This window comes from Octopus bimaculoides, chromosome 8 (assembly GCF_046866305.1).
Source record: "Octopus bimaculoides isolate indiv1 chromosome 8, ASM4686630v1, whole genome shotgun sequence".
Lineage (NCBI taxonomy): Eukaryota > Metazoa > Mollusca > Cephalopoda > Octopoda > Octopodidae > Octopus > Octopus bimaculoides.
Genome location: NC_142935.1, coordinates 75,664,513 through 75,808,691, shown reverse-complemented (window position 1 = coordinate 75,808,691; position 144,179 = coordinate 75,664,513). Strand labels below are relative to the sequence as shown.

General features: G+C 36.6%; 2 protein-coding genes across 13 annotated transcripts in view; both read left to right on the top strand.

The window, feature by feature from the left end:
- The window catches only part of LOC106877921 (frataxin, mitochondrial), a 45,839-nt gene extending 17,201 nt beyond the window's left edge, over positions 1-28,638 (top strand). For both annotated transcript variants that reach the window (XM_052970171.2, XM_014926990.3), the window contains exons 2-5: positions 387-466; positions 6,046-6,166; positions 21,375-21,469; positions 28,398-28,638. In XM_052970171.2, coding sequence (XP_052826131.1) covers positions 387-466; positions 6,046-6,166; positions 21,375-21,469; positions 28,398-28,536 — 435 coding nt within the window. In that variant the 3' untranslated portion in view covers positions 28,537-28,638. The remainder of the gene's footprint in view (positions 1-386; positions 467-6,045; positions 6,167-21,374; positions 21,470-28,397) is intronic.
- A 40,123-nt stretch (positions 28,639-68,761) lies between these two features.
- On the top strand, positions 68,762-137,925 carry LOC106877920 (uncharacterized). 11 transcript variants are annotated; one of them, XM_014926988.3, is made up of 17 exons: positions 68,762-69,018; positions 69,204-69,283; positions 86,512-86,566; positions 97,126-97,235; positions 99,420-99,523; positions 99,726-99,819; positions 103,520-103,639; positions 108,527-109,146; positions 115,711-115,905; positions 118,391-118,482; positions 125,426-125,518; positions 127,480-127,591; positions 131,525-131,616; positions 134,421-134,656; positions 134,768-134,861; positions 135,305-135,444; positions 136,471-137,925. In XM_014926988.3, the coding sequence occupies exons 1-17, from the start codon at positions 68,910-68,912 to the stop codon at positions 136,666-136,668; spliced, it is 2,544 nt and encodes an 847-aa protein (XP_014782474.1). In that variant the 5' UTR covers positions 68,762-68,909; the 3' UTR covers positions 136,669-137,925. The 11 variants fall into 11 exon arrangements, with proteins under 11 accessions (XP_014782474.1, XP_089212783.1, XP_089212784.1 ...); XM_089356657.1 differs by having other exon boundaries at positions 103,499-103,639; XM_089356658.1 differs by having other exon boundaries at positions 97,126-97,247.
- The last annotated feature ends 6,254 nt before the right edge of the window (positions 137,926-144,179 follow it).

Genomic DNA, 144,179 nt, shown 5'->3' with positions numbered 1-144,179 from the left:
TGTTAATACTGTTCTGATCTTGCCTAAATTTCAGGGGTCATGAGAGTATTTGACTGTATTTCTTAGTGTCTCAGTCCCAGAAGTCCTACTAATTTTAGGTGTATGTATATATCATTGTGAATTTTTCTTCTTTTTTGTTTTGCATGATTATTTTAACATAAATGATGTGTGAGCGAGTGATTGATCAACTAATTTATTGCAAAAGTAAATCTGTTAAATGACCTGATGTATTCATTGCATACAGAATTATTCTCATGAAAATATTTAATCTTAGTTGTACTATTAACAAACTATTTTTTGAACATTCACAAATATGTAAAAATTCCAAACTATTTATGCCCCAAATGTCTTTTTAATGATTCAGTACTTTCTTCTCTTTTCAATAGGTTTATGGATTAACTTCAAAGGATTTGGAATTCTCTACTCCCACAAATTCACTCCAGTATTACTGTACAGATGTTAAAAAGTCAGTAAATTCTGATAAATATTTATTGTTTGGTTAAAAACAAATTTGTATTCTTAAGAAAAAAGGGACCTATAGCATTAAGTTAGAATATATAAGGTTTATCTATTTATTTATCTTTCATCTTTTACTCATTTCACCTTGAGGAGATTTTAGTAAAATGAACCAACCCCAGGACTTTTTTTTCTAAGCCTGGTATGTATTCTATCAATCTCTGTTGAACTGCTAAGTTATGGGGATGTAAACACACCTACACCAGTTGTCAAGCAGTGCTGGGGGGGACAAACATATACATATATATGATGGGCTTCTTTAAGTTTCCATCTACCAAATCTACTCACAAGGCTTTGGTTGGCCTGAGGCTACAGTAGAAGACACTTGGCCAAGGTACTGCACAGTGGAATTGAACCCAGAGCTATGTGGTTGGGAAGCAAACTTCTTACCACACATCCATGCCTGCACCTATTTTTTTTTTTTTTTTTTTTTTTCAGAACAATGTTTTCAGGTTTTTTGGAAGAATCAGGGATGTATGTGGAGTAGGGACCTAGGGCTATCCAACCATATGGGCCAAGTATGGACAGAAAGTGTGAGAGAAAGGAGGACTATAGTGGAGAGGAATCCTAAGAGAGTCGTTTAAGGAAAGAAAGGCGTGTATGTATGGGTGGGGGTGCTGGTAGGTGAGAGAAGAAAAGAAGAAAAAGGACATTGGGGTGTTCAGGAGGCAAAGAAGCAGTGGGAGAGAGAGCTATGAGAGGAAAGGAAGCAGAAAGAGAAGAGTAAGAAGTAGATTCTTGGGGTTACCATAAAGGTAAGAAGGAGCAAAGTGTGAATGTTGCAAAAGCATCATAGATGGGGAGGCACTGAAAAGGAAGGAGAGAAAGAGGTGAGGAAACAGCAAGAGAAAGAAAGGCTATTGGACATCATAGGTAAGGGCAGAAGATGAGATAAAGGTTAGGGAAAGTGTTGGGTGGTAATAGAGGTAACTTTGAGAGAGGGTACTGCGAGTGATAAAGAGATGGAAGTCCTGGAGGAGAGATGCTTAAATGATGGATACTAAGGTGGATTTGATGGAGAGCAGTATATATATATATATATATATATATATATACACACACAAACACGCACACATATATGTTACAACTTCTTGATCATTAATTTTGGGTGAGAGTGTGTCTTTCCATGTGTGGCCATGTCTTCTGTAACACTACCTATTGCCAGGCAATAAGTATCTTCAGGTCTGCCTTCACCACTTCATCTCAAGTCTTTTTCAGTCTCCCTCTTCTACATGTTCCATTAACTTTGAGTGCTCAATACTTTTGTATGCAACAATATCCTTCATATGCATAATATGTCTGTACCAGTGCAGCCTACACCTGACTCCTCTTACACCCAGTTTTTCTTTTAGCTCATTTGTATTCTGGTATTCATACACACTAGCATTATACATCCATCAGAGCAGGCTAGCTTCATTTTTTTTTTTTCTAGTCTTTGCAAATCTTCAGCATTCAGGGCCCATGGCTTGCTGCCATACAGCATTGCAGTGCTAATTCGAGCATCATACAATCTACCTTTCTGTCTGGAGGAAAAGACCTTTATTGCCAACAGCGTTAATAGCTTCCTGAACTTTTTCCAACTTGTTCTCACCCTAGCTACTAGACTTTCCAAGCAACTACCTCCTCTGCTAATTATGTCTCCTAACAAAAGTTATTGACTAATCCTAGTGAGTCATCTGGGCATTTAAGAGAATCTATTTTTGGTGTACCCTAAGTACGTACTGCTCAAATGCACCTGGCATATACATATCTTACTTTCTCTGTTAGTCTGCCTGTAATTCCATTACACTTTTTGAATGTCCATAGTTTATATTGGATACTGTGTGTGTAATTTATGCCTATGCTTTTTGTGCATATCAAGCAAGGACATTTCTTTGATGATAGGGAAGTCCTGTCTTCTTTCTTGCTTACTAAAGCAGAAAGTAGGAAAGTCTTTGCTAAATCTTCTTAGAAGCCTCTCAATTTTAGATTTAGCTTCCATGGCTGGAATTTCCTCCCTAATTCACTGGATGCGCAATGTCAGTGTGCATGTACAACAGAGTGTAAGCATCTTGAGAGAAAAAGTTAGGCATAAGAGGCATCAGATGTGATGTGCAAGAGAGATGATTGCATTGGTATGATCATGTGATGCATATGGATAAAGACAACTGTGTAAAGAAATGCCAATCTCTAACTGTGGATGGAACCTGTGAAAGAGATAGACCTGGGAAGTCATGAGACAAGGTGGTGAAGCATGATCTTTGAATGTTGGGGCCTCACGGAGGCAATAACAAGTGACAATATGTCGTGCTTGAGAAGGCCCATTAAGCCAAGTGAAATCATAGTTGTGGCTAATGGCAGTGTCATATAACTGGCACTTGTGCTGGTGACATGTAAAAATCAGCCATTACACTTTTTGGAGTGGTTGGCTTAGAAAGGGCATCCAGCTGCAGAAACTATACCAAATCAGAGTGGAACCTGTTGTGGCCCTACAGATTACCAATTTCAATCAAACTATCTAACCCATGCAAGCATGGAAAGCAGATGCTAAATTATGATGATGATGATGAATTCTGCTACTGGCCACTTTAAGTTATTTCTCTTAATTCATTTTTGTTTAAATTATACAAATTACTTCATCACCATCATCATCATTTAACGTTTGTTGTCCATGCTGGCATGAGTTTGACAGTTTGATCAGGGCTGGTAAGCTGAGAAGCTGCACCAGACTCGTCTGATTTGGCATGGTTTTCTATGGCCTGATGCCCTTCCTAACACCAACCACTCTGAGAGTGTAATGAGTGTTTTTATGTGCCACCAGCACAGGTGCCACTTGCGTGACACAGGTATCTGCCATAGCTGCGATTTTACTCAGCTTGATGGGTCGTCTTCTCAAGCACGTCATAAAGCCAAAGGTCTTGGTCATTGCCTCCAGGCAATTATCATACTGATGACAATTATTTAGCCAGAAACACATGTCCACAACTATCCTCTTATCTCTAGACAATAAATCTGTTCTTTTCCTCAATGGCATGTCAATTTCATAAAATTCTTAATTCTTTAGATTATCTCCCCTCCTCAAGTAAAGTTGGTCTTAATTTAATTATAATGCATCCTTTAGTGGCAGAGATAATTTTAATAAATGAAGAATTTATGTTGCATGGTATTTGATATCCCAGTATTGTTCATCAGCATTTAAGAGTTGTCAAGAACAGCCAGTCTTAAACACCTCAGTGATAGCCTGTAGGACTATGGTGAATAGAAAAGGGCTGAGACTTGAACCTTGATGGACTTCTACCTTTGTAATAAATTTGTCACTGAAATCATTGTTGGCTCTTACTTTAGGAAACTTTACTGGAAAGAGTGACTTGTGACTTTCAGGCTTTGGTGAAGCATGACCTTCGAACATTGGGCCTTACTGAGATAATGACTAGTGACCGAGACCTTTGGAGATATGCTGTGCTTGAGAAGACTCGACAAGCCAAGTGAGACCATAACCCATGGCCTATGCTAGTGGGTGTAACCAGCCCACTTATGAGTACCCCTCATTCATTGGACAATAAACTTTGCTTGCAAAGACTTATTGAGGCAAGTGAAATCAAAATTAAAATTGCTGTCATGGCCAATGACAGTACTGCCTGATTGGCACTTGTGCCAGTGGAACGTTAAAAGCACCATCCAAGTGTGATTGTTACCAGGGCCGCTGATTGGCTCCCGTGCCGGTGGCACATAAAAAGCATCATTTGAGCGTGATCATTGCCATCGTCACCTTACTGGCACATGTGCCAGTGGAATGTGAAAAACAACATTCGAGAGTGGTTATTACCAGTGCCGCCGGACTGGCTCCTGTGCAGGTAGGATGTAAAAAACACCTTTTGAGCGTGGTCGTTGCCAGAATCACCTGACTGGCCCTTGTGCCGGTGGCATGTAAAAGCATCCACTACACTCTCAGAGTGGTTGGTGTTAGGGAGGGCATCCAGCTGTAGAAACTTTGCCAGATCATATTGGAGCCTGATGCAGCCTTCTGGCTTGCCAGTCCTCAGTCAAACCATCCAACCCATGCCAGCATAGAAAGCGGACGTTAAACGACAATGATGATGATGGTTTATTACACTGGTTTTGTGTTTAATTTCAATGTTGTTTGGCTCTGATTGAGGAGATCTCTAGTTCACCCCTGGTTCTACAGTACAAACTTCATGTTTTAACCCCTTTGTTATCATATTTCTATTGAAATACACAGCCTTTGTTTCAATTAATTTTGAAAATAACAAAGAATTCAGTAAAGTATTTATGTTATTAAGCTGGTGTTTTGAACATAAATTAATATGGAATTCTGAGGGAAACTTTAATTTAGATCACTTTAAGACAAGAAGTTTGTATTCTAGAACTAAGGAAGGTGTCAGGTGAATTCTTATTGAAATGTTAAAGTGATTTAAATTGAAACCTTCAAAATTTTATGTTAGCTTATGTTCTAAATACTTGATAAAATAATGACAGAGTTACTTTATTGAATTCTTCATTATTTTCAAGACTAATTTAAATATAGGCTGTGTCTTTCAACAGAAATATAGTAACAAAAGGGGTTAAGATGGTAGGGTGAGATTCGAAAACGATTTGGTTGCTATTTCTAGCAGCATGAGTTCCATATAGACACTTCCTTATTGGTTGTATGTGTGAACTAGTGTTAGCTTTGTTTCCAGCAAAAGAGTTTTTAGGTCCCTTTATTGAAAATACCTTACTTATTATTGTCCTGATTAACAATTCAAAGAAGCTCATTGCTGATAAAGGATGTTTGTAGTTTTTAGGGTACAAACAATAAAATTCTGAAGTAATTTCTTGTTTTTCTACTTATTGTCTCCGAAGAAGAACAATAGTCTTCATGATTTTTGTTAGCTTCACAGAAGCTGAAAGATGTGGATAATTGGGGTAGGATTAAATTGATTCTTGTTCAATTGGAATTGTTTCAAAATAGTAGCAAAGAGTAATTGAGGAGAGGAAGGAAGGTTTGTATAAAGTATTGAATAAGTATTCTGAAAGGAATAAAGTCAGTAACACTGACTCACATAGTCGATCAATTGTAGAGCTTCAACATCATGTTGATTAACATAATTAGAGAGATAAAGACTAACTATCAGAAGAACAGAGGCCACAGTTGTGGCACAAAAGATGCAGTAAGACACGACTCACAGTTTCATAGTTGTGTCATTAGTGTATTTAGATGACAGTCACTTTCTGAAATAGTAATGAATGTGAAGTTTTAAATACCTAGTATTTACAATAAACAAAAATTTGCAATGATTTTTTTCCTTATCATTTAGCTGGCATAGTTAAGGATGGGTCTTGAGCAAATATAGTTTACTTACAGTATGGCTACAGTCAAATGGCTGAAACTAGAAGGTATGTATGTTGCAAGTTGCAATTTAAAACTTGGAGATCTCTCAGAATTTTAATTGATCAGTTCATTTTTAACCAACTTAATTGATGTAATTGTCATATGTTAGAAGATGAAATAGTAAAGTGGATATACCTTTGCTTCTGTTTTATTTGAAGTGGATTAAATGCGAATGAATATGACAGAATTGCTGAAGAAACATTGGAATCCTTACTGGAGTTAATTGAAAGTTTTGAAGATATAGAAAACTGTCCAGAAGGATTTGACGTCTCTTATTCTGTGAGTAAAGTGATACTTCTCTTCAGCCTTCTTTTTCCTTGCAACAGCACAATAATTTATAGTTGCTTTATCAGCTTGCCATGCTGAATTCAAATTTTTTCATATGTATAACTTTGAGTCAGATCAACTGACTTGCTTTAGGTGCGATGCAACAGAACGATACAAATTATTACATCTTATGTAATTAAGAACTATTACATCTTATGTAAGTATATATATATAGTTTTTCCTTGGGGCTGGCCAGATTGGAGCAATCTCAGGTATAACCAGCCGAAATTGCAAAGTTAATCTGGAACTTGACTGAGGAAAGAAAACTCTGAATGACCTGTCCTTGTTTTCTTTGCATCGTCTATCTGGAGGTTTTGTTGTCCCTTTCTTGTATCACCTAACTGTCAGGATGTTTTGCATTCCTGTCCCATTTTGTATTATATATATATATATATATATATATATATATAACGGCGTACGTACACCTGTCTCTTATATGTAAGTATACATTTTTCTAAATCTTGTATGACTCTATTTCTGTCTATCAGCCCCTTCACCCTTATTCGTTCATTTCACTGTTCATTCTTTCGTTCCCCCTCTCTCACATTTCCTTGCCTTCTCTTCTTGCTCACTTCCCCTCCACTTTTCACTTCACTGTGTCCCTGTCATTTTTTCTCGCCCCTCCTTAATTCTTTTGTTCCTCTACCTCTTTCTCTTCTCTTCTCACGTGACCAGCCTTCAACCAAGCCTGATCTTTCTTTCTTGGCCAGCCGTTGTCTGTGCAACATCAATATTCCTCCCTTTGCCTGTGAAATCTTGTATCCCCGCTGTAAGGCTTTATTTCCACACATGCCAGCTTAATTTAATTCGTTCTTAGTCGAAAGACATCTGTTGCTATGTCCTGTTATTATTTTTATTGTATTCGTGTAACATTGTTCGCTTTTTCCGTCCTTGTTTTTGTACACATTCACTGCTTTCTTCCAAGGAATTCAATGCTCTTATATATATATATATATATATATATATATATATACACATATATATAAGCTCCCCCTTTGCTAGCATACAAGGCATAACTACTAAACGACACATAGGAGGATGTTAGAAGTATATCACCTACTTAAGAGTGTATTCCAACTGAATTTCCTCTTTCTGCTCTAAGTCACAACAAGGTCAACTTTGGAGAGAGAGAGCCAGGCACACAGAGTTGACATTCTGTCCTACCAGCATTTTGCTATGCCTAGTGCCTGTCTGAAAGTAATTTTTGTAGTATGAATTCCTTCTATTTTCTCACTGTCATTGTGGAACATGGCAAGACATTCAGAACCTTTTTCTTCAATCACAGATAACTTTATTGAGCATTGTGTACTCACAGTACGAATTCGTTTGTTACACATCTGAATAAAACCTTGGACATGAAGTTGTTCATGCACAAACATGAGTGTTGTTACCTACTGTACAGAGACATTTTACAACCATTGGATTAATGACTAAGTCCAACCATTAAGGTGTTGACGTCTTCATTAGTGACTTCCCTCGCTAAAGTGGGGAACCCAAGTAAAAAGATCTGCAGTCTTTACTTCAACAGCCATTGCCTGCTATATGATTCACGACATTCAACCTCATTATTGCTTCTTTATAATCAGCTCTATCACGTATGGAGAGCTATGAATTTTTTCAGCAGTCAAATTCTCCTACACCAGTGACCAACTCACTAAAGTGGTAGCTCCAGACAGAAAAAAGGACATACCTGTTGATTATGAGAAAGTTTCTACACCACCTTTGGGCAGAAAAGGTTATCTCTGAAACAGAAATGGCATGAAGATGTTTTATGAGAAGAAATGCATAACCTGAGTTGACCCCTTCTCGAAACTGCCCAACGTGTGGAATTTCTCTGTGGAGTATTTCTTTGACCAACCACTGATAGCTGTTACCTTTGGTCTACCATCATTTTTTCTCCATGCAAAATTTTCTCCTAATGGCAATGTCAAACTGTTTGTGTGTTCGATCGCTGCTAAACAACTGAACCTTTTCTGTTGCGAACTCCATATTTCACTGCATGACAAATTTTTCCTTTGTCAGATACAACTTTGCATTTTCTTTTATCTTTGTCCTTATTTCCTGATATTTTTCTCGTTGGAGGATGTTATCCTGTATTTTCTGGTTATTGGTCATGTCCAGCTTGTTTTTCCTTCTTCTGGATGTGTGTTACGTTTTTTTCCACCAAAGATGAATCACATCACTCTACCCCATTATTATGGCTGTCTTAAGATGTGGTTTACCCAGCTGGAATCATACTTTGTATCCAATAACATTCAGTTGGCTCAACAGAGATTGCACATCATATTGAGTAGGATTCCTTTGCCATTAGTGCTCGCCGTTAGAGACCTAATCACAGACATGCCACCAGATGCTTCCTACGACAGTATAAAAGCAGAGGTCCTTTGCAGAAATTCTAAATCCTCCAAGAGTCGCTTTCGCACTCTCTTGGAGGATGAACATTTAGGGGATAGAATCCCAACAGAATTTTTATGCAGAATTTGCGAGTTGGCTGACTGCTCAACTGAAGAAAATTCATTCATGAAGGAGCTATTTTTCTCTCAGCTGCAATCTAATGTCAAGTCCATCCTAGCGCCTATGAAAGAAGGTAGCTCACTGGAACAAATAGTTACATCTGTGGACAAGATCCTGTAATTCTACAGGCCTACCTCATCTGCTGACAAGGTAGTAGCTATCACTTCATCTACAGGTACCTGGGATTCTTCATCAATCAATGTGGCATCACAAGCAGAAACCCGGAAGGCAATTAAGGACTTGGTGCAACAGGTTTCACAGTTGTGTCGTGTACATTTCTCTTTTTCCCAATCATCTTCCAGGTATCGTTTTAGGCATCATTCTTCTTCTCACCAGCGTGCCATCACTTCGCCCAACATGCTGTGTTGGTACCATCGACGATTTGGGGATAAGGTACATCAGTGTAGACAGCTTTGCTCCTACTCCCCACAGGGAAACTAGAACGGGAGACCCTGAGCGTGTCAGCCGGCCCTGTGCTTCGTTCTACTCTGCATCATGCATTTTTTGTTAGAGACATCAACTCCTCTAAGCTTTTCATGGTTTACACAGGAGCCAGCGTCAGTATTTAGCCCTTATGTTTCACCTCAACTTTTCGATATTTCTTTGTATGCTGTTAACCACTCTACTATCTGGACTTACGGACAGATTTCTTTATCTGTGGATTTATCTCTACATAGAGATTTTAAATGGATTTCTGTCATTGCGGATTTGCCTCATCCATTATTGAGTGCAGATTTTCTACACCATTACTCATTATTGGTTGATGTGAGAAAGCAGTGACTTCTCCACAATACCACCTCCTTATCAACTCTTACAAAGAATTCTACTGTCACTCCTGTAAGTACTTCTCTCTTCGTTGTCACCTCAAGGAATCCATATCACGCATTGCTTGCTTCTTTTCTGGAGTTTACTGACTTGTCATTTAAACCAACTGAACCTGTTCACTCAGCGAGACATTTCATCTCCACAAAGGGACCTCCTGCTTTTTCCTGTCTGCAGTGGTTGGCACCGGACAAGCTTAAGGCAGCTTGAGCTGAATTTGAACATCTGATCCAGCTTGATCTTATTCAACCATCCACGAGCCAATGTGCGTCTCCTTTACACATGCCAAACATAAAAGGTACTACAGACTTTCGACTGGTTGGGGATTTCAGATGCCTCAATGCCATCACTACCCCTGACAGATATCCTTTACCTCATCTACAGAATTTTTCATCTGCTTTACATGGATGCACCGTTTTTTCCAAGATTGATCTGGTATGTGCATACCACCAGATACCAGTGGACCTGGCTGACATCCCAAAAATAGCCGTGACCACGCCATTTGGCTCGTTCAAGTTCTTATCCATGCCTGCGCAATGCCGCCAGCACTTTCCAGCAGTTTATTGATGAAGTTGTTCATGGGATGGATTTTGTTTTTGCTTACGTGGACAACCTCCTCATAGCCAGTGACACAGTTGAGCATCATCATAATCATCAACGCCTATCTCAGTTGTTCCAGCATCTCTGGTTGTACAATGTCAAGGTCATCCCTGCAAAGTGTGTGTTTGGTACAACTTCGTTGGAGTTCCTGGGAGTTCCTGGAGTTCCTGGGACATCATATAGACTCTGAAGGCATTCGGCCTCTGCCAGTGAAGGTGGAAGCGATTCAGCAACTTTCACTCCCCCACCTCATTGAAACAGTTACGTCATTTCCGAGGGTTAATGAACTTTTATTATCGCTTCATTCCTAACTGTGTAGACAAGTTGTTTCCCTTGACTCAGCTTTTGAAGGACAAGAAAAAGAAAGATTCTCCTATTTCTCTTCCAACACTTTGCAGTCTTTTGAATCCGTCTAATCTGAATTTGCTAAAGTTTCCTTGCTCACTCATCCTATAGTGAAAACAGAACTATCCTTGACCGTAGATGCCTCAAATTGTGGTGTTGGTGCTGTATTGCAACAGACGATCAACCACCAGACTCAACCACTAACGTTTTTCTCACGCCAGCTGAAACCTGCCAAACAACGATATAGCACTTTCGATAGAGAACTGTTAGCTATTTATCTTACTGTGAGGCACTTCCACCACCTCCTTGAAGGTTGGGAGTTTACAATATTCACAGACCATAAACCACTCACATTCGCACTACAATCCAAGTCAGAGAATTACTCACCGAGGGCATACAGACACTTGGACTTCATCTCTCAGTTCACCAGTGACATATACCATATTGCTGGATCTGCCAATATACCTCTGTGTTCCCTTTCGTCTCCTACTATGATTGATCTGGTTGCCATTGCTTCAGACCAGCCTTCCTTGGATTCGCTTGACATTTCTTCTGCTCAGTTTTCCTGCTGCAAGTTTGAGTACCTGCACTTCTGTCCGCTGAGTTTCCTCTGGTTCACCCAGATCACTTATTCCTGATTGTCATTGCCGCACCATTTTTGACGCTCTGCATTCATTGTCACATCCAGGCATTGCTGCCACAGTGAAGCTTATCATGGCCCGATTCTTCTGGTGTGATATGCATTGTACAATCACCACTTAGGTGCATTCTTGTTTGTAGTGTCAGTGCTCCAAGGTGCATCGGCACGTTCTTGCTCCATTGGGACACTTCATTCCACCAGACACTTGCTTCCGACACATCCATATTGATTTCGTTGGTCCTTGGCCCGTCAGTTCTGGTTTCACATACATTTTGACCTGTATTGATTGGTTCTCCCAATGGCCAGAGGCCATACCCCTGGTAGATATTACTGCCGAATCTGTGACTCAAGCTCTCATCACAGGTTGGATTGCTCACTTTGGCGAACCCTTCAGGATCACCACTGACCATGGATGCCAATTCAAAGCCTCCCTTGCAGTGGGAAAACTGTCATGACTACTGGGTGTACAACACATTCATATGACTAGGTTCCACCCAGCCTCAAATGGAATGGTGGAGAGATTGCATAGGCAGTTAAAGGCTGCACTTCATGCTACTCCAATACACAATGATGGATTGAATTTCTTCTTATTGTTCTCCTAGGTTGCCAGTCCACTGTTAAGATATATTTGGGCTACTCCTCAGCTGAACTCTTATATGGTACCACTTTGGCACTTCCTGGTCAAATGTTGGCACCAGTTGACTCACTGCATCTGGATCCTGTGTCATACATCACCAGACTTCTTCCTTACTTCTTGGATCTGCCACCCATGTGACCAGTCTATTTCTTCTGCTGTTACAGCAAATATCTCTACAAGGACACCTGTGTTTTTGTGAAACGATGCTATGAAAAGACCCCTTACACCCCCCTACTCAGGCCCTTTCCGTGTGCTTTCACACATACTAAAACTTTTCACCATGGACATTAATGGTTGGAAAGAGACTGTATCTATTGACAGAATGAAGAAGGCTTTCTCTGAAAGTCTTATTCCACTACCTGACACACCTGTCACACTCACTCCACAAACATCAACCTCAACCATCTTTACATGCTTCCAAACAACATTTGCAAACACCACAATCCATTCCACCTTATGTAGCACGAAGTGACAGAACAGTAACTTGGCCACATAAACTGTCCAAAACTAAATTTAATCACCTTTTCCATATTAACATAAACTGTACCTGTTGATACACCACCTGTTTTGAACAAACTGTACAATTTAACAAACTGTTTTGATGCATTTTCTCTTTATACATTTTATTACATGTATTTCATATGTTATATGCATTTATTTTTACATGTTTCTATTCTTTTATTTGCATAATATTGTGTTCGCATGCATTGTTTACATTTTGCCATCTTCCATGATTTATCCTTTTCCACACTCTTTGTGTCTCTGCTCCTCTTTGTGTAGCACAGGCAATCACTTGTTTCACTGCTTACAGTTAACTTTTTGCCTGTTCAACCTTTTCATTCCTTTCGGTCTGGGGGAGGGTACTGTAGGCAATGCTATTTGAAGCAGGTTCTTAACCTGCAAAATATCTGTTGGGAGTCAACGTCAGTTATCTCTGCTATTGAATGTTCTAGAACATCCCAAGCCAAGTGAACATGGTTAGCTACCCCTTTGCTAGCATACAAGGTGTAACTGCTAAACAACACACAGGAGGGTGTTAGAAGCATGTTACCTACTTAAGAGTGTATTCCAACTGAATTCCCTCTTTCTGCTCTAAGTCACAAGGTCAACTTCAGAGAGAGAGCCAGGCATGCGGATTCGACTTTCTGTCCCACCAGCAACTTGCTGTGGTATTCTACACCTAGAGCTTGTCTGAAAGTAATTTTTGTAGTTTGAATTCCTTCTATTTTCTCACTGTCATCATGGAACACGGCAAGACATGCTTCAATCACAGATAACTTTATTGAACATTGTGTACACACAGTATGAGTTTGTTTGTTACACATTTGAATAAAATCTTGGACACGAAGTTGTTCACACATGCAGACAAGTGTTGTTATTACTGCACAGAGGCATTTTACAGTCATTGGATTAATGACTCAGTCCAGTCATTAAGGTGTTGATGTCTTCATTAGCGACTTCCCTCGGTAAACTTTTAAAGCTAGATGTTTGCCCCAGGTATACTCTGCCAATAATAGGATATACAACATTGACAGGAGAGATTATCTGCATTAAATGCTAAAGCTTCAGAATCAATTTCTTATGAAATGCTTCAATTGGTTATTGCTACTAAAGCTAGTTTCAAACTAAGTTCCTATCACCATAGAAACTATGATGTCAGAAATTACTCTTTAGAAATCAGTCTATATATGGCAACTTGAAAGAAATTTCTACCAAATTTTAAATAACAGAACATGTCATTGCCATAGACTTAACATTGTGTAGGTGTAGCAATAAAATTCATGTTTGTTGGAGGAGGCATATTTTTTATTGCACTCGCCCTAGACAGGTCCGGTCTGTATCCATTTTCACCAATAATCTGCCCAAGATATTTTATTCTTGACATAAAAAATTCACACTTTTCCTTGCTGAGCTTAAAACCATACTCTTTTATTCTTTTGAAGACCTTTTTCACATGCTCAGCATGCTGACCTCGAGATTCACTTTTTATGAGTATGTCGTCAAGGTAAGCTACAGCGAAATCTGAACCTGCAAGCATAATGTCCATAACTTGTTGGAAAACGCCAGGTGCTACCTTTATACCAAAGGGGAGTTGATTAAATTTATACAACCCTTTATGGGTATTTATTGTCAATAATTTTAAACATTTCTCATTGGCTTTTACCTGCAAATATGCTTCAGATAGGTCCAACTTTGAAAAAAATTTCCTCCATTCGACTTGGCGAAAATTTCTTCCAGACTTCATAACAGATAATTATATGGCATCAAACATTTGTTTAATCTCATTGAGAAATCAGTGCATACTCAGATTTTACTTTTTTTCTTGACATAAACTGTAGGGGGCACCCAATTTGTGTAATCGATTTTTTCAGTCACATCAAGCTTTTTGAGTCTATCCAATTCTTTGTTGACTTGTTTCAATGCTGCGAAAGGTACCATTCTTTTTGGTTTAAATACCGGTATAGTGTTTTCATTCACTTGAAACTTTGCCTCTGTTTTTCCTCAGAAAAAACTTCAGGAAAAAATTTTTTTTTAATTCTTTTTTAAAATCCTCTGATGCCTTATTTGTATTGGCAGAAGAACCATTCACATACTTACAAAAAATATTTATGGGTAGGTCCCTTAAGTTAAATAGTTCTATTCAGTATGTTCCAAATAAATTTGTTGTATTTTTCAACACAAAACCTTTGTTTTTCAAAGTTTTTCCACAAAATGTAACATCACTTATCATTTCACCCATAAAATGCAATTTTTTTTCTCGAAATACATTGCACAATTTTCAAAGTTTCCTTTAATCTAGGTTTCCCTATTTCTCTCCATGTATCTGTATTAATTATCATGATATCACTGCCTGTATGCAATTGTAACTTGATATTCATGTTATTCCTTTTTATGGACATAATTTTTCTTTTCTGAGCCTTGCTTAAAATTTCTTTAGCAATACATTCTTTCTAGCATTTTTTTTAACCTTTTTTTTTTTTGTTTTGCTATTCAATGTGAGCTTTTATGTCTGATTTTTCCACAATCAAAACAGATATGATTTTTAAAAGGACAATTACTTTTAAAATGTAAACCTCTGCAACCGTAGCATGGATTTGGCCTAGACGTTCGTTTTTCTTTTTTCTTATCCATTTCAGGACGACATGCATGTATCTGAGAGCAATCTTTTTCTTCAGTTTCATCTGCGTCGTGCCTTAAATTTATAATCCTCTGGCATTCTTCAGCCACTTCCTCTAGAGTTAATTTTTGGTCCTGTTCTAATTTTGTTAACATACGGGAACATATATCATCTTTTCTTGCTATTAACCCTTGAACAAAAAATATACATTTAAACAAATCCAGGGTTGATTCATTTAATTTGAATTTTTCACACTCAGCATAGGTGATGAAATCTTCATCTTTTTTAACTAAATTTAAACATTGCCAATGAGTATTGAACAGTGAACTTCTTTCACTGAAAGTTCTCAATAACAAATTAACTGTTTCATCGAAACAAATCTCACCTGGTTTCTTTGGCAGATTATGGTTACAGTATTTTTCATGTTCAGGAGGGGATAACTTTCTTAAAAGTAGTCGCACCTTCTTCTCGTCATTCCAATTTTTATATTCTTTGAAGATTTCTTCATATCTTCTAAAATATGAAGAAAAAGTAATACCTTCTGGGTTATAGATAAATTCTCCAATTGAATTTGCTATGCTGTGTGACGAGAATGAACCTGAAGTATTTTCAGACTTCAACATTACTTCCAGTAACTGTTGGTGTTGTTGTTGTTGTTGTTGTTGTGACTGCTGTTGTTGCTGTTGTAAATGTACCACGCGAGCCAACAAGCCTTCCATGTTAAATAAGTTTTTCTTTGGTTTTGTACAAAAAGAAAAGAAATTTATGAGTTTGGCTAGTTCATTCTTCAATCCACCAAGGTGTCAATGACTCTCACCACAATAGTACTGTGTAGAAGAGTAATCATTATTGCTACATCAGTAATCATTAGGCCAAGACAAAAAAAAAACATCTGACAATTGGAAAGAAAAGATGGTAAAAATGAGACTAAAATAATTTGAGAGATATGTTAAGTGTATCAGAGGACATAATTTAGATTAAGTCCCTTGGATTGTGTGACATCTTAGTAAGGGATCTGTATGAAAAAGGTGTGAAATGGGAATAAACACATATACAGCACAAAATTTACGAAGTCATTTTTTTTTTTTACCCGTTGAAAATTATCCAGGTAACAGAAAGTGTTTATTTCATATCATGAGTGTGTATACAAGTATATGTGTATACAAGTATATGTACATGCTGACTCCAAGTTTTTTCAGTTATCTATTCACACACAACAGATGCCCAAATGCAAACCTGGAAGTATGTATAATACTACTACTGAATAGCACAGGGTGAAATCTGAAGGTGAACGAGCTTTATACTGTACTCTACTGCGTCCTTAACAGAATATACCATAACTATATATGTATAGACACACTTCTGTGCATTGATATTTAAACTAATCTTTTACTCTTTTACTTGTTTCAGTCATTAGGCTGTAGCCATGCTGGGGTACGGCCTTGAAGAATATGAATGAATTGATCCCAGAACTTTTTTTTTTTTTTACATGTACTAGTATTTATTCTTTCAATCTTTTTGTCAAACTGCTAAATTATGGGGACATAAACACACCACCATCGGTTGTCAAGCAATGGTGGTCCCTTAACTCGTACTGCAGAAATCCTTTTATCACTCTACTTTTCAATATAACTCTGTAACTGTTATATCCAGTGCCTTTAATTTCCTTGAGGTAACAACCCTCCTGTAAAATCTTTTAGAAAGGAAATTCTAGGCATGGAAGCTAACCTTAGAATCAAGAGGTCTTAAGGTAAACTTAGCAAAGATAAATTTTTTAGTAAGTAGGAAAAAAGGCAGGACCCTTGGCACCTTCAGGAATTAAAGCTGAGATACTTAAAATATCTAGCAGAGTAGGATATGGCCTAGTCAACTAGTTTACTAGATTGTACAGGAAGGTGTCATACTATGGCTGGCATAGCAACATTATAATCAACTGCTACTAGGGTAAAAGAGATGCCTTAGATAGAAGTCATTACAGAGGTATTACATGCCTGGACCAGGTCATGAAAGTTATGGAAAGTTATCGCCCAATTATTATTAGGAAGAGAATTAGCCTAGATGAGATACAGTTTGGTTTTGTGCCAGGAAGGAGAAATTTCATTTGGTCTACTCAGTGCAAACTATGGACACTCAAGAGGTGCCATGGAATCACAGAAAGAATAATGGCAAAAGTAGACTTTGTATATGCCAAACATTCCTGAGCAGTAAATACTGAAAACACAGGAAATAGTTTCTCTCAAATACCCAGGAGGTTCCCTAGAGATAGTAGATCGTTTCTTAAGTGAAGGAGGATGTTCTGAAAGTATAATTGTAAGAATAAGTATTGAAAAGAGTTATTACCACTGTTGGTAATAAAATATCTCTCTCTTAGAGTGAAAGGCAGAGCATACAATGCTTTTATATGAACAGCCATGCTACTTGGTAGTGAGATGTGGGCCCTGAATGCAAGTTAGCATGCTCTGATGAATGTGCTCTGCTGGATGTGATATGTCTGTGTGCATGAATGACAAAGTATAAATGTATTGAGAGAAAAATGTAGTGTGTAAGAGAGAAGACTGCACTGGTATGGAATCTAATGTGTGTGGATCAGGACAGTTGTATAAAGAAATGCTAATTGCTTAAAGTGGATGAAACTTATCAAAGAGGGAGCCCTAGGAAGACCTGGGACAGATGTTGGACCTCATGGAAGAGATGACAAAGGACTTAAATGATTGGCATTTTACTGTGCTTGATAATACCTGTCTATATGGTGAAAGTGAGGTTCAAAAAGCATTATTCTTATGTCATCAGGCCTTTTCCTTTTATCCAATCTGTTCTCACCAAGCTTCCCTTGCCTTTCATCATCATAAAACCCATCCCTCCATTACTCTTCTAACAATGGCACTATTCAGCTGCTGTAATCAAGATAGAAGAATTTGCATGTATTTCTTCCCCTTTGCCCTTCCAGTTACCTCCCTATCTCACTGGAACCATTTCCATTAACATCCACCCCTCTTTCACATTATCATCTCTTCCTTTTTTTTTATTACCTTGTGCATGTAAGCGAAAGCAGGGTGTTGTAATCACTCATCTTTGTTTATCTGTGTTTGCAAAATTACTGGGAAATGGCTGAATGGATTTTTGCCAATACATAAATACATAGATGTGTGACAGTGTGTGTGCATGAGTGTGTATACAGTGATGGATTCAAAGGTTTCATTTATTTACGAGTTGATTTCTTAATTTCACCAGAGTATAAATACCCATAATGGTGATGCTTTAACAAAAAATTTTTTTTTTTTAAATTGAACTTACAAATTTCCTGATAAGCAAGTTTAGTCAAACACTTACAAAGCTTTATTCAGTTCAGTTAAAAAGCATGGATAGGTGACACATTGTAAGCCACACTATAATTTTCAAAATCATTTATCTGCGCACAGGGTATGTATCACCCCTCCAATGCCTTTTTTTTTTTTCATTCTTATTATTTCTTTTATTCATTTTCCACTGATTACCTCTTGTGCCTCAGATATCCCCCCCCCCCATCCTGAGCTACATCTTAGAACTGCTATACCTCACCTTTAACACTCTGTACATAAATACATACACTCACACATAAATATATAGATGTAATCCACTCTCTTATTAATCAAGCTATAACTCTCATATATCATCATCATCATCATCATTTAACATCCGCTTTCCATGCTAGCATGGCTTGGTTGATTTCACTGGGGACTGGCAAACCAGATGGCTACACCAGACTCCAATCTGATCTGGCAGAGTTTCTACAGCTGGATGTCCTTCTTAACGCCAACCACTCCAAGAGTGTAGTGGGTGCTTTTTACGTGCCACCGGCACGGGGGCCAGTCCAGCGGTACTGGCAACGGCCACGCTCGAATGGTGTTTTTTACATGCCACCTGCACAGGAGTCATTCCAGTGTTTTGTTCACATACCACCGGCACAAGTGCCAGTAAGGCGATGCTGGAAACGATTGCGCTCAAATGGTGTTTTTTTATGTGGCACCGGCACGAAAGCAAGACCGCCGCTCTGGCAGTGATCCCGCTTGGCACGGGTGTCAGTCATCGAATTTGGTTCAGTTTCGATCGATCTCACTTGCCCCAACAGGTCTTCGCAAGCTGAGTTTAGTGTCCAATGAAGGAAGATTGGCATGGGGGCCAGTAATCGAATTTGGTTCAATTTCGATTTCAATTTCACTTGCCTCAACAGGTCTTCACAAGCAGGGTTTTGTGTCCAAAGAAGGAAAGGTACACATAAGTGGGCTGGCTACACCCCTGGTAAAGGCCACGGGTTATGGTCTCACTTAGCTTGCCGGGTCTTCTCATGCACAGCATATTTCCAAAGGTCTTGGTCACTAGTCATTGCCTCGGTGAGGCCTAATGTTCGAAGGTCGTACTTCACCACCTCATCCCAGGTCTTCCTGGGCCTACCTCTTCCACAGGTACCCTCAACCGCTAGTGTGTGGCACTTTTTCACACAGCTATCCTCATCCATTCTCGTCAAATGACCATACCAGCGCAGTCGTCTCTCTTGCACACCACAACTGATGCTTCTTAGGTTTAACTTTTCTCTCAAGGTATTAACACTCTGTCGAGTATGCACACTGACATTACACATCCATTGGAGCATACTGTCTTCATTCCTTGCGAGCTTACGCATGTCCTCAGCACTCTTGGCCCATGTTTCACTGCCATGTAGCATGGCTGTTTGTACACATGCGTCATACAGTCTGCCTTTTACTCTGAGGGAGAGGCCCTTTGTCACCAGCAGAGGTAAGAACTCTCTGAACTTTGCCCAGGCTATTCTTATTCTAGCAACTACACTTTCAGCACACCCTCCCCTGCTACTGACTTGGTCACCTAGGTAACGGAAGCTGTCAACTACTTCTAGTTTTTCTCCCTGGAATGTGGCAGAAGTTGTTCTCTGCACATTTTCAGTGTTTATTGCTCCTGAGCACCTGCTACAAAAACTATCTTGCTAGTTAACCTTAATTTGATATTGCTGCACCTCTTATGTGTCCATGGCTTTATATGTTATATATGTGTGTGTTTGTATATATGTATGCATAAGGGTTACAGCTTAAGTAATTAGAGAGAGGGTTAAAAGTAGTTGAGATGTAGATTGGTTTTGTGTCAGAAAGAAGTACTATGGATGTTCTCTTCCTTGTGAGGCAACTACAGAAGAAATATTTACTTAAAAATAAGCTACTATACTTAACATTCTTTGACCTGAGGAAAGCCTTCAACAGAATACTCCCCTCTGTAATCTGTTGGGTATTGAGGAAGCTAGGAATAGATGAATGGCGTGTGAGAGCCATACAAACTATATTCAAAGGCACTGTTAGTAAGTTGAGATGTAACGAGTACTGCAACAAATTCAGCATAGTTGGGAGTTTATCACAGCTCAGTTTTCACTTCCCTTCTCTTCATCAGAGCTCTCCAGGCCATAACAGAGGAGGTTAAGACCCTTTGTTCTTGGAAACTGCTATATACTGATGATCCCTCATTTTTGTAGCAGAATCTGTTGTAGAATTAGAAAAGAAATTTTGCATGTGTAGACAACACCCAGAATCAAAAATTCTCTTAGCTAAGACCAAAATTTTAGTAAGTTAGAAAACAGACAGCACTCTTCTCCCTTTCAGGAAAAATGCTCTGCTTCATATGTAGAAAAGGGTGGAAATTCCATACAGTATACCCAGTGCAAACTATGGACACTAAAGAAATGCAGTTGAATCACAGGAGTATATGACATATACTCAGGAGTGATAAACCCTAGGAATACAAGGAAAATAGATTTTCTTGCATGCCTAAGAAGATCCTTAGAGGTAGTAGATAGTTTCTGTGACCTAGGTGACCTGATTAACAATGGTGGAAGATGTTCTGAAAGTGTAGTTGATAGAAAAAGAACAGGCTGGACAAAGTTCAGAGAATGTATTAACCTTTGTTGGTAACAAAATGTCTCTCTCAGAGTGAAAGGTAAATTGTATGATGCCTATGTATGAACAGTAACACCACAAGGTAGTGAGATGTGAGAACTGAATGCAAAGGACATGGTCATTAAAGTTATTACACTAACTTTTGATTACATTTAATTTTTATTTGCTTAAGCCATCTAAATATAAGTTGCCACTATGGAGAAATACAGCTCAGTTTAGTGTGAATCCAAAATGATTGGCATGTTTTGTTAGCTTTTGATACTGAGTTCAAATTTTTTCAAGAAGGTGAAATACACTTGATTTATGAATTTTTTAAATGTACCCTCAAGCTTCAATGCCTGATGGATACACTATTTATAAAGCTTTTTTTTTCTGTCCATAAATTTCTTAAGAAAAAGAAAAGTAAAACAGGTAATACACAAAACTTCTACAAAATTAAACCTGGGTTTATATAAGCTGTCTAGATTCACTTCTTTTGTTATTTAAGCTGATTTATGATTTCAATAATTAGAAATTTCAACTGATTTTATAGTCTATCTTTATTTTAGAATGGAGTCCTCTCTATATATCTTGCGGATAATGGTACCTATGTCCTAAACAAACAGTCACCTAATCAACAGATTTGGCTTTCTTCACCAATCAGGTAAGTCAAAGTAATGGCAATAAATAATTATAAAGCTTTAGAAATTATTGACAATTGAATGGGAAGGAATTTTTTTAATGTTTGTGTAAATAAAATGTGGTACATGTAAAATTTTTCATTTCTTACACGACTAATATCAGTTTCGAACTTTGGCACAAGGCCAGCAATTTCAGGGGAGGAGGTAAGTCCATTACATTGACCTCAGTGCTCAACTGGTACTTATTTTATCAACCCTGAAAGGAGGAGAGGCAAAGTTAGCCTTGACAGAATTTGAACTCAGAATGTAAAGACAAATTAAATACCACTAAGCATTTTACTCAGTGCGCTAATGATTCTACTGGCTCGCTGCCTTTTTATATAGCTAATATTAGCTATAAATGATATTCAAATGTACTTCTTGATATACATCTGAAAATTTTCATATTTAAATAACTAAAATCAGATACACTAATGGAACCAATTTATATACTAGCAGCTTTCTACTAATCATTATAACAGTATATCTATATATATAAAAATGAGAATGTGTGTCTGTCTGTCTGTCTGTCGGTCTGTCTGTCTGTCTGTCTGTCTGTGTGAATCCCTAAAACTCGAGAACTACGCAACCAATTTCATTCAAATTTTACACATGCCTTACTTAGGGTTCCAGTTGTGTTTTAGTCAAAAAAAATTATTAACTTCTTGCAGAGTTCGAGCACACGGCAACATAATATCTCCTCCACTATTTAAGTATTACGTGTCAAAAGTGAAACAAAAACACTCATGTCAAATACTTTCACTTTAAAAATGAAACTATTCCACTAACTGAAACAATCACATTTCGATACTGTAGTGACAGATACTTTCACAGAGAGAGAAAGAGAGAAAGATAGAGACAGAAAGAGAGAGAGAGAGAGATGTATATGTATACATATACATGTATATGTACACCATTTCGATACTGTAATGACAGATACTTTCAGAGAGAGAGAGAGAGAAAGAGAGAGAGAGAGAGAGAGAGAGAGATGTATATGTATACATATAGATGTACACGTATATGTATATATATATAGATCTATACATACATGTATATGTATACATATGTGTAGATGTATATATATATATATAGATGTACATGTAATATGTACACATATATACATATATACATGCATACAGATATCTATACATATATACACCCATCACACACACAAACACACACATTAGTCATTTGTTTTCTTATCCAAAACTACGTCAAAAGTACTGAATGGATCTTTATGAAATTTGGAAATTATATTCTTTGCATAACGGCCATAACTCCCATGAAAATTCATATATTTTTGATGTTGATGAAATTTTAACCCGAACATAACAGATGAGCATTATTTAGAAAATGATGTCACACGTTATCGAGGCTACCATTCTTTCTGGATGTGCAAAAGGGGATGACGTCTTTATTCCAAGAATTCCTCTTACTCCATCAGGAGCAGACATTCCTTTTACATTCAGAAGACTACAATTCCCCCTTCGTGTGACTTTTGCTATGTCCATAAACAAATATCAGGGTCAAACACTGTCTGTAGCTGGTCTTCTCTTGGAAGAGCCCTGCTTCTCACATGGACAACTGTATGTTGGCTGCTCAAGAGTGGGCAGCAACAAAATACCTATTTGTATATGCTCCACAAGGGAAAACAAGGAACATAGTTTACAATGAGGTATTATAATCACAACAGCAAGAAAGTATGTACATGATCACCTTCTTTTACGAAACTTCATTGACTTTCATATATTTATATTGATATACATATATATACGTGTGTTTGGGTGCGTGTGTGTATATACATCTCTATATATAAAGATGATGCGTAGTCTAGACGGCGTTTTTAGATTTCATTATTCTCTTTAACCCGGGCAACGCCGGGTATTTCTGCTAGTATTATATATATTTGTGCTATAGAGCATATCTATAGGATTTTTAGCCAATGCTGTATGACAATGATTGTAAGCAATTCATCTGTATGATATACTTGTGGATAGAAAAGGTGGGGATGGCTGTACATATGTTTTGACTCTTTGGAGTCTTCATCAGCAGCTGCGTATCACCTTTAGCTATCCACAAACACTGCTTATAAACCCACTAATATTAAGGGTTAAAATAAACTGTATGGACTTGCATATTTAACACTTTTATGACAGCATGATTGAATATTAAGTTCCTTGTGTGTTAATTATGTCATTTCATTTCTATACTATACAGTAGAACATATTTTTTAGCCAACACTACTTCTTACAATGATTATAACAATTCATCTGTACAATATGTGTCTGTACACACACACAGCACTTCTGATGTGAATGTCAAAGAACATGTAAGGAAATCTACCTTTGCAATGGTCACCAAAACATGTATAAAGACGCTATAAATAGATAATTTCATAATATACATTCCAAACTTGAGTTATATTTGTGTGTGTGTGTGTTTGTATAATATGTGTGTGTGTGAAATCTCTCAATGACCTCTTCATCTGAGATGCTCACACAGCATTCATATTCCGTTCTTCTTCCTCCTTTTTGAGATACCCTTTAGCATCTCTTCCCTCATTGCTCTCATGGCTCATATCTTCTCCTTCACCTTCTGACTCATTTTCTGTCATTGCTGCTCTCCTCAAAGCATCTCTACTTCCTCAACATGTGATGTGAGCACTGAATGTAAAGAATACGAGGTGGTATCAAAAGCTTCTCAGACAGTTATGTTTAATAAAAAATAACTTATTTAACATCATCTCCTTTGAAATAGTTACCTTGCACACTGGTCCCAACATTTCTGCCACCTTTGGAATCCGGCCTGGAGGTCATTTTCTGCAATTTGCTCTGGATCTCAACAGTGGTGACCTTTGAGCTGCAGTTTCATCTTGAGGAAGAGATGGAAGTCCATAGGGGCTAAATGTGGTGAATAGGGCAGGTGTGGAAGTGATACCATGTTATTTTTGGTGAGAAACTCACATGTGAGGAGAGCTTTGTGAAGAATCCAATCCTTCGCACTCCACAGATCTGGTCTCTTTTGCCAAATGTCCTCTCTCAAATGCTTCAAAATGTTACAGTAGAACTCTCAATTGACGGTCTAGCCCTGGGGGACAAGTTCTCAATGCACAATACCATGTTTCTGGAGGTGATGCTTGTGACAGGTCTTCCAGATTGCTCATCGTCTTCCAGGGATGTTCTTCCGTTTTTGAAGCATCCATACCATTCAAACATTATGTATGACCCATTGCTTTATCGCTGTAAGCTTGCCAAAGCACTCACAATGTCTCTGTAGCAGACTTCCCAAGTTTAACACAAAATTTCACATTGGCTCTGTGTTCCTGTCCATGACAAAATCGCAGACTACAGCAAACATGTGATCACAAAAACACAAATTTCACAAAATTGTGAAGTAAAAAGTGATGTCATTCAGCACATTTCCTCATGAAGGTCATTGCTAGCTCTCACTTTGCATGCAACCATGTGCTGTTATCTGTTGGTGCACTACAGAACTAGTCTGGGAACTTTTTGATACCACCTTGTATGATCCTTAAAGTTATTAAATCATCTTTCGATTACACTTAACTTTCATTTGTACAAGCCATGCTTCTCATCTTCCCTCCTCTTGCCTACACCCATGAAACCCACAACTTCCTTTGTTTCAGTGTCTCTTTCAAGGTTTCTCTTCACCCAAGCCTTATTGCTCCCTTCCTGTCCCCTTTTCTTATCACCTTTCTACTCTGTCCCTCCTTTTCTCAGTAATTCCTGTCATTTATCCCTCCCATTTCCCCTCTTCCCTACCTTGCTCCCTCCCGTGGTTAGTGCCTACTCTGTTACTCTCTTTCCTACCATCCAATCACAACTATTATTGTGTTCCTTTCATCTTACTTGCCATCCTTCCACCTAGAATCAATGTAGCCCTTTTCTTTCAGTTATAGGGACCATTTTAGGCCCTGAGCCTTGCAAGTTACAAGGCAATCTTCACTAGTGCTGGCACTACAAAAATAAAAGCACCCAATACATGCTGTAAAGTAGTTGACATTAAGAAAGGCATCCGTCTATAGAAATTTTGCCAAAACAGACACTGAAGCATGACAGTCTTCTGACATGCGAGATCCTGTCAAAGCTCCAACCCATACCATGCACTAAATGATGATGATGGTAGCAGCATATGTGTGTATAAGGATATGTGTGTGTGTGTGTGTGTAATATCTGTGTGTATGTTTGGTGGTTTCCTCTGCACAGTCTGCTGGGTCCAGTCTTCACATGCATAAGCAGACAAGCCATCAACTACCCTCACTATGATTTAGCTTGAGTGAGGTATGACTGCTGTTGCATGCAGACAGCTTTGAGGAACCACAGACAAGAGCTGAATGTCAAGTGAGGACCACAACAGACAAACTACTCTGAAGAGCACCACATGTTCCTCTGTCACAGGTACTACCCTATCCAGACATCCCATGCACCCAGTGTATATATATATTGGGCATAACTGTGATTAAGAAGGTGAAGGTGCAGGCATAGTTGTGTAAAGAAGTTTACTTCTTAACCGAGTGCTCCATTGTCATCAAATGTCTTCTATTATAGCCTCAGGCTGACTTATGCCTTTTGAGGGAATTTGTTCAGCAGAAATTGTAAAAAGCTCACTATGTACTTATCTACTTAGTCCGTTTTTCTTTCCTTCCGTCAAGTTGAGAAGTGGTTGTGGAGTTAAGCTCTCACTTCTCATGACAAGTGTTTCAAACAGGCTCTGACAACCAAACCCAACTCCTGACCTTGGGTTTAGTTGTTTGACTTAGCTTCTAAGTCTGCTGGAACTGTTTGTGTTAACAGGAAAAGAAATGAAGGTGGGTGCTGGTGCCTTAAGACCAGTGCTTTGGGTTGATGGAATTACTACCCTGGGAAGATAATTCATCTAAGAAAGGACAAACTCTGACTTCAAATCTCTGCTACTTTTTGACGATACCCACATGAAAGAAAAGATGAAGTGTGGCTGCAAAGAGTGTGAGGAGAAAGAAAGGTGTAGTACTTGTAACAAGTAAAAGATATGTAATGGAGAGGGAGAGACAGAAGGAGATTTTATGTAAAATATGAATGGAGAGAGTTAATGTTAAGAATGAAGAATGACTATCAAGTGAAGAGGCCCTTGGTAGTGAGAAAGATAGCTGGTATCACAGAAAAAGATGATAATGAAATATGTAGTTCTGCTCACATTTAATTATAACAACAGAATGCTGCAGCTAGGGAAGTGACGGAGGGATCAGTGATACAGAGATGGAGGTGGTGGGGAAGGCTTGACAAGGAAATCAAGCAAGGGCCCAGTTGTATATATATACACTTGCTTCTAGAATGTCAGTTTTGCTAAGATGTGTGGGTTTTCTCAAGCACTGCATATCACCAGTCATCACAATCCTTTATCACCTCCCCTGTGAGGTTCAAAGACCTAAGATCAGCCTTCACTACTTTTGCTCCATGTCTTCCTGTGTCTGTCTTATCCACAGGCTCCATCCACATTAAGTGATCAGCATTTCTTTATACAGCTGTCTCTATCCATACACATCACATCCATACCTCTGCAGTCTTCTCTCTTGCACACTACACCTGATTCCTCTTACTCTTTATTTTTCTCTCAATTCATACTTTGTCATTCATGCACACTGTCATTACATATCCAACAGAGTATATTAGCTTCATTTCTTTCTAGTCTTTGCAAGTCCTCTGCATTTGGAGCCCACATCTTGCTACCTTGTAACATTGTTGTTCATATATAAACATGCCATCTGCTTTTCACTCTAACAGAGAAATCTCTTTGTTACCAACAGAAGTAGTAGCTCTCTAAATTACTTCAAGCTTTGGAAAGTTGCAACAGTGTGTCCATTGCTAAGAAGTGTAAACTCCCTAATCCTACCAACTATTATTCTATTGTTCTCACTTCTAACAACTCAAATGTTACAGAAACAGTTATCGATAACTACTTTATTCAATGTTGAGGTGTCAATGACTGTCGGTATGATTTCTATAACTAGATCTATTGAGGATTTGCTTACATCAGTGGTTTCCCACTCTTGAGAATTTTGGAAAAAGTAATATTGTTGCTCTTGCCTTCAGCCAATTGTTAAAGATTCATTCAGCAACCTGCTACAACCTCCTAGATGACCAGAGTAATTTCATCTCTATCACTCTGAAGCAACAAGTCAGACACTACAGTTGCACAAGTCCACCCAGTGTAACTGCATCTACTCATGTTATCTTTAATTTTATCCCTTCATATTCTACCCTAAATACTTTTCCCTTTTCTCCCCTGAAATGCACCTCTCTGGATTCTCCTTCTTGTGTAGCCTTGATAATATTAATCAATGAGAAATCTTAAGTGCTCCCTTTCTGCCATCTAGATGATTAAAACAAACCAACGACTATATCCCTAGACAAACAGTTTAACTTTGCTTTGCCTTAATTTATCTAGCTGTGAGGAGATAGGAAAGAGACTAACCATTTCTTCAAATGAAGATTTTATTTCATTGTAATTATCTAAATGAACTGAGTACAACTCTATGAATCTCTATGAATCATGTAAGGATTAACTTTAATCACTTAATGTTTCTTAGTTTCTGAGACATATTCCTTAAGTTTTTAATTTTATTGAATGAACAAGCAAATATACTCTATACTGAATAGTGTAGTTTAAGATATAGGCTACATCTTAAAATAAGATAGGATAGTCATAGCTGGAATGCCTTTGACTATAGGATGATCAGAGTGATCAATAACAACAGCAACATGTCTTTGATATAATCTATTTGGTGTGTGTGTGAGAGAGCATATTTACTGTGGTTTTCATATCTCTTGAATAAGTTTTAGTATTGTTAAAGTTCTTACTGTAGTAAAATTACTTCAAATATTATTTTAATAATTATCTTTTTCTTTTTAACAGTGGACCGAAACGCTATGATTTTATAGGAAACAAATGGATTTATAAACGTGATGGAACCAGTTTGCATAACTTACTGCAAAAAGAGATGACAGTAATATTGAAAACAGATATTTCTTTTATGGACTGTGCTTTTTATTGAAGGTTATTCTTATTTTCTTTTGATAAATCTAAGATAAAATTAATTTATTTTAAAGAAATTGAATGTATGCATGATGTACAATAAAGTTTTTAATATATATAATATATGAATTTTAATAACTTAAAACTATATTATGCTTTATGTCATGAAAAAATTTTATCTCAACATTGAGCCACTTCAAACTACTTTTCAATTTCTATTTAACATCTTACTTTATCATTGAATCATTCCATTTCTCATCTGACCCGCTTAGTTACCAGGTAATGCAGAACCTAGCTTTAGATATAACATACAGCTTATGATTGTTGGAACTCACAACTTTCCTCTCAACAATCATTTGCACTATTCTCTGATTCCTGATAAGATATTAAGGTGTATATATTTATGAATTCAGAATTGTAAAACCTTTGATGTCTCTGATCAAAGATATTTACATCATTTTACAAATTATGAAACCCTGTCTCTTAACAAAGGCAACTTCTCTGACCCTGCCACCTATCACTCTCTTGCATTCACTTCAATATCTTTAAGGTAATAGAAACAGCTATTGTAAGTGCTGATGAATGGTTCATGAAAACAATTCGAGATATATGTAAAGATACAACTTTGAGTAAAATCAGGACTGATAATGAACTTAATGTAGTGGTAAACAATCGAATGTGCTCTGATCTACCCCCACTTCTATTAATTATTGTTGTTAGGTTCAGTGTTTGTTGTGAATGAGAAAGAACTTGAAATTGTGTACTCATTGTAAACATAATATACAAGAGATGTCTGAGCAATGCAGACAGACCAGGAAAACCAGCTCCTTCAAATCCCCAACTACCACCACCATCTCCTGTCAACACTGTCAAAGAACCCTCTGGGCACAGCTTGGCCTGATCAGTCACAAATGCACCCCAACTCCAGGATGACTATATGGTCCTCATAACTCCAGTGGATGAACATTATCATTTGTCACTTCACTCACACACCTTACCCACAATTCACTATATCACCCCACTCAACCCTATAGGATTTTTTAAATTGTCACCTACTCTTCCTTATTTTTCCAACTTATCGTTCTTCACCATAATCACCCCCACCCTATTCCTCAAATCTATCTTTCACTCTCTCATACACTCTTACAAACTCTACTCACCCAAACCTCCTGTTTCTCCTGACCCCACTCACCTCTACTTATCTTTTCCTTTAAGGGTCTACCCTGACACCTCTTATATAATGCAAGTAGCCATGTACAACAAGAATGTACATCTACAGTAAAAGAACCTATTCTCTTCTGGCCCCTTTTCTCATACTTCAACTCCTCATCCCCTAGCATAAAGCCATTCCCATCTCTACTGTAGCCTCATTGAGTTAAAAGGAATCTTAGTCTTGCAAGTTGCATAACAACCTCACTGGTGCTGGTGTCATTCAGAAAGAAAGCACCTAGTACACTCTGTAACATGGTTGACATTAAGAAGGACATCCAACTGTAGAAACCGACCAAAGTGGATATTGGAGCATGATACAGTCCTCAGACCTGTTGGATTGTCAAACTATCCTACCCATACCTGCATGGATCATGGATATTAAATAATGATGATAAGGAGCAGCTGATAATGAAGAGATTGATGATGACTACATTCCAAATATACAAAATTATTTTTAACAATATATTCTGGTACCAAAGATGTTGACTACATACTGACTTTCTTCTTATGAACATTAAATGGAACTAATTTAATGTCAGCCACAAAACCTGAGAACCTCCAACCATCTTCCAATAGTCACAAAGTAACATTTTTATTTACTGCAGCCTTCTTTTCAGACCTTTGCTGATACTTTTACAGTTACTAAAAATGGTAAGTTTGCCTTTTTACATTGGAGACAGAGAACAAAAGATTGCTGAAAGGTTCAACAAAAATTTACCACATTATGGAAACATGGTGAAAAGAGTTGCTTCATCTCTGTAGCCCTTCTGGTAAATTGTCATAAACCAGAACTTAAGGTTTTGGCTTAAAATCTGAATGCTTTCAGTCTTACCAAAATCATCCTTGGCAAGTGGTGTTAATGTAACTATGTTGGATTTCTACTTACCACCATGCTGTTGCATATGGATATTTTCTTTTAACATAATGATATTTTAAAGCATTCTTTTATCAAGTTGACGTAGATATACACTCAACAAATATTTCCAACTCACTCTAGAAATCTATTGTAATAGATACAGAGATGAGTAATTTTGAGATGTGGATATAAAAAGAAAAGCAGTTTAAGTAGGCTATATGAATTTTTCATTGTCTGCTGTTTGGAATGATGAGAGAAGCATCTAACTAGACTGTCGCATAAAAATTTTGTAAATGATTTTATTTAGGATTTGAAACTACCAACATAGAGATTAAACGTTCTTTCGAGTCACACACTTCCCTATTAATAATAATGAGTGTGTATAGGAAGTTATATCATTTTCTTAAAGTAATGCTAAATAAAGCTTATCAATTATGCTAAGAATAGAATCTATTACTAGGGGCAGTTGACTTGACCTTTTAGATCAGTGGTTCTCAACTGGGGTTCATATAAGATTTTGTTGTTAAAATTTATGGGCAATAAATTATACTTCTACAATACACAAAATAGTTTAACTTTTTTTTATAGAATTCCTACTAATGTTATAAAAATACAGTAAATTCTTTTTTATATACAGTGAATGGTTATGGAGGTTTAGTAGAGTAAAATAGGAATTAAAGTGGTCCATAGGCAAAAAATGGTTGAGAACCACTATTAGATAATGTGATCTACCTCTGCAAACGAATTCTTATATAGGAACATGTTCTCAGGGATGCTTTTTGGAAGTTGCAATGTTCATGGTTTTCTAAAGGCATTATCAATGTAGTGCTTATCAAAGAGCAGATATTCAGAAGAATATTCTGTAAGCATAGTGACAAGATTTTTGTCTGACAAGAGAAAATGCAACATCACAACCACCAAAATAAAGGGAAAATATCTTGAAGATTTATTTTCATCTTGATTGTTTCAAGAAGAAAAACCAGTTATGATAGCTGAAGGAAATTGTTCACTTTACTTTATTACTATAATTAACAGTTACCTGAAAAAATTTAAATATCAATGACTATTGATTTTGGACAAATCAAAATAGACACAAGACACTAGGTTAAGACTAAACATAAATATTGGACACACACATAGCAAAACCCATTCATTCATTCATCTATCAGGCTGAGTAAAAAGTAAGCAATGTTTTGAAACATGAAATTCATCACAATATATTTCAACAATGTGAAAATTTTATTCATCAAGTACCATAACAATCAACACATTTTTGCCGAGTTACAAGTTTGTTTATTCCAGTAACATAAAAATCTGGAGTTCTGAAGCTGATGAACTCTTTGAAAGCACTTTCAGCATCAGTTTAATTTTTGAACTCCTCTTGCAGGAAACCATCAAATTACTGGAAAAAGTGGTAGGAGAAAGGTCTGGGGAATAAGCTGGGTGGGGAAGAACTTCATAACCAAGTTCCCTCAACTTCTGTAGCATCATTAGTGAAACGTGGTCGAGCATTGTCATAGAGAATGATTGGCCCTCTTCTGTTGACCAGTCTGGGATGGAGGAGTAGCAGTTTTTCATTCATTTTGGCAATTTCATGGCAATATGTTGCTGTAGTAATGTTTTTTTCTGGGTTTTAAGAAGTTATAGAGGATGAGTCCAGCAGTACACCACCAAATAGTCACCATAACCTTTTTGAAGAGCTTGGGTTCGGGAAGGTTTTCAGTGCTTCATTTTGGTCCAACCACTGCAAAGAACGTTTTTTTATTATTGTAAAGAATCCACTTTTCATTGCAAGTTACAATACGGTCGAAAAATGGATTGGTCTGCTTACGGAGAAGAAGCAATGAGCAAATTTCATATCTGCACATTTTCTGATTTTCATTAAAATCATGTGGTTCCCATTTGTTAAAGTTTTTGATTTTCTGATCACATGCAAATGGTTGCAGGCAGTTTTCTGGCTAACTTGAAGTTCTTTTGCCAGTTCTCGAGTGGTTTTATGTGGATCTTTCTCAATGATGGTCTTAATTGACCATCATTGATGATAGATGGGCATCCACTACTCTCACAGTCTTCAAGGCTCAGGTTTCCACTGCGAAATTGTTTAAACCATTTTCAAGCTGACCACTCACTGGTCATTTCCTCACCAAACATTTCGTTGATATCGTGAGCAATTTCAGCTGCTTGACATCCCTTTTTGAAGTTGAATAGCAAAATTGCTTGAATATTGTGCTATGATAGTTTCATTTCAGATGATTGTAACAATGGTGAAAATATATCAATGTTAATCTATTGATGCATTTGGGCAAATCTATGTCTGCATTATCAGACAATTACAAAAAAATTCAAAATTCTGCACTGCAAAAATCCAGTACAAATTCTTCATGGTTCAAAACATTGCTTACTTTTTGCTCAACCTGATATCTTGTAGCCAAGAATGAAACCACTGAGTTGATAGAGAACTATAGGCTCGTTACTTACCTAAACATTACGTACAAACTGTTCACAAGCTGCCTCAACCAATTTCTCCAGGGTTATTGTGAGTCTAACAACAGAGTGACTGATGAGCAGGCTGATGAAAAGAATGGAGTGTGGGGATGTGCTGAACAACTTTTGATAAACAAAGCTGTGCTGTCTGAGGTGAGAAAACCTTGCAGAAACCTTGTGACTATGGCTTTATTACAGGAATCTATTCAACAGTATTGCTCATTTATGGCCACTGAAGTCTCTCCACTTGGCAAAAGTATCTGCTACCATTGAAGTCTCACAAAGACCTAGACAACAATCCTCACACTTATTACTGAGAGTGGAATGATTGTTTTTGATTAAATAAGAAAAAATCAAAACATATATATATATATATATATATATATATGTATGTATATATACGAGTGAGTAGACAAATGAAAGAAAAGGACACTCAACACATTTACTAGAAGTTACATGTATTATTTAATACAGTTTGATTTGGTTCCATGCGACTTCAAGTTTTGCAGGTCCCTAATGGGAGCCCGTTTCTTTCAGGCTTTGGATCTATCACAAAGGAAAGGATACTCTTTGACAACACTATGTGACCCACCTTGACCAATAGCAGCCTATCTTCCTGTACAGCCATCTTGGACTTCTTGTACCTCTCCATTTGGCAATTCAAAGTCTGAAAGAAACAGGCTCCTGTTAGGGGCCTGTAAAACTTGAAGTTTCACAGAACCAAATCAAACCTTTTTAAAATCTACTTTTACTTCTGAAAACCTATTATAGAAAATTAAACGTCCTTATCTTCTTGCACTTTACAACCTTTTATTGTTTTTTATTTTCTTTTATCATCTTCCCTAATCTTTCCTATTACAGATAGCATCCTGTTATCTTACTATACTTTCTTTTTTGATACACACACACGCATGCACACACACACACACACAAATAAATAACAAAAGAAGGACAGGTGTCAATCCATTAATGGATTGACACCTGTCCTTCATTTGTTATTTATTTATATGTTATTCACCTATCTCAGAATGTGCTCTCTTCACAGAGAGCACTATTGGTGCTGTTGTCTGGCTCTAATATTAAAAAAAAATCTTGTAGTCATTCCCATACTTTTTCAGCTATACCAAGGTCAGACAGTTTCTGACATTTATTGAAGGTCTTTATAAAACTGAGGTATATCACATCCACATTTAAATTGTTGAGCCATTGTTTCACTATCCAGTCACAATGCTATAGCAGCTATGTAAGGCAACTCTTCCTGGATGGAAGCCAATCTGCATGTCAGTGACCAAGTCATTTTCTTCTAGGAACATGATCAGCTTCCTTATGACAATTCATTCCATGACTTTGCTGACATGTGAGATCAGAGAGCTAGACCTGTAATTTTTAGCATCTGCTTTGTCTTCCGTTTTATGGGTTGGTCATATTGTACCTTTTTTTAACATTTTAGGAAGTTTGCCACATGTGAGGAAACTTGGAAAAGTTTTGTGAGAGCTTTCTTGCATGTCTTTAAAAGATGAACTAAAAATAACTCTCAGGGCCCATTGCTGATTTCAAGTTCATCTTGAAATTACATCCTGATATTACATCCTCTTCTTTTATGTCAACTTATTAATTTATTTGCATATCTCCAAATGGGGAGGTGAGAATACTTTGAAATTGTATATTTAGTATTTCACTTATCCTTATGGGGTCTATAGTTAGTGAGATATTTTCTTCAAAGAGTAACCCTATCTTGTAATGTTCTGAGGCAGATTATTTTGTATATTTGTAGAAGTCCTTAGGGTTTGTTTTTATATTTTCAACTGATCTTGTTCTCTATTCCCTTTCCTTTTCATAGAAGAATCTGAGTTTATTTTTGATCTCCAAAAGTGATTTTTTGAGGCAGGACTTCACACTATCATTAAACTGTGTAGGTGATTTGAGATCTTTGTTCCTTTAACTCATAAAACTCTCTTGTCTCAACAAATAATGCTTTTGTGTGTACAGGCTTTTTTCTCAAGGACAGAGAGAAACTTTGTTTCAGGATCTCTTTTTGAACCACATTCCAGTTAGCTTTGTAGAAGTTTAGGCTGGATAAGGTTTGGATGTTTCTTGTGTATACAGCTTTGATTAGCCTTGGACCATACATTGTTAATTTTATGATGTTGTGGTCTTAGGAAATCATTAGTGACACCTTCATATTGTGAATAATGTTATTGGTGAAGCAGAGATCCAAGGTGTTGTTGTTCCTGGTTGGGCATCATATTATTTATTCCATAAACATAAAAAGGTTACATAATTTCAACTAATGAATAGGCAATTTCATTCTGACTGTACAGAAACAATACTCTCTGTGGTGTTCTCTATCAGTTGCAAAGTAATGTTTACACATTTGATACCCAATCTGTGTAATTTTTCTGATATGTTACATACAATTTTCCTTTCTATTCTTTAGCACTCACTCGCTCAATAAATAAATTTAAAATTATAGTAAGCACTCTGAGATAGTGTTAGAATTTATGAAGAAATCAGATATTATGTTGATTTAATTTAGCCGAATAAAAGTCCTCAGTTTATTGTTGATATACATATCAGTAAATTCCACTATGTTGGTTGTATGTAGTGGGAAGAAATCATACTGAAAAATTTACTGTAAGTTCAAACACATGTGATATGTAGAACTTATTTGCTCTGCATTACTTTTCTGTCAATATACATATATATATATATATATATCATCATCATCATCATCATCATCATCATCATCATCATCATCATCGTTTAACATCCATTTTCCATGCTGGCAGGAGTTGGATGGTTTGACTGAGGTCTGGAGAGCCAGCGGCTGCATCAGGATCCATTCTGATCTGGCAATGTTTCTAAAACTGGATGCCCTTCCTAATGCCAATGACACCGAGAGTGTAGTGGGTGCTTTTTATGTACCACTGGCACAGGAGCCAGTCAGGCAGGCCTGGCATTGATCACATTCGGATGGTGCATTTTACATGCCATCTGCACAGGAGCCAGTGAGGGGGTACTGTCATCGGCCACATTTGGGTGGTGCTCTTTATGTGCCACTGGCATGGGAGCCAGTCAGGATATACTTGCATCAGCCATGTTCAGATGGTGCTTTTTACATGCCACCAGCACAGGGGCCAGTCAGGTGGTCCTGGCATTGATCACGTTTGGATGGTGCTTTTTACATGTCACTGGCATGGGAGCCAGTCAGTGGGTACTGACATCGACCACGTTCGGATGGTGCTTTTTATGTGCCACTGGAACAGCTACGATTTTGGTTTTACTTGACTCAACAAGTCTTCTCAAGCATATCATATCACCTGGGTACTCTTAAATGGACCAGACATGCAACTCCGGCATTGGCCATGGCTGCGATCTCACTTTAGTTGCCAGGTCTTCTCAATCACAGTATATCTCCAAAGGTCTCAGTCTCCTGTCATTGCCTCTGTGAGGCCCAATGTTCGAAGGTCATACTTCACCACCTCATCCCATTTCTTCCTGGGTCTACCTCTTCCACAGGTTCCTTCCACAGTTAGGGAGTGGTACTTCCTCACACAGCTGTCCTCATTCATATGTAATACATGACCATACCAGCACAGTCATCTCTCTTGCACACCACCTTTGATGTTTCTTATGCCCAACTTTTCTCTCAGGATGCTTACACTCTGTTGTGTATACACACTGACATTACACGTCCAGCAGATCATACTAGCTTCATTTCTTTCAAGCCTATGCATGTCCTCAGAAGTCATGACCCATGTTTCACTGCCGTGTAGCATGGCAGTTCGCACACATGCATCATACCAGTCTTCTTTTCATCCTGAGTGAGAGGCTCTTAGTTGCCAGCAGAGGTAGGAGCTCCCTGAACTTTGCCCAGGCTACACTCTCAGAGCAATCACCCCTACTACAGACTTGGTTGCCTAGGTAGCAGAAGCTATTAACTACTTCTTGTTTTTCTCCCTGGCATGTGATGGAATCTGTTTTCTCTACATCTTCAGTGTTTATTGCCCCTGTGCACCTGCCACACACAAAAACTATCTTCCCAGTTAACCTTCCTTTGATATTGCTGCACCTTTTATGTGTCCATAGCTTACACTGGGTACATCACATGGAGTTTCTACCCACGCCTTTTCTACAGACTGAGCAGGGCCATCTACCTGTGGGGTTGTGATTTGTTAGCCATCCTACTTACTAAGACTTCAGTTTTTGGTAGGTTGATCCTAAGGCCCTTTGATTTTAGACCTTGCTTCCACACCCTAAAGTTTGTTTCTAGTTCTGGCAGTAACTGTACAGGGCTTGTACAGCTCTTACCAACCACTTGTCTATCCCCAGTTCCCACATTGACCACCAGATAAGGGATCGGGGGACCCTATCAAAGCTTTCTCCAAGTCAACAAAAGCCAAGTACAGATGTTTATCTTTGGCTAGATATTTCTCCTGCAGTTGCCTTACTAGAAATATAGCATCAGTGGTGCTTCTGCCTGGCATCTCATCTAGGCAAACTCTCTCCCTAATTTGTTGGGCTCTGACCCTCTTTGTAACTTTCATCACCTGATCCAATAATTTGATACCCCTGTAGTTATTTCTATCTAAAGCATCACCTTTACTTTTGTAACAGTTGACTATGGTGCTGCTACACCAGTCATTAGGTATGACTCCTTCATAAACTATCTGATTTACGATGCAGGTGACAAGACCATAACGCACAGCGCCTGATATCTTAGACATCTCAATGGTGATTCCTGATGGGCAAGGTGCTTTCCCTGTCTTCATATCCTTAATTGCTTTATCTACCAGGGTACTGTCAATTCGGGTAGCTTTGGCAGACTCAATTGGGTCAACCTTTGGCAGACTCTCCTCCTCCCATTCAATCTCCACATTCAGCAATCTTTCATAATGGCATCTCCAAGCCTCTTTCTTTGCAGACTCATTAAACGCAAGGTCACCATCATCCATGCGGACACATTTCTCTCCTATGACATCACAGCTTTTTCTCATACACTGTCTTGCAACCCGAAATATTTCGGTTCTTTGGTCCTCACATCGCTGAACATTGGCAAACTTCTTTTCTGCTACTCACTTGGCTATATATACCTGTCTCTTAGCTTCTCTTTTGGCTATCTGATAGATTCTCCTGCTGCCACCACTCTTCCAGACCTGTTTCTTTGCTCTAATGGCTCTGTCTGCAGTATTGTTCCACCACCATGTTACCCTTGGTCTGGAAGGGACTTTGCATTAGCCACAGATTTGGTCTGTGGCACCCAGCAAGCTATCTCGCAGGAATTCCCAGTTGCCTTCTATGTCACAGGGCTATAGCTCCTCCTCCCTATCATCAAATTTCTCAGTAAGGATATCCCTAAAATCTCTGACCATGTGAAGGGTTCTGAAACTTCCAAGTCCTTCTTTTCCAGATTGGTCTGCTTTTTGGCATCCTTCTGGCCTCAAGTCTAAAGTCACTGATAATTAGTCTATGTTGGGGGATACATATTTCACCAGGGAGGGTCTTTGTATTTAAGAGCAACCATGCATCCTGCTGTCTTGTGAAAATGAAATCAATCTGGCTCACAGAGTCACCTAATTGATAGGTTATCAGGTGGCTAGCTGGCTTCCGGAAGTTGGTGTTGCAGATCAATAGGTTATTTGCATCACAGAACTCTAGGAGCCTAGTTCCCTCTTCATTTCTGGTACCAACTCCATGGCTCCCATGTACACCATGGAAGATACCAGGTTGCTATCCGACATGTCCATTAAAATCTCCAGCCACAAAGATGAGACCATTGTCACTCATCTTTGAGGTAGTCTGCAGAAGAATATCATAAAAGTGATCCTTCTGTTCATTTAGTAGACCCGCTTGGGGTGTGTAGGCAGAGATAATTGTAGCTATACCATTCTGCAAGACTAGCCTGAGTTTAAGTACTCTATCACACACCCTCACTACCTCTATGACTTTATCCACCCATTTCTCTGCAAGAAGTATGCCCACGCCCCCTACTCTATCACTATTACCTTCCCAGAAGAGTTTATGTGTGTGTGTGTATACGTATATGTGTGTATATATATATATATGTGTGTGTATGTATATATATATATATGTGTGTGTGTATATATATATATATATATATATAATTATAAACAAACAAGAAAGGGTTTGTAAGTTACGGAGAGAAAGCTACTGTGGGGTCATCTCATTATTTTTCGGTCATTTGTTTGTATTTAAAAATTGTCACTTCAAATTGGAGAATATATATTATGATGATATATTATTATACAGTTATATATACATATATATATATATATATATATATATATATATATATATATATATATATAACAAATAATAAATGAGTATATGCATATATACGTACAGGTATGTGCATACCTACGTCTACCTGTATATATAGGTGCATATCTGGGTACAGGACATTGCAAACAAAACGTAGACAAAAAAATAATAATAACCAGAGTACAGAACACACAGAGGCCACATAGAGAACATTTTCCTTCATCAGCTACCCCCATTCTAACACAGGCATTTCGAAGAGTAGGGCAGGACGCATCGTTAAAATGGCTCTTCCCATGGATCACAAATTAAATTTGTATACACAGATTAAACTGTACCATGGAGGAATGTAGTGGCGGACAGAAAACAAAACAGAAAAACAAGACAGGAAAACAAACGGAAAAGGCTATACGGCCAGACGTGAAAAATTATGTGTATGTGGAATAGTTGAAATTTATAGAAAAAACAAACGATGACGACTGGTATATGAACACAAGCAAGTGTATTAGTTTGACGCTTGGGAAAAATGAAAAAGTCTTTTATGTTCTGAACCTACGCTCTTCAACAGAAAGGAATAAGAGAAAATAGAGAGAGAATGAAAAAACTTGTAGATTTCAGCAATCCAAATATATTCCTCTATATATCAATAACTTATATAAACACACAATTACAGATATACAGAGATGGGAATTTCCATTCATCATATGAACTATGATAGCATGAACAGGTGTCTTGGCAAAGAATTAACTATCTGAAGCCTTCTATTTCTTCAACAACATTCAACAAATATGAAAGGATACTGGAATCAACATTAGCTGGCTGATGCTGAATTAAACTTATAATTTGGAGAAATAATTTCTACTGATCTATCTTCAAAAAGTAACGTCATAGAGTAAAGGAGAGAGAGAGAGGGAGAAAACAAAAGGAGAATGCTATCTCACAGTGTTGAAAACGCTATTTTGCAGTGAATTAAAATTACATTTCTATCATTGAAATCTTCAATATTAAAAGAATCTCGGAATTATTTTGTTAAAAATATATTTTTAAAAAAATTTTTGTTAAAAATATATTAAAATTAGAAATTTTAAGAATTTTCTAGACTGTGTGAACTTCAATAAATCACTTTCTTTTAGTAAAAGCTACATATTGATAACTAATTAATAAGCAACTTTCTTTAATTATATCATAGATAACATTTAATTCACACTGTAAATGAATTAGGTAAAAAAACTAACAAAGGTGGTTGTTAAAGAATTAAAACCTTCCACTGGAAATTTTTAAACAATATTCATCAGCTTTGCTAAAATTGAAAAGTTCCATGAATCTATTAATCTATTATCATTTAATGATAAATATTTTGCTTTTAATAGATCAACTATTCTAAAAGCCAAGAACAGGATGGTATAAAAATGTGAAATTTTTGTAAAAAAATTTTTTTAGAGTCTAGGCTGTTATTTCTGTTATGCTGAGTGACCACATTGAAGCCTTCTCATCCCATTTCATCAGCTAGTTTAACTAGCATCCATGCATGAGGAAATGAGTGGGGAAATTTATAAACATATGGAATCTTTGCATGGAAGGGTGGTGAGGATACCAAAAACTGGAGGAAGTGGGGGATTTTAAAAGTTTGAAGATAATTTTATTTTCAAAATTATAACTTTCATATTATTCTACATGGAACACAAAAAGGTGAAAAACAATTTGTGGCAGATGTAGAGTATAAAACTATAGTTTTGCACCCCAATGATCACCATCAAATCTCATCCATTTTGCCTCCAAAGTTTTTTCTTATTTGTATCAATTTTGATATAGATCCCAGTATTACATTCCTCTCATTTAGATCATTCAAGGAAACTTAATTATATTAGTTGTTTTTATAAAATGATTGAGATGTAATGATCTGAGAGCTTAAATACAAATTTAGGCCTTATATCTTTTCTGATTCAACCCCCTTTTGCTCCATAGCTTTTTTTCTACAGCACCAATATTTAGGCAATTTTCAGCATTAATTTCTCTCATTTACATATTCTCAATGGTCAGCCAAGATATATCTACAAAGCTGAGAATAAAAGATCTTCCTCAAGTCCCACCCTCACATCTTAAAAGGGAGAGATTGGACCATGTAACCTGGTATACACTCAGTAAAAAAAAAGTCAGAATGATGGTCATTATTAGAATGCTTTTCATTATACCTCTACTCAATCAAGGGCAAATTTTGAAGTGAAAAACAATTGAATGTTGCTGTTATGCAGTTTGCCTTAACTACATCTAACCATACAAATCACCTTTTACCATCAACTACCCAATTTTATGATTAGTTAGAAGCAAATTTTTTTATTAATTAGTAACACATAATCTAACCATCTTTACATTCTTCTAGTAATACAGGATTCACAGATTTTTGCTGCTCACAACACTTCAATATCATAGATTTTTCTATGTAGTTTCTTTAATCATTTCTAAGTTTCACTGCTGTAAAATAAACACAGTGCTCTAAAATAAAAAGCTTGCAAACCTTTTCAGTAAATAAAAGCATTGATGCATTGAAAAGCAATAACATTGTACTGAACACTACAGTGGTCTTTGTACATTTACTTCTTGCAAAATTCTTTGATTTTCAAACAATAACAAAAGTGGTTTCCATCTTCATAATAACTTGGATTAATTGAATCTTTGCTCAATTTATGGTGATGCCAATATTTAATGCCATGTTCACTTGTTCTTTAGCCATATGTTAGCTCTGATTGAAGGAAAACATTCCAACAATGATACTCCACCTTTATTCATATTTTTTTTTTGTTTTTGGTGGTGATGGTGGTGGTGTTCTTATTTAGTAGTACAACCAATGTAGTCTTAAAAATCCTTTTCTAAATGGTAGGGTATGATTTGGGGTTTAGATGGCATTTGAATCAGGGTTGTAGAGTCATATTTAGATGACTCTACTCTGAAGGCTGTAATATCATTTGATAGGAACACGGTACAAAGAAACACATGGAACAAGGCTGTAGTTTAAAATACTTTTAATATTGGCCTAATATATATATATATTAGCTGAATGATAAATGGAAATAGTTTGATGTGTGGAGGCCATGATCCTCATCTGTGCATTACCTCATGACGCTAGTCACCACGTGTCATAAGAGAGCCAGTTAGGACACGTCTTCACAGTCTGGTGTCTCGATGCAAAAGAGGAAGAGGTGAGTGTCTGAACCTTAATGTTGTGTGTGCCCTCTATTGGCCAGCTATAAGTAATGTAGGCGAAGTACGTGTGCGCTAGGAGGGCACAGAAGAATGAAACATGGCAAAACAATTGTATGAAAAAATACAATGCGAGTATATACAAGGAAAAATGTTCAGCAAAGAAAGGTGTCCAATCAAATAGAACAAAGTATATTTGGACAATGATGCAGAGAGAGAGGAAATATGGATGTGGTGTCTATAACAACATAAATCTATTCTCTGGAACAGTCACTGGCAAGGAAAAGTTAAGAAATGTAAATAGTCTGAGACAGTTTCTTTAGCCAATGAACCAATCTGCCAGAACGTGTCCTGTAAGGTGAAGAATGCATTTGTGTAGTTGGTGAGTGGAGATGGTGCTTGTGTGGGTGGGGGTGGCAGTGTTTGTGGAATGATAGGTGTGTCAGCAAGTGGCATGAATGTTTCAGAAAAGGCTTTTTTTTTACTCTGTCGATAGAGACAGCCTCTTTTTTTCCATGAATGTCCAAAGTGAACAGTTTTGGTGTGCTTCTAAGAACACAATAGGGTCCAGTGTAGGGAGGTATGTGCGGTCCCTTGATGGCATTATTTCTTACAAACACGTGAGTCCAAGTAGAAATATCCAGAGGTACTGTAGAAGAAATAGACTGGTTGCGAGGAAGCATTGGTAGCAGGTCAGCAAAGAATGACCTGAGTCGCGTGATGTAAGATGTGGGGTCCGCATTTGGTAAGTCGATGGTCACCAACATTTGTCCAGGAAGTGCTAAGGTGGTGCCATACAGGAGCTCAGCGGAGGAGTATCGTAAATCCTCCTTGACAGCTGAGTGGCACACCAACAAAACAATGGGGAGAAACTCAGACCAATGATAAGGATCAGGAGCTGTGCGAATAGCGGCTTCAAGCTGGCAGTGAAATCGTTCCACCATACTGTTTGCAGTGGGATGGTAACTTGTTGTGTGGATGTGCTGAACTCCGAGCAATCTTGAAAGCTCACAGAACAGACAAGCTTCAAATTGGCGTCCACAATCAGTAGTAATTCTAGAGGGTACTCCGAAGTGAGATATCCACCTGGAGATGAGTGCACTGGTGACTGTTTCCATGGAAATGACCAAAAGAGGAATGGCTACAGGACATCTGGAGACATGGTCGATGCAGGTCAATATATAAGTAAATCCGCAACTGACCAGCCAAGGACCAACCAGGCCGATGTGTATGTGATGGAACCTGGTGTCCGGTGGCTGGAAGTGCCCAAGAGGTGCACTCACGTGACGATGCACCTTGAAACGCTGACATGGTAGACAGGCAGGTGACCAAGCAGTAATAGACCAACACATATTCGGCCAGAAAAAAACAGGCCGAGATAAGCTTTACTGTGGCCGCAATGCCAGGGTGTGACAGTGAATGCAGTGCCTCAAAAACAGCATGATAGTGATGTTCAGAAATGAGGGGTTAGGGAGAACCAGTAGAAACATCGCAGAGAATAGTTCCTTCAGAAAAAGGCAGAGGCACGTGTTTGAACTTGCATCAGGAAAATTGTGGTGAAGAGACGTCCAGAGAGTCCAAGGAGGGTTGGTCAGTAGCCATAGTAACCAAATCAATCAAAGCAGATGACAATGCACCGACAAGCAGGCAAGATAAGGCGTCAGTGGGGATGTTGTCAGTGCCAGTGATGTGGCGAATGTCACTAGTGAACTGTGATATGTAGTCCAAATGCCTTGTTTCTCTGGCGAGTGAATATTAGCATTTTGTGGTTGGTGAAAATCATGAAATCTCTTCCTTCAAGAAGATGAGAGAAATGCTTCACCACCAGGTAAATTGCTAAGAGCTCTTTACCAAATACACTGTATCTCAATTTGGCATCCTTCGACTGGCAAGAAAAGAAGGCCAATGGCTGGCTTCGACTGTTGACAGATTGCTCTAAAACTGAGGCAATAGCAGATGATGTGTCGTCAGTGAGTGTCAATTTTGCATCCACAATAGGATGAGCAAGGAAGAATGCTTGAGAAAGGTCAGCTTTGACAGATTCAAAAGCTTGGATGGCTGTAGGAGACAGTGTTATTGGGGAGTCTTTTTTCCATTGATCTTTCAAGAGCTGAGTCAAGGGAAGCAACTTCTCCACACAGTTAGGAATGAAATGATGATAATAATTAATTAAACCAATAAAATTTCTGAGCTATTTTAAAGAAACAGGAGGCGACAAGCATTTGATGGCTTCCACTTTAGAGGGAGGTGGATGAATACCGTCAGCGTCAATAAGATGCCTTAGGAACTCCAAGCTGGTAAAGCTGAATACTCACTTAGCCAGATTGATCTTCACATCATAGGAATGTAGTGGTTTGAACAGTTCTATGAAGTGTTGGTCTGGAGTACTAACTGGTGATTGGAAGGTCATCGACGTATGCCAAGGCAAAATCTAACCCACGAATGACCTCATCAATGAACCTTTGGAATGTGCTGGCTGCATTGCAAAGACCAAATGGCATAGACAAAAATTCAAACGCTCCAAAAAGCATGGTGACAGCTTTCTTTGGAATGTCATCAGGGTTGACAGGAATTTGGTGGTATGCACATACCAAGTTGATTTCAGAAAAAATCTTACAGCCATGCAGAGCAGATGAAAAATCCTACACATTTGGTAGGGGATAGTGATCTGCAATAATGACAGTGTTAAGACATCTAAAATCTCCCACTGGTCGAAAATCACCTTCATTCTTCCTGGCCATGTGTAAAGGTGCTACCCACAGGCTTGTGGAGGGGTGAATAAGGCCCAACTGGAGCATGTGCTCGAATTCAGCTCGGGTAATCCAGAGTTTCTCTAGAGACAAATGGCACGGTCAGGAAAATAGTTCCATGAAGAAGAATGGTCCCTGCATGTGCGTGCAACTTGATGGGTTAGTTCTCCAATGGCCTGCAAGATTTCGGAGGATTGCATGTCATCCAGAGCAGAAGAAGTACAAGCTCAAGAGGTGGATGAAGAAGCGCATATCATCTTGGACGATAATAAGAAACGGAATGCCACGAAGAATAAGCTGATTGAAAAAAACGCCATTAGAAATAGTAGTCAAACACCCTAGTTGAAAGAAGACATGACGAGCAGCGAACTGGGAATGAAATAGAACAAGTCCTTGCCCACAGATGAAGAACAAAACAATGGCCAACACGTGGATAATCTGTGTAGGGTTGAGAGAGAGAGAGAGAAACTCATACCTGGCATGTAGGAAAAATTGTTGTCCATGTGAATTTTGGATAAAATTCTGAATAAAAGTTTCTTCTTTTTTTTTACATGCAAGTAGAAAATTCTCCTGGGATGCTGTCTCTTCAAAGGACCAAGTTGCAAATTCAGTTACAACACGATGTAAAAATGATGTGCAGTTTCCCACTTGAAAATGGCGCCAAAATTTTTTGGTGAAGAAGACAATATAGCGACAAGAGAGACATCAGTGGTATGTTCCTATATGATGAATGGAGGTTTGGTTGCATAGATGAAGTTGAGGAGGAGAAAAAGGAATACATATCCACTGGTCAGAAATTCGTCAGGGGTTCACCATTTTAGAAGGAATTGTGGTGTGTGTTACATGTTGGGTCACCATTTTAGATGGTACTTGAATCAGGGTTGTGGAGTCATCTAAATATAACTCTACTCAGAAGGCTGCAATATCATTTGATAGGAACACGGTCCAAAGAAATACATGGAACAAGGCTGTAGCTTTAAATACCTTTAATGTTGGCCTCAAATATATATGTAAGTTGAATGATAAATGGAAATAGTTTGATGCGTGGAGACCATGATCCTCTTCTGTGCGTTACCTCATGACTGCTAGTCACCACGTGTCATAAGAGAGCCAGTTAGGTCACATTTTCAAAGTCTGGCGTCTTGATGCAAAAGAGTAAGAGGTGAGTGTCTGAACCTTAATGTTGCATGTGCCCTATATTGGCCAGCTAATTAGGCAGCTGCAGTCAGGGGAGGCAACTGTGCCTACAGGGGAAAATTTGGTTGCTACTTCTAACAGTCAAGTAATTACTTAGAGGCTTCCATTAAATCTGCTGGATGACATCAGAATAGCAATGTCATCAACATAAACTAGTTCAATAACCTGATCTCACCAGTTCATTTAATGCCATCCTTCTTTCAAATTTATAGCATTCCCTTGATTAATTATTCTTGACCTAATTTTTACAATTTTTGCATCTGTGAATGCATTTAAAATGTATATATATATATATATATATATATCATCATCATCATCATCATCGTTTAACGTCCGCTTTCCATGCTAGCATGGGTTGAACGATTTGACTGAGGACTGGTGAAACCAGATGGCAACACCAGGCTCCAATCTAATTTGGCAGAGTTTCTACAGCTGGATGCCCTTCCTAACGCCAACCACTCAGAGAGTGTAGTGGGTGCTTTTATGTGTCACCCGCACGAAAATGGCCACGCTCGAAATGGTGTCTTTTATGTGCCACCCGCACAAGAGCCAGTCCAGGGGCACTGGCAACGATCTCGCTCGAAAACCCTACAAGACCAGTCAGGCGGTACTGGCAACGGTCACGCTCAGGATGGTACATCTTATGTGCCACCCACACAAGAGCCAGTCCAGGGGCCCTGGCAACGATCTCACTTGGCTTGCCGGGTCTTCTCACGCACAGCACATTTCCAAAGGTCTCGGTCAGTAGTCATCGCCTCGGTGAGGCCCAATGTTCGAAGGTCTTGCCGCACCACCTCAGCCCAGGTCTTCCTGGGCCTACCTCTTCCACGGGTTCCCTCAACTGTTAGGGAGTGGCACTTTTTCATGCAGCTATCCTCATTCATTCTCACCACCTGTCCAAACCAGCGCAATCGTCTCTCTTGCACACCACTACTGATGCTTCTTATGTTCAGCTTTTCTCTCAAGATACTTACACTCTGACAGGTATGCACATTTACATTACACATCCAGCGGAGCATACTGGCTTCATTCCTTGCGAGCTTACGCATGTCCTCAGCAGTCACAGCCCATGTTTCACTGCCATGTAGCATGGTTGTTCGTACACATGCATCATACAGTCTGCCTTTTACTCTGAGTGAGAGTCCCTTTGTCGCCAGCAGAGGTAAGAGCTCTCTAAACTTGGCCCAGGCTATTCTTATTCTAGCAGTTACACTTTCAGCGCACCCACCCCCACTACTAACTTGGTCACCCAGATAGCGGAAGCTATCGACTACCTCTAGTTTTTTTCCCTGGAATGAGATAGAAGTTGTTTCCTGTTTGTTTACAGTGTTTATTGCACCTGAACATCTGCCACATACAAAAACTAACTTCGTAGTTAATCTGCCTTTGATATTGCTGCACCTCTTATGTGTCCATAGCTTGCACCGGGTACATCTTATAGAGTTACTACCTACTCCTTTACTGCATACTGAGCAGGGCCATCTACCTGAAGGGGTTTGTGTTTTATCTACCTTCCTACTTATTAGGATTTGGGTTTTTACTAGGTTGACTCTAAGGCCCTTCGATTCTAGTCCTTGCTTCCACACCTGAAACTTCTCCTCTAGTTCTGATAGTGACTGCGCAATTAGTGCAAGGTCATCAGCATAGAGGAGCTCCCAGGCGCAACCTGTCTTGAATTCCTCTGTGATTGCCTGGAGGACTATGATAAATAGGAGGGGGCTGAGGACGGAACCTTGGTGGACCCCTACCTCTACCCGGAATTCATTACTGTACTCATTTCCAACCCTCACCTTACTGACAGCATCTCTGTACATGGCTCGCACAGCTCTCACTAACCATTCTTCTATCCCAAGTTTCCTCATTGACCACCAGATAAGGGATCGGGGGACCCTGTCAAAGGCTTTCTCCATGTCAACGAAGGCCAGGTACAGAGGTTTATCCTTAGCTAGATATTTCTCCTGCAGCTGTCTCACTAGAAATATGGCATCAGTGGTGCTTTTACCTGGCACGAACCCAAACTGCATCTCATCTAAATTGATTCGCTCCCTAATTAGTTGGGTTATGACCCTCTCCGTAACTTTCATAACCTGATCTAACAGCTTGATGCCTCTGTAATTATTAGTATCTAAAGCGTCACCTTTACCTTTGTAGCAGTTTACTATGGTGCTGCTACACCAGTCATTGGGTATGACTCCGTCGTGTATCACCTGGTTCGTAATACGGGTGACTAGGCTGTAGCCAACACTGCCAGATATTTTGAGCATCTCTGCAGTGATTCCTGATGGGCCGGGGGCTTTCCCTGTCTTCATACTCTTAATTGCTTTATCTACCCTGGTACTGTCAACTCGGATAGCTGGTCCCTCTGTTGGGTCGGCATACGTTAGGCTCTCTTTCTCCCATTCATTCTCTTTATTAAGCAATCTATCGTAGTGGCATCTCCAGACCTCTTTCTTTGCAGCCTCATTTAGTGCAAGCGTACCATCATCCATGCGAACACATTTCTCTCCTGCAACATCACTATTCTCTCTCCTACACTGTCTTGCAACACGAAATACCTCGAGTCTTTGGTCCTCACGGCGCAGAACATTGGCAAATCTTTTCTTATCTGCTTCCCCTCTGGCTAAATAAACCTGTCGCCTAGCTTCCCTTCTGGCAGATTGGTACAATTCCCTGCTACCACCGTTTTTCCAGTCCTTCCAAGCCTGTTTCTTTTGTCTAATAGCCCCGTCTACCTCCTTGTTCCACCACCACGTTACTCTGGGTCGAGAGGGGACTTTACACCAGCCACAGATCTGGTCTGTGGCTCTCAACAGGTTGTCCCGCAGAAATCTCCAATTGTCTTCCACGTTGTATGATGCTATATCCCCTTCTATTTCGTCAAATGCTTCAAGTAACTTGTCTCTAAGTCTCTGTCCATTTGCAGGGTCTTTAAGTTTCCATACCCTTCTCCTCCAAGCCGGTCTACTTCTGGGCACCCATATTGCCTTGATCTCAAAGTCGCTAACTACTAATCTGTGTTGGGGTGTACATTCTTCACCAGGGAGGGTTTTGGCATTTATAAGCCTCCCTCTTTCTCTAGTTCTGGCGAGGATGTAGTCGATTTGGCTAGAGTGGCTGCCGGATTGGTAGGTATATATATATATATATATATATATATATATATATATATATATATATATATATATATATATATAAATATTTTATAATTATATACATAATTATAGCAAGGGATTGGCTTTACGCTTCACCACACACTGTAGAAATAGATGCCAAATGACCTATTACCACCTTAAAATCTCCAAGACTAACACATTATATTGTAGGCGAGCAAAAGAAAAATAATGAACCAACAACTTTTCGGTTAACTGCATACAAGATCCTGTATCAAACTTAAAGTAAAGAAATATTACCTACTGCTCTCATCAGCAACGGTATTCCATAGCATAAATTTACGAGTATCTCAAAATATGCCTGCAAGCTGCAATGTCGTATAACCAATATCCATCCATACTTGTAGAAATATACTGCAAAGTAGAATTCACTTCTTTCTTTTACACTCACGTGTAGTGTGGCAAGATCTAGGCTGCAGTTAATACAGTTTCGATCAGGAAATAAATTTTTCAAATATATATATATATATGGGCATGGCTGTGTGGTTAGGAAGCTTGCTTCCCAGCTACATGGTTTCGGGTTCAGTCCCACCATGTGGCATCTTGGACAAGTGTCTTCTGCTATAGCCCCGAGCCGACCAAAGCTTTGTGATTGAATTTGGTAGACAGAAGTTTTTTGGAGCTAATATTGCTCTTTCACACAGCCAATTGTGATTTAGGTAGTTTTCTTTGAAATTGGGAAAGACTTTGTGTTTGAGGTCATCTACAGAATTAACAACAGAGCAAAATGGCAATACTTCCATTTCTCCTGCAGCGTCGAGAGGCACCTTGCCATCACCAATTGTCAAAATGTCCTGTGCAAACTTTGTGGACATTTGGTCGCCATGTAGCTGAGCTCTCATGTTAGTGTTAAGACTGAGGATGGTAACATGATGCCACAGGGTAGAGGTCTTTAGGCATGCTTGGACCTCATCTGCTCTAGTGCCTTTTGGAATGACAGGAAGAGTTTGCCTGAAATCACCTGACAACAGAAGCGTAACACCTCCCATTGGAGCGTGACAGTCTCAGATGTCTTTCAGGGTTCTATCTAATGCTTCCAAAGCTCTCTTGTGAGCCATGGTGCATTTATCCCAGACAATTAGATGACACCTTTGAAGTACCTGTCCCTGATCTGAGCTTTTAGTGATGTTGCATGAAGGCATGTCGGATGCTGCTAAATTGAGAGGGAGTTTGAAAGACGAGTGTGCTGTCCAGCCACTGGGTAACAAAGTAGCTGCAATCCCAGAAGAAGCTAGAGCTACTGCAATGTCCTGATGCTGCCTAACTTCTGCAAAGAGAAGCTTTGTTATAAATGTTTTTCCTGTCCCTCCAAGAGCATCAAGAAAGATTCATCCCTCACGTTGGCGTACACTGTTAATAATCACTGCAACTGGTCGGGAAGTAATTTATGCTTGTTTTCAACAATGTAACATCAAAAATACATGAATTTTCATGGGGGTTATGGCCGTTATGCATAGAATATAATTTCCAAATTTACATGTATGCATATACATCTGTAGTAACGCCTTACTAGCAGACGACCTTTCCGGTAAGCTTATCCACGCATGCGCGGGGACTAGTTCCGGAAGGAACACAGGAAGAGTCTCATGCGCATGCGTGGAGTTCAACATCTAAAACGTTCCCGCTCTTTTCATTCTCTTTCTCGGCCGGCCGGCCATGAGCATGGACGTGTCAAGCTGTCTCTCTCCAACATTCCAACTCTGGAGACAGCTCATTCCAACATTCCAACGTCTCAGCAACCAAAGGGCGAAGTGCTGCCTATTTCCTCTGTAAATAAATATTGTTGTGTTGATAGTTCAGAATCTGCGTTCCGTTGTTTCTTCAGAATTTAATGTACGAAAGCGGGTATACACCTAATGGTGTATAACCACTTTCCTATAATTGGTGACCCCGAGTAAGAACAACCGCAGCCGAGGATTCTGATCTGCGGGTATACACCTAATGGTGTATAACCACTTTCCTATAATTGGTGACCCCGAGTAAGAACAACCGCGGCCGAGGATTCTGATTTACCGACCGATAATACTACACTAGCCGCCGCTGACATAAGTAAATACGGCATTTCGAACAGCTACCCGACTCAAGAACAAACACAGCCTGGAGATTTCCTACAATTGATGACCCCGAATAAAGAACAACTGCAGCCGAAAATCTGAACTGCGACCAATAATACTACAATTGGTACCCCGAGCTAAAAGATCTACAGACCTCGTTTCAACAGCCATTGAATTCGTATGTTTCGCGACGTTCAACATCAGGATTGCCTCTACATTCTCATCCATCACAAGCGAAAAGCTAAGAAAAATTTTCTACGTTAAAGTTTTTCATTTTGTCAATGACTTCCAGAGTCTATAACCGAAAACTTCTTTATGGCTAAGACCTTTGTGGTTTTTCACACAAAAAACTTCACGGTTATTTCATCCTAACAACTTTTTGAGCAATTTCCTACAAGTTTCACGAGACGTCAATTCATTCTTACACAGCGTCCTCTACTTGCTGAAAATAGCAGTAAAATGCACAGTTACATTTCAGTGAGTACATAACATTTATTGATGCTTACTTGTTCCCAGTTCAGCATATTTCACACCTATCTGTTTCTCTCGGCCGGAGAATGGAAGAATTACTGGCTTATCTTTATTTGCATCGGGATCTTTTGGTCATTTTCGCTCGCAGCTCCGAATTCATGACAGCATTTTCCAGCAATGCCACCAACGGTACCTCTCAAATACACGCCCTGTCAAATTTCTCTCTCCTGATATGCACCAACAGCTACCATCCCGCTTCTAATGGAATGGTTGAGCATTTTCATAGGCAATTTAAGGCTGCCTTACACGCCTCGCCCAACCCGCAGTCTTGGGTTGAATTTCTTCAAGGTCGACGCTAATGGTCGTACAGAGATTGTGTCTGTCGACCGTCTGAAAAAGCGTACCTTGGCAAACCCTCAACTTTCGTGTACGACGTGCCCGTTTTTCAAACACCACACACCACTGTCAACATCATTACCACCACACATACAGAACACAGCCAGTTTACAGCGACGACATCAACAACCACTACGAACTACAAGCATCGCCCCCGACGTCGTCAGCAGAAATATGACTCAACGTACTACCAGCATCGTCAACATGATTTCTCCAAGTACACAAGCAACCAACATCAACAAGCGCGGTTTTATCTAGACTCTGTTAGAGTGGATGTTTCCACTCACGATCAACAGACCATCCAGAATATTCCGTACCAAGTAACACAGGTCCCAGCCAGCATCGACGCTCAACTACAGCTCTTCTCCTTGACCGCAACTTCCTGCGTATGGACATTCTATCTCCTTGTGGAATTTTAATACAAACTGGTTTTCTCCATCTCAGTGTTTTAAAACTTTTCACAGTCTGTTACAGGCACTTTTACTATGTTCTGTGTTTTTTCTCTCTCACACACACACTTGTGCACTCATATATTTTCTTTCCTTTCAGAAAAAACAAACAATCAGACTTTTACATCGCGTGATTCCAGTTTCCTGGACAGTTGTCATCACGGTTGTTTTGTCTTTGTCAATTCATTTGTACATTGCATGCATGTATCTCACAAGTGTACATTCATTTCTTTGATTTATTTTTTGTGTGTGTTTGTGCCACATCGTGTGGGTGGTTTCGGTGGCCATCTTGCCTCAGGCGTTCCTCCAAATTTTCTATTTTCGTGCTTTCGACACTCGCAGGGGAGCCATGTAGTAACGCCTTACTAGCAGACGACCTTTCCGGTAAGCTTATCCACGCTTGCGCGGGGACTAGTTCCGGAAGGAACACGGGAAGAGTCTCATGCGCATGCGTGGAGTTCAACATCTAAAACGTTCCCGCTCTTTTCATTCTCTTTCTCGGCCGGCCGGCCATGAGCATGGACGTGTCAAGCTGTCTCTCTCCAACATTCCAACTCTGGAGACAGCTCATTCCAACATTCCAACGTCTCAGCAACCAAAGGGCGAAGTGCTGCCTATTTCCTCTGTAAATAAATATTGTTGTGTTGATAGTTCAGAATCTGCGTTCCATTGTTTCTTCAGAATTTAATGTACGAAAGCGGGTATACACCTAATGGTGTATAACCACTTTCCTATACATCTATATCTATATATATCTATATATATCTATACATATGCGTGTACATATACATCTATATGTATACATGTATACATATACATCTCTCTCTATATATATGTATATATCATCATCATCATCGTCGTCGTTTAACGTCCGCTTTCCATGCTAGCATGGGTTGGACGATTTGACTGAGGACTGGTGAAACCAGATGGCTACACCAGGCTCCAATCTGATTTGGCAGAGTTTCTACAGCTGGATGCCCTTCCTAAACGCCAACCACTCAGAGAGTGTAGTGGGTGCTTTTACGTGTCACCCGCACAAAGGCCAGTCAGGCGGTACTGGCAATGGCCACGCTCAAAATGGTGTATTTTATGTGTTACCCGCACAAGAGCCAGTCTAGGGGCACTGGCAACGATCTCACTCGAAAGTCTTTATACATGCCACGGGCACAAGTGCCAGAAAAGCAACGCTGGGAACAGGTGCCATCATGATTTCGATTTCGCTTGCCCCAATAAGTCTTTGCAAGCTGAGTTTCGTGTCCCAATGAAGGAGACGACGTTGGCATGGGTGCCAGTCGTCGAATTTAACTCGATTTCACTTGCCTCAACAGGTCTTTGCAAGTGGAGTTTAGTATCCAATTTAACTCGATTTCAATTTCACTTGCCTCAACATGTCTTCGCAAGTGGAGTTTAGTGTCCAATTTAACTCGATTTCGATTTCACTTGCCTCAACAGGTCTTTGCAAGTGGAGTTTAGTGTCCAATTTAACTCGATTTCGATTTCACTTGCCTCAACAGGTCTTCGCAAGTGGAGTTTAGTGTCCAATGAAGGAAGGTATGCCTAAGTGGACTGGCTGAGGCCTTAGATTTAGATCTCACTTGGCTTGCTGGGTTTTCTCATGCACAGCATTTGGCAGAGTATCTACAGCTGGATGCCCTTCCTAAACGCCAACCACTCAGAGAGTGTAGTGGGTGCTTCTACGTGCCATCGGCATGAAGGCCAGTCAGGCGGTACTGGTAACAGCCACGCTCAAAATGGTGTATTTTATGTGCCATCCGCACAAGAGCCAGTCTAGGGGAACTGGCAACGATCTCGCTCGAAAGTCTTTATACATGCCGCGGGCACAAGTACCAGAAAGGCGACGCTGGGCACAGGTGCCATCACGATTTCGATTTCGCTTGCCCCAATAAGTCTTCGCAAGCTGAGTTTCGTGTCCCAATGAAGGAGACGACGTTGGCATGGGTGCCAGTCGTCGAATTTAACTCGATTTCAATTTCACTTGCCTCAACAGGTCTTCGCAAGTGGAGTTTGGTGTCCAATGAAGGTAGGTACGCATAGGTGGACTGGCTGAGGCCTTAGATTTAAGTCTGACTTGGCTTGCCGATCTTTAAAACAATATATGAAACATAACTATGTCTTATATATTGGCTAATTTATTCATATCTATATATTTTCAATTGTGACCCTCTTTCCATAAGAAATAAGATTTTGTAATTGTGCTATTGTAAGTTTTCCTTCAGAGCTGTTTGTGTAACTCTTGGTGTCAATGAAATCAATGCTGCTGATTTAATGGTACTCTATGTTTTCTAAACAAAGTTAAAATCTTCAGTTCATAATACCAGATGAATTCAATGAAATAGCAGTTATTTTAAGAACAAGCTAAACTTTCCATTCGCTATATTACATATGTGAAACACTCCAGATTTTTTTTTATTTAGTTTGTAGAACACTCTTCTGAAGTATTTCCCCTCAGCTATATTGTTGATATTCATAATCAGCATCACTACATTCCCTCTATATCTTTACATATGGATCACTTTTAAGTCTTGCTAATTGAATAGAAAATATTTCACTGAGGTCTAATACTAGCAAAACATATCTATTACTTTCACCAGTTGGCTTTACAGACATGATCCACTCTAATCTGCATTTCCATCAAATTTTAGTTGCTGAGTTTATTGGAGTTATCTTCCTAGCTTGTTATTTTTAGATTTTAAAGAACATTAAGGGTGTTTTTGTCCTCCAGCTGCATGGATAATCTCAGATAATCAAAGTTTTCAACTCTACATTATATACACAAGATGAGAGTTTTATTGAATGAAAGTTTTATTGAATGAAAGTTTTATTGAATGGAAGTTTTATTGAATGAAAGTTTTATTGAATGAAAGTTTTATTGAATGAGATGAGAGTTTTATTGAATCTGAAAATAAACTGGTGGCCTTTAGAATAAGATAGCTGCTTTTACCTTATACTGGAGCAAGGAGATTGGTACTCTTCTGTAATTAAAGACACACTTCAGGCATTTTTCTCATTAACAGTAGTGATCTTAAATGCATGTTAATTAGATCAGTAGAATTAGCAGTGATAGTTATGTCTGATATTCTAATTTTGAATCCTGCTGAGAACAATTTAACCTTTCATTCTTCTGGGGTGAGTTCTTTGAATACTGGGGTTTTTGATGATTATACTCTTCCCTACAAATTTGTAGCTATGTACTTCTATTAGAAATAAATATTATGTTGAATGTATCAGTTCTAAGTATCCCTCATATTAGAAATTTGATTTCTAGAACAGTTGCTGGTGGAGACACTTTGCAATTGAACTGTTAGGTCTTATATATATATATATATATAAAGTTAGTATTATTTGTTAACGATTTTGGGTAATTGTCTACAGTAACAACAAAACTGTGTTAAGTCAAAAATTATTTGAAAAAATTTCTAGTAGTTTTTAGGAAAGTGGGTTATACATCATTAGATGTACACCTAACTTTCCTATGTTAAATTAGAAGTGAACTGAACGCAGAAACTCCAAACTGATCAACAACAACAAATATTTATTGTATGGTGGAAAATAAAACAGCTTCCAATTGTCCGGTTTTAGAGTAGCCTGAAATGTAGATGTACGGTTCTTCGAGCTGGTGTCGTTGTAGAGACAACTTGGTTCAACCACACTCAAATGAGAGAGCTTGCTTAGACGTCTTGCTTGGTTGCTGTCTGCGGGAAAAGAGAGAGAATGAAGCGGGAAAACTTGGTATGTTGAACTCTCCGCATGCATGAGGCTACGCATGCGCACGGCGTTACTACAAGTTAAACATGTACATTTGGAACAAATACATTTTAGCAGACAAGCTTCCTAAGTACTTGTCAAATAATATAAATAAAAGGTGATATCCATCTATCTTCTCTGCTCACTTTTCCTGGGTAGGTTGTGGAGTAAAAGGCGATGGAAAATTTTAAAATAAAAAGTCAAAAGACATCTGCAATATTCTGTAAAGATTATAAATATGTTTTTTTTTTTTTAAGTTCAGAGAGGTATTTAATATTACTTTAGGCACAGACATGGCTGTGGCTTGAGGAAGTTTGCTTCATACTCTGTGGTTTTGGGCTCAGTTACATTGCATGGCACCATGGGAAAGTGTCTTCTACTTTAGCTCTGGGCCTACTTATGACAAAGCACATTATATGGTTAGAAGTGCAAATTCCTTTTTCTGCTTGGCCTAGACATCTTATTCCAACTAAAGTGTAAATTCCTAAGGAATCCATGCATATGTTGCTGCTTGATATTTATTTGACTTTCTTTTGGTCATTGGGCTTCACCTTTTCGTACTGTCCTGAAAAAGGCCATATGAAGGAGAAGATGTCTAGCAGGTTGTATTACAGAAAACTCTAAACATAGTTCCATTCATTTATAAATGTGTCAGTAAATATAAATGATGCAGGTTAATAAATTATATGAAAACTCAAATAAATATTATTGTGGTCGTTTTATCTTCACATGCAGCCTACATAATATTGTGAACCACAAAGTATTTATGACTTAAAAAAAAACAACTAAAAATGGAGGCTCCAAATAACTAAAATGTCTACCAGCTTGCTACCACTAAGTTAGTGATCTGACATTTCTCCCAATAGATTCACAACTTGACAAACCAGATGTAATTCCACTGAAACAACACCAATATTGATAAAGCACTGTTCCCAGTGGTTTTCAATATGCTTGAACAAATGTTCAGATTGATGGCATGTGACTACTATTTCTCATGAATTGCTTGGCGTTTTTCTTTTATGACAGTAGAAAAATATTTTGTTGCACATTTGATTCTTGGATATTTCAGTTACATCTTCTATTGTCTTCTGTTATGGCATTAACAAATGCACAATGACAAAAGAAAAAAATGTTATATCGTCGCCGTCTACAGAAATTCCTCCCCCAGCATCACAAGCAGTAATATTTTTTCCCACTTCTCTAATTTGGATATGTTGATATGATTCACTGACTTAGAAGATCACTTTTTGGCCATCAGACTCCAGTCAGAATCTCATCAACTCAGTTTATTAATTAGTGTTCTTCCACCAGCCCTAAGCAGTGAGGTAAAGGACTTAATTACAATTCTTACAGGTACCATTTCGTATCAGGAAATTAAAGTAGAGATGTTGAAATGCACACCCAGCAAAAATATTTAATCCACATGTTGTCAACTGTAAACAAATCTAATTCTGCTTTATGCACGCCATATAACCCCTCAGAACTGTTTTATTTTTTGGAATTTTCAAAAGATTTTTGCGAATTTGTATTCTGCACACAGGAATTTATGCAATTAAAGTTTTTTGGTGTGTGATTTAAGGCCTATTTGGCTGTTATTTTTAGCACATCTGACGTCTACCTCAGTGAAAAATATTTGTCAACATGTGCTTTCTCGCAGACAAAAGAGTTCTCATGCTTGGCTTGTTACTATGGAAACAGGCATGAATGTGATTGGCTAAAATTACCGAAAATTTACAAATTTTAAAGGATAATAACTCTTTATTATTGATTTATTGTGAAAATGCATGTCAAAGCAGTGATTAGCATATAAAACCATATTATTACAGCGAATATGAAATCAATTCGAACAAGAATTGAAGAGATTGAAAACTGGCAGCCAAATGGAAAAGATCCAGAATTGGATCATTCAATTACCCGTAGTTTCCACAGGGACACAAGCTTCCTTAGTTTCCTTGGGAACTATGTGTAGTGGAGAAGACTAATTGCTACAAGAAAGTTGAATTATTCCAAAGTCGTGGCTAAATTCGCCCTTTGCTAAGTTTTAGTTTATCAGTGAGTAGTTGTCTACGTCGCAGTGAAACAGAAGGTTCCTTAGTGATGATATGACATGTAACTGAGTGCACTGGATTACTGTTATTAAACACGGTGTAGCATGTCAGGAAAGCTATTTCAGTTGAGCTATGGCATTCTCCAGCCAATCAGGGCTGGGTGCATATGAATATCAAAGGCAGTTCACTCCCCATGATGAGAAATGGGAGTTTTAATCAGTTAGTGGAAAGACAGTGGACCAGCAAAATCACTTCTTTATCATGAGCAGTTTTTCACACCAGCTTTGTGCCACTAGCTATGAATTATACCTACTCTCACACTCTGATCACATCATGAACAGCCTATTTCATTTATGCCTACTTTGCTCTGCGAAATTCTGGATGACATCAGCCCACTACTCTGGTCCTATTATGAGCAGTATATTTTTGCTTACGCTAGCTCTGTTCCTATTAGCTTATAATGACTTCCAATTGAATCCATATTTCAAATGTAAGTTATAAAGCTTTCCATGACTTATGCACACATAGGCTACAGTCTTGCTACTTCCAGGCTACACACTTACTACTTCCAGGCTACACTCTTACTACTTGACAGCTCTCATTATCTTTTAATAAATTTAAATTATTTGTTTAAAAACTGCCTTCTCATATTCCATTACACAAGCTTCTCAAAAGCTCACTCATAAGAGCTTTTCCACGAACACTTTCATACTATAAATTAGTGACCACACTCACTGAAACGGTATAAGTGATGTCTGGGAATTTTCTAAGAATCGTGTGATAACAATTAGATGTAAAAGATACAAAGAAAAGAGGATTAACAGTAGCAGATTTAATACTCATACCTTCTATTGACAAATCCATTTCAGAATCTATCAGTCTCTTGTGTTTTAAATTTACAGCATCAATAATGGGATATGGAAGATCTGCAATCAGAAAAATACACTTGAATGACGTTGTAAACTAAGATCTAAGGTCGTAGATTTCTCAACGTAGGTGGGAATAGGATGAACAGCTTATAAGGCTGTCAGTTTTTGCAATTTGCCTAAGAATTTTATGGGCCAAATGTTACAAGCTGCTCCTGTATCTACCAGCAACCAATATCTGGAGATGGTGTTGTAAACATAAAAGGCACAACATATTGAAGGTGCACCAAGAGTTGTAGTCACGCTTAAGCGAAGGATTGTGGCATAGAGGCTACAGTACTCAGTTCATGACCGTCAGGTTGTGAGTTTGATATCCGACGTCATGTTGTGTCTTTCAAAGGGCCAGCCTTCTCACATTCTGTGTCATGTTGAATCTCCTTGAGAACTATGTTAGGGGTACATGTGTCTGTGGAGTGTTCAGTCACTTGCACATTAACTTCACTGGCTGGCTGTTCCTTTGATTGAATCAACTGGAATACTTGTCATTGTAACTGATGGAGTGCTAGTTTTTCAGTTGCCCTTAACCCCTGGCGCTGCTTTTTCCCACGTTTGGGTGGCTAATTTGAGTCTTTCTGTGTGCATTAGCACCAAAAACAGTTGTGATACCACCTAAAGGAGACTGACCAAATAATTTATTGAAGTTCTTTGGCAATGAGAATTTATGCACATACAATATCGAAGTATTTGCAATTGTGCAAGTCTATCTGTCAGAGCCTGAATTTTGTCTTCAGTCAGCTTGCAAAACATTGCCAATTCAGAGGAAATAGAAGAGAGGAAGGTAGGAGGATGAGTTTCTGCATTGGAAGAATTGGAAGAGAAAATATCCATAATACAATCTTCCAAGGTGGCCAACTAGATAGTAGAACTCTTCTGTCTTACAGGCATTACAACGGCTTGTATGTTTGATGGTGGGCATGAGAAAAAAGTTATCTCAACATAGACTCTTTGAGCAGGTTATTTTCCACTAATGTTTTGATACTTCTCAACACTTGGAAAGGCTTAGAAAGCAACAGGACAGGTGAAGTTGCTATATTCAAGTGCAAGTTATGTGGAATCACTCAAACAAAAAAGATATGAAAAGATTAAACACTGGTTGTTACTGCGAATTTGTCCAGAAATCATGCATTTGAAGATAGACGAAATGTTCCTTAGCATTGAAAAGTTGGCTTTAACTGTTATGCCACATGGACGAAAAATTTGTGTTTGATAAAAAAAAAAGTGTCTAACTCATTAATAGACATGCTGTTAGCATTCAACATCATGGTTCAAAAGGTGGGTGGTTGCAGTCATAAAAGTTATGAGCTTTCAGTGTCTGCTCCTTTGAACTTACAGTTTTTGTTCGCCTTCATCTGGTATCCACTGCAGCGCTGGAGAGTTGGTTTTCATAAGATTGATGAGTTGGGTTACTATTGTTGCTGGCTTTTTCATGTGTTGAACATCACCTGTTGTTGTGAGGTTGCTTGGTTAACAATGTCACAAGGGGATTAGTCACCATTGTTGTGAGGTTGTGATGTTGGTCTTGAAGTCTATCTGGTTGCATGTATAATAAATGAAGTATCTCACATACTTATAATATACTTATTGCTGGACATGATTTATTGAGTTGGTTGTTACGAAAGAAAGATGCTGATAAAATAACCACCAACTGAAAGGAGAGAACAGTGCAGTGTCTTGTAGAAGGCTGGCTGTGGTACATTGAGTGTGGGTTTCCGAAGTCATTTCTTGATCGAGCTGTTCTGTCTGAGTGCCCAAAATGGTTTGGTCTTAGCGGTTTGCCTTCTGTGAGTGCCTAAAATGGTCTATGCAAATTCCCGAGGCCATCTGGTTGCGCTAGATGCTAAACAGTTTTTATAAGATCACGCCACAGCTTCATGCTTATTAGTTGATTTATACATCAATCACGTGAAACAGTGACAGCTCACTCTTGATCCATAACTGAATATCTTGTGGTTGGTGCTAGAATCCCTACAACCTGTAGTTTTTCTTTTTACAAGGAACAGTGGTTGCTTTGCAAGCCGTAGATCATTCAGCATTTCGATTTTATTAAAAAATGAAAAAAAAAACATGCCTTGACCTGCGGCTGTGTGGTAAGAAGTTTGTTTACCAACCACATGGTTCTGGGTTCAGTCTCACTACATGGCACCTTGTGTAAGTGTCTTCTACTAAAGCCGACCAAAGCCTTGTGAGTGGATTTGGTAGACAGAAGTTGAAAGAAGCCTGTCATATATATATATATATATATATATATATGTATATATATATGTATGTATGTCTAGATGTAAAACATTTCCACGCAGGAAAAAATATAGGCAAATTTGTTGTTGAAAATGTACCTAAGTTCGAAAAACTTGTAATTGTTTAAAATAAATTCATTTATATATATAGCAAACTAGTTTCAACAATATTCTTTGTTTATCAATGGTAAAAATTTAGAATTATAAATTAGAAAAACATGTTCACAAATTTCGATGTCGACAAGTTTAAATATTTATAACAATCAATAATATTAAAAATGTGCACCAATTTGTTTGAATGTACAAAGCACATTAGTATTAGTAGTGACTGACTAGAAATTAATATCATCAAAATTTCAGTCATACTGAGTTAAGAGAGGAAAAAACAATGGAGAAATGAAGACAGTGAAAAAAGGGATTTGGTTTACAATTTCTCTGATCCTCTTTCTGGTCATGTGTAGGAACTTTCACTTGTGATGGTGTGTTTTGGAATCTGGTCTATTTATAATTTTTTCCACGAGCAGATCTGATTTTCGATTCGTTAGAGTACTGATGACGTCTTGTTTTTCCGATGGTCAAGTTTGTCATTCTGCCTAGTTGGCTTCCCTGTGGGGAATGGTCATCAGTCGTTCCAGTTCCTTGATTCTCTTAAAGGGTTATTTTGCTGTATTTGCTGAAGTTTGGTTTTGATTGGTCTAGAGTTAGGTGATATCAGCAACTGATGTTTGTAAAATTTCATTGGTCTAAAGATAGGTGACATCGGCAACTAATGTTTGTATTCAAGTGTACATGTACAGCTCTTTTTTCATTGTTCCACTCCTTTTACATTCTGTAATAAGCTGGGAAGAAACTGCTAGAGCAGTGATTCAAGGTTTCACCTCTAGGTAACTGTCAGGTACCATGACCGAACCATAATAGTTTCATGTGCAGCCAATCAGTTTGAAACCGTAATGTGATTCAATCTTCTAGAATCTTTTTCTTAGAAGAACCACTTTTGGCAGTTACATTCTTTGCAGAATGTTGAGGCAGCTGATCAACATGTGTTTCCATTCTTATCAACCAGGAGATGGCCAAGACAGATGGCTCAGACAGATGACTAAGTATCTTCGTTGTCACGAAGATAGTGCAATTGATTCCAGATATGTTGGGCAAGTCGCATGTTGCTGTACCAATAGCTTTTTGTAATCTCAGAGCAGTATCTCTCTCCCAGTCAGTAATTATTGCTACAGTTAACTATAAATGGCCAATGCAGTTTGTCTTTATGTGCAACAATAAATATCAAGTCATTAAGAATGAGAAGTTCGATTTTTTACGCACTAAGTTTGACGGTTGTTAACTCTAATATTTTATCCTGACAATTCTTTGTTTTACAACATTGAAGAGTTGCGTCATCACTTTTCTAAATGCAATTCATGGTGTCTGATTATATTGTGAGCTTTCTTGTGTAAATCAATTTTTGTGAACCCATGGATAGATAAAAAATTTGTGTTGTTTATAAGTATGAATTCCGTCATGGAACCAATACATACCAGACAGCTCGAAACATCAATGAGGTGTTTGCTGAAGATGTGGCGAATGAGTGCACTATACGTTGATGGTTTGAGAAGTTCTGGTCTGGTGACTTTACTCTTGAAAATCAGCCCCATGGTAGACCTGAAACCAAGGTGGATAATGATGAGCTGGAAACTGTAGTGGAAGCGGATATATCTCAAACTACATGTGAGTTAGCATCAAGGTATGATGTTGCGATTCCAACTGTATTGGACAATCTGAAATGACACGTCTTCTTGAAATTTGCTGTTCTTTGCTGTCATGGCATAAAGGTGAACCATTTTTGCATCGTATTATTACATGTGATAAAAAATGGATTCTTTTCAACAATAGCAAGCATTCTGCATGGTGACAAAGATAGAGACAAAGTGCCAAAACACAATCAAAAAAAGACTATTCACTAAAAAATGCTAACAGTGTCTATTCGGTGGTCCATTACTGGTGTCATCCACTACAGCTTCATGAGACCTGGTAAATCAATTACATGAAATAATGAGTGAATTTGCAATTAAACAACTGAGATTGGTCAACAGAGACAGGCTAATTCTCTTGCAAGACAATGCTTGACCACATGTTGCACAAAGAACACTACTCAAGTTACAGGAACTGAACCTGGATGTACTCTGTCATCTACCATATTCACCAGACCTTGTACCAACTAACTATCATGTTTTCTAGGCATTAGACAACTTTTTGCAAGGAAAAACTTGAAATCTGAAGAAGATGCAAAAAAACAGCCTTTCATGATTTCATCACCTCTTGCACTTCAGAATTTTTTGCTGCTGGCATAAATAAGCTACCGATAAAATGGCAAAACTGTGTTGATAATTTAGGTGCATACTTTGATTAACTGCATGGCTTTTTAGTTCAAAATCAGACATTTCATTCTTAATGACCGTATACTTCTGTTAAAAGATGAAAAATGCATTTTACTTGCAATATATTTTTACAGGAGTGGTTATGTGGTAATTAGCTTGCTTACTAACCACATGGTTCCGGGTTCAGTCCCACTGCGTGGCACCTTGGGCAAGTGTCTTCTACTATAGCTTTGGGCCAACCAAAGCCTTGTGAGTGGATTTGGTAGATGGAAACTGAAAGAAGCTCGTCGTATATATATATATATATATATATGTATGTGTGTGTGTCTGTGTTTGTCCCCCAACATCGCTGACTTACGTCCCCACCACTTAGCGGTTCGGCAAAAGAGACCGATAGAACAAGTACTAGGCTTACAAAGAATAAGTCCTGGGGTCGATTTCTTCGACTAAAGACAGTGCTCCAGCATGGCTGCAGTCAAATGACTGAAACAAGTAAAAGAGTATGAAAGATCAAATTATCAAGAAATATCTCTCATAACTACCTCATCAGGGAAACACGAAAAGAAAAGGGTGGAAGGAAATTAAGTGGTAGAAGACAGGGAGGTGAAAGTAATGGGTTGTACACTCCAGAACAAATTGGCATGTGTAGCTGCACCTCATGGCCATGATTGCAAGGGTGTTGCCAAGGAGAATGGCCAGCAACACTTGCTGCAACAACCACTCCATCCTGCGTGGCTCATTTCTCAGATGGGCCGCAGTTATCCTGATTTTTCAAAGGAAATCAGCAGTGCAAGGTCCAAGAACACGTGAGGTCTCAATGGCGACCGGCACGAACTGTATTTGCTTATCTTTCTCACCTTGGTGTTACAGGCAGCAAGCCTGAGTTTACGGCCAATGCAGCAAGGTTAGAGTCGGAGAACGTGTCGCAGATTAGCGATCTGCCTCTCTTGTACAGGAAGAAAGTTGTTCCGTTGGGGATCTTACTATCCATGCATTCAAGACTTACTGCTACCTGTTATGATGGGAAACCAGCCGTGTTGAGGGCCCGTCTAATTATGTCATTCAGATCGGCATGTCGGTGGAAACAACCAGTGCGTGAAATCTTTTTTCCCACGAGAATTCCAAACCCCAGTAATGAACTCATTTGTATACAGCCAATCAAGGCTTACCTTCAAAATCCACATACTACAATGCTACAGTACAGCCAGTCAGGCACAGAATGGTGTATGCCACTTTGTGAGTACAGCATAGCAGGTCTCACATAAACACCACATTCCCCCACTACACCACCCTCATAAATAAATTGAGCACCATCTCTATATAGAGCTAACATTAGGTACCTATACTCAGACTGAGATTAGTGATACTGCATGTACCCATTGATATATGCAAGGAGGACAATACGACACAACGCTACATTAATTATGACGTTTCCAGATCAACACCAACATCTTAAATTAGGAATATTCAAATCAGTCAAAAAATTAGGAAACTACACTCATTTACATTTTTTAGTAAATTATCAAATTGGCAACACTTATGGCATTATCAATGAGCAGCCCTCCATCCACTTTATACACTAAATTTTACATTTGTCATCCCTAATAAGGCATTTAGAACAGTTAGATTTTGCTATAACGCACATTTTCCACTAAACTCAACTGGAGTATTTTCGTGACTAGGTGGATACTAGTTTGATAGTTGAGCTCTGATTGGCTGTATACAAATGAGTTCATGACTGGAGTCCGGAACTCTCGTGGGAAAAAAATTCTGTGGCCTGTGCTATGGCTGCAGGCTAAATCTATCGATGACCACTCCACAACGGAATTTGTGCAGATCACACTTATAGAAACCAAGGCGCTGGACCACTTTGACATGGGTGCACTCATCATCAAGAATACCAGTTGACGAGGAGGACACCAAATTGAGCCACGATTCACTATTTGATTGTGAAGCGGAACAAAGGTAGGTGAGGTAGTGCTAGTCTAAGGATATCTCAGTACACCTGAAGACAGATTTACTGTTGAAATGTTCACAGGTGTTGTTTAGTTACTTCTCAATGCAAACAAGAAAAGTATTTTCATTCACCAATTCAATCATAGCATAGCAAACTCCATAATAACAATATCACTCAGGACATATACATGAAAATATAAATAATACGGGTTTAGTGTGGTCTTCACACGCAGCCTACCTAATATTGTGACTAACCACCACACAAAACTTTGTTTGGAAGCAGGTGAGAGTTGGCAACAGGTGGGGCATCCGTCTAGAAAATCTGCATCAGCCAATTCCACCTGAACCATGCAAGCATGGAAAATTGGATGTAAAATGATGACAATGATTACTTAGTTCTGTTTTTTATGGTATTAAATTTATGAGATATATATTTCTACGTGGATATGCATTAGTAATATTCTCAGAAGTGCATGTATTGATGTCCACTGTAATGTGAACTGAGGATTGCTGAATGAAGTGTATTGCCTAAATACATAATGAAATGGACTGCAGCTGTGAAATGGACTGCAGCTGTTTGTTTCTACCAAGTAGGAACTAGACCAAAACGTTTTTGTGGCTTAATTAGAACAAGTTTTTCATAACTGTGTAGTTCTTACAAAAATGGTGAGAATAGCTTTATAGTATACTTGTCATACTAATGATGTGTGGAGAAAATTTCCATTTGCTGAGTTTTTTTTTTTTTTTGATAGAATGATAGTTAAAAGTGTAAGGTCTTGCTTCAGCACATTGAGAACATGGTAAGGGAAGATACAAAATGAAGAGCTTTGCAGCTTACTTAAAAATATGTCCCATAAAAAGATTTGAAATATTGCAATGGATCTCTCTAGGAATCAGAACCTAAAGTTCTAAGAAGTGGTTGATTCTGCATGAAAGTAAGTAGCATGGCCCTATATCGTGTGGGATAAAATGCATCGTTGAAACGTTCCTACCATTTCTAAAGGTTCCCATGATGTAAATGAAATAAATTGCTTTTACCTAGAAACAAAACTAAGTTAGAATCAGCACACAAGGTACTTGCCTAGTTGTAAATATTAACTTTCACATTGATATAAAGTCATATAATTGTATTCATCCTGGAGGGATGTAAGGCAGTCAGCTCTAGCAGTACTTGAACTTAGAATGTAGGTGGAAACTAGTCACCAACAGGCATCTTATCCAGTGCTTACCTTTCAGCCAGTAACTTCCATATAAGTAAACATTTCGGATTCAATGAAAAACACTGAATTTTGTCAACATCTTCCCCATAAATGAACACTAATCACATATCTCTTTTACTTGTTTCAGTCATTTGACTGCGGCCATGCTGGAGCACCGCCTTTAGTCGAGGAAATCTACCCCAGGACTTATTCTTTGTAAGCCTAGTACTTATTCAATCGTTCTCTTTTGCCGAACCGCTAAGTTACGGTGACGTAAACACACCAGCATCAGTTGTCAAGCGATGTTGGCGGGGGACAAACACAGACACACACATATATATACATATATACGACGGGCTTCTTTCACTTTCCGTCTACCAAATCCACTTACAAGGCTTTGGTCGGCTCTAGACTATAGTAGAAGACACTTGCCCTAGAAATTTTTAATAAAATTGAAATGCTGCAGTGACGTTGGGAGTTCATTATCTCTTAAACTCAATAGCTAATGCGGCTTATTTAAATAATTCCTCCTTAAAATAAAAGCTACATTTTATTTTATAATCACCTTCGTAGTCAATTGATATTGATTTATGACAAAAGTATAACATCTGAGGTTTACAGATATGAAGAAAATGTGAGGGGGGGGGGCGGTGAGTTGTTCATGCCTTTCATAAGAATATTTAAGTGAAATAAAATAATTAGGAACTGAAATAGGGTCGCATTCACCGGGCGGTTTACCTTCTGATGTTCAGTCCACCGCCAATTATATACAAATGTTTCTTCAGATTTTTCTTAGCACCACGGCCTAAGCCAAATTAGTGTACTATCCCCAATTAAAAATAAACGAGGGAAAATGACATTTTTAAGTAATGAGACAATGACTGAATATATGACTATCTTTGTTAGAGAGATAGATGACCTTTAAAACACGAGACAACGATACTTTAATGTAAATAAATCGACCAAATGAAGCACCGTTTATTCATTACAAACTGTCTAATTAGCGCCATATTTCAATGATTACTATCACGGATAAACCTTTTCTTCTTTAAGGCTTAGCCTTTCATCACTTTACTACCTAAATAAAATGCTACCTTAAATTGAAACTAAGCCAAAATACAAGAATATGCTTATTTTTGTATAATGCTTTCTTTTACTGTTAATAAAGAATGAGAGAAGCGTATCATTGACAACATATCCCAGCATGCTTGGCTCCGTTCTGGAGCGCATGTGCAACGACCTTGGCCCGGTCAAGTTGTCGTCGTCGTCGTTGAAAGCTAGCTGGCAACTTAGTTGATGGTGCCAGCAAAACACACGATCAAGCATGGCTTAGACCACTGCTTTAGTTGTGACTTTCTTTATCGTTGAACAATTCCAGAATGAAGGAGATGGTTGGTGGCTGCTGTGTTTGTTCTGACGAGAGAGGTTGGGCGGAGAATCCCCTGGTTTATTGTGATGGTCACGGGTGTAATGTCGCCGTACATCAGGGTAGGTTTTTGTGTGAATGGATATATAAATATAATGTTTGTAATATATATATATATATATAATCATCTTTTTTTAGTACATCAATATTGATTTAATAAATGATTTATTTATTTAATAGGAAGATTTCGTATTGATTTGAGAAGTTAATAAAGTATTTCTTAGAGTGTTTTTCTTTTTCTCGACAGCGTGTTATGGAATTGTGCAGGTGCCGACAGGTCCGTGGTTCTGTAGGAAATGTGAGTCTCAGGAGAGAGCAGCACGAGTGGTAAGGCGGCCATTTTGAACTTGCTTAACGTTTCTGCACGGCGCCCCACACGTGGTGTTTTGGTGAGGGTGGGACGAATAGCTCCACTACATAGCCCCGTCCCTTCTATCTCCTCCTCTACGCTGAAATCTGATGCTTTCACTGACAACCGTCTTGCCTTGACTGACACACACACACACACACATACACTCGCCCTCACCCAATAATAAACCTATATTATTGTAGTCATATGTATTGTTTAGTTGTGTCTATACATATGTATTGTTTGTTTTGTTTGGAGGTGTGTGCACTTAATATACTGTGGGTAGGTGTGTGCACCTATATATTGTATGTGTTTATATAGTGTGTGCGTAAAAGTGAGTTTGTGTATACATACAATTTTGTGTTCATTTATCTTGCATGTGATTGAGAACTTGACCCTGATCAAAACCCATTTAAGATAATTATTATTAAATATTAGATAATAATAAAATATATATAGCTATGGAAATAATTTTAAAACGTTTTGTCTTCAAGGGTCAATTTTGAACCGTTGGAAGGGTGTGGCAATATCTACTCCAGTTTAATCCGAGTCGGACTTAAATCACCTTTCCTGTCCTACTAATACCATTTTATGCGCATACATATTCATAGTTTCTTTATATGCATAAATACACATTCACGCACGCGCACATACAGATGCATACGTACGTATGTGTGTGTGTATATATATATATATATATATATATATATATAATATCGTAATTAGTTCTATAAAATAAACTAGATGAAATTTTAAGTAGAGTTGTGATAATGCAGAAAAGCTTTAATGTTATGAAGCAGGTCTTACTGTTACTCTTCCTTCTCTTATATACATCTTACAGCTTTAAACCTTAAAATGTCTTCTGTCATTGATGGTTGAATGCTTGGCTAGCAGCGGACGTGCCACTATCTCCGCCAGATGCTTCCATTTGCCACTTCTCTTCCTCCACATTACCTTTCATTTGGTTACATCGTTTACTTACGCAAGTCGTCATCAACCTTTCTAGATTTTCTAGTGAAGATAACAATTTCAGTCAGATCTAGAGTTCATTGTGCAATTTTTGCAGTTTAAAAACATTGAATCAACCCTAAACCCGCTATAAACTTCATCTATAGTCTACGAGACCGAATGAAGTTAGCTTTCGCTCCTTTTGTTGTCATCTTCATCAGCCAAAACATGGCACCTTGTGTAGTCGCTAAAAAAATAAATAAATAATATTTAACACAGTCGTTGTTTACATTCAATACTTGGAACCTAGATTAGCAACTTTGATATTAATATTATTTTATGATTTTTAATTTTTTGTTTGGCGGAAATATTTCCAACCAAATATTTATAAGGTTGCTGATGCCTTTCAGGTTTGCTGTGTTTGCCGTTGGTCAGCTTGTTATGGTTGTCAGTATGAAAGCTGACATAACGACTACTAATTTCTTCAGTAAACTATCGCTGCGTGTGTGTGTGTATGTACGTTTATATATATATATATATATATATATATATATATATATATACATATATATATATATATATATAAAGATGGATTTCTCTACATTATCTTGATATCTGTCTATAATCTATTTATTTATTAAATGTAATAGTTATAGCGTTGTTGTTAAACCGTTTGTTGTAGTAGCTGTGGTTTACTAGCTCGTATAATAATAGTAGCACCAATAGATTGGGACTGAAGCAAGTGTCCTCCCATCTCTCAAAACAGCATATATTTTTATTAACACTTCTTGTCTTTGCTTTAACTGATCGTTCAAAAATATGTGCAGACTAATCTAGTGCTTTTTTACTGTGCAAAATGAGGAAGTAACTGCGGCTTGTTGGCAGCCTTAAGCAAAAGAATGTGAGCGCTATTTACTATTCAATGATTATCTAAGTCATGCCTGCTTTTTAAAATTCTTTATTATTACCACTTCGTCTGTATCAGTAAAAGTATTTCCCTTAAGGCACTTAAAAATCTTATAAAAATACGTTTTAAATCTCAGTTACTGAGCTTTAGAATGCTTTTACGTCATATAATCTGTTAAAGCTTTTGAATTCTGAAACTTATTTCGGTAATGATCTCTTCGGTTAGAAAAAGGAGAGGATCTCCTGTCGTTATTGAACTCGGTATATGGAAGGGTGAAACTAAATACCAGAATATATTCTGTTCGGTATGCTACCGATCTTGCCATTTAACTTCTGTAATTAGTTCAATTATGTAAACAGGATTCATATTTACGTATTTGATTTTCGCTCATAAATTATATCTTTAAAAGTATTTCAGTGTGTTAATTTTTATCAATTATATAACAAAGAAATGAATATGGTATTTTAAATATACCAGTTTCATTGAATTCTGTTTCTATAACGATAAAATTAGAAATAAAAGAGGGGCTAAAAATGCGTGTCAACCAGATAAATTGACCCAGAATTCTTTTTGCTATTGGTAACCAAAGTTGAGAAACAATTGCTCTGCTGATCATTTTACCGTCAGCTGAAATGTTCTTACAATGTTTGTGCAGTGTTGAATAACTATTATCGATACTAAGGAGATAACCTGTCTAGGACCACATTCCACGTAGTATCATTTAGTGATTGCTCGTATAGGTGCATTATGGCAATCAAGGCCTGTTTTCACTAGTCAGTCTATACTGTTATTTTGAATGACAAAGGAATTCTTTTTTTTCTGCTCAAAAGTAGACTATATGAAGCATGTATAAAGAGTGATACAGTTTAATAGTGAGATATGAACATTAATTGTAAAAAAGGAGCCGTTAATGACACATTAAATCTTCCTGTATGCAACTAAGTATTTTAGGAAAGTTACTATAGGATACAGCTAATGTAGATACAATGATATTTAGGTTTGTATCAAGTTGTGGAGCCACAGATGTAATATTCTGGAGATATATTTATAAAGAAAATAGTCTAAACATTTGTTGATCTGGAGAAAGACTTTCACTCTATAGTTAAATGGATTCTAGGAAAACTAAATCTAAGAGCCCATTGTCTATGTGTGTATATCTTTTATTGGTTTCAGCCAGAGGCTGCGGCCATGCTGGGGCACAATCTTTCAGTGTGATTTTTTTTTTCTGTATTGTTTCTGGTGAAGAAGCAAATTGAACAGAACTGTTCTTTGTGATTCCTGCCGCAATGTGGTACCTTTGAAGACTTCCACATCTACACCTCAAATCTCTGAGGTTGTATGGCAGAATGTTGAATAGTTGTGGACCCTTGAAACCCAAGCTGTTACAGTACTGGGCCCTTATTCTAGATCGAGAAGATGGGATCTTTGGTACTCCGTAGTGCTGTCCTGTTGTAGGTTAGTATAGCTTTCGATTTCAAAGTTGGGAGCTAGACCTTCCAGGATCTTCCATATGTGCATCATTGCATATCTTGTGTGCCTTCTCTCTAAGAGTAGAGCGTCAGTTCCTTTAACCTCTTCTAGTAGCTCATCTGTTGAACTGAGTCAATTTTCTTTGTGTATTGGCTCCAGATTGCTTTGCGTTCCACCATCAGTTTGACACTGTGGTAACCACAGTTAGCAGTAATCCAGACAACTGAGAATGAAATTTCTCCATAGAAGTATCATAGTCTGCTTCTTCCTGGATCTGAATAATCTTAGAATCAATCCAGCTACCCACCTGCATGGTGTTACCATCTTGGTAATATGCACATTGGAATGTTGCATCATTACTCATTTGGATTCCCAGGTCAGACATCAACTTTGATTCTGGAATTACACTACCTCCTGGTCTTGTGTACTCTGATTGTTGTTTGTTTGTGGGCTGATAGTGGAGTGCTTGAAACTTCTCAGCATTTAACTGCATGTTATTTTCCATTAACACATTTGTATATTGTGTTCAGGTATTTCTGCGAGTTTATGATGTCATCAGGGTTCTTGATCACTTGTGATACTTTCGTATCATCAGTATAGCTGGTGATAGTGGCTGAGGTCATGTTTGAGAGAGCCAACACAAACAGTAGTGGTCCCAGTACAGTTCCCTGAGGAACTCTGCTGAAAATTGACCTCTCCCCAGAGAAAGCATCGTTGGTTGCATCTGTCTGACTTCTACCTTTTAAGAAGTGATGCAGCCACTCTCCTAATTCTCCAGTGATATGAAGCTGACACTAATATATCATCCTATGATCAGCTTTGGTGAAGGCATTAGCGAAATTGAGATATATCGTATCCACATTTCTGTGGTCGAGCTGTTGTTTCAATATCCAGTCATAATGCTGTAGTAGATGTATGAGGCAGCTCCTCTCAGGACAGAAGCTATGCTGTGTGTTTGTGAGCAAGTTACTTTCTTTGAGGAATGCGCTCAGCCTTCTTCTGACAATGTGTTCCATGATTGCTAACATGTGAAGTCAGAGAGATAGGCTGTAATTTTTAGCATCTGCTTTGTTTCTGTCTAAATGGATAGGACATATATTTTCTTTTAACATTTTAGGAAGTTTGCTACATACAAGGAAACTTAGAAAAAGTAGAAAAAGTATCTGCAGTGGTTTTGTAATAGCCTTCTTGTGTGTCTATAAAAGAACAACTAGAAATCCATCTGGGCCCATTGCTGAGGTTAAGGTCATCTCATTAGTGGCTGATATTACATGTTCCTCCTCTTTCCCATGTTGATCTGCAGAGTCAGAGAACTCATTAAGCTTACTTATTTGCATATTTCCCAGTGGAGAGGTGAAGACACTTTGGAATTGTTTATTTAGTACTTCACTTAGCCACCTATTGGTCAAATGGAGTTTATTGAGGGAAATTTTCTGCAGTTGGAGCCCTTCCTGTCACCAATCCTCACCTGTTTCCAAACACGTTAATATTTCCCTGTGGCCAGACATATTTTTGCAGAATATTGGAAATGAATGGCAGCAACACTCATTTACAACTGTCATATAATGTCAAAGAGAGACACATACACTTACACACTCACACATACATATACATGTGTGTGTATGTGAGTGAGTTTTTGTTTCATCTTGTTTTCATGTGTATTAACTGATTGCAAACAAGTGATATCTTTGTAAATAATGGCTTATTCATATGGTGTTGTTCATTTCCAGTTCTCTGCATAACCCTGTCTTGACTGTTTGTTGTTCAATAGACTGTGAGATTATTACTTTGTTTGGAAATAAGTACTTGCTGGTGTCATGAAGGGCATCCAACCATAGAAAACTCTGCTCCAACATACTTTTGTTTGACCCCTGCAAGTATGAAAAAGTAAATCTTAAGATGATGGTGGTGATGAGGATGACCTACTTCTCAAAGAAGAATCTATTGCAGAGTTGCAGAAAATGTTTCAGAACTTGCAAAAGAGCACAAAATTGGATTCTTGCAGACTGACAGGATCATTGGTAGAAGGCATACTTGTGATTTGAAATCCTTGTATTGTTCAGAGGCTTTCTGTTACCAGGGTTTCTAAGTAATGTTAGCAATAGCTATGGCAGAAGTATAGTTGCAAGAAAAAAGAAGGGTAGTAATTGAAAGTGTTGTTAGCTTTTTAGCAAAGAGATTTCATTTTTGTGTGAAAGTTGTACTGTATGATGCAACTGAAAAGTGCACTTATGCATGGAATTGAAAAACGTGGAATACCTAGCAATGGCTAGGCAGAAATGAAATAAGCACGATAAATTTATCATCATCATCATTTAATGTCTGCTTTCCATGCTGGCATGGGCTGGATGGTTTGACAAGAGCTGGCAAGCCAGAGGATTGCGCCAATATCTATTGTCTGCTTTGGAATGGTTTCTGTGGCTGAATGCCCTTCCTAACCATGGAACAGCATACTGGATGCTTTTTGTGTGGTACTAGCACAGGATAGGATCATCAAGTAACTTGGGAGGGGAAGTAGTACTGAGGAAGGTGGCTTTGTGCCAGTTGATGAGAGGTTAAGAGAATAATAGGGGAATAGTCTTGCTGTATTTTTATCTTGTTTGAGTCATTTGACTAGTCATGCTAGGGCACTGCCTTGAAGTTGGACAAATCAACCCCTGTACTTCCTTTTTCTTTAAACCTTGCACTAATTCTATCAGTCTCTTTTTGCTGAACATTTACAGCAAACCAACACCAATTGTCAAGCAGTGGGGTGGGGGTACAAACACCTACCTGCACACACATACATAATAGTTTGTCCATCTGTCTGATTATAGTTTAGATGCATTTTGTTTTGCTGTGGCTGAGTAGGCTTGTTCTGGTAGAGAAGTATTTGTTGCAGGCCACACATTATGTTTACTTGTACTGGATTTGGTATGCTGATTTATAAGCATCCATTTTGGCTTCTGATACTGAAATTTGTAAAGATTCAAACACCTTTGAACTCCTGGTGTTAGCTTCACTCATGTAAACCTCCAGGAAAGGTCATTCTATGAATTTAAGTTGATTTTGCAGCCGCTCAGGGTTGCTTTTAATGCATCTTTGAATTTTTTATGTGGTGTACCAACATAGTGCTGTCCATTTGTAACCTTAGAATAGAAGATTGCCTTTGGTAGATATTCTGTAAACATGTCCAGCCCAGCATAGCTGGATTTGCTCAAAAGCTTAGCAAACAAACCCGGAATTTTGCCATGAGAGCCTCTGTATTGGCATTTTACCTTGCCACTTCATGCTTATAATCTTCCTTAGGAAGATTCTGTGGGAGGATTGGAAATAAAGCTTTTTAGCATGGATCTGGTTTGATGTCATACAGGAAGGATGACAACATTGTATATGCAGCAATTTTCTAAAAGCTGCATTTTCCTTGCCAGTAAGTGATGGCACATCAACATCAATACAGGCATTTTAGAACTGCATTTCCAAGATATTTTAATTTGTCAACATTTTTCAGTTTAATTTCACTTCTATTCCAGGATGTATACATTGTGCATGTTCTGGAATTGGTTGATGCAATATTTCTATTTTTGCTTTGTTGTTAGAGAAGCCAGAGTTGTTGGAGACTCTTGAGAATTGATTGACACATGGTTGCAATGCTGGACTTATCTTGTGCAAGCAATCCACAATCATCTTCAAATAGCAGTTCACAGACACTTTGATACTTTGGTTTTGCTTGTAATCTGTCAAGATTAAGCAATTTGCTGTCTTTCCTGTACCTAATGTTAATTCCAGGTGGTGGTCTAAAAACCTCTAACAACATGACAGAAAACATGATAATGAAAAGAGTAGGTGCTATGATGCAACCCTATATCATACCATATGTGGCAGAACATGATATTGATATATTTCCATTGTTCCTAGCACTCACCAGTATGCCATCATGAAACTGGTGCACCTTATTCACAAACATGGACGGGCAACTGTTAGCAAGGTTTTTCCACAAGCCACTACAACACACTGTGTCAAAAGCCTTCATGAGATCAACAAAGGTTGGATACATGGTTTCATTCTGCCCTGTACACTTCTGGTTCTGTCTTACTGCAAAGATCATATCAATATAATGAAAGTCATATTGGCTTTTTGGTCAGAGATTGTTGGTGGTAAGATAGTGAATGAGGGAATCCTGGAGTATTCTTGCCAAGGTTTTGCTAGCAATTTATAAAAGGAAAACACCTCTATGATTACAACATTATTACCTATCACTTTTGTTCTTATACAGGTGAATAATTGTAGCATCTTTGAATTGTTAGGGAATGTTACCTATTGACCACATCAATGAAAATAGCTCAATTTTTCAAAGAACATTTCTTCACCATAAGCATAAATTTCTATAGGAATTGAATCTGCTTGGTTCTTTATGAAAATACAGTAACCTAATAGTTTCACTGACTTTAAGAAGGGTGGGATTTTTATTAAGGCTGCATCGAAGGAAAACTGCACTAGATTGTTAGTAGATTCTTCATTTATGTTGCATGGTCTATTCAGAACATTTTGGAAGTTCAGCCCATCTTTCATGTATTGCTTCTTTGACTGTGATACATGCATTTCAATCTGCTGTGGAGATGGGTGAAGCACCCATGTGAGCTGGACCATAGATTGCACAAAGGCTTTCAAAACATTTTTGTGATTACTTGTCATCATACTTCTAAGACATTTTGAAATGATGATTTTAGATTCCCTGTCTTCTGCTTGCTCTGAGGAGTATCTCCTGATTTTAAATTCCACCTTCACTGTAATAACAGTGAGCCAATGTTCAGTGCTACATTCAGTTTCAAACATAGATCTTGCTATCTGCACGTCACTGAGATTGTGCCTTCTCACAGTTATATACTCCAGCATATGCTAGTGTCTGGAATAAAGTTGTATCTAAGATATTTTGCATCTTGCTGGAATGCAAAAGTTTGTCTTGGTTATAAAGATGTATTCTTCACATTTCCTTAAAGGAAGAGCCTGCCACATAGTGACCAGTGTCATCGAAGTCACCAAACGAAAATATATGATCTGAAATTGACAGGGATGACAATGTAGATTCAAGATCATGGTCATGGTGGGAACATATTTCTCTTTGTGGAATTCTCAGTGGCGTTCTGTTATTAACTCTTTTGGGAACAAATTCCAGTTAAGCAGCAAAAGAACTTTTCATAGCAAAAGTCAACACTGTTTAACTGGCTTCTGTATTTCTTTATCCTACCAGTAGAATGTATAGCTAACTTATCTTGTTTTTTCAGTCCCTCTTTTTCAGCAAGTCAGTCCTTATTAAGTGTAACTATATCCAGTTTCAAGAGCAATTAATGCCATTGATTTTTCTGATTGCACAAGTGGCATGTCCATTGCTTGCTGTAAATCAGTCAAGATTGGGTGAAGTGTGCTTTATTTAGGGCTCCTTCCTCATATGGGATGAGCCGTGCTACCCTTAGTAGGTATCACTATAGAGCACCATACAAGGTAGACTAGCATAGCTTGACCATGCAGAAACACGTTTTGTTTGATCGTTTTCATATCAAAATACATTTTTTCTGTGGAAAATTATCATTTCAATTTTCTGGATGTGAACTTTCTTCTCATACAGTTCTGATCAAAATCTGATACTTATGTACCATGCCCAGGTCCCTTAATCATTCTGGTATTTCCACCCATTCACAAAGTTTGTCCCTTTTTTCTTTTTTCCTGACTGTTGATCTACTTCAGTGCACTAGATTGGTATAACTCAATTTGTGTTGAAAATTATAGTCATAAAGAGGACTTTTTTTTTTGCTTTATTTTGATATAAAAATCAATGGGATAGGTCAGAAATATAAAAGTTATGAAATATAAAAGTTAAAATTTCATCACTAGTTTTCACTTAGAAAAGAACATTTATATCATAAGAAAGAAAAATTTGTCATGAATTCAGCATGGTTATTGCTGAATCTGGCTGCAATATGGTGCAAAAACACAAAGTCAATAAAGAGTGTGGTATACTGATGCTACTTGTCAAACTGAAGTATTCCTGCTTGGCGAGAAGAGAAACAGAACATGAATCCAAGGCTTCAAATATCAAGTTTGAGCTAGAATTTCAAGAAATGGACAAACTAATTACTAAGTAAACATAGTTCTATGAAAAAATGCACTAAATTGTGTCTTCTGGAGCCCCAAATTGGCATGGAATTGTTGTATTGAAAATGTAGGTTATTCCCTCACTGTTTTAATGTGTAGAGTGACATCCAAATTTTACCTAGCAGCTATTCTTGTACATGTAAATTTTGTTTGTCTTTGAGGAATATTTTGCCAATAAAAATTTTATTGTGCAATGGATATAATTTTGTAGTTAAGGTCAGATGTTATGTTCTTTTTTCTTCTTATTTTGAATACAATCAAACAATTTGTGGTAGTATTATTTACAAATTCATTTTATGTTTTTTTATTCTCTCTTCTCCTACTAATGAGTTTGCTGTAGGTTACAGATGTTTTTAATGTCTTCAATTTATGCTTTTAAAGCTTAAGCAAGGAACAAGTTTTCAGATTTTGTTTGTTTTTTAATCTAGGTCTACATGCAATTCTGAGAAAGGTACTATGTTGTTGTGGGATGTACTAGAAACCACTGCTAAATCTCTCTTAAATCACACACCTTTTCATTTGAAAATGTTTCCAAATTTTTTTCCCCCACCAAAAAGGCTTCTCCCATTGTTTTTAAGTGTGTAGTGTGAAAAAAAATGGCCAAAATTGGTCCATCTCCCCATCATTTCCCCATCTCCATCTCCCCATCATTTCCAAGGCCATGATAGGAAAAAGAATTTAGAAAAATCCCTGTCAAAACAGAAAATCCATCTTATGTGGGTGTCCTGATTTGAAACACCATTTATAGCCATTTTTAATAGTCTATTAAAATTTTATTGAAATGGTGTCATGTCCCAAAATCTTAGGTCTCTGTGGCTTTGGATTTAGCTAGTCTGAAAACACCACAAAATTGACTGTTACATGTAACAAAATAGGCTTTACATAAATATTTACATATTTGTCAAAAACAAGTTTCCTTTCCAAAAACCTGAAAAAAAAAAAAAAGGGTGGAGGGAGGGGGGGGCAACTGCTGGACATTATTAATATGTGTAATTTGAAGATATCATCTCAGTTTTGAAGATGTGGCATCACAAATGAGGCTAATTTAGGCCAGCTAGACAAGATTTTGACCAATTTGCTGACCATTCAAATTGTCATATTTCCTAAATATCCAAATTTCACAAATGAGGTATCAAAATGTTTCTTTTTTGATGCTCTTCATGAAATACAGTAGAAATTACTTTTTAATATTTTCAAAAATTCATAGTGATACCTACTCTTAGTAGAGGTGCATGGTTAGGATGTTGGACTCATGATCGTAAGATTGTGGTTTCGATTCCTGGATTGGGCAATGCATTGCGTTCTTGAGAAAAGCACTTCATTTCATGTTGCTCCATTCCACTCAGCTGGTAAAAATGAGTAACCCTGTGACGGATTGGCATCCCATCCAGGGAGGAATATATATGTCAGAAAAACCAGGAAACCAGCCCTATGCTCCTTACAAAGTAATGTGGACTAACCTAAACTTAACCTATGCTATTCTTAAAGCTGCTCACTTAATCTGAATGTTGCTGTATCTTGCCTCCACTTCAGCTTGAAGGGAAGTGACTAAAGTCCTGGTAGTAGTATTAGTACTGATGATAATAATAATGATGGCAATACTGTTAATAGAATAAGATAAACTTGATATCCTTGGTGATGATAGAGGTAATAGTAAACAAAGATAAATATATGAATAAATAATAAGACAAATGTATTGAAGATTATAATAAATCATTAATTAAAAATAGTATCATCATTTAACGTTCATGTTCTGTGCTGTCATGGGCTGGGTGGTTGACAAGATCTAATGAACCCAAGTACTACCTTGTGCTCCAGTGTCTGCTTGCTGTTAACTAAGTTGCAGGAATGGATGGGGAAGAGAGAAACAAGTATAGTGTATGAGGAGGGTGAGATGTGTTGGGGGAGGTGAGGTTATTTGGTGGCACTTGTTAGGGTGGGTGATCAATGAAAGTGTGACTAGAGAAAACAGTATTAATGAGTGAAGGATATGGATAACAAGTGAAATGGTTCAAGGTAGTGAGAAAATGGTGTCAAGAAAAAATTGCAGTTAGGGAGGTAGTTGGGCACAGGCCCCATTTGAGTATATATATAATATACACACTTACACAGTTTTACCAGAACTGTTTTGTCAAGATGGATGGGTCTTCTCAAGAACTGCATATTGCCAGTCATCCCAGTTCCTTGTCATCTCTTCCTTGAGATTCAAGGTCCTGAAACTTACATGTCCATACCAGTGCAGTCTTTTTGTCTTGCACACTACATCTGATTTTTCTTATGTTCAGTTTTTCTCTCAGCACATTTGTACTACATCTTTCATGCACAGTTACATAATACATCCAATGAAGCATGCTTGCTTCATTTCTCTTCATTCTTCCCAAATCCTCTGTATTCAAGGCCTATGTCTCACATAATGATGGTATTGAGGATCAGTGAATATTAAATATAAATAAATAATAAAATGCAATAAAATAAGAAACATGTACATGCATACATGTTATTGTTGGCACTCTGTCGCTTACGACGTCGAGGGTTCCAGTTGATCCGATCAACGGAACAGCCTGCTCGTGAAATTAGCGTGCAAGTGGCTGAGCACTCCACAGACACGTGTACCTTTAACGTAGTTCTCAGGGAGATCCAGCGTGACACAGAGTGTGACAAGACTGACTCTTTGAAATACAGGCACAACAGAAACAGGAAGTAAGAGTGAGAGAAAGTTGTGTTGAAAGAGTACAGCAGGGTTCATCACCATCCCCTGCTGGAGCCTCGTGGAGCTTTTTAGGTGTTTTCGCTCAATAAACACTCACAACACCTGGTCTGGGAATCGAAACCACGATCCTATGACCGCGAGTCCGCTGCCCTAACCACTGGGCCATTGCACCTCCACTCATGGATACATACATGTAAGGTAATAAATGTTAGAAATAGTGATGATGATCATAGTTGTACTATACATATGAATATTGTCATTTGGTTTTTGAGCAAGGTTCAGAATAGTAAAAAGTGATCCCAATATAAGCCTTCTTTGCAGAATATAGAATCTAGTTTGTAGTGCCAATGATAATGGTTACAACAACAATAATGATGATGATGATGGTGGTAATGTAAATAATGATAATAATGGTTGTGAAACATGATGGGATGAAAGAATTCATGTGGGACCTTTTATTAGGAATCTGTTTGTGGGTGAAATTAATCTCATAAAAGAGTGTGCTTGAATAATGGCAGGCTAAAATTTCTTGCATGCAGAGATGGGGATGGTGTTTTTTTTTCTTGAGTTCAGAGTGTTGGTTGTATCAAGGATGTTTAATTTTTTAACCACATTCAGGTTGCATCTTGTACCTTGTCTGTTGTAGGCTCCTGCTTGTGCTGCAATAATCCACTTGGTTCTTGATACCATTATCTTTTGGGTTCTTGATACCATTATCTTTGACAATGCTGTTGAGTTCTTCATGCATTTATTTTGAATGTATGTAGGTGTTGTGTGAAGCAGACCTTAAGTGTATTATGGTGGTGTTTCTGCTGTTGTATACTTTGGCTTTATAAACAATATAAACACGGTCTTTTGAAAGGCATTTACTAATACAGCGGAATTATGCACTTCTTGCTGACTTGTCCATATTAGGATATCACTCTCTCTCTCTCCTCACACTTGCACCTACATGTTGTCATCTTTTGTTTCATCTTTCTCTTGTCTTGGAAGCTACATGACCTCACTAATGCTGGTGTGATTAGAAAACATACTCAGTGCATTCTGTAAAGTGGTTGGCATTAGGAGGGGTATCCGACTATAGAAGCAATGCCAAAGCAGACATTGGCGCACAACAGTCCTCCTTCCTGTTGGTTTTTATCAAACTGTCCAAACCATGCCGGCATGGAAGACAGATGTATTGAGATGATGATAATGATGTGCAGCTGCAGTTTGCTGCTCCACCTCTCTTGATTTTCTTGCTTCATAACTTTCTGTAAAATGCATATTTTGTAATGAAATTTTGCAGAGGTACATTTTCAAGAGTGTTGTGTACAATTATGTCAGTATAGATTTTTTTGTTTAAGAGTTTCAGATTGTTGTCTTCCTAGAAATTTATTTCTTTGTTATTCTCTTTAAAATGTTTATTCTGTTAAGAAATTTTGCAGAAATACATTTCCATGAATGTAGATTATGATTATGTTGACAAAATGAAGAAAAATGCTAAAATAAGAGAATTTTGTGGTAATAAAATCGTATTGGGTAATGTGATTTGAAACTCATTTCTTAGATAATTTTAATGTCTACTTTTCCATGTTTGCATGGGTCAGACAAAATACTCTTCCAGTTGCCAACTCTCACTTATTTGCAAGTAAGGTAATATTTCCTTTGGTCCTTGAAATAATGAACAGCTCAATGACCAGATATGTTTACATTGATGATTGTTGACAAATGGCAAACTTTTTGTATGAATGGTGACTTTATTTGCAATCATCCAATCATGGGGATGCAAACACCCTCCACCTAATGTAAAAATATATACACAATGGGATTTTTTCAGTTTTGTTATTATCATCATTGTTTCACATCCGTCTTCCATGCTGGCGTGGGTTGGATGGTTTGACAGGAACTGACCAGGCAGAAGACTGCAACAGATTTTTTCCTCTGTTTTGGCATAGTTTCTATGGCTGGGTGCCCTTCCTAACACCAACCATCTCAGAGAGTGGACTGAGTGCTTTTTATGTGGCACCAGCACAGGAAAGGTCAGTTTTGGCAGGGATTTTACAGCTGGATGTCTTTCCAAATGCCAACCATTTAAAGTGTGGACTGGCTGCTTTTTACATGGCACCAGCACTGGCAGGGTCACCAAGTAACTTGCAAGACAGAGAACCTTTAAGAGGGGAGGGGGCATTGGAGGAGGTGGTCATGTGACAGACTGAAACAGGTGTCTTGCTGTAGAGGAGGTACAAGAACATTTGAGGAGAGGGCAGTGGAGGAGGTGATCTTGTGTCAAGTGATGAAAGGTTAGAGTGTGACAGAGAGACAGAAACTGGTGTCTTGCTGTAGAGATGGTACATGGTTACCTGGCCAGAGAGAGAGAAAAAGAGAATGATCAAGAATGAAGACAGAAATAGGTGTGCTGCTGTAAAGGAGATACATGGTTACTCAACCAGAGGGAGAAGCGAGAGAGAGAGAGAGGAAGACAGCAAGAGTGCAGGTGGGAGATGGTTGCAAAATGCCTGGACATACCCACAAGGAACAAGGATCAGAATATAGATGGGATGATAGAGTAAAGGATGGGAGAGGTAGATGGTAGCAAGTGCCAAGGCATACTTTCAAGGTACAGAGGTCATAATATAAGTGGCAGGGTATTACCAAAAAGCATGAGCAGGGAGTGGGGAATGCAGTGACTGGTGAGAACCTGGGTATATAGAGGGGATGGAGGTAGCACAATACAGTGAGAAGGGCAGTGAGGACAGGATTGGGGAGTGGGACATAATCATAGTGCATGAAAGAGTAAATGTAAGGAAGAGAAGAGATGCATTTTGGGAGAAGCGATGTAGTTTGGTTTGTTTGGATAGGGTGTGTGAAAGATTTGTTGTTACTTGTGAGTGGAACACACAGTGCGTCTAAAACTCAGTTCTGCTGACGTGGGTGAGTCTTCTCTAGAATCTCATATCGCTAGACATCTTGGTCCATTGTCATTTCCTCCTTAAGCCCCAACATCTTGAGATCGGTCCTTGTCACTTCATCACATGTCTTCCTGGGTCTCCCTCTACCACAGATACTGTTCACTTTCTGTGACCGGCACTTCTTTATACAGCTGTCTTCGTTCATATGCATCACATATCCAAACCAACATAGTCTTCTCTCTCTTGCAGGCAGCATTTGATTCCTCTTACGCCCAACTTCTGTCACAACACATTTGTGCTTTGTTGTTCATGCACACTGATGTTGCACATCTAACAGAGCATACTGCTTTCATTCCTCTTTAGTCTATGCATGTCTTCTGCATTCAAAGCCCATGTCTCAATACCATGGAGTATAGCTGTTCGTACACAAGCATCATACAATCTACCTTTCACTCTGAGAGAGAGTGAGAGTCCTTTTGTTGCCAACAGAGGTAATAGCTCTCTGAACTTCCTCCACCCTATTCTTATTCTAGAAACAATACTTTCAGAACATCCTCCACCATTGCTAATTTGCTTACCTATGTAACAGTAACTATCTACTACCTCAAGAGAGCCTCCTGGGCATTTGGGAGAATCTAAGTCCTATCTGCTCTTAGTGCCTATTGTTCCTGCACATCTGCGACATACAAAGGCAACTTTATCTGTTAATTAACTTGTGATTCCACCGTACCTCTTATGTGTCCATAGCTTACACTGGATGCAGCAAATGGAATTACTGACGAAAAGAGAGTCTTATCTGCTTTCTTGGTATGAAGCATTGGTTGGCCTGCAGCTATAGTAGAAGACAGTTGCTGAAAGTTCCATACAGTGGGACTGAACCTCAAACCTCCAAAGTGACAATTTAAGGCAAGCATGAATACCATTGGAATTTTTACTTCTGGGATAACTGACAATGCAACTGCTTCTCCCATTTGAGATCTGTTGTCACACAAGTTCTGCAATGTTCTGCCCAGGGCCTCCAGAATTTTCTTATGAACCATTAAACGTTCCTTTCAGACAATCACTTGACATTTGTTGAGTTGTCTAGTCCTTGGATTTTTGGCAATTTTGTAATCAAGTACATTACTTATACTTAAATTCAGGAGGAGTTTCAAAGCGGAATGTGCTGTACAAACCTTAAGAAGGACAGTAACAGTAAAACCTGAAGAAGCAACTGTTATAGATATGCCTTTACATTGACCCATTTAGGCAAAAAGTAGATTGATCTGAAATGTCTTTCTAGTTTCACTGTAAACATCAAGAAAGAAAATTCCAGTTTCTTGTCAAATCCTGTCAGAAATTGCTAAATTGCTTCTGGTGTATACTGTTAATATGTCAACACTGTATGATGCCTCTTTCTGTTAATAGTTTATTAACTTCAGTTTAGTTACATTAAGAGAAACTGGGTTTTTGATGTTCTTGGTGATTTATATCCTTGAACTTAATGATGAGGGCTGCATTATACATTTTATCTGTATACCCTGTTTCTACAGTGGGGTACATCTATTGGCCTTGATACTTGAAATCTTTGGCAAGATCATGATATTTGAGCCTAAGGTGAAGCACTTAGCCTAATGTGGATGGTTCACAACACTTTAAACAGCTTGGTGAAAAGAACCCTAAGACACTTGACTGCTTATATGCATAAGCTTTTAGTTATGTTACATCTCAGTAGGCATACTTTTTCAGCAGTCTAAGTAGTTTCTGGTGCAAACTTCTCCATCTACTACTTGAAGATCTTGAAATGAATCTCAACCTTGCACTTTATAGAGAGGAGTTGCAGAATGAAACATTCATGTTGACTGGTGTGAACAACATACTCTCTCAAAATTATCTGTGCTTGATAGAATGGATATTAGCATTCTCCTGTTTTTCTCTTATTTTATTTTGCTATTGAAAATAGCCTTTTAATAGATACTACAAAAATGTGCAACTAACTATTAATCAGCTTTGCTTGATGAATATAATTTTTTTTTAAATGCTTCTGTTGGTGGCATATATATTTGCATTGCTTACATTGCTTTGTCAGTTACCCACAATTTGTTGAATATATCTTTATATAGTTTTTACTCTGTTATCTTGTCTTTTCTTTTTTTGACATTATTCCAGAGATGTGAACTTTGTCCTCAAAAAGAAGGTGCTCTCAAGAGAACTGATACTGGAGGTAAGAATTAATGTAGTTTATTTTTATTATTTAGTTTGGAGACTCATATTTTGTGGGATGAGCAGTGATTTTGGTGATGTGTGTGCTATCAAGATTAGATAGGGACAAAATTAGGAAGCTAGAGAGAGTATTTCTTAGGATGATTTGTAATTTGGTGTTATTTGTGTTAGAAATTTTAGAAGTTTAAGTAAGAGTAGCTAACTCTTTGTAAATTAGTGTTATATTTTTCTTACTTGGGTCTGATGTGTGCTAGTGTATTGTCATGGGATTTGTCTGACATGTTTATAAATTATGTCCTATTTGTATTATGGCATTGATGTATACAATGTCATTATGAATTGTTTTCTAGTATTGTTATGCAGTAGATTTATTTGAAGTGATTATTTATCTGTTCTCATGAATCTGTTAGGGAGACCATAAATTTGAAGTTTTGTTTATTGATATGCCTAGCATCCTAAGAAGTAGTTCTGCATTTTCCTTCAAGGATGTTTGAAGTAGGGATTTTTAAATTGTGAGTAGATAATCTTCTCAGATGTCATTTTTGGTTAGGGTAATGTGTTATTTATTTTTCCATCTGAAAGTCATATAATATTTATTTTGAGAGTATACAGAGAAGATTTTGCAGATTGGTAGAAAGAGGAACATGAGCATTTGTTACAGATGAATAGATTTGCAGAATGCTTCTTTTTGGATTTTGGTATTAGTAGACTTATTGCACCTAATTTTTGTACATAAATATATTATGTACTTTTTCTATTTTTTGTGGTACAAAAATATCAAAACAGTATTTGCTTCGTTTTCAAGTGATCATTAAGCCATCGACATCAACTATTATTTATTATGCATTAGCGAAGGGGATAATCTAAGGTGTTGGCAGATCAAAATTAGTTTATGTCTTTTGGATTGATGTAGGATAGTGAATAACATGTAATATTGCTAGTCTTTTCTTTGTCTTTTGATTTCCTAATGTGCTTTAAAGGTACTGTCATTGTTAAGGTACTACTGGTGGAATGAGCTGTTGCACTGGTGTACACACACACACATCCACCATTGATTTATATTCACTTTATGTGATGACATGAGTTGGATGGGTTGTACTGAAAAAAATAGAGGCATTGTTCATGTAAATGGGTTGAAGGACTTCATCTTGTTTGTGTTTCATTTTTTTGCATGGGTGCCCTTTATTAACATTAACCACTTTACAAGACTTAAGACACCTAACAACTCTTACATCTCTGCTTGTTTGACAGTGTGTGTGTATATATATATATATATATATATATATATATATATATATATATATACATACATACACACAGACACACACACACACACACACAGGATCGCCTAACACAATATTTGAGAGCAGCATATTTACAATGAAAAGCAGAAAAGCATAGCTTTTACAAACAATTCATAGTTTATGTTCAGTAGCTGTTTCAGTAGAAAACATCATTTATATAATTACATTATTAACATACATAATTAGTTAATTAAAAGTAAGGTGTTACCTATATCATCAGGAGAAAAGAATTAAAAAAAAAATTGTTTTTCATTCTTTTCTCCTGATGATGTTAATAACACACACTTTTATGTATGCAAATTTCATAATTATATAAATCAGTGGTACACAAGTCACATTTCTAGAGTGTGTGTCCAGCCGCCAACATAGACTTCTTTCTGCTGCAATTTCAAGACAACTGTATTTCACAAATAAAACTTAACCTTATTAAGCCCATTATTTGTTTTTAAAATATGAAAGAGTAAATTAACATTTCACTTGTAACTACGTTGTTTTCATATTTTCAATGCAATGGATGTACATTGTGCATCTGGCTGAAATGTACTAAGAAGTAGTTTTAGATCCTAGCTTTCAATAATTTTCAGCCTGTTTCGTTTGCTGAGAAAGAATCTGGGCAGCTGCATTGAAGCCTTAATCTACAAAATATGATGTTGGGAAGGCAGTGATGTACATCTTGACTTTATTCCACAGTGCAAGGTAGCAGTCTGAAATGTCCTTTTGCACTCAAAAATCCTGACATGCTTTTTTGAACTTTTCTCACATACAGCCTCTTAATCTTCTCTGATGCACTGTCTTACAATCTGGAATTCCTCATGCCTTTGATCCTCACATTGTTGGCATAGCCCTTCCTACTTCCTTCTTTGCTATGTAGACCTGACAACTAGCTTCTTCTTAACCTGGTACAATTTCCTACAGCCTCTTTTTTTCCAGTCCTTCCAAGTTTGTCTTTTCATTTTATACCTCTTTCAACCTCACTGTTCCACCTTTGATCTGGCTGTGTCTCTCAGTAGATTGTTCTCTAAGAAGTTTGTTATACATCTCTGTCTTCTTTTCTTTCTTGTCAAAACTTTAACTAAAGTCTCTCTAAATTTTTGATTGTTTGCTGGATCTCTAGGCTTTCATATCTACTTTTTCCAGATTGGTCTATGTCTCTGGGTCCTTGTAGCTGTTAGTCTGAAGTTACCAACTAATGTTGGGTTGTACATTCTTCGCCAGGGGAAGTTTTTGCATTCACAAGATCTGTCTATCCTGTTTTCTATTGAGAATGTAGTCAGTCTGTCTTGTGTGCCAAACAGATTGATTGGTGATCCAGTGGCTGTCAGGTTTTGTGAAGTTAGTGTTGCTGATCATCAAGTCATTTGCATTACAGAACTCCATCAGCTTTGTTCCTTCCTCATTTCTAGAACCAAAGCTGTAACCTCTATGTATACCCTGGAATCCTTTGGAATGCTGCTGGATCTCCATTGAAGTCACCAGCCATGATAATAAGTTCATTGTCATTGAGGTAATCTGCAAAATGAGCTCATGAAATTGTCCTGTTTGTCTGTCAGCTTTGGCAGAAATTGTTGTTTATCCAAAACTAGCCTCAGTTCAATTATTCTATCACACTCTGACTGCCTCAATTAATTTACCTACCCATTTCTCTGCCAAAAGTATGCCTAGGCTGTCCACTCCATCACTACTGTCTACCTAGTGGAATTTGTGCCTTTGTTCTTTGTCTGTGAGGAGTCTTTTGGAGGTCTTCCTCCATCTTACCTCTTGCACACAGCACATGTCTACTGGCCAAAATGGATTGTAGCAGCTCTAAAGTTGTGGAGTTGGCAGGAAGAGTAGAAGGGTAGTTGGGGAACTACTGTCAGCAATTTAAAGGAAGATTTTTGTGAACACTTGTGAGCTGGCAGAAGGCTCTTGCAAATGCCTGCAAGGAGAAAGGAAGGGAAGAGAAGAAGAATGGGGAAAATGAGGGAGTTGGAGGAGGGGGTTCTGGCTTGTTGGAAGGAGAGAAGATGCACAGCAAACAATGACCAAGAATGTCTGTGTAACTCCCCCCTCAAATATGTTTCATATCTTTATATGTAATATAATACATGCACATACATACATTTATACTCCACACATACATGTGCATATAAGTGTGGGATGGCAGAAAGAAGTAGACCCATACATCATACGTAGAGGAAGGAGAAGTTTTGAGTTGCTAGGGAAACAAATTGTATATCGTTATTAAAGATGATGGTAAGAGGTGGGCAGGTGTTGGGAAAGTGGGTAAAAAGTGCAGACACATATGCTGTATTCTCTACTTGAAATTATCTAATGACTGGAAAAAGTGCTCTAATGAAATAAAATTATTATTATTATTGTGATGTTACCTTGGTGTATGATTTACAACAGATAGGATATTTAATTGTCATGAATGATGTGAGTTTTCTCTTTAAGGTGGTGAGTTGCCAAAATTGTTAACATTCCAGACAAAATGCTTAGCAGCAGTTTGTTCACCTTGAAATTCTGAGTTCAAATTCCATTAAGGTCAACTTTGCCTTTCATCGTTTTGGAGTCGATAAAAAAAATACCAGTCAGATACTGGGGTTGATGTAATTGACTTTCTCCTCCCCTCAAAAACTGCTGGCCTTGTCAATATTTGAAACCATTAGTATCATTATTATCTTCATTTTTCTGGTGTATCAGTTAAGCATGAGAGTGAGGGTAGGAGTTATCAACTAAACCCCTCCCCAGAATTTCAGGCCTCATACCTTTAGTAGAAAGGATTATTATTTCTATTACAACTTTATAATAATGATTTTAATATTTTCTTATGAATTGCAGAATATTTAATAAAGCTGATAGAAAGTGTTATCATCTTTCATCATCATCATTTAATATCCATTTAAATATAATAATACTTTCCATCAACTTTATTAAATATTCTGCGATGTTAGATTCATCTTTGGTTTGTAAGACAACACTTAAACCATTATTATAAAGTCATAATAAATATAATTAATTTATACATTTGCAAACTGCATGACATTTGCTGTTTAGTGTGAGAAAGAGAGAGAAAATGCAAGAGAGTTGAATTTTAAGACATATTAACAAAAGAAAATAGTTTGGACTTGGCTGAAATTGACAATGTTTCATGATAGTTTGCTAGCACAAAAATTGAACAGTAAGCAGTGAAATGCAACAGTATATATATGTATGTATGTATGTATGTATGCTCCATACTGCCTCAGTTTCGATAGTTTGATAGGAACTGATGATTCTAAAGATTACATTGTGCTCTGATGTCTGTTCTGGCCCTTAATGCCAACCACTTTACAGCTTCTGGGTCCTTTTTTACATAGCATCAACACTAGTGAGGTTGCTATGTAGCCTGTAAGACTAAGATTCCCTTTGAGTGGGACTACAATAAAGAGGGAGATGGCTTTATGCTATTGAATGAGGGTTCAAAGTGTGAAAGGAGCCAGAACAGAACTGGTTTCTTGTAGCTCTACCACAAGAAACCAAGAGAGAGGGTTGGTGTGGCTAGGTTGGAGCTAGAAAGATTTTATAAATAGTGGTAGTGAAGTGTCAGGGTGGACTCTCAAGATATAGAAGTAAGTGGAGACAGGAGGACAGGAAGTGTGGTTGGGTAGGGATTGCATGAATGATAGATAGAGAAAGGGTGAGAGGGTCAATATAACAGATAACAAGTGTTGAGGGATAAGTTGTGAAGGTAGGGAAGAGTAGGTGACAACTGTAGAAATAAGATATGGTTGAGGGGTGGTCACTGATATATTTGAGTTAGTGGATAGGTAGAGGAGAGGAGATAATAGACTTTGCAGAAAGTTTGAGGGAGTGAAGAGCAGCAGAATAGTAACAACAACAATAATAATCCACTTTACTATATGTACAGGGTCTGAAAATTTGTGGGGAAGGGGAAAGTCAGTTATGTTGACTCCAGTGCTTGAATGGTATTTTCACAACCCACTAAAAGGTGAAAGGTAAAGTTGGGGGAATTTGAACTCAAAACTTAAAGCCAGCAGAAATGCCACTGAGCATCTGGAGTATTTCCACATAAAATGAAAATGGCAAAAGTCATGCTGCTTTTTAAATCAGGAGCAAAGACAGAAGTTGGTAATTACTGACCAACATCACTATTATCTGTTTTCTTCAAATTGCTAGTGAGACTCATGCACTCTTGTCTTTACGATTTCTTTGAGAAAAATAATCTTTATTATTTTAAACGATTTGGTTTACAAAAGAATTTCGATGTACAGGCTGATAGAACCCATTAACGACATCACAATAGCTATGTCAAATAAATGTTACAATTGGAGTATTTTATCAACCCCAGTAAAGCTTTTGACACTGTTGATCATAGAATAGTCATAAAAAAATTGAAAATTATGGAATTACTGGGAAAGAACTATCATGGTTCAAAAGTTACTTAGGCAATAGATACCAGTTTGTGCAAATTGAATACACTGAATCCAAGTACAGCTCACTATCTTGCGGTATTCCTCAAGGCTCAGTATTAGGTCCCCAATTTTTTCTTATATATGCTAATGATATACACCACACAGTTTTATTTCTAAATCTCGTTTGCTGATGATATGAATTTTTTTCTTAGCCGGTAAACATTACTGCACATTATTCAAAGAAATGAACAACCAGTTATCACTCATAAATAATTGGCATTCAGCTAATAAACTTTCTCTGAACATAGATAAAACTAAGTACACTCTATTGTCTGCCAGCTAAAGACAATATCTGCCTTTACAGCCCCAAATGCTTCACTTTAGCCCAAAAGGAATCTAAAGGTTTAGATAGACAAAGTTTCTGGGAATCCTTATTGATTTGAATTGGAAATTGCACATTCAAGCAATAGAATTCAAACTATCAACAAAAATTGGAATAATCTCCAGGGGTGCAAGTTTTTGAACTACAACGCAACACAAATGTTATATTTTGCTTCTGTTAATCCATATTTAATATATGGTAACATAGCTTGAGGTCGTGTCAAGAGTCAAAAGTAAGAAAACTTCATACTTTACAAAAACATGCAATCAGGAATATATCAAAGGCTTCCAGAGGATCCCACTCTTGGCCTTTAATGCTTGATAATAAAATACTAAACATTTATGAAATAGATTTGGCTGTTCACTTGAGACTAACTGTTCAAAGTTTATCATATCTCTACACCAAGGTGAGCTGGATTTCTTGAGAACTGCATATTGCCAGTCATCCCAGTCCTTTGTCATCGCCATGAAGTTCAAGGTTCTAAGATCAACCTTCACTATTTCATCCCATGTCTTCTTGGGTTTCCCTCTTTTGCAAGCTCCATCCACCTTAAATATTTGACGTCTCTTTATATAGCTGCCCTCATTCATATGTATCACATGTCCATACTTATGCAGTGTTCTTTCTTACACACTACATTGGATTCTGCTTTTGTTCAGTTTTTCTCTCAGCACATTTCTCTTATACTCTCATTTTCTCTCAGTGCATTTGTATTTTGTCATTCCTATCCAATTACATTCCAACAGAGCATGCTAGCTTCTATACTTTCAATGCAACCACCTATTAGATAACAAAAGCTAACAGCTATTTCTAGTGAGCCATTTGAGCATTTTAAAAAATCTATTTCTTGTGTGCTCATTCATAGTACATACTGCTTCTTTGCATCTGTCTCGTATAAAGATTACTTTCTCAGTCAGTCTGTTGGCCTCTAGAAAGATAAATTAATCCGAGAAAAATAAGAAAATATATCCTTAAAAATTCCAACAGTCCTGAAACCTTAGATATTGTTGCAGTGAGTTTGTATGATCTACACTCAGCACAGAGAGACAAACCACTGCTTTTAAATCACAAGTCTTAACTGACTGGTAATTTGTGTAGCATCTTAAAACTAGCCAATAGAAAATTTCTATATTTGTTTCTACATTCAAAACACACATGCATATATAAATAAAGTACATATGAATGTGTGCATTTTTGTCTGAAAGAACATGTATACATGCATGTATATTTATATCTGATGTGTGCATGTATATGTATGCAAGTATGACGTGTATATTAATGTGATTGCAATAGCATATCTGGGGGTGGTGGGAATTTTGTGTTGGATTGAAGTTTGATGTTGCCTGGGGGGGGGGGGATACATACATAGGTATGTGTGTGCATGGTTACAGGGGATGCATAAGGTTAGCGTGTTGTTTTTGATCTATCTGGGTTTTTGGTAGTCAGTGGTTTGAAGTTCAACAAGAGGGTGTACATCTTATGGCAGTAATAAGATAGTTTGTATTTCTTGTTGATGGATGTTGCAGTTATGTGAAGAATTTCAGTCTTTCACAGAGACGGAGTTGGCAATTGCAGGTACTGGGTAAGTAAGGTGGCGGCCCTATTCAATGTTTGGGGTTTCATTCTCGAAGTTCAAACCTGGGGTCAGAAGAGGGTCAACGTCATAGTAATTTTTATCGCCATATCAGATTACCAAACCCTCCTGTCTCATACTTTGCATTCAAAACTGTAGCATTGGACAATAATATATCACTAGTCCAAACTACATGCATTTAATTCACTTTAATCCTCTTCAGTGGAAGGACCTTGAAAAAATCTGCGTAGACGCAGGGTGGCTGTGTGGTAAGAAGCTTGCTTCTCAACCACATGGTTCCAGGTTCATTCCTTCTGCGTGGCGCCTTGGGTAAGTGTCTTCTACTATAGCCTCGCGCTAACCAAAGCCTTGTGAGTGAATTTGGTAGACAGAAACTGAAAGAAGCCTATCGTGTGTGTGTGTGTGTGTGTATGTATGTATATGTATATAGTTATATGTGTTTGCCTCCCCACCATCGCTTGACAACCGATACTGGTGTGTTTATGTCCCCATAACTTAGTGGTTCAGCAAAAGGGTTGATAGAATAAGTACTAGACTTACAAAGAATAAGTCATGGGGTCAATTTCTTCGACTAAAACCCTTTAAGGCAGTGCTCCAGCATGGCTGCAGTCAAATGACTGAAACAAGTAAATGAATAAAGACTAATCACAAATTGAAAGTAACTTGATGCAAATGCAATTCCTAGATGCCTGTGCAGCAGAAATGTGCATCAGGCAAATTTAAATCGAATATACTGTACTTGACTAGAAATAATAAAAAAAGTTATGCAGATGTACTAATCCCATATTCATTGTTACTATATTAAATATACACTTGGTTAAATATACATAATCGAGAGACGCGAACTCAGAATTTATCTATCGGATAAAATACAGGGGGATTGCTTATCTCAAGTAATTCTAGGTGCTCATTACAACTCAATGTGGTTAATCTTCACCTAGACTATAACTAAGGGCTTGAATAGTACCTGCCTGGATATTGTATCTCTATATGTATATTCGAAAGAATGAAGAAGCAAAACATAAGATATCACTTTAGAGTGTGTAGTTCATAATTCAAACATAACTGCAGAGTTCTTGATGCATAGAGTGTCTTATAGCTGTGCATATAGTGCATAGGTCATTGAGCAAAGATTTCCATATAAGCCAACTATTCTGTCATATGCTTTTACATGTACAAAAAAAAAAAAAATACAGGAAGTTTTCTATTGATGGTGCATATATTGCCATTCAGTTGGGAGTTCTGATTTAAAAGCCCTGGTTGGTTTGTCTGTTCTGAGCATAGATGATAGAAACTTATTGCAATATCTATGTTTGCAGGACTTTACTTGGCTAGCTAAATGTATTTATTATTTAAATGCAATTGTAAGTGAAGTTATAAGCAGTATTTATAGGAAGCAACATGCAACTTCTGCACAGGCGAAACTATCATAAACACAAAAGAGGTGCAATCTATCTAATGGTGCCACTTTTATATAAGTATATAATGGTGTATTATATATTTATTGTATCTGAAAAATGTACCCACATTGGATTGTATTGATCTAATATCCTCAAAATATAGCAAAAGTGTGCTTGTAATAATTAACATGAAATATTGAGAAAATAAAGTTGGTATTGTTGCAGTGAAACACTGTTTTGTGATTTTCATTTTGATAAAAATTTTAACAATGTCAAAACAATTTGTTTCTCATGAAAATGGAATGATTTAAAATGGGTTTATTTTACTATCTGAAAATTGAAAATGCTGTTTCATTTTAAGATTCAGAATCTTGCAACACTTTAAATTTAAAAACAGAAAATGAAGACTTTGATTGTTTGCTTTATAAGAAACCATTTAAGTAAAATAATGCATAAAACAAAAAGTTAGAGGTATTTTTTTAAAATCCACCCTTAAACTATAAATGCTTTGTCCTCCTGTGACATCATCATAGTGTGTGCTTCACTGAAAAAACTGAATAGTAAAATTAAGTAAAGACGTATTTAAGCACTCACCTATCAAAATCAAATTGATTTAGAAAAAAGAAAATCATGATTATGTGATTTCCACTGTATTGCCTTTACAAATGTTGCACTTTTAAGGCCTAAAACAGTAAAGTGCAAAAGTCACTTTGGAATTAACAGTTTTTCTCATTTAGGAAGTGTGAATTTTTCCAAAGTATTTTATACAGTAATTATAATAAATCTGACTAAACAATCCTTTTTCCATACATTGAAATATTATAGAAAGTCAGTGTGTATTGTAGTCTAGAACAGTGTTCTCTCTAAGTTGTGTACTTATGTGAATGCTCACATTTTATAACTGGGAAAGGAGGAAAATGTACACAAGGTAAAGGGAAATTGGACGTTTTTAAATTAAAAAATTTGAGTGGTTTTTACTCACATAGATATGCAGAAATTAGCGTTGTGTACAAATTTTGGCACAAACCTACTGCAGTAAATTAGGGGAAACATTGCTCTAGAACTGTTTTATTTTCCAATATTTTATTGTCTATTATTATTATTATTAGTGTGTTGTATACAGGAGTGCATATAACAAATAAATACAGTATTCTCTTAAATTTTCAATCAGTTCTTCTGTTACTGGCTATATTACTACTATTATTGTATTAACCAATGATGATAATGTTACTGGAAAAAGTAGGGATGCAATTGTAATTTTTATTGATAAATAATTTCATAAATTATTTATCAATAAAAATTACAATTGCAACTTATTTGAAAGCTTATTCCTGTTATCAGAGGAGTTTTCAATAAAGATATACATCTTCTACTGACTTTGAGTGTACGTTTCTGTATAAATATCTATGTGTCTGCCTGTATTAGCTCATATTCCAATTTTACTTGAATTTGGTGCAATAATTCTTACTTTTCTATTTTCTAGGGTGGTGTCATGTTGTTTGTGCACTATTTATTCCTGAAGCATGGTTTGCTAATGTACAAACTATGGAACCAATTGTATTAAAGAATGTTCCCCAAGAAAGGTTCAATAAGGTTAGAGACAAAGTAATAACTGTGTTTTTTATTCTCTTTACAACTCAACATTTTGTAATTTTTCCAATTTATTCTCATTTGAATTTTATTTAAAATGCTTTTGTTTAAATTTTGGATATCATAAGTTTTTATAAATTGTTTTAGCTAAATGGTTAAAACTAATTTATCTTTACCTTCAATTCATGAAAGAATCATCATATGATTATTGAAGATGGGATTGTGTGATAACAAAGACAATTTTAATGAAGTGTGTAGAGATATAGGTGCAAGTATGGTTGTGTAATTGAGAATTTTGCTTTGCAGTTAAATGTTTTGGGGTTCAAGGCACATAAGGCAAGTTTCCTCTAATATAGCTTTGGATTGACTAATACTTTGAGAATGGAGTTTGGAGGATGGAAACTGTTTAGAAGGCTGTCATATATACATGTTTGTGTATGATGTATGTATGCTTGCATTTATGTGCTTGACAGCATTGATAGATAAAAATAACCAGTATTATTTCAGAATGGCAACTTAGTCAATCAATAAAATGGTTCCAGGCAGAAATATATACTGGGATTGCTATGATTAACTAAAATAAAAGGTGGTGCCTTATCATGGCTATAGTCTAGTGACTAAAATCAAAGAAATAATAGAATAATGTATAAAACTCAGGTGAAGTTAAAGTAACTGATTGCATTACATTTGAATAAATAAATACTTGCAAGAAAAAGATAAAATTTTCTCATTTCATTTTCTTAGTGTACTCCTTTACCATAATTTTATTTTGTAAGTTGGTGGTAGATGGTATCTGTAGTAGAGGTTCATCAAATAAGACATGAGAGAAATGAATTAGTTTGATGAAACCTTATCGTTTAACACTACTTTCCATGTTGGCATGGGTTGAGTGGGTTGTTACGATTTGAATTAGTTCTTAATTGGTGTCATTGCCCTCCTAGATAATTCAGGGGTACACATGTCATAGTATGTTTCAATTTCTACAGTTCAATGTTCTTCCTACATCAACTATTTTACAATGGACAGGGGTACATTTTATCATGGCATCTGCATTATAGAGCTTGTGGTGTCCTTGACAAACAAGAATAAAGGCTTCTCCTAACCCTACAGCTACTGGGCTTGTTCCACGACTACTTTACAGAATGTATTTGGTGCATCTCATGGCACCAACATTAGTGAGGTTGCCTTTTATTCTTGCATTACAAAGTGGTCCTCACTACTTTGTCTTGTCTGTGTTTTTCAAGGTGAGTAGGAAAGTAATTGCAGAAGATGAAGAGACCAGAATATGAAAGGGGAAACAGCATGGTTGGAGTGACAATATGGTAAAGGAGAGAGAGATGGGAGAGATAGTATTGACTGTGGATAAAGAGAGGGAAAGATGTGAGTAGTTGTGGGTTGAAATTAAGGAAATATGACGGTCAATAATGAGCTGGGGAGGGGTGCTTGGGAATGGCAGCTAAAAGTATAGGAGGATAATATTCATTAATGAAAGAGATTGTGAGTGATAGGTAGTTAAGATAGCCATGGAAGGGAATGTTGAATGATGTCAATGATGTGTGCATGCACACACACGTCTATGTGAATGTTTACATTTGTACTTCTTCAAAAAAAATTCACTGAGCTACATATGGTGATCCTACTCTCATTTCCTTGTCAACAAATCATCTGTTAATTATGAGTCTTGGAAGCTGTGTTGAATTACTTGAAAAACAGGTTGGGGTCAGCAACTGGAAGGACATCTGGCTGTAAAACAAGACCTCAGTAATATATCTAACCCATGCTAGCATAAAGAAAAATGGACATAAAATGAATGAGGTCCATGATTACTAGCAATTGTTCATATTTTCATACCTGTTCATGCTAGCTTGAGAAAACAGGGAAAAAAGAAAGTAAAATGCTCATGTCTATACAATGGTGTATACTGTAATATTTTACTACATTCTGCTTGTTTTGTCTGTTTTTAATTATTTTCTATTTTTTACTCTAAAATCACATTTGGTCAAATTTAATTTTTCTTTTAAGTAATAAAAATTTCTGTAACCTTTTCTACTAAATATATTTACTGAAAATTTAATAAGTTATAAAATTATGTGTTGTTGTTTTCAAAGTAGTGGTTATAATTAAATATGTAATATAATTTAAAAGTAAAATATTGATTTTCTAAATATTTATATATTTGTTATTCAGGTGTGTTATATTTGTGAAGAACAAAGTCGTGAAAGTAAAGCTGCTACAGGGGCTTGTATGCAATGCAACAAAAATGGATGTAAACAAAATTTCCATGTCACCTGGTAAGGTTGTGAAAGTCCATGAATTGATAGATTTTATACTGTTTCTTTTTTAACTTGAAACGGTTCCATTACAACCTAAATTGCAATACATACAATTGAAATATTCTTGAATTAAAATGAGAATTTTGTAACTTGATTAGTTTTCACTAACCAAAATTTTGTTTTTGTTTGATTTGTCTCTGAATAATTACATTTCTTTCAGTGCTCAAGCACAAGGTCTATTATGTGAAGAAGCTGGAAATTATGGTGACAATGTTAAATATTGTGGATACTGTATGTATCATTATAAAAAATTGGTGAGTCATCTTATTTTTTTATTAACATATCCAATATTTCTCTGAAGATTTTGTTCTATTTTTGAATGTTCAATTACATGCTTCCTCAAATAGAAGGTTGGTTTATCATATTTGATTTGAATAAAAATGAAGGTAGTAGCTAAGTTATTCTTAAACATTGTTTAACCCTTTTGTTACCATTGGTAGGTATCAAAAGGGTTAATAATCATATTAAGATGTTTAAAACAATCTTGATATATACAAAATACCTTGCAAATGAATGGAGTAAATAGCTTTATATGCATGTGATGGACTCTTTTGTTGTATTCAATGCATAGGGACCAAAGAATTTTCCTTCTCAGAATGATCTTGTAAAATGTGGAGTAATCAAATCTCTTGAGCAGCCCACTGAGTTACTTGTTTAAAGTGGTAATAGCTTGTATGGGACCATTCACACTTTGGTACTGCTGATACCAACAGTTGGTGCAAGTATGCCATGAGACTGATGAGCAGCAGACCTCACTTGGATGGTTGTTGACTCTTGTGAGTTCCTCTGCCCTTTGATGGGTCTTGTTTTTTACCCCACAGAGTGTCCAGTAACTATCCTCTTTAGCAAGTTTGCTTGGTGAGGTTGCCAGTTTAGTCAACAACCCAACCATGTGACAGGCTGTATTAGGTTCCATGCGTGTATATGTACATATTTGGTTTGAAATATTATATACAATTATCTTTGAAATTAGTGTATTTTTGTAAAAATTCTTTTATAATTTATCTTAAAAAATTATAAAGATCTTTTGTTAGTTTTTGGCATTAATATTACTTCTTCCAAAATCTTGTATTACCCTATGCTTAGTACTACTACAAAATTGGTTTCATTGTCATAAGAAGTTTAATTCCTGTTTTTTCATATTGGCATCATATTGGACAGGTCTGCATATTGCCTTATGTGAGGTTCTACATTCTGAGAACAAACTTCATTATTTCCTTGGTGTTCCTTTGTTATAGTTATTTTCCGCTGTCATCTGAAATCGAAATCGAACTGAATCCGACGACTAGCACCCATGCCAACCTATCCTTCATTGGACACTAAACTCTGCCTGTGAAAACCTGTTGGGGCAAGTTAAATCGAAATCAAAATTGAACCATATTCGATGACTGGCACCTGCGCCAGTGGAGCACTAACAGCACTGTCCGAGCGTGTTCATTGCCAGAGCAACTGTCTGGCTCCCGTGCTAGTGGTCCGTAAATAGCATCATTTGAGCATAATCATTACCAGCGTCACCTTCTAGCACTTGTGCTGGTGGCATGTTAGCAAATCATTCAAGCGAGGTCGTTGCCAGTGCTGCTGGACTGGCTCCCATGCAGGTGGCACGTAAAAAACACCTTCTTGAGTGAGGCCGTTGCCAGTACCATGTGACTGGCCCTCGTGCCGGTGGCATGTAAAAGCACCCACTACACTCTCGGAGTGGTTGGCATTAGGAAGGGCATCCAGCTGTAGAAACTCTGCCAGATCAGATTGGAGCCTGGTGCAGCCTTCTGGCTTGCTAGTCCTCAGTCAAATCGTCCAATCCATGCTAGCCTGGAAAGCGGACGTTAAACGATGATGATGATGACTGTATAGTATTTTTTCACTCGGCACTCCTCATTCATTCACATCCATACCAGTGCAGCCACTCATTTTGCATACATTGACTAGTGCCTTTAGTTCTTACTTGCATATGTAGGTCACTTGCTTTTCTTGCAAATTTTTTATTGTATGTTCAAAAATCAAATTTCTCTTCTGTCTTTGTACATCTTCTGTATTCAGTACTCTTGTCTCACAATTTTGCAGCATTATGCTTCTTACATGTGCTTTGTACAGACTGTCAGTTGTATGTACAGAGAAACTCTTTGTTGTCAAAAGAATTGATAACTCTCTCAATTTCTTCTACCTTTTTCTTATTCCAGTTACTATGTTTTCACTACTCTTTTGGTATTTATAAGTCATCTAGGTAACAGAAACTACTACATCTAGTGAGCTGTCCAGTTTGTAGATTTCATTTCATGAATGCTGCAACTGCTAACTTCTTTTTATATCTCGTGCATTTAGAGTTTTTAATTTTTATCTTTATACCACTACTGCCATAGATAGGATATTAACAGTTTGTTAGGTAAATTTAATGTTTCAGTCAAATCAGTTTCATAAATTTATGAAACTAATAATGGAGAATATGTCAGAAATATGATGAAAGAAAAAGTTTTGGTTACCTGTGTGTGCCAAAAATGTAACTACATTTTTGTGTGCTTAGTTTTTGACTGTTACACAGTTTTGATTTCCTGTGTACATCTTTCTTTGATATTGAACAAAAATGTTATGCTTTCTTCATAATTAGTATTGAGGTCTTTAATATGCCTATAGTTCTCTTTCTTTTTCAGTGAATAGAAACCAGCTAATATAATGCACATATTTTGTACAAACATGGCAGAGTTAAATAATTTCAAGCCAAGTTCTGATTTTATTTCCTATATTAGTTATGAGGAAAGTGCATTTGATGATGGAAAAGTATAGAATAGACTTTAATTTCAACCACATTTCTGACATGGCCTACATTGTTATTATAAAGAATTTATGAAATGAATCTGATTTTGTAGTAGAAAATACATGTTATACATTTTTAGCTCTCCATATGCAAACAAAGCTGAAGTCAGACAATAGCAGAAAAGTGGCTAATCCACAATGATGGGAAACTCTATATGCCCAATGTGTCAGTTTTCCCTCAAATTATCCTTTGATATATTTAATGCTATATTTGTTTATTTGCAGCTAGAGAAAGAAAGTATCATTAATTAGTGTCTGTCATCATCATCATGTGTGCGTACACACATAAAAAATAAAATCATCATTTAATATTTATTTTCTGTGCTGGCATAAGTTAGATGAATCAACAGGATTCTATGAGCCGGAGGACTGCTCTGTGCTCTAGTGCCAGACTAATTCATATTGTATTGTCTAACACTTCACTCTATAGTGGTTAGATATCAGGCGATCTATGAAGTTGGCAAGGCATGCTTTAAGTGGATTTCAGATATAAACATTTAGGGGATTAAGAGATTCTACATGAAATCCCAACAAACTCTGAATATTGAATTATCTTTTTCTATAATATTTGAAGTTTTTAATTTTTATATTTATACCACTACTGCCATAGATAGGATATTAACAGTTTGTTAGGTAAATTTAATGTTTCATAAATTTATGAAACTAATAATGGAGAATATGTCAGAAATATGATGAAAGAAAAAGTTTATTCAGTATTTTTGCTATATGCAATGCTCTGTTTTTTAGTTTTGGTAGAAGAAATTACCCATCATCTTTGTCACTATCTCTGAGGATCTCAAGTTAATCTCTAATTGTACAAGATTACGTTTTTTTTTTTTTAATAATTAGATTTAGAATTAACAGAAATGAAGTAGCAAACAAGTTGAAGCAGTTACTTGAATGTAAAATTAAAATAAATAGGGAATCAATGACTGACAACCAATTTCTTGCAAATTGAAGCAATTTTTAACTAACATACATCATCCATCTGCATTATGTGTCCGTTATCCTCTTTCTGCATACATCATCATCATATTTGATTAATTTACAGCTATTGTCTTTGGTTATGCGTTTTTTAGCATGATATATTTGTAACTATAGATTGATGCTATATTTTTTTAGACTACTTTATCATATTTTCAGAAGAAAGATGCCAACATCAAAACCATTCCAGCATTTAAACCAATTTCTTGTGAGACTAGCACACCAGAAACTACACCAGAAAAGAATTTTCCTTCTCGGTTGGAACGAGAAAAGGCTAAGGTATATAACTTGCCATTGTTACTATTGAAAATTATTATTATTATTATTATTGTGCCTTATTTTAATATTATACTATCTTCTAGAATAACATCACTGTAATATATGAAATTAGGTCTGTGTTTTGTTCTTCATTTTATATTCTATACACCAACTTTTTCGGAAATAGCATAAAGTAGATCAAATTTATTATGCCTTTAATTTTATGTTAAGTTTGTTTATTTACAAGGGTAAAAGAAAAGAGCATTTATGTGTGTGTGTGTGTGTGTATCCATCCAAGTATCATACATATACACCATTGGCAGACAATTTATAGTGGTTTTCATTTGAGAAAAAAATCTCTTATGGACATGCTATTTTTAGAAAGACTATATATATATATATATATATATCAGAGAGATAGCCAAAGCCTTCAAACTAGATTTGGTAAATGGAAACTGAAAGCAGCCTGTTGTGTGTGTATGTATCCTTGTCTTGACTTTAAGTGATGGCAGTAAACAAGTCTCATGATCATGCAAGTGATGTTGCTCATTTCTAATCTTCTCTGAAAAGCATTGGGAAATATTACCGTGCTTGGAAACAGTTGAGAGTTGGTGACAGGAAAGGCATCTTGCTGTAAAATTGTAGCTCAAAAATATATTTGTCTACCCTTTTAGCATATGAAAACAGACATAAAGATGAAACTAAGCAAATGAACTACATGCTCCCACTTGCCTGCTGCACAGTAACTCAAGCATAACCCTAACCCTAACCCTAACCCCAGACTGAGTGATATTGTTGGATGGATACTGAACAGAAGGCTGTTGTTTGTGTGTGTGTATGTAAATATGTATTAATAAAGATCAGGAGAACAGATTTGCACATTCATATTTTATTATACAGCTATTTGCAGTGTTCTTCCTTTGTAAGATTGCATTTAATAAAATTAACTATAGGTAGGATATTTAATTTCATATACAACAAGAAAATTATAAACATATAGATTAATAATTATAAAAATAAGTAATAAACCAGAAATGCAATTGAAAACCTCAAAAAAAAAAAGAATACTCTTCTAAATTGGCAGAATAGTAAGCTGAACTATAATACTAAGGAGTTCACCGGAACCCTTAAATTTGACATATTTTAAAGACCAAACCCAGCAATAAATACCTAACTGACTGAGGTAATCTTCAGGTCATGAGGAAATATAACCATTTATACCTCCTGAAAGAGTCCTATTCAGTCAGTCTCGTAGTTTTCTTCAAATGATCTTCGAACAACAGCAAACAACGACCCTGAAGAAGCTGCACCAACAATTAACACCAAGATGCACACATAAGTGTGCAGCAAATGCAGCCAAAATGTGTCGGTCCAAGGGAAGAATACTACAAATAACTGTATAATAAAATATGGATGTGTTAATCTACGTTCTCCTGATCTTTATTAATTTCATTATTTTCTCTATGGAAACTATGCAGTCCCTTAAAGGACATTTGGATTTATCAAGTGAGGATAATAACTGAGTCTAGTAAATTATCACTAACTCAAGTATCACCAACATTTGCTGTGGTTAGCTAGCATTGACAACCGATCTAAGAGTTAACATGGTAACTGCCAGGATTAAATATCCCTTGAAACCATTTTTGGGTGTATATGTCATCATTTAACGCCCGCCTTCCATGCTAGCATGGGTGTGTGTGTACGTAAATAGCACCATTTGAGCGATATCGCTACCAGTGTTGCTTTACTGGCACGGGAAAAAACATTCGAGTGAGATCGTTGCCAGTGCCGCTGGACTGGCTCCTGTGCAGGTGGCATGTAAAATACATCATTTTGAGCGTGGTCGTTGCCAGTACTGCCTGACTGGCCTTCGTGCCGGTGGCACGTAAAAGCACCCAATACACTCTCGGAGTGGTTGGTGTTAGGAAGGGCATCCAGCTGTAGTTACTCTGCCAAATCAGATTGGAGCCTTGTGTAACCATCTGGTTCGCCAGTCCTCAGTCAAATCGTCCAACCCATGCTAGCTTGGAAGGCGGACGTTAAATGATGATGATGTTGATGATATATATTTTCTTTACTACTAGTTTCAGCTTGAGAGCTGTGACCATGCTGGGGCAGGCATGGCTGTGTGGTAAGAAGCTTGCTTCCCAATCATAGGGTTCTTGGTTCAATCCTACTGTGTGGCACCTTGGGCAAGTGTCTACAACAATAGCTTCAGGCTGACCAAAGCCTAGTGATTTGGTTGATGGAAACTGAGAGAAGCCCATCACATTGTTGTTTGGTGAAAGACAGTGGTAAAATAAGTACTGGGGTTGATTCATTCAACTAAACATTCCTCAGGGTGGTGCCTCAGCATGGCCGCAGTCTAATGACTGAAACAAGTAAATGATAAAAGATTTATGTATATGTATGTATATATGTACATGTATGTGTGTATGTATATATATATATATATATATATATATATATATATATATATAAAATTCAAATTACGATAAACGTAAACAAACGAACGAAGTTTGCTTTTAGAAGCGTTGAGATGTCTTAGAAAGTTAAAGAAGTGATTTTAAATTCTCAATTGCAGGATAATGCTAATAATATAGCCTGAACAGGATAAACTACTATTTTGCAGAAAAAAGTGTTGGTGGTTAGCTATATATATATATATATACAGGGTGGTGCAAAAGTAGGTATACAGTTATGAAAAAAGAAAACTCGTACAATACTTTTTTATTTTTATCAAAAAAATTAAAAGTTATGATAAAAAGATTATTGACATTGCATAGGAGGATGTATTGTCAGCCATTGATGAAATAAACTCAAACTCTGCAACAGACCCATATGGACTCCCAGCAATTCTGTTAAAAATATGCAAGAAAGCTCTTGCAAAACAATTGCAAATGCTTTTCCAAAGTTTCCTTGAATGCGGTACATTTCCTTGAACATTAAAAGAAGGAATAATCTGCTCTGTCCACAAAGGGGGAAGCAGAGCAGATGCTATAAACTACAGGCTTCTCTCTCTGACCTCACATGTTAGTAAGATCATGGAACGCATTGTTTTTGACTGACTACGTTCCTGGAAGAAAATGACTTGCTAAGAGACATGCAACACGGCTTCCATCTTGGAAGGAGCTGCCTAACACAGCTACTACAGCACTTCGACTGTACTAAAATAACAGCTCAACCACTTAAATGTGGATGTGGTATATCTCGATTTGCCAAGGATTTTGACAAAGTCAAGCATGGGATGATATGTCAGATTGCATGACCTTGGTATCACTGGGAGAGTGGTTGCATGATTTCCTGTAAGGCAGAAGTCAGAAGTCACAGCAAATGGTGCTCTCTTTAAAGTGTCACCAATCCTCAGCAGAGTCCCTCAGGGAACAGTGCTGGGACCACTACTGTTTGTGGTTGCTATCTTGGACATGTCCTCAGCCTTAGAGTCAGCTACACTGACGATACAAAAGTATCACAGACAGTCAAGGATCCTACCAACATCCTAAGACTGCAGATTGACCTGAACACAATATATAAATGGGCAGATGAGAATAATATGTAGTTCAATGCTTCAAAATTTCAAGCACTCTGCTGTCAGCCCACAAACAAACTACAACTGAAGTACATGGGACCAGCAGGCGATGTAATCCCAAAGTTAGTCGGTGCGCAATCTGGGAATCCACTTGAGCATTGATGCAACTTTCCATGTGCACATTGCTCAGATGGCAACACTATGCAGATGGGTGGCAGGTTGGATCTTTAGATCCTTCAGGACCAGGAACAGAGACACAATGCTTCTACTTTGGAGAACCTTTGTCCTCAGTTGTCTGGACTACTGCTCCCAACTATGGTCACCACAGAGCGTAAAACTAATTGTGGAACTAGAGGCAATCCAACGCCACTACACAAAGAAGATTGACTCGGTAAAACACAGGGGCTACTGTGAGAGGTTAAAGTAACTGGGACTCTACTCCCTGGAGAGGAGACATGAGAGATGTGCAGTGCTGTACATATGGAAAATAATGGAGGGTCTAGCTCCAAATTTCGGAATCAAAATCTACAACAATCCCTGAACTGGACAGTACTGCACAGTACCAAAGTCCCGTCTTCTCCACTGAGGATACAAACCTAATATTATAAGAGCTTGGGATTCAAGGGACCACAACTTTTTAATGCCTTATCACAGAACATCAGGGATCTGCGAGGTGTAAACATGGAAGTCTTCAAAAAACGTCTGGACAGTTTTTTATCTGTAATGCAGGATGAACCCACATCACGGCAGGAGATACAAAGAAGAGCGGCAATGTCCAGCTCGCTACTTCACCAGAAGCAATATTAGAAAAATCCCCAGATGCAGTAAAGGCGGTACATCAGCAAGCCTCAGCCTCTGACTGCAACTGGTAAAAGATAAAAGATAGTTGTGATGAATGTATTATTATGATTAATGACACTGAAAAAATTTAAAATGAGGCTAACTAATTTAATGTGCCAATAATTTTAATGAATTATGTATTATAACATTGATGTGATACTTACTTTTGCACCCCTGCTGTATATAAATATGTGTGTGTGTGTTTTTGTTTACATACATGCATGTATGTATGTATGTGTGAACATTGATATAACTCATTGTGCATTTTCGAAGACTAATGGAATAAAAATAAATCCCTCACTGACAAAAAACAAAAACATTCTGCCATAAAGTTTGGCCTCATATAAGTGAGGGCTTTTATGAGCATTTGACCTTATATTGTTTGAATTCATTCTTGCATGGGGCAATGATGTTAAATGGATGTATTATGATATAAGAAGTGAAAATTCAATATCTTAATTTCTGTTGCATCTGCTTCAAAAATAATGCTTTTTCTAGATAAATAAGCAATGCTAATTAGCTTTTCTTTCTGTTTTCAGCTCCGTGATATGAAAGCTGATAGTAGTTATTTCCACCCAAGTAATTTGTCTAATCATCCCAGCTCATTAACAAGTTCTGATCGGGAACGTCTTCTTCCTAATATTGCTCATGATAGAAGCAGACCTCCTAAATTATTGTCTACTCCTCCTCAAGGGCCAAATCAGACACAGTCTGAATCCTCTCTCACAACACCTGGAGAATTTGATGGATTTAATGAAGCTGAAAGTAAGAATCATTCTGTTCCACCTACTACCACATCGTATGACAGCTGTAGAAGTGATTCTTCAGTAACATCGCAACACAGTTCTGATCTAGCTTCCAAAGGACCTGGATCTACTTTGACTGCATCAGAAAATAAACTTATTATGGATGCTAGATTCACAGTATTACCTGAAGCCAGTCGTTTACTTACTTCACCATCAAATGGATCCTTTACAACTACTGTTACAACTGTTCAAAATAGTATGGTTTCTTCTCAACCTCAAACGACATTCTCCAGTAACTATGACAGTTATCTTAGTGGTAACCATGTAAGTGCTTCAACAACCGGACTTAATGGTGTAACAACAGTTGTAAATAGCAGCCTTGAGCAGACTCAGGGGAAAAGACAGCGATCAAGGTAAAAAATTACATGTCTTTATCACATCTGTGTTTGTTGAAAGTAAAATGCTTTCTTATCACTTGTCACTGTGCTGGCATAGAAAATTAAACTTCAAATTTGGTAATTTTACAGATACATGTGCAGTAATTGATTGATAACAATCCTACTTATGGCCCCATTTGTTATTAAGATATTGTTAATTTATTGCTTTACATATTTGCATATGTTGATAATGTCTCCTTTAGCTGTAACCAAGTTATGTAAACACATGTACACAACTCAGGCCAACATCTACTGAAGACAGAATTAAGATTAATGTATTTATATTAAGTAATAACAACATAAAAACTAGGAACGAATTAAGCTATTCATATTATTGATTACTTGTAAACAATTTTGTTGTGGAAGAGTTTCATTGGTTCAGTCATTTTTAATGCATATTTATCAACTTTTGAGAGAAAAAGGGAGAAAACTGCTCTGATTGGATTCAAATTTAGACTATAGAAATATAAAACTAAATACTAAAATGTTCTGCTATCTCTGTCAATATCCTGGATTTTTTGTCTTTTTCAGAGACTAGGAATTTGAAGGGTGTATATAAAATTGCATTATTTCTAATTTGAAAAGAAAGTAGATAGCAACACTGTTATCATTTTAGTGTCACACAGATATGGTTATTAAAAACTAATGATTGAGATCTTACTCAAATTAGTGACTATATTTTGGGCATAAAACATATTTGTATTATGAGAGTTCAATGAGGAAAGTTGATTGATAATGATAATAAGTTCAAAACTTATGGGAATCATGATCATCAGTATAGCTGGAACAAAATGTCTCATCATATAAATAATATAAATAACTACATATAAATTCTGTGTTATATAGGTATAAATCTGGGTATGGTACTTTACATGTGCAAATACTAATTGTATTAAATTGAAAGAATGAATTCTTGTCCTATGAGTAGTAGTATTACAGTGTAGGTCATATTAAATTTGTAGCAGACTGAAGTCTTTCTTGGTTACAGGTTTTATGGGACAATTTAAATATGAAAAATTTAAAGTTTCTATGAAATCAGGAATTGAAAGGTCATCTACTTCTAAAATGTGCAATCTTTGTGGGGGAGATGCAGTTGTAGTTCATTACTTTTTGTAGTGTTTTATTGTTGCTAAATTAGATTCACTTTGAAATGGTGTAAAAGTGAAGAGCTGTGTATGTGTGTTATTTAAAGAACAATGCTGTTAATATTTGGGAACAATAATGATTGGAAGAGTGGGGGTGGATTGACAGCATACACTGAGATGCTCAAGGGATACACCTTACATAAGATATAGAGCTCACCGATGAATTTTTTTTCCAGAAGATCTAAAACATTCATAACGCATTGCACATGTCAAGGGAAATAACTTTGCTGAAAGCAACGTTTTTAAAGTGTAGATAAACTCTCTATTATATTGTGTCAAATAGTTTGTAAAACATTAGTTTGATATAAACTTTTAATAATGTAAACCATGTAATAACAAAAATGTTGATTGAAAAATCAAAGAAAAATTAATGCATTTTATTTTTTTATTAATAAAACTAAAATATATAAAATGTGAAAATGTTAATTATCATTTCTTTGGACACAAACAAAAATATTAAAGATATGCAATCTAACTCATATAGATCACTATAGTTAGGGTTAATTATTTTTGTACATTATTTGAAATTCTTGCTTATAATGAATGCACAAAAAAAAAATATATATAATATTATTTTAGGTGTCCATTATTATTGTTTTCACTTTGGTACTAATTTAATGTTCTGCATATTTCTAATGCATCAAATGGCTGCTTTACTGTTTATTTAAAACAAACTTAACAAATATTAGTCAGAATTATAGTATTCTACAGTATGTCTTATAGTTATGAGGTGACAGGTGTCGTTAAAGTCAGTAAATGGGACTATTATCAACATAGATAAATACTTAAGAAATCAGATATGAGATGTGTAGTACAAATAGAATAGAGAGGTTTATGGTCAAGCTTGTGGCAGTGGAGATATTCTTGTGTCCCCTCCCCAGACCATATCCCTGCTCACCACTATTCGGGTGGAGATGGCTATCTACAAGTGCAAACCCTGTGAGTCAGTCGCTGTTCCAGTGCATCTCCCTTGCCATCATCCCAGGCAACGCCTTTTCCATTTTGTTTGCTGGGTCCATCAGTGGTCTGAATTCCAGGAAATTGTATGTTCCACAACTTAATGTAAAGTTACCCCATATAAGTTGCTTCCATCACCATACAGATGTAACAGACTGTTATGGTATCTGAAATATTGACTTATGACATAGTAAGAATGTAGTAAGAATATTTTTACATGTGAAGTATCTGATCCATATAGTCATATAAATTATTCCCTGTTATTAATTCAATTTCTCCTTGTTTTTAAGAAGTTACCTTCTCAGATCATTGTTTATATTTGCCAACTTGTTTTTCCTTTGTAGCACTTTCATAAATTTACAATAATCACTTTTAAAAAACTTGAATGCAATTCAGATTTTGTTTCTCAGAGAAAGCAGAAAGTCAGGAATGACTTAGTGAATGTGCTGTATTTCATTTTGTTAATGACAGCAAGTTAATTAACCTTGCTGCTTTATGACAAACTACTATTTTGGTCTTGTTTTCATGTGGGTTGACCAATAGTTCTGCAAGGATTGTTAATAGAAACGTTTTATTTGAGATGGACAGAATGGTTTGGGTTAAGTTATGAAGATCAAATTTAAAAAAAAAGGATTTCGGTCAAATAGTTTGTAAAACATTAGTTTGATATATACTTTTAATAATGTAAGCCATGTAATAACAAAAATGTTGATTGGAAAATCAAAGAAAAATTAATGCATTTTATTTATTTATTAATAAAACTAAAATATATAAAATGTGAAAATGTTATTTCTTTGGACTCAAACAAAAATATTATGCAAAAAAAAAAAAGATATGCAATCTAACTCATATAGATCACTATAGTTAGGGTTAATTATTTTTGTACATTATTTGAAATTCTTGCTTATCTCCAATTTCTTCTCAGCTTAAACATTCTTGAAATTAAAAGTTCATATGAAATTATCATTTGTGATATTACTATCACTAACATCTTTATTATGAAAAGTATTTTGTTCCACAGATTGTAAAATGTTTAAATGTGAATTTCTTTCTTTTCTTTTTCCTTTTCTTTTAAAGTAAATTGAATTGTATATATCAGGTTAGTGTTGCTGGGGGAGGGGGGAGGGAAGTAGTCTGTCTAAAGCAATGTTTTTATGGGGTTGGCATTTTTAGGGCAGCACACACACTGGCTAAGCCACTGATATATATTAAATTTTCACATATAAGTTTGTATATCTTTTTGTTTTTGATTGAAATGAGCTTTGATTTTTGACTATTTTAATTCATGTATTCAATACACACATACATTTATATATATGTATTTACTCTATTAGAGTGCTTTGACTTTCTCAGTCTTTTGACTTATTTCCACTGGTAACCATCTAAACCCAAATTACAATGTATAATAAAGCTGCCCAGACCCTGTGCCACAAAGGTTCTTAAGACAATTTGCTAATAAACAACTCCCATGGATAACCATTTCTCAATGCTTCAATTTTATTGAGATTTATAAACACAGAATAAATGCTGATTATGGTGCTATAATATTAATTTTATTTACTAGACAATGTAATATATATATATTTTGATACTGTAAGAAATTTTAAGTAAAAAAAAAGTCAAAAGCAGCATAAAACATAGATTTAATCCACTGCCCAGTTTAACACCATTACTTGGTTTATGGGTACCTTTAGTAGACTCTGTTGCAAGAAGTTAGGTTAGTTTGTGGATATGAGGATAACTCCCTGCCACTAATCATAGAATCATTAGTATTGTTCTTTCTTCTTTAAGACATGAGCAAAATATGACATGGTACCACTACAACCTCAACAATATAGTATAGTCTTTGACATATCTCTTATATACTATGCTTTTTGTTTCACATTCTGTGGTAAGAGATATGATCTAACTGACCAAAGCTGTGGAAGTTTATAAAATACTGATTTTAACAAGTAACAGTCATTGTTATTATGATCATTTTTTTGTCTCACTTATACTTGCATAGCTTGAACAAGTCTGCTTTACTGTTCATTGTCACCTGGTTCAATCTTTTGTCATCTGCATTCGTCTTCAAATGACATTACATGCCTATACCAACCGAGTTTTTTTTCTCTTGTGTACATTAATTTCTAATATCCAATCACTCATTTCACTCACTTTTAAATTTTATATGCAGATTAACATTGTACTTCCACTATACTTAAAAACTTTCTCTCCAGCCTCTACAGACATACTCAGAGTAATGACCCACTTAATACCCTATAGCATTAAACTTCTTACAATTCATCCCAATTAATTTTCTCTGGAAGAGATCTGTTGCCAGCAGTAGTAACTTTTCTGTGAATTCCTTTCATTCCTTGCTTACTTGAGCAATTATGCTTTCGATTCAGCTATTCTAGATTAGAAACAATCAATTATATCTAGTAAGTCATGTGAGGAATTCATGGATCTCATTTTTATCTATTGCTCTTACTGTTAACTACTTGTACATAGAGTGCATTTGAAGTTGTCTATGCCAGTTATGGGCAAACAGTGGCCCATGGTACTTTCTGAATGGTATGCCAAATGAAAATTAACTTGAATTTTTTTAGTAGTGCAGCCTGCCTGATGACAAGTAAGTCTCATGTGCCCCCTCATCATCATTAAACATCTGTTTTCCATGCTAGCATGGGTTGGGCAGATTGACAGGATCTAGCAAGCCGGAGGGCTGCACCAGACTCCAGTCATCTGTTTTGGCAAGGTTTTTATGGCTAGATGTCTTTCTTAATGCCAACCACTTTACAGAATGTACTGAGTGTTTTTATGTGGCACCAGCACAAGTGCTCTTTTTATGTGGAGCTTTTTTACATGGCACTGGCATGGGTGCTTTTTACGTGGTGCTAGCACAGGTGCTTTCTACATGGTACTGGTACAGGTGCTTATTACGTGGTGCTGGCCAAGTACTCATGGGGTTGCCAAGAGGCCTGCAAGACGAGAGTGAGAGTGGCCGTGTGCCAGACAAGAGGTTGGAATATGATAGAGGGTCAGGGATAGCTCTATTACTACAAGGGAGATACTTGGCTACCTCAGTAGAACAAGGAAGCATAGGGAGGTGGGACAGAGATAAAGATAAAGAGACCAAGAGAGGGTCTACTGACAAGGAACAGAGGTTGTTGAGTATAGGTAGCACAGAGGGGATAGAGGAGATGTACCATAAGTGTGTGAGGGGAAATATTTAGAGATAGCAAGTGATGTTGAACGGGGGCGAGGTGCAGTGGCTGGTGGAGGTGTTGGGGAGATGGTTGTGTATGAGGTTTACCAGAGGACAGAATTTTGTGAGAGGGAGTAGGGTTATGGCCGTAAAGGATATGATTTTACTTAACTTGTGTCTTCTGTAGCACAACAAATCATTAAATGTTTCAGTCTCTTGTAATTTCCTCAGTGAGACTGAATAACTGAAGATCTTTTCTCACCATTTTGTCTCACATCTTCCTTGGTCTCCCCTTTCCACAGGCTCCCTTCACAATCAGAGATCACTTTATGTAGCCTTCTCTCTTTCACACTACTTCTCATGCCTCTTATACCCAATTTTTCTCTTAAATCGTTTACACTCTGTTGTACATGCACACTGACATTATCCATCCAGCAGAGCATGCTGGTTTCATTTCTTTCAAACCTTTGCTTGTCCCATGTAGTCACAGCCCATGTTTCACTGCTATGTAGCATAGTTGTTTGGACACAGGCATTATACAATCTGCCTTTCACTTTGAGGGAGAGGTCCTGTGTTACTAACAAAGGTAGCAGCTCTCTGAACTTTGCCCGGCCTATTTTTATTCTAGCAACTATGCTTTTGGAGCTTCCTCCTCCACTACTAATTTGGTCGCCTAGGTAATGGTAGCTATCTACTCTTTCTAAGGATCCCCCCAGACATTGAGAGAATCTATTTTCTATATGTTCCATTGAGTGTGCAGCTTTTATTTCCTTCCTACTTTGGGATTTTGTGCTTGTTGGTATTAACTAGTATTTTGGTATTTATCATTTTGATCTTCAGACTTTTGAACTTTATCTCATTCCATCAGGCTTGGGAAGTTTACTGCAGTTTTTGATTAATTCTGTTACAATACCAAATCATTAGCATGTCCTGAACTTGTACTATTGTCTGGAGGGATATAAGGAATTGTTGAGGCTGAAGACAGTACTGATTCCTAATTTGTAAATTAATGGTTAACATTTTAATAAAAATGTTATTAGATATTATACACTAATTTGAAACTGAAACCTTCACCCCAACAAGTGTACTGGTATAGCCTATTGTTCTTTCAGACTAAAATTTGTGCTTATAATGTCTAATTAGTATTTTCCTAAAATAAATAGTATATAAATATTTGTTCATATTTTTTTGTTTACTTTTTAATTTTCTATATTTACAAACTACTTATTTCTATTCTCTGTTGTAAAGATCTGCAGAAAAACAAGATAAGAAAAACAAGAAGAACAAATGTCAGCAGTCATCTAACAATAACAAAAGCAAAAGTAATAAAGATATTTTGGCTACTACATCACCATCATCTTCTTCAGACATGTCTCCCTCTGACAGCAAGAAAACTTTGGCGCAGAAAAAATCAGATGCTCCCATCACATCTGGTCCACTTGGGTAAGATTTATATTTTAGCATAGATGAAAGTGGTATAATTAATACTGAGACTAGCAATAATGGGAAATGTAAAAATGTACATTTGCTTTCCTGAATTATCAAAATGAATAAAGTAGATGCTGTTTTGTTTTTTTTTTCATTTATTTTTCAAAACAGTATTTGGAGATTCTAATTATACAAAAGAGAAATGAGAACTGTTTTTTCACTTCCTGCTTACATATATGATGCTTCCTGAGAAAATATAATTTCTTGCATTATAACCTAAATGTTAGGTTTTATATGCCACATTTATATATCTCTTTTTCATATTTGTGAACTGTATTCAAATATATTTAACCTTAACATCCATTGTACACTGCATTACATTATGTAAAAAGAGACCAATAAACAGTACTAATACATGTACTTGTTTAGCAAGATTCCTGATGTGAAATTGTGTGTTGAAACATATTGTTATATTTGGAGATGGTCTTTTTTTTTCTGTGAATTAGCTACATGCACTATATACTTGTCCTTCACTTCAGTTTTATTATTATTCTTATTTTAGTGTCCTTCATCTGAAATCTTTTGTCACACATCCTGTGACCTCTTCAGTGACTCTCAACAGGAGAAGACACATGGGATGGTAAGTTGCTGAAAAGGTCACAGAATATGTGACAAAAGATTTCAGATGAAGGACACTAAAATAGGAATAATAATAATAATAAAGCTGAAGTGAAGAATAAATATATAGTTTGTGGTTAATTGGCAAAAAAAAAGAAGAAAAGAAAAATGACCAAATCCAAATACAAGTACTAACACAAATTTATGTTATGATAATAAGATTTATATGATAGGATGAATAAAAAAATGTGAGCTATAACAATCTTAAAGGGAAGACAAGTAAAAACATTTTTAAGTTCTTCATTTTATCATGCCACAAAAATTTGATTTGAAAATGTAAGACTCACATGTTCTCTGTGAAACAAACCTTTTAAATTTTCTTAAATCTGATGTTATAAGAAATTATATTTTTTTCAAGGTGTATCATTTAGTGTGTATGTATGTATGTGTATATATATATATATATATATATATATATATATGCACTAAATATATGGTGGTCTGTAATTTTTTTTTATTTTTGCATAGTTGGACTTTCTGTTTATAGCGTAGTAATCTTATGACTTTTAAATTGGTGTGCATAATATGCCTAATCTGAAGCATTTATTTATTTTGTTTGGTAATTCAGAAAAGTCTAGTCAGATTTTTACATTCCACATCATTGCTGGTCCCAGTTTTAATTATGCTGTTTTCATCCACCATTACTGATCTAATTTTTTCTTATTAGGAAAGAAAATTATTTATATGTATTTTGAGAATGATTTTAACTAAGTTTTCATGACTAAATAACCTTTTTATATTGCCAACTGCTGGTTTATTATAACACCACCACTAGTGAAGTTAATTTATCAAACATAAGGCACAAAACTAATCTTAATAGAGTTAAATGCAGTGATTGGGGAATTTTCTTAGAGGTTAGGTAATGTCATTCTCTGGTCAAACAAGCAATATAGACAACTTTTAACATTGTAGTCTTGTTAATCATCATCTTGGCAATGTAGTCTTCAGTGCTGCTTGTTGGCTACTTATTATATAGACATGTTCTTAGAAAGTGTCTGATTTTATTTCAATCTCTACTTGTTTTGAAGTATTGTCTTTACTATGATGTAGAGAGAGCTACATCTCTTCTGTGAGTGAACCCTGCCACCCAAAGAAATGAAAGAAAAATAGTATTCTGTGTTTTTGTCTCAAAAGTTTTTCCTTGCTTATTTAATGACAATAATGAAGGCTATAGAGAATGTTTTAAAAATATTCTGAAATTGTAGGTACACATCCAATGTACATTAATATGAGTGATCATATAACCAACATGACTTATACTGCATAATTTCTACCATTGGCCTTAATATACAGCTGATACATAACCTTTCATTGAACTAAAGTTTATGAAAATACCTAATCATTATCGAGGTTCAAATTCAGGGTTTTTAAATTCCATACTAACTGTCAACTGCACTGTCCAAATCTACCACTTAATTTTTATGTAACTTATATTGGTTTCATTTTAAATTCAATTAATTCTGCTTGTTTTGGGACATATTATTATTAGAGCTTAAAACTATAACTTAAAACAGTAGAAATTTTTGACAGATTTGGTTGCAGTATTAATGCATTTGAGTGTTTTATATTTTGCATGAACAACTGTGGGAATTAGGATGAGATCAGGCCTCCCAAGATCCTAAGTTCATGAAACTATTTAACTCTTCTCTATTATTTATTTTATTGACAATTGAAAGGTAACCTTCATTTGATATTGGTTTACTAACGTTCCATGCTGGTATTTCTATTTTTTATCAATCTTTTTATTTTTATATTTACTTTCGTATATAGCTTTTATCAATTACAATAATAAATTTTATTTTATTTTATTTTTTTATTACAGGAATCCAAATTATAATGTGTTTGGTGGTAGCCCTTATTTTCAGAGCTTAAGTGCATCTGGACCAGTGTCAATTTCAGGTTTTAGCCAAACAAGTAAGTCCCTGTCTTTTAGTGTTCATCTTTTTAATTTTCTTATGTAAGTTCAGATAATTTTTCAAATCCAATTGTTTACATGCTGTCTTCACTTCATCTTAGAAGCTACTAAGGCATCAAGAAGAAAACTTTTTAGAGATCTAGCTGGCCACTGTTTTTTGGGGTCTTGTTTATCAAATCTTTGTATATCAAAATCTAAGGCCAAGGAACAAGGAGCAGTGTCTGTTAGGAAAGGGGCTGAGGGAGTCGACAGAAATCATAGTGGATATAGTTATAAAATTATCAAGATTAATTTGAAGCAATATAATGAGATTTAGTAAAGGAAAATCTTAAATCAGGATGTTAGTTATCAGTTGCAACTAGGAGAAATACTGTTGTGCCTGTGGTTCAAAGGGTCAGCCTTGTCACACTGTTTCATGCTGAATATCCCCAAGAACTACGTTAAGGGTACATGTGTCTGCGGAGTGCTTAGCCAGTTGAACGTTAATTTCACGAGCAGGCTGTTCCGTTGATCGGATCAACTGGAACCCTCGACGTCGTAAGCGACGGAGTGCCAACAACAACAACTTGCTTATATAAACACGCGCACGCATTGCTATTTTATAACTGCCAGCAATTGCTTCATCACAAATTGCCGTCCTAGCTCTTGCAAAAAGTATAATCAGGGCAGCACAAAAAGTTGTTTTGCACAAGCATTTCTATAGCCAATTAGACGGATGAAATTTACGTACGCTTAATAATGTTACACAAAACAGCCTTCAGACTTTCCCTATTAATTTCATGGTCTTTTGAATTATGAACATATTTACATCATAAGGGTTTTTTTGTTGTAAGGCTTTCTTTTTTAGTTGATTTTCACCTAGCAAAACTTATCGTAGATGGCGTAATAAGTCACACTCGGACAAGGTCGGGTTATACTGCTAGTTATAAATATTTTCACTATTAATATTTGTATTATCAAGTATATTATGTTCATGTCTGTTATTATCTACCTCTCCCCTCAATTGTAGTATCATTTAAATCTGCCTCTACATCAACAGGCATACCAATAATGTTTATGCTCGTATAGGCACCAGAACTACTATCTATATTGTTTATATTAGAAGTATTACCACTGTCACTTCTATTTTCCACTTCATCATTAATATTACTATTCTCATTTTGGGGGTTTACGTTATAGTTGACAGTGCTATTATTATTATTATTATTATCAACTTTATCTAATTTTATATTCTTTAGCTATGATGGTACCCATATTGGGAAGAGTAGAATATGAGATTCTAACTGTCTTATGTGAAAAGATTCTATTATATCTATAGGAAGTGGGGAAGTTTTTTTCTAAAATAGCTATAAATTTCATATATATGTTTGTGGATAAGGCACAATGGTACGGGATATTGAACTAGACGAAGTTCTTACCTTCAAATTTTTGGTGTAAGTGAGGGTGGGATCTATCTGTCTTATCCCTGCTCTCTAGAATCATACCTTGATTAATAGGTATGTTTATATTTTCAGTAGATTTCATATCCATGTAGGGAGGAGTAACCAATACTTTCCCCATCACTACCCTTATTATCTTACCTAAGCTTCATTCCTGTTTTAGTATCCCATTTCCTGTTGAAGCTTATTCTATTATTTAAGTTGTTATGTTTGTAGGCTGCTTTTTTCATTTGGTATTTTTTCACAACTACATAAGTTAGTAGTCCTTCTATTACTCACACTATCATTATTTCCACTATTAAAAGGTGCTGAACTTTCAGGACTAAGAAAAGTAATTTCCTGGTCATATCCCGCCTTAGACAAAGCAACATTGTAGTGGTAGGAATATCATTATTTGATGATAATTTTGTAATTCTCCTAGGAATACTTTTAACTACCGATTTTAACACATTTGATCATTTGTTCATGTATCTTGTAACCTCACCTGGTTTCCTATAGGGGTGGTATAAACTAGAGTTTATGTCTAAAGTAGTATCTAAAAAAATTTACTATCTTTGTGCCATATTCATATGTAATGCCTAAGTTAAAGCTTTTGAAAAATTTTCTAATTGTTTTTCTCATTCTTTCTGTGACTGATTTGTTGTTGCTTGGGATGATAAATAGAACATCATCTCTATATAAACCTCCCTGTAATTCAGGGATTTCTCTATTGAGGCACCTTAAAAGGTGAGTCACTTGAGCCCATGGCCATATCAAAGTTTTTGGGGGTATCAGCCCTCGTCCAGAGTTTACTCTCAAATTCTATTGTAGTCCTAGCTAAAAGAATAATGTCAATTTTATCCCTAGCGAGAGGTTTTTAGCAAAAATTAGAGATTTGTTGAGAAGAATAGGAGATATACTGGAATAATAACTGTTAATGTCAAATTGAATAAAAGAATAATTACTTATGTTATCAATGGATTCAAACCAATGTATTACTTCATCTGTATCAAACCATAATTTGAGAGCTAGGTTGTATATTATCCAGAATAGATTTGCTAAGTCAGCCAATATCGGACTTAGTCGGGCAAATTAGTCTTACAGTAGGATTATTATGGAAGTTTTTCTTGTGGTCCTTTAGGTTAATCCTTGGTTCACTTGGTTCTTTTATCCTGATGCCTTAGTAGCTTCTAAGATTTGACAAAAGTGAGGAAGGAGTCTAGATGTTCGCGGGAGAGTGAGGTTGCACCAATACAGTCGTCAATATAATGGCCATATAGTTCGGGAGTGGGACCAGTGAAATTTGAGAATATTTGGGCCTCAATGTAGCCAACAAACAGGTTCGCATAGTTGGGGACCATTTTTGTTCCCATGGCCACTCCCGAGGGCTGCTGGTAAAAATACCAGCGAACAAGAAGCAGTTGAGTGAGAGGACAAGTTTGGCGAGACGAACGAGTGTGGATGTGTCGGGTTGGGGGTTGGGTTGGAGTGCATGCAGCCCCTCGTGATGAGGGATCACCGTGTAAAGGCTCTGGATGTTGAGAGTGAAGAGTAGTTTAGAGGGGTCAGGAGGGAAGGAGAAACAGTTAAACAAACGAAGCGCGTGGTTAGTGTCATGGATGTGAGAGGGGAGGGAAGCCACTAGTGGGGGAAGATATCTGGAGATGAGTTCGGTGGCGCAGTTGCAGGCAGAGACGATGGGGCGACCAGGGTTGTTAGGTTTGTGGAATTTGGGGAGGAAGTAAATAGTGGGAGGTGCGAGGGATGCGGACAATGAGGTTGGAGGCAGTGGGGGGCAGATGGGAGGAGGAGATGAAGTCATGGATAGTGGAGGACACAGTCTGTTGGTAGCTGGGCGTGGGGTCAGAGGGCAGTAGAAGGAGGTGTCTTGAAGATGGCGGAAAGCTTCTGCCTTGTAGAGGTCCGCACGCCACACCACCACGGTTCCACCCTTGTCGGCCGGTTTTATGATGATGTCAGTGGTGCTCACGTTGCTGAACTTTGGCAAACTTCTTCTTTTCTGCTTTTCCCTTGGCTATATATTCCTGTCTCCTAGCCTCCCTTCTTGCTATCTGGTACAGTTCCTTGTTACCCCCACTAAACCTACCTTTCAGTGTGCCTACATTGACAGTGCCAACTCTAAAAACTGGGAAAGGAATGTGGGAGGAGGCATGGGAAAGGAAGATGTTCTTCAGTGCCTGAAAAGAAGGTTTCCCTGTTTGTTTGATAGACATGCTACACTTGTTCTCACTTTTGACCTGTCATCATTCAAAAATTCAAGCATGTTAAGATTGTTGCCTCTACCAGGAGTAGGAGTAAGTGTTAGTGGTGTTGTAAGTATAAGCATTATGAACATCATAAATTTAAGTAGACATAGGCGCAGGAGTGGCTGTGTGGTAAGTAGCTTGCTTACCAACCACATGGCTCTGGGTTCAGTCCCATTGCGTGGCATCTTGGGTAAGTGTCTTCTACTATAACCTCGGGCCGACCAAAGCCTTGTGAGTGGATTTGGTAGACGGAAACTGAAAGAAGCCCGTTGTATATATATGTATATATATGTGTTTTTGTGTCTGTGTTTGTCCCTCCAACATCGTTTGACAACCGATGCTGGTGTCTTTACGTTACCGTAACTTAGCGGTTCGGCTAAAGATATCGATAGAATAAGTACTAGGCTTACAATGAATAAGTCCTGGGGTCAATTTGCTCGACTAAAGGTGGTGCTCCAGCATGGCAGCAGTCAAATGACTGAAACAAATAAAAGAGTAAAAGAATAAGTATAAATAAATAAATAATAGATTAAAGTAAATATGAATATCAATATGCCAATGTTAGATTAAGTAGGTGGGCAGCTAAACTAGTTGTATTTGTCCCGGGAGAGAGCGAGGTGGGAGGCGAAATTGCAGGGTATGATAGAGGATACCACCAGTGAGGGAGGGGGTTTGCGGTGAGAGAAGAGAGACATCCAGTATTGGTGGTGGGGGCGGGAATGGGCGGGCACACTGCGAACAAGCAAGGGTTAATTTAAGAGATAGTGTGAACAAATATGTAGCCAACTTAGGAACATGGGAGGGAAGGAGAGCGAAGAATATTAGAGAGATTTCATTTGGAAATTATTTGAAGAATTAAGGAGAAAACTAAGGCTGAGAGAGAGAGAGAGAGAGAGAGAGAAAGAAAGAGATTAGGAAGTTATATATTGAAGAGTCAATTCAAATAATTACCTTATGGAAATAGATATAAGTAAATAATGCATATTAATAATGAATGAATGAGTGAAAAGATCGAAAAAACGAGAGAATATCTTGGCTTAGCAGTGCCAGTAGATATTAATGCTGGAATGAGTTGCATGAAAATCTGAGAGGGACATGTGAGAAGGTATTTTTATATATATGCTATGACCGAAAGTGGACATTATGAATGGGCATTTTTGCCCTGGGCAGAAGAGAATAGCACAATAAGCCATAGTAAAAGGAAGGATTAAGAGATAGTATGAAAAATATTTAGCTGACATGAAACATGGAGTAAAAAAAAAAAGCGAGGCAAGGGTTATGTAAGAGATAGTATGAAAAATATGTAGCCATCTTGGGAATATGGGAGAGAAGGTGAGCTAAGGGTATTAGAGAGATTTTATTTGGAAATTACATGAAGAATTAAGGAGAAAACTAGGGCTGATAGAGAGAGGGAGAGAGATTAGGAAGTTATGTTTTGAAGAGTCAATTTAGCCCTTTCATTACTGTATATATTTTGAGATGCTGTGTGTTTCTTTCAATTACTTTTAATATAACAAAGAATTTAGTAAAATAACTTAGTTATCATTCAGCTAGTGTTAGGAACATAAATTATGACTAAGGTTTGGTGGAAGATTTTAGTTCAAAACTTAAGAAAACAAGACATTTGTACTCAGAGCCAGAGCCGGTTTCAGCTGGGTTGGTAACGAAAGAGTTAGCATATGAAAGTAGATGTTAGTAAATAAAGCATATTAATAATGAATGAATGAGTGAAAAGATCTTAAAAAACGAGAGAATATCTTAGCTTAGCAGTGCATAACTGGGTGCCAGTAGATATCAACGCTGGAATGTCAGAAGGTATTTTTATATATATATATATATATGCTACGACTGGAAGAGTGCATTATGAATGGGCATTTTCGCCCTGGGCAGAAGAGAATAGCAGAGAGAGTATATATATATATAAATGTATGTAGTCATGTGTCTGTGTTTGTTCCTCCACCATCACTTGACAACTGATGTTGGGGTGTTTACGTCACCATAATTTAGCAGTTTGGCAAAAGAGACCGATAGAATAAGTACTAGGCTTACAAAGAATAAGCCCTGGAGTCTATTTGTTCAACTAAAGGCAGTGCTTCAGCATGGCTGCAGTTAAATGAATGAAACAAGTAAAAGAATATATATATATATCTTTTTTTTTTTTTTTACTCTTTTTACTTGTTTCAGTCATTTGACTGTGGCCATGCTGGAGCACCGCCTTTAGTTGAGCAAATCGACCCCAGGGCTTATTCTTTGGATGTCTAGTACTTATTCTATCGGTCTCTTTTGCCGAACCGCTAAGTTACGGGGTTGTAAACATACCAGCATCAGTTGTCAAGCGATGTTGGGGAACAAACACATACATACACATATATATACATTTCAGTTTCCGTCTACCAAATCCACCCACAAGGCTTTGGTCGGCCTGAGACTATAGTAGAAGACACTTGCCCAAGGTGCTGTGCAGTGGGACTGAACCCGGAACCATGTGGTTTGTAAGCAAGCTACTTACCACACAGCCACTCCTACGCCTATGATATATATATATATATATATATATATATATATATATATATATAGACACACACACACATTCTTGTTCACTTAACAACTATGTATATATATGTTATGTGAACACTAATATTTGAAAATGAAAGTGTTTTAATATTTAATTTCATATATTTATATATGTGTGTTAGTGTGTGTAACTGATAATTAAATACATCTTATGATACAAATTTTCAGTTTTATTTTGATTAAATGACCAGCATCTTCAGAGCAAAACCGTTCATTGCTTTTTGCCTGCTTTGGCATCTCTGTTTATTGTTTTACTCTTCTTTTCCTAGTGTGACTGATGAATTTTAAAATTAGAAGACTGAATGTAATAAGAATGTAAACACATGCGCATCACTAGTATAGAAAGAATTGAATGACGACACCATTCTTTACTCAATCTTGATTGGGTTAAGGCTTGAACCAGTAGACTCTAAACTCATCACAGCAAATGAACTTTACTTATTTTGAATCTTCCTATTCACTGATTTTACTGATGCAGACTATCACCAGTTAAAAAATTTTTTTTTTATTTTACCATAAAATTTTGAAGTTAATCAAAATATCATAGACTTCAGTTGTTAATTTTCAGATCTCGCCATCTACAGTGGCTGTAAAATATGAAGCTGGATAAATGTCAATAAGTGTATATTTGTTTTTGTAATTAAAATAGTTCACTTTCTGTTCAAATATTGTTTCTCATTCAGATTTGGAGAATAATGGTATATTGGCAACATCAGTTGTTACTGGATCCCATTTAACTTCAAATTTAGAAACATCTACATCACCAAATCTTACTCGTAAGTAAACTTCCTTCTTGTGCATAAAATATTTTTTATAGAGATGTGTACCTAGTAAATATGTGTACATGTACACATAGATACATCTGTTATTGTAAGTCTTTGCCCTTGTTCTTGTATAACATGAACTATTTTTTTATGATCTACTAGACTGATTATTTGCCATGCTCTAACTCAAACCAGTGCCATCTCATGAAGCATATCTATTCTATGTAGTGTACAAGAGAGAAGACTATGCTGTTTTGGTCATGTGGTGTGTATGTGCGAGAAAATTTGCATAAAAGAAGTGCTGATCACTCAAAGTAGCTGGAATTTGTGGAAGAGGGAAATCTAGAAAATCATGGGATGAAGTATTGAAGGCTGATCTCAAGATGCTGAGCCTTATTGAGGAGATGACAAAGGACTGAGATGACTGGCATCTTGCTGTGCTCAAGAAGACCCATCCACCACAGCAGAATTGCTATCCTAAATCCACCTTATTAATGCTTATATGTGCGGGACTCTGCTCCACCTCCATTCTATCAGCTCATCAAGCATTTTTCCCTCGCATCTCATCAGCTAACACTCATTACATCCCTATGTATAGTACTACTGAGCAGCTCTAATCACCTGAGAGCAGAATATGCACATACCACATCCTTTCTTATAGAAACTCTGCCAAATCAGACAATAGAGCTTGGCACTACCCACTGGTTTGCCTGCTCCTGTGACATCATCCAATCCATGCCAGCATAGAAAACAGACATTAAATGGTGATGATGATGATGATATATATATTTACTGAATGTGGTGCCTAAGACTAGTTGCTAAATCACTATGTACCAATGAACTCCTGGAGGAGAAAAGCTCCTCAGTCCTCTGCCAACATGCTCAATTACAACATGTAGTTTTGGTTGACAACATAGATGTTAGGATCTTATCAACACATAAAACAGACACAGTACTCAAACAGATTATGGAGGCTACACTTAATAGAAGATAGACCAACAGGAAATGTGAATGGAGTAATGAGACCCTCCACTCCACCACACTATGCAACCTGACAACTAAAAACAGAATGAAGAAAAATAAATGAATGACACACGCAAGACACACATACTAAAGATGGAGCAAGAAAGAGAAGAAAAAATAAGTAGATAAGACAGAGGTACAAACTGTAATATAGAAATCTAAATACATGCACATACTAAACACACACACATATACAGACATAAACACATTCATAGATAGTGATGCATGCTACAGAAGGACAAAATGGAATAAACAGGATAAGGAGAGGTGCTGATGAGTCCTTTTGTCACAGAATGTGTGACAGAAGAACTTTGATAGACATAAACTAAAAAAATACAAATAAAAACTTAAGTGAAGATCAAATAAATATTGTGTGTGTGTTTAAGTGGCAAAAAAAAGAAGCAAAAAAGACCCACCATTTCCAAGTATAATAATATAGCATTAAATGATTTTTCTAGAATTTAACTAAATTAAACATAGGTTTAGTTAACAAATTTTTGAAAGCATTGCAATTTCTTTTTTTTTATGTTTTGAAATTTGTATTTTATTTCTTGTGTAAAACACCACTAAAATGATTTTAACAACATGGATAATAGACAATAAATGCTTTAATTGCTACCACTTGTTCATCTTTATACCAGTTGTTGTTAAAGCAAGCCTATGACTAAAAAGTATTCATATTTTTTTAAATTTTTTTATTTCAAATGTATAGAACATAGCACAGTTATTTAATATCTTTTTAAGACATTTGTTTGTGACCTGGCAGCTAATTCTAGCAGGTCAAGCTTGTTAACTTGAGAAATGAGAAGATAAGTTTTAATGATATGCTAAAAAGTTGGACTGAAATACGTTTCTAAAGTTGTATTATTGGAAATAGTTATAACTTTAAAAAATTTATTTATTTACTTTTTCCACTTATTCTAAATGAATTTATTTTCTCTATTTAACAGCTCCACCATTAGCCAATGAAGGCACGTCTCCACTCAGTGTTGGCTGCCTTTTGGGACCACCAAAAATTTTCCCCTCGATTAACAGTGAAAAGCTACTAAATGAGAATGTAGGGTGAGTGATTTATTTATTCATTTATTTTGTTTTGCTACTTGACACTCTTCAATTACCTACTGAGTTTCTTTCATTGTTTGCTTTATATAGAAACAAATTATTGATTCCTCTGAACTGAAATTTTATTCTCAAAAAAAAAAGCTTGACAAATAACTAGCTGTTTGCTGTAAGTGAAATATTTTAAATGTTTCCATAAGGATCTATGTTAAATATTTGTTAAATTTTTAAACTGTTACTCAATGCTGTTTCTACATACAGTCCTCCAAATGATCTAATCAGTTTTCACAAACCTTTCATCAGTCTGTCATTGTCAATCAGGCACAGAAAATAATCATTCTCTTTTGCATGGCTTTTCTATGACAAGGTATTCAAAATATAATTATTTTGAGCTTAGTCTGCTGTGTACATTTGTCTACATGCTGGTTGTCACATAATCCACCGATAAGTTTATTGTCTGCAATTGAGAAAGTGTTATGAATGATGATCTAACATTTGGGCCAATGCTTGTAACTGTTGTGATATTAGTAGTACCTATAGAAGCAAACTAGGATCTGGGCTGTCTCCATGTAGAGCCAGAAACAGGTAACCATATACCCCCCCCCATCCTTTCAGGACATGGTTGGGCTGTTGCTGACCAAAGACTCCTCTCTTTGGGAAGGGTGTGATGGGTAGCAGCCTCTGTCAAAGGAGAGCCGCAGGCTCACTCTCCTCCATCAACCAGCAACTCTCCAACAGTGGACGAAGAAGCCAAAGAAGAACCTCTCATATTGTTATGGCTAGATGTTCCGAACAGTTTAAGCTGGCAGATAAGGGAAATGCTAGATGGACTGGCTGTGAAGGCACGGTTCCACTATAACTTAGAATCTGTGGCAGTCTGTTGCAGTTTCATCTTTAGATCCTGTCCGTCTTGTCTTTTATATGCTGCAGATGCTCTTGCAAGTTGTAATCCACCTTAATCAAACCCACACCATCAGCTCTCTTCCTTTCTATGACTTTGGATTTTCTGTTTCTACTGTTTGTCTTACTTTCCTGCTTCTTCTTTCCATGCTTAAACCAAGATTTGTGAAGTCCAACAGCAAGAAGATAAGGATAATGGGAGCAAATTTAGGTGATCTACATGTTGGTGGCAGGTGTGTGATGTTGCCTTCCCAAGACCCAGTGACTACTCGGGATTTTTACTACCTAGTTGAGTAGCTGCACCGAATGGGTCATCCTTCTGCAACCAACTGAAACCCTAAGGCCAAAGCGAAACTAACTGTAGGAACATGAAACATGAGAACCCCTTTTGGACACTGACAACTCTGACTGATTCAAGAGACAAACTGCCTTTGTCTCTTATCTCCTCAGGCTCAACATTGACATTGCTGCACTGAGTGAAACACGACTTTCAGATGGAGGAAAGCTTGAAGTGGCAGGTGCTGGATATATTTTTGGTAGGAAAGGGAAAATCAAGGAGAGAGAAGGACCCATGGTGTTGGGTTTGCTGTCACATCTCAAATTGTGAGGGTGCTGCAGAACACTTGTGGCAACAGAAAGAAATATGCTGATGTTTGAGATCTTAGAAACTTCTATGCTGGAATCAAGCAACTGTTTGGTCCTATAAAGTCATCAAATGACATTCTACAATGTTAACATCCTAGACTGCTGGAAGGAATATTTTTGTTTTGCTAAATCGCAAGTCAACAACAGCAAAAGGCTTCCTGAGAAAATCCCTTTCTAACCATTACAATCTTGGATGAATACTACTCTGTTGTCAAGAGTTCCTGAAGGTAGTGAAATGTTTGAAAGTAAATAAAGCTCCAGGACTTGATTACATCCCATTTGAATTGCTGCAACTTGGTGGACTACTGCTGCTAACTAAACTCTTCTAAAGATGTCCTTAATGATCTTAAAGATGCCATCATCATTAGTATATTCTAGAAAGAAGATAGAAAATCCTGCGGAAACTATTATGAAATCTCCCTACTTGCTATTGTAGGAAAGTTCTTTGTTTGAATACTCTTGAACCATCTCCAGATCATCATGGAAAAAGTCCTTCCAGAATCTCAGTGTGGTTTCCGAGCATCTCGTGGAACCATAGACATAATCATCTGTCCCAGACAAACATGATTGTTGAGAGTAACAAAAATCCCTTTTCCTTGTCTTCTATGATCTGGAAAATGCTTTTGACAATGCAACAAGACCAGCCATGATGGATGGTCCTTGTTAATTTCATCTCCCTGATCCAAGCTCTCCGTGTCTTTTATCATGACCTCCTCTCAGAAGAACTCCCAATTACATGTGGATTGAAACAAGGTTGCGTATTTGCTCCTCTGCTTTTCTTATACCTTACTGTGATGATCTGTGAACTGCCTTTGGATCAGCCAGGTGTGGATATCAGATATTGTTTTGATAGAGAACTCTTCAACCAGGTGAATTTTCGGTCAAAGAAAGTCACCGGTACCAAGTGAATCTCAGAACTCCAGTATGTTGATGACAACATGGTACTCAGCCACTCATGCTTAGAACTGCAACAAGCTGTCAATAATTTCACCAATGCATATCAACATTTTGGGCTCACTGTAGATACTAAAAATACTCAAATTCCCACCCAACTAACCTTAAATTCTACCCTTTCAGACTTTAACATCATCATTTCAGGCACACTACTGGAGCAAGTTACCTTGGGTGCGTGCTCTCTACCTAATGCATCTCTGAGCAAGATGTGGAACAAAGAATCAGAACAGTTTATTCAGCTCATGGTACACTAGCCAAACATGTATTCAAAAACAAAGATCAAACTTTGGAGACAAAGATTATGGTCTACCAAGCTGTTGTTATACCCCATACTTCTATATGGTTGTGAAACTTGGGCTTTGTATCATTACAACATCAAAAAACTTGTGTTCTATGTGAGAATTGTCCTCATTAGCCATGTTCACCACTAGCATTAATGGTCTGAATATTTGTCCAGGAGGAGAAATCAGATCCTCAATGTTCACCATATTTGTTATGTGTGTGTGTGTATGTATATATATATATATATATATATATATATACAAACACACCATCATCATCATTTAATGTCCATCTTCTGTGCATGCATAGGTAGGAAAGTTGACAGGAGCTAGCCAGGTAGAAAAACTACCCTAGGCTACTGTGTCTGTTTTGGCAGGGATTCTATGGCTGTATGTCCTTCCTAACATTAACTACTCCTCAGTCCCATCTTGTTCATCATAGTTCTGCAGGCCATGTCAAGATTGATTTGTTGTATAATATTTTAGAATATTAGGTAATGTGAGTTGGTTCAGTGGATTCAGTGCTTTATACATGGCACTAGCATAAGTGAGGTTAGTTTTGGCATGGTTTTTACAGTTGGATGCCCTTCCAAATGGCAACCATCTGATTTTGGAATGTCAGCATAAGTTGCAGTTTATTGAAATACATGTAAATATAAAAGTATTTGAAATCTTAAAAGTAGCATAGGATTAGTAACCTAGATTTTCATCTCTTGGAATTTGCTCACTATTTTCTCAATTTAAAAAATAAGGCTTTCAAAATTAAGTGCCCAAACTTTTTTTTACTTTTCCAAAAATGCGTCATCTTTAATTATTCTGTTAAATGTTTCTTAGTATATTCAGGCTTCATTTGTTGGGGGTTTTTTTTTTTGTATTTTAATATTTATATTATTTTGTATTTTATATTTATCAAATAATAAGGTGGTAAGCTGGCAGAATTGTTAGCATACCATGTGAAATGTTTAGTGGCAGTTTGTCCATCTTTACATTCTGAGTTCAAATTCCACCAGGTTAGACTTTGTCTTTCATCCTTTCAGGGCCAATAAAATAAGTACCAGTTGAGTACTGGAGTCGATGTAATCCACTTATCCTCAGCAATTGCTGGCCTTGTGCCAAAATTTGAAACCAATATTTATCAGATAATGTTTCATTTCAGAAATGGGCTTGTTCAGTCTATGGAACAATTACTGGAGCACCAATGGGACTTAGGGTCTCAGTTTTTGATGGAACAGGGTCAGCATTTCGATAGTAAGTTGTAACTTTGCTTTAGTAAAACTTCAAGCAAAATGTTTTAAAATATTTTTCTTAAAAAATCCAGAAATTGCTGAAAAAGGAAGATACCACTTATGTTCTAGGCATGAAAAGAAATATTTCCATATCTGAATCATATAGGAGTTGTGTATCATGCATACAATTGACCAAAAAGTATAATTTTAAACAACATACATTACTTATTTTTTCATTAAGCACAAGTCCTGTTATGTACAGAAGTTGTACTCAGTCATGAACCCTTGTGTATTATTATAGCTGTTAGATATAAAAATATTGTAGAAGTCTCTCTCTTGCTAACACTCACATGCACAAATATAACCTGTTTTGAGTTCTCTCCATGTAAGAGATACCAATACTAACAACATTCCTACTGTTTTCTTCATTGTCATCATCATTTTGTTCCATGCTGGCATGACAGGATATAATGGGTTTCTGGATTTCAATGTGCTCTACTTTCTACTGTGCTATGGTTTCTACAGCTAGGTGCCCTTCCTAATGCCAACCACTTAATAGTTGACTACAAAAAGAAGGATATGGCCATATCAGCATACAAAGGGATGCCGAAAAGTTCCTGGCTTTTGGATAAAAGAAAATACAGGAGGATCAGTTAATTAGGATTTTAATCAACATATTCCTCTCTCAGATTCACACACTTGTTGCAGTGGTCCTTCATTTTTTCTAAGCCCTGTAAAAGAGCTTGGAAGGTTGGGCCTCCAACCAGGCTTTTCGTAATACCCTTAAAGCCAGGAACTTTTCAGCACTCCCTCCAGTATGTAGTCAATTTGGGTAGTGTGTCTAGCAGAGGGATAGGTGACTGGCAGGTTTCCTGAAGTTAGTATTGCAAACCATAAGTGTTTATAATAAATTGAAAGAAAACAAAGTTTGGGAAACTGATGAATTTAATGCAAGCAGGGATAAAATGCCACTGCAAAATTTCCTAATGAATTAAAAGAATATTGAATAAGGTGTGCTCTAAGCTAAGCAAATTATTAAAGCTGACAAGATTGGATTGTTTTTTTTTTTTTTGTAAAAAATACCTACAAAAGCATTTTTGACAGAAAAAGCAGAGTGTCAAAGCAGCAAGTGAGCATTTGATACTTTTATATGCAGCTGGTGATTGCAAAGTTAAGCTTATGGTTATGTATCAATTTGAAAACCCTTGAATCTTGTGGGGTTATTCAAAATCCCAACAAGAGGAAGAACATTTAAATGCAAATCTCATGGAAGAAACAACTCCATGAAATAGTTTTTTTAATATTTTTTTTTATTTAGCTTTTGCAAGAAAATTATAAATACTAAGTAATATGGCAATCAAATAAGAAGGCAGTAAATTATTTGCAAAACAGTTTACAAATTGAAAAGTAACGTTTGCTGCCACTTCAGCATGGCTGTTCTGTACGGAATGACATTACTACACTTTTTTAATCCCAGGAGAACACCTTCTCCAGCAATATATCAGACACAGATTGTGTTGTTAACCATCTGGAGAAGGTGTTCTCCTGGGGTTAAAAAAGAGTAGTAACATCGTTTTGTATGGAACAACTTTGTTGAAGTGGCAACAAACATTCCTTTTCAATAGGGTTACTACTTGCATTTCTTATAGAGATTTTAGAACTAGCTACTTTGCCAGTTTACAAATTATTTTTGTTTTGTAGAGATAGTTCAAATTTCAATTATCTATTACTATTAGATATTGTATGAAGTCATCCATTTTCATTAACTTAAATGAACATGTAAAAGTAAATTTTCTGCCATTAAATATAACTTTTGTATTACAATCACTGCACAAAGGCATAAGTACCACTTTTAAAGGCCTCTTATTTATGACGAACTTTTAACAAAACTTTTAAAATTACAACAGGAAGAAGAACTGTATATCTTTATTGCAGCACATTTGAAAATTTATATGAGAGATGTATTCAAAAACATTAATGCACCTTAGGCTGAACTTAATACTGGCAATATGTTGTCTGACTTTGACAAATGATTCTTCTGGTTTTGAATCATTGATTTAAAATTTTACAGAAGGCATTGTTCAGAATGGGGAAAAGCCATGGATTTAAAACTTCTTATACATCTAATGGCTGTGAGTAATTAACTTTCATTGAAAAGATCTTGATAATGAGACACTTTTTGAAATTGTCAAATAATGTTTATGAAGAAGAGGAAGAAAATTTAAATGCAAATCTCATGGAAGAAACAACCCAATGAAATAGTTTTTCGTTTTTTTTTTTTGTGATTTAGCTTTTGCAAGAAAATTATAAATGCTAATTTAAACATTGAAAGAAGCATGGAATTTTAGCAAGCCTTGCAAAATTCACTTTCATTTTACAAACACTGTATTAAAAGAAAGGAAAAATATTTTTTCCAGACTATATTATTTAAGTATGTAACATGCATCCTGTGCAGTTTTCCACAATGTGGCAGGGTGGTGGACTGCACTTAGCATACTATCAGAGGTATTGTATATTTATATACCCACATATTTTTGTATGTGTATTTAGATTTGAAGCTATATCCTCTTGCCATGCTGAGTTTTCTTGTCTATGTCACCTTATCCAAAATAAGTTAAGGGATTTGATTAGAAGATTAAGGAGCAATGAGGGAATAAAGTACCTGTTTTAAATTAACTAAATTTAACTAATAATATACCTTTAGAGTATGAAGCTGTAATTTTGAATTGTTATACCACCTGTGGAGCTGTAATATTTGAATTATTATTATTTCATTCTGCAACTGTTTACAAAGGAATTTCCTTACAAAATCTTGTTCTGTTGCAGTTGCTTCTCTTCTGAGTTTCTTGCATCAATTAAAAACAGAAAATCGACGACTTGAAGACTGTATTAAATCATTAACAGCTCGTCGAGACCATCTGCTTGCTTTGAATGCCCGACTTGCATTACCATTGAGTGCTCTCAACACATCACAGCTACTAGCAAAAGCTACTGGTTCTCCATGTGCTTTATTACAACAGCCCTATCAGAATCCAGGCTGCACTGAAACAAACCTAACTCAGGTAATTTTACCCAGTTCATTATATCTTTAAATGTGATATATTGTATTATATTATGGATATTGTTTACTATTCAAGTTTGTTACTATCTTCTCTGTGAATTTTTTTTTCCAGGATAGCGTCAGTAATAGTCATACTCCATCTCATCATAGTCCTGCTCAACAGCAATCATCCACCCCAGGACGAACGCACATTTCAAGTCCAAATGGTAATCTAATTAAGATTCCATACTCATATTTTTAAGAATATTTCTTCATTAAATTATTAAATATTTATTTAATAAAACTGGTAATTATGACAGTGCTACTACTCTTTAGTCGCTATTTGCCTATAGTTTCTATTTTTTCCAAAAGTAGTTAAAACAGATACAATTATCTTCTGTATTGTATTTTCTAGAATTATTGCAGTGTATCTTTGAATGTTTTGGAAAGTAAAACCAATTGTAAAGCTTTATTTAGTATTTTAGTGTTGAATGCTGAAAGAATGTTAAATGGATTTGATATCTGGTTATCTTGAAAATATTGTAACTATTACATCAGTTACAAGAAGTCAATTCATCTCTGTTTCAGTTTCTGATATAGTTAATTTTTCCTGTTCCGAATTGTATTGAAAGTGTCATGATTAACTCATGTGTATATTTATACATTGTAGGTTCATATCAAGGAAGTAGCCACAGTCTTCAACAGTCAGGTTGTAGTCCTATACAAACTTCACTTAGTCGGTCTTCAAGTGTGCTAGTAGGATCAACTTTGGACTCCTCTCGACTTCAACATGACTTAGCCAGTACTCCAGTTAGTCATTGATATTTTAAATTTTTTGCATATCAGTTTGGTATTTGTTTTTGTGTTATTTCATGTTGGAAATGTTTAATTTTTATATATTTGTATTTTCTGCAACAACTAACTTTTATTTGGTCTTAGAAATTTACCTTATTTGTTTTAGACTTTAATTCGTTCTACAGAGCGGCTGTTGCCACTCCTACATTTTAAAATTAGCAAAATTTACTTAAAAACAAAAAGACAAGATCTACTTCTGTGTGTGTTGACTTAATTTAAAAAATAAATTCTGATTAGCTGATATTATTGGAGTTATCGCCTTCTTAGGTTTTTGTTTCCAAATTTTAAACACTCTTAGAGGAAGTTACTGTCTACTAATTGCATGGATAATCTCAATTAATGAAACTTATTCAACTCTCTATTTTACTGGCGAAATGGAACCAGATATTTTTAAAATGCTTTTAATGGAAGTTACAATTTGGCTAGAAGTTATTTTGTAATTCAGTGTCAGATTTGTCCTTTCTCCTCCTTTCGGTGTATGGGAACATTTCAGTTTTATTTATTTAAAATTTCAAGCAGAAAGGTGATATATAAAATGAATAACTTTTTTTGTATTAAATTGTTTTATTTAATGGGTTTTAGCTTAAGTTATTAACATTATAGCTGAAAACTATTATACAAATATCTACTCTATGGTGACATATTTAGATTTCCATCCATTTGCAATATTACCATACCTTTAAACTGGCAGGAAGAAATTTTAAAATTATCTTAGATAACACTATACTATAATTAAATTTTTTTTTTTGTTTTTTTTGTTACTATTAATTTTCCAGTTAAAGGATTTAGAAATTTTAGAGGATAGGGGTTCTTTTTCACTTACAAGGTTTCTCTTTTAAAAAAGGCTAAAATGCTACTGTTGTATTTATTGACTAGTCCACTTATCTGAATTTCAGTTAGGTTTTTTTTTAATGATTTCAAAATGTAAAGCTATTTTATATATAATATTTTAATATTTTTCATTTTATTTCTGTTTCCTAGGACCAGCATTCCCTTGTAGTGTACCCAGTACTGCAACAGTCACAAGCATCGCTCTCACAGGGACCAATTCAAAGTTCTAAATCAACCAACTCTCCAAGCAATCTAATACCACCCACATCATCTGCACCATTCAATAGTACAGAGGCTCAAATTTCCAATAAAACAAGTCATGACACAAAAATTAAAGAAAAGTCCTGACATTATATTTTTTAGGTTGATCTCTTATCTGGTAAACAACATAGCACCGAGTTTCAAAGGGTTCTGATGTTGCAGAACCTAGGTGGTTATATTGATTAGTCACTATTCCTCTGTAGTGGATTCTAATCTCATCTAATCTATATTATACATTGTTTCTACTTTGACATTATGGTGATTGCTTTGTGCTTGACACATCAGTTTTTACCAACATTTCATCATGGGCCATACTAGTCACTATTGTTGGTCTCTGTCAAAGAAAATAGAACAAGGTATTGTTTCAAGTTCATTTCTGAACTGAAAAAAAAAATTTCATCATATCGAAACTGTGCGATATGAGTTTCTACCTCCAACTTGGATTTTGTGAAATGGATATTTCTAACCTGGATCTCATGTGATTTCTTTTTGTAGCCTGGCTCATTAGAGCAAAGCAATTACATTTATTTGCAACTGGTTGTTGTCTAGGAATGTGCATCATTTCAATTTACTGGTTGGTTAAAGAGGCATCTGTGCATGAAATAGTCACTTACCTTGCATATTATCCATCTAACATCTACATCTTCCCTTTCGGTAGAAAACTTCACCCCACTTTTTTTTTTGTCCCCCTTAGTCATAATATTGAGGATTTATTAAGGAAGAATCATGACTTAAATTTTTAGGATTTTAAATTTATAAATTTAAAATATATGCAACAAAATATTGATACGGCTTATGAAGTCTGAAAAGTAAAGTTAGTCTCATCAGAAAATGCATTAGAATATTGGCCCAGATTCAGTGGTTTTATGTTCGACTCAACTGTTCAGCTAATTTTACACCTTTGTGACATCCATGTGGCTAATTACTTGTTCACATTCGACAACAGAGTACCTCCTGTAAATAACTGTTGTAATGTGGCTAATGTCATTTAACCATTGGCATTGTTAATAACAGTTAGCATAATAACAGTTTCCATTTGATGTTTTTTTTTATCTATCACATTATTAAAATCTGCTTACTTTTAGTTGATATTGAGAAATTTTTTGTCATGCTGCTAGTTATTAGCAGTTATAACGAATTAAAATACAGATATGTATTACATTGTTAAACAATGTTCATTAACTGCTAGGTCCAATTTCTTTAGGGTGTTTTAATTCCCTTGTTGATAACAGTTGCTTCAAACATAGGAAAATACATTTAAAATAGCCAGTTTTAGTTGAAATATTTCTTTATGCTAACGCACCCTGGTGTAATAAAGCTGTAACTTCTGAAGTTTAATAATCATCATTGTATCATTGTTATCTGAAATGCAAATGGTGTACTCTTCCCTCCATATTAATATTTTTGTTTTATTTTCCTTCAATAATTTTATGAATGTTTGTTTGCCTTTATGTATATAATATATATGTATATATATATATATATATATATATATATATATGCGCGTGTGTGTGTCTGCATATATACATATAACACACATATACATAAAGTGTATATATATATATATATATATATATATATATATATATATATATATATAGATGTGTGTGTTTGTGTGTTTTATGCATACATATAATGTATATATTTTTACTCTCTCAACTGCTCCACTCCATTAGCTGTGGCACCCATATTAGTGGTACTTTTAATTTATTCATTTCTGTGGCCCCCTCTATGTTTGGTTTTGGTGAATGAGGGAGTTAGATATCACAACCCTCTTGCCATGACATAGGTTAATCAGAGATCTCAGATGAAAGAATGTCTAAGTGTTTTTGCAATACATCCACATATACTCCTTGTTGATCTCTTAGATTTTTGGCAAAACATTGAGAAGTTGTGAGCCTTTGAACTCTGAGCTGTTACACTATTGGGTCATTACTCTAGTTAGAGGCCAGGGCATTCACTATGCAGTGGCATCAAGTTTGAAGATTAGTATAGCTTTCAGTTCCAAAGTTTAGCACTAGACCTTCCAGGATCTTCCATATATATATATATATATATATATATATATGTATCACTGCATATCTTTCATATCTTTGCTCCAAAGAGTAAAGCCCCAGTACTTTCAACTTCTCCCAGTAGCTCATCTCTGACACTGAATAGTCTCGGTGTGGCAGTGTTGCCCCAAGTTACATTGTTAGTTTGACACTAATGGGTGACCATAATTGAAAGCAGCAGTTCAAGCAGCTGTAAACAAATGTTCTCCACAGCACCAACGTGGTTTCCTGTTGTCTTGTTCTAAACAAACTCAGAATCTAGCTAACTAGTTGCAAGCACATTATTTCTGTCTTAGTAATATGTGCATGATTGTGACTCATAGACCGCAAAATCTTCTGATTACAGTATGTTTGTGGGTTGACAGCAGAGTGCTTGAAATCATCAATTTGAACTACATGTTGCTTTCTTCACCTTAGTTGCATATTGTGCGTAGGTCTTGGTGTAATTTTGCATTAACATCAGGGTGCGTGATACATCTGATTATTTCATATCATCAGCATAGCTGGAGAGAAAAGTTGACTGTATGACTGAGGGCATGTCTGAAAGAGCCACCACAAATAATCGATCCCAGTAGAGTTCCTGAAGGAACTCTCATTAGAATTAAGAATGTTGTGTGTGTGTGCGCGCACGTGCATGCACGAAGTATATATGTGCATGTATATATTGTACAATGTACATGTGTTCGAGTATATATATATATATGCATACACCATCATCATTTAATGTCTGTTTTCCATGTTGGCATGGGTTGGACTGGTTGACAGGAGCTGTTAAGGCCAGGGGATGCACCAGGTTCCATTGTCTGTTTTGGTATGGTTTCTACAGCTGATGCCCTTCCTAACACCAACCACTTTACAGAGTGTACTGGCTGCTTTTATATGGCACCAGCACTAGTTCATATATGTGTGTATGTGTATCTGTTATTGCTATAAACCACAGTTTAAGAATATTTATTTAAACCTCCATATGGTCTGTCACACTACTGTACATACACCCATGAGATGTACTGTTGTTACTATGTACATAGTCATATGATGCAGGTGCACAGGTTGTCTGTCATAGTGTACACATGATGTGTTTGCTTATATGGATATACATATGATATAGATGTATATCATATATAGAAAGTTTGTGTGTGTATGTATATATGTATTTATTTATACACACACAAACACCACAGGCTTCCACAGAGTTGCTGTCTGATAAATTCATTCAGAAGCCATTGTAGCCACCATTGAAGACTCTTGCTTAAAGTGTTGCATTGTGGGATTAAACCTGAAACCTGATGGTTGTAATTTAAACTTTACCACACTATATATGTATAAATTGAGTGTGTGCGGGTGCGTGTGTATCATCATCATCATCATCGTTTAACGTCTGCTTTCCATGCTAGCATGGGTTGGACGGTTTGACTGAGGACTGGTGAAACCAGATGGCTACAACAGGCTCCAATCTGATTTGGCAGAGTTTCTACAGCTGGATGCCCTTCGTAACACCAACCATATATACACACACACACACATGTGTATGTTTGTATGTTCAAGTATACAAATACATGTTTTATATTAAAAAAAAAGTCGGTAGCTTCCTCAGAGATTTTCCTGGAGCTGGGCAGTTCTGAACTGATGCCGAATATGTTTTAGTTTATACTAGGGAGTGTTGACTTTGGAATGGTGTGTTTTTGAAAGCTGATTTAATGATTGCAATGGAAAAATACTGTTAATGTATCTGTACGTATAAACGGATTGGTACTATCTTTAACTGGGCTCATGTTTACATTATCCATAGAGTTGATTGAAATTCTAATGGTGAAATGAGGGGATGATCTTTGTACTGTCTCTGTGGATAGGATTTAACTGATATTGTTAGAGATAGGTTAAATTTTGGAAATAAATTGTTCTAATTTATAAGGCAAATTTCTGCAAATTTAAGGTTAGATATTGTGGATTAGAAATATATGGAAATTTAGACAAAAACTAATACATGTACCCATGCATATTATATATGTGTGTAAGCCCAGGCAAGGCTGTGTTTAAGAAGTTCCCTTCTCAACCACATGGTTTCGGGTTCAGTCCCACTTTGTGGTACCTTGGACGTGTCTTCTATAGCTCCAGGATGAACTGAAAGAACGCTATTGTATGTGTGACATTGTATCATAATTGTGAGTGTCACTATCATATAAGTGATGTCCTTTGTTTTCAGTCTTCAGTGTAAACAGGAAAGGCATCAAGCAAGATCTTCAACAGCCTATAGTCCTTCCAGTTGTCAAACCATAGTCAAGACAGGCTGTTTTTACAGAAGACTGGAAGCAAATAAGATCACTTGTATGATGTGATGCTTGTTCATATGAAGCTAAAAGAAGGGTGAAAGAAGTTTTAATGAGGATCAGTTCTGACTAGAGTGATGTTGATTAAAATTTGGTTTGATATGAAAATAATGTTAAAAGATTGTATGTGTATATATATATACACACATATTGGCATTAGGAAGGGTATCCAGCAATAGAAACCATGCCCAAACAGACAGTAGAGCTTGACGCAGTCTTCTGACTTGCCAGCTCCTGTCAAATGCTACAGGTAGTTTCATGTGGAAAATTCTGCAATTTTTCAAGTCTTCCATTTAAGAATGTAGGATGAGGCTATGTGAGAGAGACTACACAATATTTACAAGACTTCAAAATGTTTTGGTTATTAGAGACAATTGGGTTATTTTCTTGACTTGGCTTTGGCTGATTTTGCAAATATTGATAAAAATAAGTCCATATATGAGTTGCTTCCCCTCTGCTGTGTATTATAATCTGTACACAGTTTTTTTTGAAGCCTCAAAAGTTAATGTAATCTCATGTAGTTACATCCAGCATGGAGGCTAGTTATCAACAGTCTTAAGTGGTATGCTTAAATAATTAAGAATTTTCCACATGAAACCATTGGTAGCATTGTTTACTAATACACACAAAAAAAAAAAAAATAGGGAGATGTACATGTATAGCAAGTGATCTGATCTGAGATCATGTGCTGAAACAATAACAATTGCAGCATGGAAGGTGTTTATAAGCCATTTAAAAGCACAAAAAACTGTTAGATTCACTTCAACATTTAAATTTGTCAAAAGTTTTTCATCGCTTTGCTTTGAAACCACGACCTGTTCATTGATAAAATTCCGTGTTGAAGTGAATCTAATGGTTTTTGTGTGTTTTTAAATGGCTTCCACATTGCAAAAAATATATATTTATTCACTAAATATGGTCTTGAGTACTTATTGGCCACTTTCACGTGTGTGTGTGTGTGTGTGCGTGCACGCATATATACATACTTATATGGAAGTATATGAGGTAAAGCAAACATGCAGGAGTGGCTATGTGGAGAAGGAGTTCCACTGTGTCATACCTTTGGCAAGTCTTCAACAATACTTATGAGTAGACAAAAGGCTTGTGAGTGGTTTTGGTAGAAAGAAATTGAAAGAAGCTTATATATGACATGTGTGTTTGTGCAAGTGAGTTCATATTTCTCTTTGTGTTCATGCGTTTGCTGGTTATAAGCAGTGACAATATCATTTGCCTGTATAGCACCATAAAAGCACATTTGGGCTTCGACGTGTTGCTCATTCAAATGGTCTCATTTGTTTCCAGTTTTCTGTGTATTCATGTCTGAGGTGTTTGTTGTTTGATAGACTGAGAGATTACTACCTCATTTGGAAACTGGTGGCAGTTGGCATCAGGAAGGGCATCTGGCTATAAAAAAATTTGCTTCAGCATATTGTCTGGCCTGTGTAAGCATTGAAAAATAGACTTTAAAACACAGTGATGTTGATAATGATAATGTGTGTGTGTGTGTGTATGCATACATAAATGCAGCAACATAAATTTCTTAATAGTTCTATTTTATAAACCTTGGCTCAGATGAAATCAAAAGAGCAAAAGAAATGAGTTTTATTGAGAAGCTGGAACCAGTATGAAAGAAACAGTAATGTTGGTCTAAATTTGGTTGAAATTTAGTTTAATTTGAGAATGACAATACACTAATTAAGAATTAAATTATGTAATACTGTGTTATTGACCTTTAAGCCACTGTTACTCAGCATCAACAAAATAAATACCCAATATTGATATTTTTTAAATACTCATCTAGATACAGTTACTATGTAAATATTTACCTGGATGCCTCATTGTACAAAAATTCAACATGACGATTGCTTCCCAATATTATGAAAGTACTTGTGTATATACAAAAATAAAAGAAATAAATCATGAAAATCCTATGAAATTGGTATTTAATTGACTTATATGTGTATATATTACATGTGTGCATGCATATATGAGTAAATACTTATATTTATTTATATTTTGTATGTGTCTTAATCTATTTTCATCTATGTATGTGTATGTATATATATATATATATATATATATAGTGTATATATATATATATATATATATATATATATAAACAATAATGAGGATGATGATATAAGGCATAAATAATGGTCATTACATATTTTTCTTTATTGTAGTAAATTTGACTTACAGATGTTTCCAGTAGTCATTATAGGTTCATTACTGATTGGTTAAAAAAAGTGGATGACCTAGGACATTAATGCTACTTTCATCAGTCATTCCTGAAGGAATGATACAGTTATATATATATGTATGCACACACACACACACAAGTTTTCAAATATTTGCATAAATATCACCAACTCAAAACATTGGCTAACCTCTGATTTGTAAAAATTTGACCTATGAATTAGAACAGTAACCTCTCTAACTGATAGGTCGTGTCAGTGGAACTTGTTCAAAAATCATCCTCTTAAATTTCATTTAACAAGTTTGCTAATGCAAACACAAGCACATTTAAGGAATGTCTCAATACAATCATATATACACACATATTAATATTTTTCCATTACAATCCCTACATCTCTAAATTACTTTTCAAAGACATGTAACCCCAACCATCCACAACCTTTCCAGGGTTAACACACCCTTGTATAAACTGCAAGCAATTTATAATTACCCACAGTCATGTGCTGTCAACTTTTGATATAATAAAAATACCTATCCACTCTACCCATTGTATTGAGTTCTGTATCGGATAATGTTTGCACTAAGTAAGATATAAAAATATATTTTAAAACTCTTACATTAGGGGATATATGTATGCTTTTATTAAAGCTGCAAAATGATCACAAAACTGTTACGCAGTTTGATGATCCCAATCGTTGGACAGTTAAATATCAGTATATTACTCTCTTCAAACCAGTTATAAGATTTTTGTCTTTGAAATCCCCCATGGTAGATAAAATGTTAACTCAAGAAATGAAAAGTCATACAGTCATTTTTGCCATATATGTGGAACTGCCAACTTTCCAAATGCTACAAGATCTTTTGTATACAACTTTAGATAGAATCGGAAACATTTGGTACAAACATTTCACTGAGAAAAAGAAAAAAGTTCTAAACATTTTTGGCACAATGAGGACATTACAATTCATCCAATGGGTTCAAAACAATGATGACCCCAGGAAATCTTGTGAGGGACATCACC

Bases quoted from the DNA above. Each gene is read 5' to 3' on its own strand.
- LOC106877920 (XM_014926982.3), top strand. From the start codon at position 68,910: ATGAAGGAGATGGTTGGTGGCTGCTGTGTTTGTTCTGACGAGAGAGGT. The intron at 86,567-97,125 runs GTAAGAATTAAT...TCTATTTTCTAG, and splicing joins CAAGAGAACTGATACTGGAG to GGTGGTGTCATGTTGTTTGT. The intron at 97,248-99,419 runs GTAATAACTGTG...TTTGTTATTCAG, and splicing joins TCAATAAGGTTAGAGACAAA to GTGTGTTATATTTGTGAAGA.